This window comes from Peromyscus eremicus, chromosome 8b (genome assembly GCF_949786415.1).
Source record: "Peromyscus eremicus chromosome 8b, PerEre_H2_v1, whole genome shotgun sequence".
In the NCBI taxonomy this organism is placed as follows: Eukaryota; Metazoa; Chordata; class Mammalia; order Rodentia; family Cricetidae; genus Peromyscus; species Peromyscus eremicus.
In genome coordinates, this window is record NC_081424.1 from 55,094,227 (window position 1) to 55,221,147 (window position 126,921).

The 126,921-nt window shown below is 47.7% G+C and overlaps 1 protein-coding gene and 1 long non-coding RNA gene across 4 annotated transcripts; one reads left to right on the forward strand and one right to left on the reverse strand.

Moving 5' to 3' along the window:
• Window positions 1–445: 445 nt before the first annotated feature.
• LOC131918650 (uncharacterized) lies at window positions 446–44,370 on the reverse strand. Of its 3 annotated transcripts, XR_009381040.1 has the most exons (5): window positions 14,017–15,682; window positions 12,876–13,047; window positions 8,692–8,786; window positions 7,247–7,378; window positions 446–908 (listed from the first exon to the last, which is right to left on the reverse strand). It is a non-coding gene; the product is annotated as an uncharacterized LOC131918650 (long non-coding RNA). The 3 variants fall into 3 exon arrangements; XR_009381039.1 differs by lacking the exon at window positions 446–908 and having other exon boundaries at window positions 7,214–7,378; XR_009381041.1 differs by lacking the exons at window positions 446–908; window positions 12,876–13,047; window positions 14,017–15,682 and adding an exon at window positions 44,060–44,370 and having other exon boundaries at window positions 7,214–7,378.
• Window positions 18,334–115,393, forward strand: Igf2r (insulin like growth factor 2 receptor). The gene is made up of 48 exons (XM_059272840.1): window positions 18,334–18,485; window positions 42,817–42,956; window positions 49,659–49,783; window positions 50,658–50,756; window positions 54,142–54,274; window positions 56,563–56,692; window positions 58,413–58,518; window positions 62,556–62,718; window positions 62,868–63,033; window positions 63,855–63,958; window positions 66,509–66,673; window positions 68,941–69,081; window positions 70,147–70,290; window positions 71,177–71,314; window positions 71,846–71,993; window positions 72,537–72,714; window positions 73,484–73,599; window positions 73,985–74,153; window positions 75,040–75,219; window positions 76,900–77,001; window positions 78,355–78,456; window positions 80,120–80,315; window positions 86,400–86,564; window positions 87,131–87,274; window positions 87,362–87,537; window positions 87,715–87,802; window positions 88,483–88,698; window positions 90,392–90,522; window positions 90,696–90,793; window positions 93,816–93,952; window positions 94,872–95,065; window positions 96,154–96,280; window positions 96,833–96,952; window positions 97,204–97,460; window positions 97,797–98,015; window positions 99,944–100,093; window positions 102,459–102,620; window positions 103,891–104,098; window positions 104,358–104,504; window positions 105,278–105,512; window positions 106,050–106,186; window positions 107,127–107,241; window positions 108,332–108,478; window positions 109,003–109,190; window positions 110,454–110,640; window positions 111,281–111,424; window positions 112,291–112,360; window positions 113,783–115,393. The coding sequence occupies exons 1-48, from the start codon at window positions 18,334–18,336 to the stop codon at window positions 114,197–114,199; spliced, it is 7,476 nt and encodes a 2,491-aa protein (XP_059128823.1). The 3' UTR covers window positions 114,200–115,393.
• The last annotated feature ends 11,528 nt before the right edge of the window (window positions 115,394–126,921 follow it).

Below are 126,921 nucleotides of genomic sequence, written 5' to 3' on the forward strand. Positions count from 1 at the left end.
GACTCACCAGAAGAATGCATTATAAGGGTTATGGATGAAGCTCCATTGGTAGAGCGCTAACTGGGCATGCACAAGGTTCTGGGTTTGCTCCCAGTACCATACACACCAAGAACGGTGTACATGCTATAATGTCAGCACTTGGAAGGTAGAGACAGGAGGATCAGAAGTTCAAGGTTATTCTTACTACATAGTGAGTTTGAGGCCAGTTTGAGCTACTTGAGACTCTATTTTTTAAAAAAAATTATTCTTTTTTAAGAAATTTTCTATTCATTTTACATACCAACCACAGATCTCCCTGTCCTCCCTCCTCCTGCCCCCCAGCTTTTCCCCCCAACCCACCCCCCATTCCCACCTCCTCCAAGGCAAGGCCTCCCATGGAGAGTCAGCAAAGCCTGGTACATTCCGTTGAGGCAGGTCCAAGCCCCCCCTCCCCCCCCCCCCCCCCCCCCCGCCTCAAGGCCATGTGAGGTGTTCCACCATAGGCAGTGGGCTCCAAAAGGCCCACATATGCACCAGAGACAGATCTTGATCCCACTGCCAGGGGCCCCTTAAGCAGGTCAAGCTACACAACTGTCTGGCTTATGCAGAGGGCCTAGTCCAGTCCCGTGGAGGTTCCACAGCTGTTGGTCCAGTTCACGAGTTCCCACTAGCTTGGTTTGGTTGTCTCTGTAGGGTTCCCCATCATGATCTTGGGCCCCTCCCCCACTTTGCTCATACAATCCCTCTTCTCCCTCTTCAGCTGGACTCCTGGAGCTCGGCCTGGTGCTTGGCTGTGGATCTCTGCATCTGCTTCCATCAGTTACTGCACGAAGGCTCTATGATTAGTTAGGGTATTCACCAGTCTGATTACCGGAGTAGGCCAGTTCAGGCACCCTCTCCACTATTGCTAGTAGTCTAAGGTGGAGACTCTAAAAAAAAAAAAGAAGAAAGAAAGAAATCCAAAGGTGAGGTCGTGAACAATACAAAAAAGGAGCAAATTTCTGTTCACATTGGTTAAACAAGTCCCCAGATTCTCAGAACACAAGGTTAACACCAAGTTGTGCTGTCAAGTTGTGGAAAAGTACCAGGGTTAAATCAATCCAGAGGAGGAAAGGTTTATTTTTGCACCCTGGTTAGAGACCCTGTTCTCCTGCACAGCAGTCAGGTGCCCGGTGATTTATTTGAACTTGCTGACCCTTGTGTGGCCAGTGTGGGTGACAAGTGATGGAAATGAGTGCCTTGGGCTTACACGGGTAAGATGGAGGAGAAGCATTCCGCGCTGGGCTTGAAGGGAGAGAGTGAGCTTGTGGAAAAGAAGAAATTGTGAGTCAGAAAGTAGGATTCCACTGGTTAATTCTGTTGTTAATCAGACATGGGTGAACTGGAGCTTGGCACCACCCTCCTCTAGGGACCAAGACAGGTGGCCTGAGTCCTGTGCCCTGACCCCAGCTCTTTCTGCAGGCTCACTGGCTGGATGGCTTGTCACTGCTCAAGGGTCAAAGCTGCCTCTATAGGTTCCCACACCCTGCCCAACCCTTGAACTGAGTTCTGCAGCTGACAGGGCTCTGTAACCAAGCTGGGCTGGCAGGCTCCCCACTCCTCAGAGTTTCTGCTCTGAGATGAGCTTTCTGAAATGCCTTTGAAGTCTCATGGTCCTGGATACAACTGCAGACCCCTCCACCTCCTTATTCTACATCCTCACAGGAGTGGTTCAAACTTGTGGGAAACGTCATGGAAAAGGTCACGATCCCTGGCATGTATCCTTGACTGTCAACCACCCATGCACCCAGGTTGCTGTTACCTTGAAGAGTTTGACAAACTGAATTGGAGTTGTGATTTGTTTTTCATCCCTGGTTATAGGACCTGTCCAACATAGTTATAAGCAATGCAAGTTATGACATATTATGCTGGATTTATTTCCTTGCTTCAAATTTTAAAGCACCATAGATCTAGGTCATTATGGAAAGATTTAAAAGAAATGGGGGGAAAAAAAACAACACTTTTTTCCCCCTGCTAAACCTCTGGGGTGGGGCTATGTATTTTGATTTTATACTTAGCACATTTTATTGTTTTTTTTTTTTTTCCTTTAAAGAAAAGTAAGACAGGGTTCTAGTCCCAGTTAGCTTGGTACTTGCTATGTAGCCCGGCCTGGCTTCAAACCTGAAACCATTCTCCTACCTCAGCCTTGCAAGGAGCGTGGTTATAGGCAACTGCCACCAGTCCTGGCTTACCTAACCTTTTTGGGTCAATAAGCAACCTCAGTCTCTTGTGGTTTGGATCTGATTTGTTCCTGAAGGTCTCACATGGTGGGAGTTTGGTCTTTAGTGTGGTGATTTTTTTTTTTTTTTTTTTTTTGGTGAAACAAAGTTTTATTGGGGTTCTTGCAAGAGTAGAAATGACTCAAAGACAGCTACAGCACCAAGCCCACACCATCATGAGTGACAATTCACAAAATCTGGAGCCTGGAGCTAGTGTGGTGACTTTTAAGATGTGGTGGGATCTATATATTACCATGGGGGCCGGTGCTCAAGGAAGGAATTTGTGTAGGGTTCATGATACTCTGCTTGGCTCTTGAGAGAGTGTAATTATAAAGGTACATGCCTGGGCCTGTCTCCCTCCCAGGCTTCCTGTCTGGCCAGATCTTACACACTTTTGCCATGATGTCATCCACAATGGCATCCAGCGAAAAAAACTCCTTAAAAGAGCTGACATTATGCTGGACTATTCAGAAGCAGAAATCTGATAGTCAGACTTGGATGCAGTGGTTCATGCCTGTAACCCCAGAGTGCAGGAGGCAGAGATCTGAGACTCTCTGTGAGCTAGAGGCCAATCTGGGGGTGGGGGAGGGAGGGGAGAGGGAGAGAGGAGGAAAAAGTCCTGTGGTGGCCTTTAGGTCAACGCTGTTTCCTCACGGTAATAATCATTGTTTTCTTCCCACTACGTTATTTCTCATGTGGCTTGGGAATTTCAAGCAAAGAGAACCAAGAATTTGCAATTAAAGAAAAATTATGGAAGAGAGATGAAAGGCTTCCATTTCAATGGGATATGTGTGTTAGAGGCACGTGCGTATGGCCTCAGTGGTGAGGTGCCTGCTGATTATTTCAGTGGCAGGCTTTTTAATTAGCATGCCACAGTCACACACTTTCCCATCGGATCTCATAACTACTCTTCCAACGTGGTTTCCACCAGGGATGCTGTTAGCGGAAACAACAGATGACCCAATTCCGAGTTAATGGAGAGACGGTGAAGGCTCTCTAGCTCACATTAAAAGAGGTCCAGGGAGATTCCCCTCTGCTAGTCCTGTGATCAAAGCATCCCAAGGCGGATGGAAGTGCCAGTCCCTTCTAGCTCTGTCAGCTTCTTGCCCATGCCTGTCATGGGAGAGGTCAGCTTCCCATGGCAGCTCGAATTCTATCTTCCCAGAAGATAATCCTCTCTCCACATCTCTCACACACAGGCTTAAGTGTGCTCAAGGGTTGGAACATCTTCATTTGGCTTAGGCTATCAGCTTGAGTGTGACAGACATTGAACAGTCAACCATAATGTCCTCCACATTCTTCCGTGGGGGTGGAGGGCGTCATCTGATCTGAGGTTGGCAAGCTACAGACATGGGACTGTATCTGGCAGGCTGGCTGTTTTCAAAAGTGAAGTTTTCTTGGCCCACAGCCACGCACATATGCTCACACATTGCTGATGGCAGCTCTCATGCCACAGGGGCAGAGCTGAGGATGACAAAAAACGGTACGCCCCATACAGCCTAAACAATTTATGGTCTGACCAACCCTTTGATGAGTTTGCTGGCCTTTGCTCTGGATGAAGCAAAGGAATTAAGTTAAACAACCAGTCCAAAGTCAAAGGACTGATAGGAAGCAGAGAAGGGAGTCCAGATACCCCAACCCCAGATCTGCCAGGGCAGAGACGGGAGCCCAGATACTCACTGTCCCCAGGTCTGCCAGGAGACTTTCTTTGACTGAGCTGGCATTTTTTGCCATGTCTACCGATAGTGCCTAACAAATAGAATACTGCTGACTTAAACTTGTGGGGAAAAAATGGCGGCAACAACTGATCCAGCACTTAGAAACAACTACTTCAGGGGCTGGAGAGACGGCTCAGTAGATAGGAGTACTTGCTGCTCCTCTGGAGAGCCAGGGTTCTATTTCCAGCACCCACATGGCAGCTGTAGCTCAAATTCCAGGGGCATCTTCAGGCCTCTTCGGGCACCAGTCATGCATACAGTACAGAGACATACATGCAGGCAAAATATCCAGACATCCAGGAGAAAAAGACTCGTGTGAGTATGAAAGGGGGCTGGAGAGATGGCTCGGTGGTTACAGTGGTTAAGAGCACATGTTGCTCTTGCAGAGGACCCAGGTTCAGTTCCCAGTAACCACAGGGCAGCTCACAACCATCCATAACTATGCCAGTTTCAGGGGATCTGATGCCTTCTGGGCTTCTTAAGCACCAGGCATGTACATGGTGTACAATTATACATGCAGGTAAAACACTCAAACACATAAAATAAAATAAATGAATCTAAAAAGCAGCGAGGCTGAGAGAGGGTAAGGGAAAAGGAAAAGATGTCTACCATGACCCACAGACTCCACTAATGTTCTTCCTCATTTCATACACGCAGGCTTACATGTGCCTGGTTCTAAGAGCATGGCCCAGAGGTAGGACATCACTGTTTAAATTAGTGACTGGGGCAGGTAGGTACTGACACCCAATTTTCAAAAGATACAAACACCAACTGGACCGTCAGAACATTTCAATAACCAGTGGGATAAAAAGAGAGATAGAAAAAATGACTTTATCTGGTGGTACACGTCTGTAATCCTGGCAGAGGCAGGAAGATAACTCCAAGTTTGAGGCCAGCATGGTCTGTAGAGAGTTCTAGACCAGCCAGGGCTACTACATTTAAGACACTGACACACACATATAACATTTTCATATAGACGAAATGTTGACCCATATTTATTTTGATAGTATTAAAACAATATATATTCAGTATTAACCACACTTCCAAAAAATTCTTTTGAGACAGGATCTCATGATGTAGACCAGGCTGGCCTGTATTCCATCTGCTTCTGCCTCCTAAGTGTTGAGATTAGGTGTGACTTCCAATTTTGTTTTTAATTTGTGTGTGTGTGTGTGTGTGTGTGTGTGTGTGTGTGTGTATGCCCATGAGTATATGCTCATAGACCACACAGAGGTCAGAGGAGGAGATCTAGTAGTTTCCTCAATAAATAATTGAGATAAAATATACACCTATCTCTGTCTCTGTCTGTCTGTCTAACTCTCTCTCTCTGTTTGGGTGTGTGTACGTGTGCAAATATCTGAAGCCTCCCATTTTTCCTATGCTGGACGGCCATCAAGCTCCCAAGATCCTCTGTTCTCTATCTCCCAACACTTAGGTTATAGGCACATGTGGTTGTATCAGGCTTTTACATGCATGTTGGGGACTTGAACTTGGGTCCTGTTGCTTTCACAACAAGGACTCTTACCTACTAAGACATCTCCCCAGCCCCTGTTTATTTGTTTTTAAAGATAGGGTCTGGCTATTTAGCCCAGGCTGGTTCCAAACTCTAATCTCCCTGCCTCAGCCTCCTCAGTGCTGGGTTCACAGATAGGGGGTGCCAAACCCAGCCATACTTTGAACTGAGTTTGGATCTTTTTTCATGCTAGTGAACGTTTCCAAATAAGGTCACAGTGCTGGTTACTTTTTTTTTTCCTGTGATTTTTTTTTTCTTTAGACAAGGTTTCTCTGTGTAGCTTTGAGCCTTTCCTGGGACTCACTCTGTAGACCAGGTTGGCCTTAAACTCACAGAGATCCACCTGCCTCTGCCTCCCAAGTGCTGGGATTAAAGGCATGTGCCACCACCGCCTGGCTGCTGGTTAGTTTTTAAAGAATTATTATTATTATTACTTGTCAACTTAATACAAGCTAAAATCATCTAGTAAAAGGGAACCTCAATTAAAATATCTCCATCAGATTGACCTTTTAGCATGTATGTGGGATATTTTTCTTTATTATGAATTGATGTGGGAGGGTCCAGCCCACCACTCCTGGGCAAGTGGTCCTGAGTTTTATTCATGCACTCCTTTAGTCCCAGCACTTGGGAGGCAGAGGCAGGCAAATCTCTGAGTTCAAGACCAGCCTGGTCTACAGAGTGAATTCCAGGACAGCCAGGGCTACACAGAGAAACCCTGTCTCAAAAAAAAAAAAAAAAAACAAAACCAAAAACAAAAACAAAAAACCAAAAAAAGCCACCAAAACAAACAAATAAACAACAACAACAAAAAGAACAACCAAAAAAGCAGGCTGAACAAGCCCTGGGGAGCAAGCCAGTAAGCAGCGTTCCTCCACAGCTTCTGCTTTAGTTCCTGCCTCCAGGTTGCTGTCAACTTCCCTCAGAGATCGAGTGTGTGACTTACATGAGCTTTACTTTAATAAGCCCTTCCCCTGTCAAGCTGCTTTTGGTCAGAATATGTGTAACAGCCACAGCAAGCAACTGATACAGTCACCTTCTGACATCATGGGGCTTGGAACCTCAGTATCACTTGAAGGTCAGTGGAACTTATATATAACATCTGGTTAGGGGACAAGACTCTAGGAAAAAAGCACCCGAGAACAAGTGAGCTAGTCGGCGGAGAGAAGAGACCTCAAAGCCACTGTGATCTACTTACAGTGAAAATGGGATTATGTGGTGACTTGACTCTAAGTCTCCAGGGTTTCACTTCCTTTAACAAAACTCCAAGTTCCTGTCTGGCGGTGGTGGTGCATGCCTTTAATCCCAGCACTCGGGAGGCAGAGCCAGGCGGATCTCTGTGAGTTCGAGGCCAGCCTGGTCTACAGAGGGAGATCCAGGACAGGCACCAAAACTACACAGAGAAACTGTCTTGAAAAAACAAAACCAAACCAAAAAGCAAACAAACAAACAAACAAAACCCCTCCAAGTTCCTAAACACTCTACCGTGCCCCAACTCTTGTCTGTACCCAGTATGCGCACACACACATACACTACCAACATTTGTCAGGCTTGGTGGCTAGTGTGTTTACCTACCAAGTCATCTCCCTTTCCCTTATTCATGAAGTTTTAAAGATTAAGTTTCCAGTCTTTCTCCTCCAGATAAAAACACTTCCTTTGGGAATCCTTCTGCTTCCTGCAGAAAGAGTTAGAATTATAGGTGGCTGTCTCCCTGCCTTCCCAGTGGGTAATTATTCAAGCGACCTGCCTGGCACAATCTTGTTCCCTCCTCTGTCTCAGACCTGTTGAGTTTCTCAGGGGGGCGTGGCTTCCTGTCTTTGCCACCCTGCAAGCACAGAAACAATGCCCTTAGGTCTTCAGCTTGTGGTCGCTCAGGGAGCCCCACGGGCTTCTCTCGACGCCCACGATTTTTGCTGTAAATAAAGGAGATGGTGGTGGTCAGTATGGAGGTCTAATACATCATCTAACTCTTGCTAAAGTTTGTGAGCAAGTTTTCTCAGGAGGTATCTTCTCCAGATCTGCCCTTGGGAGCTCCTGGGTTCCACGATGGGGAGTTTTACAAACTGAGGAACCACAAAAACACAAAACAAACAAAAAACATGCCCAGTACTGATAAGGATGTGAAAAACTGAATATGTCATACACTGCTCCTTAGGACAAATGTCAGAACTGCTACTCTGAGAAACATTTTTTTTCTAGAAACTATAGCTACACTGTCAACTTCGGAAAAAAGTCTCCCAGTTTACCATGTTGATTTGATATTGTACCATAATTTTATTGGTCTAGAAGTGTTAAAACTTATTTTTTCCATTTGTACAGGGATAACAGTGTATTAGATATATAAGGTCTTAATTTACATGTATTTGATTATAGATTTACAATTAATTTTCTCTTTTCTGAGACAGGGTCTCTCTACATAGCCCTGGCTGTCCTGGCACTCACTCTGTAGACCAGGCTGGCCTCTTGGCCTTGAATCACAGAGATCCACCTGCCTCTCCTCTCAAGCGGTTGGATTAAAGGCATATACCACCATGCAGATTCGCAATTTCTTTTGTGGGAAGTGGTTTGAGACAGGGTCTCAGGTACTTTAGGCTAGCCTTAAACAGGCTATATAGCTAAGGATGACCTTGAACTTCTGATTCTCCTATTTCTACCTCCTGAGTGCTGGGTTTATAGGATTGCACCACAATGAAAGGCATAAATAAAAAAAATTGCAATTTCTTATAAAACAACACTCATTTCAGATGTGGGCATGCATACCTGTAGTCCTAGCCTGAGGTCAAAACAGGAGGATCATGGGTTTGAGGCTATCTTGGGCTACACAGTAAGTTGCAGCTTAGCCTTGGCTACTCAAAGGTGTTCTCTCAAAAATAAACAAACAAATAAGTAAATAAAAAATTTGTGTACCATGTGATTCTTGGGTGCCCCAGGTCAATGAAATCTTATGCACCTACAAAAACTTGCACGTAAATATTCACAGAGCTTTATTTGTAATGGCAAGAGAGAAGATGATGAATAAACCACAGTGTATCCACACCATGGAACACCTGCTCAGCAATAAAAGAGAACGAGTTACTGATACCTGTGAAAACTTGTGTGAATCTTAATTCTCCTGAGTGGGAAAAGCAAGTCTAGAAAGGCATATTGAAAATGCTATGATTCTACTGGTACATATGTATTTCTACAGAATCTCACTATGTGTTGCTCAGGTTCATCTCAAACTTACGGGATCGAGCGATTCCCCTCATCTTCCACTCCTGAGTAGCTGGGACTGCGTGTATGCGCTGCTCATCCTGCATAATGGTTTTCAGAAAACCGAGCCTTAGATATGGAAAGCAGATAGTGGTAAGCAGAGGTTAGAGATGTGGCAGGAGATGGGGGAAGTGGTCATAAAGGGAACCTTGAGGGGTTTCAGCTGTTTTTTGTTTTGCTTTGTTTGGGACAGAGTCTCAGATATCCCTGCTGGCCTCAAATTCACTATATAGTCAAGGATGGCCTTGAATAAACTCTTGATCTTCTTGCCTAAGTCTCCCAAGTTCTGGGAGTCCAGGAGTCAGAAACACACACACACACACACACACACACACACACACACACACACACACACACAAACACTGGGTGGGGAATTTGAAAAAGATCTGTAGATATTATTACTATCTATGCTCCAAACTGTGGTTATGATGTAATTATGTGAGTTGGTACCATTGGGGGAAGCTAGGTAAAGGGTATACGAAAACTTCCTGAGGAAAGGTATTTTTTTTTTTTTTTCAAGACAGGGTTTCTCTGTAGTTTTGGAGCCTGTCCTGGACTAGCTCTGTAGACCAGGCTGGCCTCAAACTCACAGAGATCCACCTGCCTCTGCCTCCCAAGTGCTAAGATTACAGGCATGTGCCACCACTGCCTGGCCTAAAAATCAATAGTTTTTGTTTTTTTTTTTTTGTTTTGTTTTGTTTTTGGTTTTTTGAGACAGGGTTTCTCTGTGTAGCTTTGCACCTTTCCTGAAACTCTCTCTGTAGCCCAGGCTGGCCTCGAACTCACAGAGATCCACCTGCCTCTGTGTTGTTTTGTTTCATTTTTCGAGACAGGACTTCCCTGTGTAGCTTTGGAGCCTGTCCTGGAACTCACTCTGTGGACCAGGCTGGCCTCAAACTCACAGAGACCTGCCTGCCTCTGCCTCCCAAGTGCTGGGATAAAGGCATGTGCCACTATCCCTGGCTGAGGAAAGTTTAATAGCAAATTATTAACTATTTACATAGTACATTTTCAGATATGAAGAAGATGCCAACTGTCTCCTTAAACATCAGAGCTTGAATGAGAATTTTCTACCCTACAACCTAACTGAAACCCGAGTAGAAAACTGAACTAAAGTCGTGTTTCATTTGAAATTTAAAGTCCCCAAAGACGGAATTATTAACAGAAGAGGGCTAGAGAGACGGCTCAATGCTTAAGAGCACTGGCTGCTCTTCCAAAGGACCCAGGTTCAATTCCCAGCACCCACATAGCAACTCACAACTGTCTGTGACTCCAGTTTCAGGGGATCTGACACCTTCACACAGATATACGTGCAGGCAAAACACCAGTGTACATAAAATAAAAATAAATAAATCATTACGAAAGGAACTAGTAGGGGAGTATGTATGAAGATACAGAGAAACTTTATGTGGGTCCCCTGACACAGTGCAGAGAGGTGGCCCAGAAATGGACAGTGTAGAAGGGGCTCAGATCTCACAGGAAGCTGTAGTTTAGCCTAACATGGAACAGAAGCGCCTTGTATCAACTGTGCTGGAGCCGGTCCGTGGTTGCAGTAGACGCTGTTGTTAGCTATTTCCTTCCATTGACAAACTCCCTCCTGGAGGAAGGATGGGGCCTCCTAAGATCCAGGGAGCTCTGGTCCGTGCAAGGTTCATAAGGCCCCCACCCCAGGGTCCTCCAAGCAGTAAACAGACTCAGGGAGAGGGTTGTCCAGTGGGGCTGCCTGTGTGTTTTTCAGGAAGATCCAGGGATGCAGCTTTCATGGTGGAGTGTGCTTGGTGACGCAGGTTCTGTAGGTAACACCACTGTTAAGTCACTGGCTCTCCAAGCTGCACTCAGGTAATTTCTTTGGTTTGTCCCTCAGTGCACTACCTGGGGTGAGTAGAAATTTGTTCACATCTTGTCAGGAAAAGTCACACAACAGCCACTGTGTAGCATCAAGTCCGATGCCCTTGGAAAGCTAGAAAGCTTAACATCATCTTCCTTTAGGTAAACTAAAAGCAAGTTTACTATCTGCCATGAGGGGTGTATTGGCAGCTGATTACCGGCACATGTGGCTTCAGCAAATGTACTGATTCTCCTGCATGGCAAAAATTGCTTATTGGTCTGAGGTTCCGAGGTTCCAAGGTTTGAGGGAAGTGGTCAGCATTGTGGGCCAGGACTTTGATGTTTTCCATTTTGTTACCACTTGGTTGGCTGGTGTTCTAGTTCTGGTTTTGTTACTGTGATAAACTATGACCCAAAACAATCTGGCGAGAAAGGGTTTGTCTTACACTTCCAGGTCACAGTCCTTCATTGAGGGAAATCAGGGCAGGAACTCAAGGCCAGGAGCCTGGAGCAGAAACCAGGGTTGAACACTGTTTACTGGCTCCCTCCTTTGTCTTGCGTACTGCAGGCCATCTCCTTGGGGATGGTACTGCCTACATTCAACTAGCAATCAAGAAAACGCCCACAGGGACATGCTCACAGGCCAGTCTGATCAAGAAAGTTCTTTAGTATATATAACACACTCTCTTGTATCTTATCCTATTGGAGAAAAAAAAATTGACAGAAGGCCCCAGATCACTGCTACCAAGTCACACTGTCAGGATGGGGCAGCAACCTTGGCTCTGGTTGTATGCATGGCTGTGAAGCAAGGACCACACACTGTCTATCTGGAGGTGCCCTTTGCAAAGGGGACAAGGGTTCTGCAGGAAGGCAGCAAGCTGTGCCTGCCCATTCTCCTCTCCGCTCCATGCTACAGACCAAGATTCTGGTCCTAGCCAGAGGTTTACCAAGTAGGAAATAGATGCTGTTGGAGAAGAAAAGGCTGCTGACTCTTTATTCTCACATTTTCATCCTTTGAGAAAGGGTCTCACTTTGTATCCTTGGGTGGCCTAGTACTATGTAGTTCAGGTTAGCATGGGAACCTGATGAAATCCTCCTGCCTCAGCTTTCCAAATGTTGGTGTTGCAAGTGTGAGCCATCATGTCTGGTGACTTAGGTCAGAATTTTTATTGCTGTGATGAAACAGAACACCATGACCAAAAAGCAAGCTGGGGAGGAAAGGGTTTCTATGGTTTACACCTCCATATCACTGTTCATCATTGGAGGAAGTCAGGACAGGAACTCAAACAGGGCAGGAACTTGGAGGCAGGGGCTGATGCAGAGGTCATGGAGGGGTGCTGCTTACTGGCTTGCTCCACATAGCTTGCTCAGGCACCACCTGCCCAGGGATGGCACCACCCACAATAAGCTGGGCCCTCCCACATCAATCACTAATGAGAAAATGCCCAGCAGCCAGCTCTTACGGAGGCATTTCCTCAGTTGGGGTCCCTCCTTTCAGCTAACTCTAGCTTGTGTCAAGTTGACATAAAACAGTCAGCACACCTGGCTTCCATTTCTCATATTAATTCTGATAGTTTTGGGCTGACAACAGGCATAAGCCAGTAAGACCACTTGTTCTGAAAGCCCGATAACTTGAATTTGATCTGAGGAACCCACAGTGGAGGGAGAGAACTGACTCCTGAGAGTTGTTCTTTGACCTCTATGTGTATGCCATGGCATATTTGTGCGCACGCACATGCGTGCACATACACACACAAACACTTAAAGGAATCTTATACTTTTTTTTTTGACAGTATCTCACTGTGTAGCCGCCTGCCTCTGCCTCTCGTGTGCTGGGATTATTAAAGGCGTGCGCCAGCACACCCAGCAAGTTTGTTTTTTGTTCTCAAAGACAGGGTCTCATGTAGCCCAGGCTGGCTTCAAACTCACTGTGTACCCAAGGATAATTTTGAACTTCTGCTGCTCTGGCTCCCGCCTCCCTCCCGAGGTTAGAGGTGTAGGCTACCACACCTGTTTATTGTTTTGAGCTGGTTTTTTTTTTTTTTTTTTTCTTTCGAGACAGGGTTTCTCTGTGTAGCTTTGCGCCTTTCCTGGAACTCGCTTTGGAGACCAGGCTGGCCTCGAACTCACAGAGATCCGCCTGGCTCTGCCTCCCGAGTGCTGGGATTAAAGGCGTGCGCCACCACCGCCCGGCTTGAGCTGGGTTTTATGCTGTAGTCTAGTCTTGTCTGGAATTCACTGTGTAGCACAAGGTGATCTTGAACTCAAGGCAATCTTCCTGCCTCCACCCTGGGTGTACTGGGACTCAGATTATAAGAATGCCCACCATACCTTGCTAATCCTGATCCTTTTAATGAAGCAGCTTTCAGTCAATCCTGCAACAAGATGGCTCTTCATCCCAGTGGCCATTTCTCTCTTTGCTCTGAGTCTCTCACAAGTTTCTTTTTCTTTTTCCTTTTCTTTTCTTCTTATGGCAGGTTCTGACTTTGTTGCCCTGGCTAACCTGGAATGTAGACCAGGTTGGCCTTGAGCTCTCAGAGACCGACTGCCTCTGCCTTCTGAGTGCTGGGATTAAAGAGACTAGGCCTCTAGATTAGAGGCAAAACTCAGATTAGAATTAAAGGTGTGTCCACAGACCCAGCAAAAGAGCTTCGGGTCTCTCTCGGAAGATGAAATTGGTGAGTTGCAGAAAACCGTCATTTTCCGACTGTACAGCCTTGGCCAGGTGGTCAGCTTCTTCAAGCCTCACACCAACCGAAGTTAAGTGAAGAGAATGAAAGGATCCATGGCACTGGATCACTGTCATCTGCAGTGATGGTATCAGAGCCTTCAATATGGATCACTGTCATCTGCCAGTGTTTGCACTTTATGGCTAATTAAATGCACTCTATTAAAGAGCTAGAGCCTCTAGGAACAGCTAGAATACATTTCCCCCCAAATTTATATTAAATGGACTATCGTCTGAACCTGATCGGCTTGAGGAAAGGATTATGTTTTATAAGATCAGGATTTAGCACTGTTTTTGGCCAAAAATAGTTTCCCTCTATTCCCATGTGACTTCTCTCAAGTTAAAGGCCTTGTATAAAAGACAAGTCTTTCATGTTTTTTTTTTTTTTTTTCCCTGTGACTTTGCACTCAACTGCAATGTCCTTTCTCTATATTTTCAACCTGCTCTCCTGGGCTCATCTCCAAAGCTATCTCTTCTGCACTAAGATTTTTTCTTCTTCACAACTTCTCATTTGAAAAAATAAAAAGTCAAACCTTCAGAAAAGGCAACATGACAGTACAAGGTCACCAATAAGTTTCTCCTACATTGAACTCTAAGCATTTCTTAAGATCTGCTTTCTGTTTATGTGTGTTTTCTAAAGCATTCAAAAGTTGCCAATCATCACCTAAGAACATGGCCACTCTTCAGCACAGCAAAATACTAATATCTCACCCCAGACACTAACATTGATGAAATATTACCTACCATATAATTTTCACAACAAAGCTGGGTATTGAACCCAGAGTCTTATACATGCTAGGCAAGTTTTGTACCATTGAACTATGCCATCTGCCCTCAAATGTTTTGAAGAAATGGTTCACTTATCACCATAGGCAAGGAATGACAATGGAATGGAAAAGTGCTTTGAGAATCTTGGCAGAATCAACTTCCTCCTCAGTGTTCTGGAATTTTCTTTAAGCTTCTGCTTGAGATTCAGGGTCTTCTGGACAGTCAGCTTGACGGCTTGGGGCTATAGTGTTCCACGGGGGCAACTGTTAGCTTTGTCTGCCCCTGCTACTGCCCCCCACATGAAACTGGGGTGATCTGCCATTTGAGCTGTGTTTCTAGCGTCAGGCCAAAATGGCAGGGACAAAAAGATTGAGCCAGCATAATGATACAGTGGTTGGGTCACCTGGATTCTGAGCCTGCCTGTTTGTGAGCTGGAGCGACTATGTGTGTCCTAGGGCTGTAACAGCAGAGAGCCATTGGGGGAGGGGAGATTTAACAAGACATTTATTTTCTGGTTTGGGAGGCCAGAAGTCCAAAATGAAGGTGCTGGCTGGCCCTGGCTCTCTGAAGGTTCAGGAGATATTGGTCCCAGGCTGTTCTCTGAGTTTCTTGGGTGACCAGTGACCTGAGGCATCACCCCTCCCGAGTGTCATCTTCAGTTTGTTCTCACTGTGTCTGTCTCTTCCCCACTTCTTACAAAACATTGGCCAGATTTCCTGAAGAGCCCAGCCTATTCTAAGACATTATCTCGGATAATCCAACACAATGCCCTACTTTCAAATACACACACACTCCGAGCAGTAGAAGACTTAGGCTCTAGTAGCTAGTAGGGGACATAATTCAACCCACAAAAGAGGGTTTTGTGTGCTAACCTCTTCCGGACTTCTCTGTGACAGCATTTTTCTTTTTTGGTTTTGAGACAGGCTTTCTCTAGGTAGCCCTGTCTATCCTGTTCTGGAATTCACTCTGTAGACTAGGCTAACCTCAAACTCAAATCTGCCTGCCTCTGCCTCCCAAGTGTTGGGATTAAAGGCATGTATCATCACGCCTGACATTTCTAATGATTTTTGTCTTACTTTTTTTTTTTTGATATTGGGTTTCATATAGCCCAAGCTGGCCTGGAACTTGCTATGTAGCCAAGGATGACCTTGAATGTCTGATTCTCCTGCTTGCACCAGAGCTGGGATTACTATGCCCAACAAATAGTACTAAAATGTTTCCATTTTGGTTCTAGGCTCCAAGTAAGGATGCTGAACTGACTTTTATTGTCCTGCATCTTCAGTCTCCTTTAATTTAGGACAGCTGTTTTAAAATTTTCCTGTGTAAGAATTTCCTGGAGCCAGGAGTGATGGCACCTGTAATCCTAGCACATGGAAGGTGAAAATAGGAAAAAGATTTCAAGGCCAAAGCTATGCATGGCTCCACAGTTGAGTTCCAGGTGAATCTGGATTACATGAGAATCTAGCAGTTGAAGTCAATGAAAGTTTGTGTACTTAGTGTGTACTAGGCCCCGGGTTCAGTCTCTAGCCCAGAATCATTTCTGGACTCACATCTGGAGTTTTTAGACAGGGTCTTGGTATGTATTCCAGACTGGCCTTGAACTTTTTTTGATTCTACTTCCCCAGCCTCTTGGAGTGCTGGAATTACAAGTGTGTGCTACCAAAATTGGGCTTAAAATAATGTTTCTTTTTTTTTTTTTTTTTTTTTTTTAGTTTTTTTCAAGACAGGGTTTCTCTGTGTAGCTTTGCGCCTTTCCTGGAACTCACTTGGTAGCCCAGGCTGGCCTTGAACTCACAGAGATCCACCTGTCTCTCCCTCCCCGAGTACTGGGATTAAAGGCGTGTGCCACCACCGCCCAGCTTGTTTCTGTCTTTTTTTAAAACAATGTTTAGGTTTGGGCTAGGCATGGTGGTGCAAACCTTTAATCCCAGCACTCGGGAGGAAGAGGGAGGAGATCTATGTGAGTTCGAGGCCAGCCTGGTCTACAGAGCAAGTTCCAGGACAGCTAAGACTGTTATACAGAGAAACCTTTTCTCAGAACACGTGCTCCCACGCACCCCACCAGAAAAAAAAGACTTGATTGTGAACCACCTGCTATGGGTACTGGGAACTGAACCTGGGTCCTCTGCAAGAGCAGGTGCTCTTAACCACTAGCCACCTCTCCAGCCCCCAAGTTTATTTTATAAAACAGGTACAATAAGAGCACAACATACCCATAAACTAAAACAACTATAACAATATATTAATGTTATTGAAATCTGATGAATTATTAATTCTGGAACTGTCAATTTAATTTTTGTTGTTGTTGTTTTTTTCGAGACAGGGTTTCTCTGTGTAGCTTTGCGCCTTTCCTGGAACTCACTTGGTAGCCTAGGCTGGCTTCGAACTCACAGAGATCCGCCTGGCTCTGCCTCCCAAGTGCTGGGATTAAAGGTGTGCGCCACCACCGCCCGGCTCAATTTAATATTTTTAATCTGAGATGGTCTACGAGAACACTGAAACTGTGGTAAGGCAAGATTACTCCATTGATTAGGTTACAGTCTTCATGACCCAGTCACCTCTTAGTAGTGTCATCACCTGTGGAGCAAGCCTTCATCACCACAGCCTTTTTGGGGTGCTCCATTAGCTATCCAAAGAAAATGTACTTTGGAGTGATACTTTGAGAGGAAGCACACATTCTGGCCCACAGTAACTTTTAACATTTTCAGTGATCACCCTGGCTTGCATCAGTTGTAACACTGGAGATCCAAACCCCGAACTTCAGCTTCTAGCGGGCAGTGCACCTACGCCTCTACCCTTGACTCAAGATCGGTCCTCCTTGGTCAGGGGCAAGTCATTCTCTTCCATCCGCAGGTAGCTCCAGGAGGGATGCACATGGAGTGGAGAAGGAAAGGGGAATATCTGCCTAGTTAGGTAGATCAGCTGATCAACCAGGTGGTCAATGCAGGTGATATGTCACAGCCAGAAAGTCTTTCCACCCAGGGGCCACTTCTTGATAATCACAGTAGACGTCTGGAGAGCTCTGGGCCATACGGTATAGCTTATCTTTTTTTTTTTTTTTTTCCCTTTGGAGACAGGGTCTCACTATGTAGCCGTGGCTAGTCTTGATCTTACAGAGATATGCTTGCCTTCGAACTGTTGGGATTAAAGGCATATGCCACCACAGCCAGCAGATTTATCTTATTTTCTGTGTGTATGTTTGCATGCTCCCATGTTCTGTCTGCCTTCCCATCTTATCAGGACAGTCTGTACCTGGACCCTGCCAGATTCAGCAAGACTGGCTGGCCAGCAAACTCCAGGGATCCCTTTGTCTGTCTCTGTCTCTCCACCGAGGTTATGTGTGTTTGCATTCAGCCACAGACTTTATCGTACGGGTGCTGGGGCTGGAGCTCAGGCCCTCATTCTAATGCAACGCTTCACAGTCTGAGCCATTTCCTAAGCCCCACATTTAAATATTTTACTTTCACTAGGTCACTGGTGTACATAATATGGGCAGATTTATCTGAACATAATAATAAACCTTTATAGACTGAACTGGTGGTACACGCTTGCAAACCCAGCACTCAGGAGGCTTAAGTAGAAGGATCTGAATTCCAGTCCTGCCTGAGTCACATAGTGAAGCAGTCTCTAAGTTTTGAGTGTCACTTGTTACCCTTCGGTTTACTGTACACGGCATACTGATCCATCACTGTCGCCTAACTTGATGCAGAGAGCCCTGCTTGGGAAATCACATTTCCACAGAGCTCTTGTGAGCCGGAAACTCCCGTGCAGGATGCTAGAAAAATTGACCGGTTACCTCGCATCGACTTGCAATACTAAGCAGCAACCTGGGCCTTGCCACCTAACTCCATCTCGGCCACCGTACTGGTCCAGAATGAAGAAGGGATAGTTAGGAAGCGCCTACGCGCCGACGCAACCAGGGTGCTAGACGGGGAAACTGAGGTCTGGGCTCTGAGGCGACACCCCTTACGCCGTCCAGGCCTTGAGTAGGTACCTGGCGCTCGCGCCCGGCCCGCAACACTTCCTGTCCCGCGCGGGTGCGGAGCTCACGTGACCCGGGGCTGGGCGGAGATTACCTGAATAAGGACGTCACGTGGAAGGAGGCGGGGCAGGGGCGGGACGTCTCCGTTCACGTGACGGCCGCGACCGCGGAGCGCCTCCTCGCCGCACTCCCCCTAGGCTTCACTCTCGCTCTCCCGCTCTGCTTGCAGCTTCGCCTCCGCTCTTGCGGCGCGACCGTGTCCCAGACGCGGCCTGGAACGGCCAGCCGCCGTGAGCCCCACGCCACGAGCGATGCGGGCCGTTCAGCCGGGACCCGTGCCCTCCGGGCCGCGCGTCGCGCTCCTGCCGCCGCCGCTGCCGGTGCTGCTGCTGCTGCTGCTCGTGGTGGCCCCGGCCTCCGCGCAGGCCCAGGCCCCGGCCCCGGACTTGGCCGCTCTGTGCAGGTGGGTGTCCCGCGTGGCGGGCGCGGGCCGGGGGACACGCAGACGCCCGCCCCTCCCCGCCCCCGCGGGAAAGTTGCCCGCGTGGCGGCTGCGGCGCCGCAGGGCGACGCGCGGGGACCCGCCGCTGTGGCGCTAACCCACGGAGCCCCGTGCCCGGCCACTTGTGGCTGTCATAAGTCGGGCGGCTTTGTGCGACTCCCGCGGCCGGGTGTTCCCCCCTCGGAAGTTGCAGGGAGCAGAGCTGCGGCTGGGCTTTTGTCCCACTGCACGCACGTTTTCATTGAAGTTCCAGCCGCGGGGCTTCGGAGATGTCCCCTCCAGTGTGCAGACTCTCCAGGGAGCGCGAGCCCACGCGATGGCTTTGGAGTTGGGTTGTGGTGATTTCAGATAGATCCCGTCTATGGCAGTTCTCCTTTTTCCTTATTTAAAGTCGCTCTTTGTCAGTGGGTGATGCTTTTTCTTCTTTTGATGGGGGTTGAGGGGTGGTCATCTGTGTTGGCTTTCAAGACTTTACCCTTCAGTTCTCCCAGTCAGCTTCCTGTCTGGTTGCTCGCTCACATGATGTCATTGTCTCCAGAGTGGATTATTCTAGTAGTCTTCTGCTCTGGGAATCAAGGTTGTATAATCTCCAGTCTCCTTGAAGTTTGTTGGTGTTGGACACAGACTTGTGGGCCTAGGGAACTTCCAATACCAGGAGTTAGGGAAGGGCCTCCTTTGTACTCTTTAGGGTGATGGGAAGTCAAACCTTTTCTTGTTTTTAAAACTTGGCTAAGAAGGAAGCGGGCTGAAAATCTTGAAGCCAGCTTTTACCCTTGACTTTCATAAGCGAGTCAGATATTTCTGAGCCAAACTTCAAGTTTCTGATGTTAGTTACAGGCTTCTCTTTCCCCCTTGTATCAGAGAGTTTCGTTCTCACCTGGAGTTCACAACTTGTAGGAATCATTAATGTAGAGCGAATGAGGCAGACCAGACTTCAGACCAGACTTCTTTTTCCCATTTTGGAGAGTATTTGGAGGGAGCGCCTGCTGCACTGCGGTTTATAGACCAATTAGCTGCCCGAAGAGAAATTGCTGTCCCTGTAACTTCATAATGTGGAGGAAGGTTGCCCCTTAGACAATAGGGGGGCATTTAGAACAGGAAATTTTGGATTAAGGACTGCTGTGACTAAGAATTAACACAGCTGGGCTAGTGCTGTGGATGTGGTCTTACTAGTTAATTGGAATTTGTTTCTTTTGAGGAGGGTGGTACTGAGGATCGAACCTGGGTCAGGCATGCTAAGCAAGTAATCTACCACTGACCTACAGCCTTTCCTTAGGATTCTATTTTTACACTATTATTTTTAAAGAAGGAGAGAAAGAGAGAGATGTATCTGCCATGCAGAGGCCGGAACAGGATCTCAGATCCTTTGGAGCTGGAGTTACAGGTTGTTGTGAGTGGCTTGTCTGGGTGCAGAGAATTGAACTTGGGTCCCCGTCTCCAGACCACTCCTTGGCTATAGGAGAATTCATTTCTTTAAAAAAAAAAAATTAAAAATTATTTTTACTTTATTCTGTGTGCATTCGTATTTTGTTTGTGTGTATGTCTGTTGACCACATGCCTTCATGGTGTCCTTGGAGGCGATCAGGTTCCCTGGAACTGGAGTTAAAAATGGCTGTGAGGCACCATGTGGGTTCTGGGCATTGAACCTGGGTCCTCTGCAAGAGCAGCAAGGGCTTTTAACTGCTGAACCATCTCTCCTCCAGCACCCTAGAGTTTCTTTCTTTTCTCTTTCTTTCCTCCCCCGCCCCCCCCCCCCCCAGCCCCTTTCAAGACAGGGTTTCCCTGTGTAGCCCTGGCTATCTTGGAATTCACTCTGTAGCTGGTCTTGAACTTCGAAATCCGACTGCCTCTGCCTCCCGAGTGTTGGGATTAAGGGTGTGCACCACCACCTGGCCTAGAGTTTATTTCTTAATAGGTTAAAAGTTGTCTAGGAGAACTGATAAGACAGACAGACACTGGTGTCTCAGGGCCACTCTTGTGCACGGCCATCTCACTATCTTGAGCTTTTGGCATTCATCTCATGGGGTGGTGGGTGGGGTGGGAGTACTGGTACTTAACCTGGTAGAATGGCCTTTGTGTCCGCATACCGGGGCCACTATCACTGTGGCATGGCTTTGCCAGTGCTAGCCATGGTCTAAGGCTTTGTTAGAGGTGCCCGCCATAGTCTTAGACGATCTCTAAGGTTGTTCCTCTAGATTTCCTCAGGGAGGGTGATCTTCCCAGTCCTTCACATCTGTCCCTGCCTGTCACTATGCTCCATTTGTATGTAGAAACTTGCTTGGAACCAATTTTAGTGTTTCTTCCAAACTTAGTATGTACTTTGTGATGTGTGTTCCTGTTTAGTTTTGTGTTCTGGGAGATCAGATCAGGCCTGGGACAAGCTGGGCAGATGTGTTCTTACTGAGCTATACCCACAGCCCTTTAGAATTTCTTCATGCTTTTAACCACTTTCTGGGAATGTGGGCAGTTACCTGAGTACTGTGAGATAAAGTTGCCTTCAAGTCCCCTAAGGTGATCACATGTATAAGGAAGGAGGTTAGCAATTCTTTCTAAATCCAGTATAAGTCACATCAGTATCAAGGGAGCATGGTGTGTTGGTCCGCTTGTTTATTCTCTTCACAGGCTCCATGGCTGAGATGTAAGTAGCCCACACAGGTCTCCTGAGTGTGAACAGTAGACTCCTATAGTTGGTCACAAGGACTATTCCAGGTGTTTGTAAACCAACTGAAACAGACTACTTTTTCCTTTCTAAAATAAATAAATAAATAAATAAATAAATAAAAAAGTAAGTAAATGGACGTGGTATGGTTTGGTGCCCAGGGCAATTCCTGAAGTTGTTATTTCTGTGAAGGTATTGGCATGCCCAGGCATCACGGGGCTTTCCTAAGCTCGAGCCATAGGTTCTCAGCCTCTCCCAAGAGAGGCTAATTTTCAGAGCACAGTAGGGAAATCCTGGCCTATTTCTGGGGTGTCAGGTTCCGAGCTTTGAGATGAGCTCGTGCTCTGACCACTGGGATGGGGTGTAGTTCCTACCGCATTTAGTCTTGGGGAGGAGCGAAGGGACCCAAGTGGAGGGAACATTTAAGCAGCAGGTCTTGGATATTTGTACAGTGGACAGGCAGGCCTGCTCTGAGATGTGTGTGTACAGCAGACATGGCAGAGGCTCACAACTGCTTTCTCTCTGAAGAGACTGTGCGTACACATACTGGTACTGGGCCCTGACTGAACCTCGGGCCTCATGCCTGGTAGGGATGTCTTTTATCTGCCAGCTGCGGCCCTTCGCCTTTACCTTTTGAGACAAAAGCTTTCTAAGTTGCCCAGGCTGGTCTTGAACTTGCCATCCTCCTGCCCCGGTAGCCAGGATTCCAGGCACGACTTGGCTTGGTTGATAATTCATACTTGTCAAATGTCTGGAGGACAATGTGCTGTGGAAGAAGTTACTCAGCGGTCTCTTAGGGTGTGGTGTGCTAGTAGAGAGCTCGTGTGTAAAAAGCTTACTTTGTGAGGCCTGTTGGTGGCACTGACCTGCATAGTCTGGTGTAGGGAACATGTGAAGGTCAGTGGGGCAGGGTGAGAACAGGAGAGGGACAGCGGCCAGGCCATGCAGAACCACCAGACGGGACCGAGGAACGCTCTTGCTACTTTCAACTTTGCAGGATGCCATGTTACATATGTTCAATGCACGTTTCCACCCTTGATTCAGGTGTTTACAGTATTCTTCATGGGGGAAAGCTTAACAGTTGGAACTGCTTATAAAATGCTTGGCCTAGTGGGTACCTACTTTGAAAAATTTATACAGGATGTGTTTTCTCCAAATTGTTTGGGTATGAATGCTGGAGAGTTTTTATTATATTGAGGACAAGAGAATAATGAAGCCAGCTGGGAGTTGCAGTCAGTTTAGTTACTATCTCTAGGGAGTTTGTTTTTTTTCCCTCCTGCAATTTTTCCAAAAGAACAATGCTTATATGCCTAATTTGGGCCACATGTTAGCCTGGATCACATCCATTTGTGTGCATGCATTTCTTTTAACCATAAGTGTGTGTTAGCTAGGATTGTTAATTATGATGACGTTATGTTTTTCTTTTTTTTTTTTGACAGGGTCTCATACGCCCTCACTACAGCTCACTGTAGTGTAGTTGGGGGTGACCTTGAACTCCTGGTCCTTTTGCCTCTACCTTCTATCAGATCTTAAAACAGCATCTATATTTATTTATATTTATTTATTTATTTATTTATTTGCCTCTACCTTCTATCAGATCTTAAAACAGCATATTTATGTATGTATGTATGTATGTATGTATGTATGTATGTATGTATGTATTTATTTATTTTGTAGGTCATAATTTGTTTTTTGACCCCTTAGCAGTTTGTTTTTATCACATACTTACAGAAATTTAAGAGTTTCTAAGGTGTTTAGAGTCAAGTCCTTTCTTAGATATGTGTACTGTTGTTCCCCCCCCTCCCTCCCTCTCTCCCTCTCTCCCTCTCTCCCTCCCTTCCCTTTCTGTTGCTGTGATAAAACACCATGGCAAGACAGTTTATAGCTAAAAGAGTTTATCTTGGCTTTAACTGTAGTGGAAAGGAAAGCCTGCCTTGCTTCCTCCAGCAAGGCTGTACCTCCTAAGCCTCCCAAATGTCACCACCAACTAGGAATCAAGTAGTCACTGTGAGAGCCTATGGGGGCCATTCTCATTCTAGTCACCTCATGGCAGAACTTCACTGTTGGAAGGCCTTCCTGTGCATTGCAAGGTGTTAGGCAGCCCTCCTGGCCTGGACCCAGAAGGTGCCAAGGCTTTTTACTCTCACCTGGGTGACATAGAGGAAAATGTCTCCAGATATTTCAGATGAACCCCCTAACTATGAAAATTTCTCCTTTTGGGAATCACTGGGTACCCCAAGGTCACAGAGATTTTTCTCCAGTGTTTAATTCTAGAATCTTGGTTAAATTTTTTTGTTTTGTGAGGAGAAGGTGAGGGTTCATTTCCCCCTGAACGTGTTTTTTTTTATTTGCTGTCCTGGATGTGGTATGCTGGCTAAGTCGTGCCCCCCCCCCCCCAGGTTCCTTTGTGTAATGGAAATGGAACTCGATTTGTAGACCAGGCTGGCCTCAAACTCACAGAGATCTGCCTGCCTCTGCCTTCCAAGTGCTGGGATTAAAGGTATGCTGTAATTTTTCTTTGCTGTGTTCTCAACTCATTTTTGTTATCAGGAATATGACAGTTTTATGGAATCAGTCAACTTTTTTTTTTTTTAAATGCATTGGGATCAATTTTTGTATGAACTAGACATTTTCTATTCCATACATTTTGGTAGAACTTAGCAGTAATGTTCTAATAATCTGGTACTTTGGGGAAGGAGGGGTAGAATATGGGGAGGAGCTTGAAAATGGTATCAGTTATTTATTTATGTTGAGGCAGAGTCTCCTGTGTAGAGTAGCAAGCCTTGAACTTGGGATCCTCCTGCCTCAGTCTCTGGAGTCACAAGCATTTGTTACCTTTTAGGTTTACATTCTTGTTTATTCAGATTTCCTGTCTTTTCTTGAGCTAGTTTTGATAATCTGTGTTTTCCTAGGGGCGGGGGGAGGGGAGATGGGGAGAGATGAAGAGAGAGGGAGAGAGGGAAAGGGCACGTGCAAGTGTATGCATGTGTATGTATTGTGTCTATGACGTGTGTGTGTGTGTGTGCGCGTGTGCGTGTGCGCGCGCGCCTGCCTGCCTGCCTGCCTCTATGGTGTTATGTGTGTGTGGTCAGAGGACAACCTCATGTGCCTTTTATCTTTTCTTTGAGACAAGCTCTCTCACTGAGTGGTATTCTACCCAGGCAAGCTGGCCTCTGAGCTTCCAGAGATCTTCCTGCCTCCTCTACTCCGATCCCCTTCATCTATGGGATTATCAGTATGCTGCTGGCTTTTTAACGTGGGTTCTGGGGCTCTAATTTACCTTCTCACACTTATAAGGTAAGTACTCTACTGGCAAAGACATCTTCTCATCCTCAAAATTTCTCTAAAAATTAATTAAAGACAGGGTCTTGCTGTCTATCCTAGGCTGTCCAACTTGTGATCCACATCTTTAGTCTTCAAGTGCTAGCAGTCAGTGGTTTTTGTCATCACACCTAGCTTTTTTTTTTTAGATGTTTTCAAAATTTTTATGTGTATGAGGTGTCTAGTCTACATATATGTCTGTGCACCATGTGTGTTTAATGTCTTTAGAGTTCCTAGAAGAGGGTGTTGGGTCCCCTGGGACTGGAGTTATAAACAATGGTTAGCCACCGTGTGGGTGCTGGCAATAGAACTTGGGTCCTCTGGAAAACAGCCAGTGCTCTTAACCACTGAGCCATCTCTCCAGCTCCTAAGACATTCTTGACATTAACTTGTGCACATCTTCCTTCACTGTATTTACCAAAGGCTTGTTTACACTTCAGTCAATTCAGAAGAACTAGTGTCTTAGTTAGGATTACTATTGCTTTGAAGAGACACCATGACCATGACAACTCTAAGAGAAAATATCAAATTGAGGTGGCTTACATTTTCAGAGGTTCAGACCATTATCATCATGATACGTACAACATGGTGGCATGCACGAAGACATGGTGCTGGAGAAGTAGCTGAGAGTCCAACATCTTGACTTATAGGAAGTGATCTGTCTTACTGGGCGTGGTTTGAGCATATATTAAGACCTCAAAGCCCACCTCCACAATGACACACTTTCTCCGATAAGGCCATACCTACTCCAACAGAGCCACACTTCCTAATAATGCCATTCCCTTTGGGGGGCATTTTCTTTCAGACCACCACATTCCACTCCCTGGCCCCCAAAGGCTTATAGCCATATTATAATGCAAAAAAGTTTAACTTCAAAAGTCTCCATAGTCTATCATAGTATCAAATTTGATTTAAGAATCCAAAGTTCAAAGTCTCTTCTGAGATTCATGCAGTCTCTACTGTAATCCTCTATAAAATAAAAATAAAAAGAGATCACACACTTCCAACATATAATGGCACAGGATATACATTACCATTCCAAAACATAGGGAAGAGAGCATAGGGATGGAATACTGGACCAAAGCAAGACTGAAAACCAGCTGAGCAAACTCCAAACTCTGCATCTCCATGTCTGATGTCAAAGTGCTCTTCAGATCTCCAATTCCTTTCATCTTTGTTGACCGCAACACACTTTATCTTGGGCTGGTTCCACTCCCTGTTAGCAGCTTTCCTTGGCAGGTATCCCATGACTCTGGCATTTTTAATATCTTGGGGTCTCCAAGGCAATCTAGGGTTCTCCTTCACAGTTTCATGCAATGACCTCTCTGGGCCTCCATTCAGGGACACACCCCTGACACATGCCTGGCCTCAGTGGCTTTCCAAAGTCTCAGAAGCAAATTCCATAGACCTTTTCTTCTATCTTTAATTCTAAAGCCAGAACCATGTGGCTGAAGCTGCCAAGTTCTGCTGCTTCCTATAGGGAGCTAGAACATGGTCCCCTTGTTCAATTACATCTTCACCAGCTTTCTGTTTTCCATGGTTTCCTTCACTGCCTAAGCTTGGCTGTCCTTGAACTTGCTCTATAGACCAGGCTGGCCTCAAACTCTGCAGCCTCTGCCTTCGTTGAGTGTTGGGATTAAAGGTGTGCACCACCATACCTAGCTGTAAGCTTTTCATTAGTTCCTTTTTACAAGTTGGAAATATAGGTGAGTGGGATCTTGCCCTGAGGTCACTACTTCCTTTATTCCATTTCTTTATCCGTTATCTCCTTGAACACAGGATTTAGCTCTGTTCCACTTCCTGGTTCTCCTTTTCTCAATCTGTACGTTTTGTGTTTTTATTTGTTTAGCTTGCTCCTTTTCATTATAAATCTTTATCAGAGTTAACACTAATAACCACACGACAGAGTTTATACTAGGCTGTTTTGAGATTTCCTCTGCCAATGGAATTAATCCAAAACTCTTCACTTTAGCCTCAGGCAGACTTTTTGGACAAGGACAAAAAGCAGCCACTTTCTTCACCAAATATCACAAGAATGATCTCTAAACAACATATTAAAATTCTCCCCTAAAACCTCTTGAACTAGCCTCCCCACAGTTCAAATCACTCATAGCATCACTGTCTTCCATGTTCCTACTAGGATGGTTCATTAAGCAGCACTTAAATCATTCAACTGCTTTTCTAATTCATAGTCCCAAGGTCCCTATTTCTTCAAACAAAAGCATGGTCAGGCCCATCACAGCAATACCCCACTCCTGGTACCAACTTCTATCTCAGGGTTTCTATTGTTGTGAAGAGACACCATGACCATGGCAACTCTTATAAAGAAAATATTTAATTAGGGCTGGCTTATACTTTCAGAGGCTTTGGTCCATTATCATGGTACAACATGGCATGCAGGCAGATACAGTGCTGGAGAAGTAGCTGAGACTACAACATCTTAACAGGAAGTGGTCTTACTGGGCGTGGTTTGAGCATATATAAGACCTCAAAGCCCACCTCCACAATGACACACTTTTTCCAACAAGGCCATACCTACTCTAACAAAGCCACACCTCCTAATAAAACCACTCCCTTTGGGGGCCATTTTTTTTTTCAAACCACAACTAGTATTCTGTTTCATGCACTATTATCACCTTTTTTCTGTTTTGTTGATACCCACTCACTAACTTTCTAACTAATATGTTTAGTTTAGTTTAATCAAAAACTTAAATCTTTAAAATTAATTTACATTATATTAAGGAATGTCTTTAGGCTTTACAGAAATAGCTGTTTAAGAGTACTTGCTGCTCTTGCAGAGGATGTGGGTTTGACACCCAGTAATCACAGCAGGCAAACTCACAACCGTCTATATAACTCCCAACTCTAGGGGATCCAGTGTGGTACCTGTACATATACACACACACCTAGGCATGCATACATACACCTAAAACAATAAAATGTAAGAAATGTTAGAAAAAGACCTGTCTTTGTGTTAACCCCTGAGGCTCACAGCACTCTTAGAGGTTTTAAACTTCATGATTCCATTTTCTAGTATTTAACCCTATACAGACTTCCAAGTGCTGTGCTTTAGATGTAGGTCTAGGTCTCCAAAGCTTTACTGTTGAAATGTAAATACCCATCGTGAGGTGTTAGGAGGGTGGTGTTCAGAGGTGCAGCCTCTGGGAGGTGATTAGGGTTAGATGAGATCATTAGTGTGGAGCCTGTGACTGAGGAATAACCACAGGTGCATGTGTACCCCCATACTTGATGAGTGTGACACTGCACGTACTGGAAACTGGTGCTCTGGCCTCAGATCTTCAGAACTAGGAGCCAGAATCTGGCCTGCCTCAGTCATTTCTTTATGGTAAAGTGTGCTGACAAGTCAATAAATGAATTTTAGGGTTTATTAATCTTTTCCACTGTGGCCAGTGAATGCAGGTCAGAGTTATTAGTTGTGCTGCCCAGCTTCCTCCGCCTTCAGTTATTCCTGCTCCACTTGATCCTTGTTTACACCTTGTTCATGGCTCTGGTGTTTGCCAGTCGCCTAGGGGCTCTGCAACTCCCTTGTCATGTAGACAGACTCACAACTTCCTATCTTTTATGAGGTCTTGGGTACCAAGTCTAGCTTTAAACTTGATATGTAGCTGAGGATGACCTTAAATCTTCTAATCTTCTTGTCTCTTCCTATAGGCATTTACCACTACACCTAGTTTATGGTTTTATGCTGGGCTGGGGTCCACGCCTGGGGTTTTGTGCACACTAGGGGAGCACTTTACCAGCCAAACTGCATCCCCAGCCCTTTGCCCTCACCTCATTCTCCTCCCTCCCTCCCTCTCTCTGGCTGCCCCACCCCACCCCATGCCCTTTTTGAGACAGGATCACTCTACATAGCTTTGGCAGTCCTGGGATTCACTGTATAGACCAGGCTGGCCTCGAACCTACAGAGATCCACCTGCTTCTGCCTCCTGAACATCCCATTTATCTATTTATTTATTATTTGTTGTTTTTTTGAGACAGGGTTTCATGTGTAACCATTGGCTGTCCTGGAACTCACTCTGTAGACCAGACTGACTCACAGAAATTTGCCTGCCTCTGCCTCTGAGTGCTGGGATTAAAGGTTTGTGCCACCATCACCCAGCAATTTTTTTATTTTTTATTTTTGAGACCTGGTTTCACTATGTAGCCCATATTGGCCTTGAACTCATGATCCTACCTCAACCCCTGCATGTTGGGGTTACAAGCAAGTAGTACCATGCCAAGTTTGCCTGGCTCTATCTTTTTCCCCTTGGGCCTTTTCTTTGGTTATTGTCTTATGCTCATGTTGCCCTGACCCTGGGTGGCTCCTGGTTGTGCTGTTTACTGAAGATCTCATCTTGGACATCTGTTGTCCCATGCAGCTGCTCAAGGCAGGGCTGGAGCATTTGTTGGAACTTGGCTATAAATTGTTTTGGGGGAGATGGGAGATGGGTAGAACAAGCCAGGGACCGGTCTGTCTTTGAGCCTGAGGAGGTCTTTTCTTATTCTCCAGTGGGACACCCACCAGTAGCGCTGTTCCTGCCAGGAGGCAGCTGCTGACCCCCGTTGACAGTTGGTAGAGCACTGGTGTTGCTTATTGGCAGTCTGTAGGCTCTGCCTGAGACAGCTCTGCATGATGACCTGGTGTCAGGCCATCTCTGGGTCTTTTTTCCTCCTCCACACACAGTTAGTTACCTTACTTATGTTTTGAGACTGGCTCTCTTTGTAGTCCCAGACTCGTGATCCTCCTGCCTCAGCATCCTGAGTGCTGGGATTACAGGCAGGAGCTGCCATGCTTGGCTGGAAGCCACTTTTAGAAGTCACTGTCTCTGTGGTACCCCTTAGTGGCCCAGGAGTTTCTGCCTCAGTTAGTGAGTGCCTGCTTGTCGAAATTTCCTTTTTCGCAAGAAAAGGATCCTTTCTGAAAAGGTTTTAAACTGTGGGTTTGTGGTTCTGCAGTCCCACCTCACACTCAAGAGTTCTGAGATCTGAGTTAGCAGATTGCAAGGCTATTTCCCAGCACACAAAAAAGCTATTCCCTGGCACAGTAGGTGTGGGGTTGGGGCAGGTGCCAGATCCAGGTGCCCCATTGTTGGGCTGGGCCCTGTGTCTTTTTTTTTTTTTTTTTTTTTGCTTTATCCCACTTCCTGGAAGCAGAAGGAGGTGGTGGTTTTTTGTTTTATTTTTTAATTAGTGTCTCTGTGTAGATCAAGGTAGCCTGCCTCTGCCTCCCAAGTGCTGGGATTAAAGGCATGAGCCTCCAAGCCCTGTGGTTGTTTATAGTGGGAAGCGGGAAGGCCTGGCTGACTTAGGTACCCACCAGTGGCCCCTGCCATCATCTGGACTTCCTGGCTCCCTGGGAGTTGGGATTGTCTGCTGTAGGTAGAGCCCCAGAAGTTAGTGAGAAAATGTCTGGTCACTTCACCTAGCCTACAACTGCAAGGTTTTTGAGGTGCCAAAGACTATGTCATGTTCTATTTTGGTCTCTGATAGCGTGGAGGAAAATGTCACTGTCCTGTCCCCATGGGTGTGAAACCTGCCTTCCAGATCAGCCACTGGCCTTTGGCAGGAGTTTCCCCTTGCTCAGTCAGTGCTGGAGGGCAAGTTCCTCAGGGCCTGATTGACATGCAGGTGTTGGAGCTGCTGGCCTAGCTATGATCTAGGGTAGGGGACACCAGAGAAAGTTAGGCGGTGTGCAGCCAGTCAACAGGGACCTCCCGCTTGCTTCACCTCCAGTGGCCAGTGGTAAGTCCAGAGGTAAGTCCAGAGGTAAGTCCAGAGGTGGCCTTTTCCGCTGAACCTTTGGGTATGTGCTATAGCAGAGCTTCCATGGGGCTACTGAGTGGGTTTGACTGGATGTAAGATTGTTCTAATTCCAGCTGACTCCAAAATCAGTCTTCACTCCCTTTTTTGGGCAATACTGGGGTTTGAAGTTAGGGCCTGGATTATAAGGTGGCAAGCACTCTGCCCTTGAGCTGTATTGCCAATCCCGCCCCCCTTTTTTTAAACAAAAACTTTGAGACAGGGGTCTCACTGAGTTGCCTGAGACAACCCCCAAGCTTGTGATCTCCCTACCTTAGCCTCCACTGCAGTTGGTTTTACAAGTCTGTGCTGACAGGCCTGGCTATCAGCCACACATTTTAAAGCAGATGGTTTGTGTGGAAAAACTCCCTACTCCTCCGCCTGGCCTGCAGATAGCACACCAAGCCACCAGACCAGAACTGACACAGAAGAGGGTTTCTCAGAAGTGACAAGGGCAGTACCCACTGAGTCATCGTCATTGTTCCCCGGGCTCCCTCCTCTCACCTGACCAGCCGTGGATGTGCTACTTTCCATTCTGAAGTGAAAGCCAACATTTCTTCCTGTTGACTCTTAGAGGAGGCAGTGTGGGCCAGTGGTGGTGCCATGGGCCTTGGCATTCTTAATAATGTGAGAGAGGATTGAGGGGCTCACAGGGGAGCAAGGGGTGGGGGTCTGAAAGGGCTTGGAGACAAGGGTCCACTGTGCCTAAGCTCTTTTGAAAGGTGATAATGTAAAGGGAGCCTGGAAGGAAGTGAGGGGGTAACCCGCATCTAACAGGGAAGAAAGAGCCTTGCAGGACTCTGCCTATTTGAGACCAAAGGGGTCAGTGTGGTGGGAGCAGCCTGCTCAATCCCGTGTAGCTGGGTGCAGGAGAGATGGCATTAGCCTGAGGCTAGGTCCCAGAGGTGACTAATGACTGTGGAGCTATTGGGGGATCAAGAGGATATGGAAATTACGAAGCTGGGCACAGTGGCACTTGGCAAGCTCAGGCAGGAGGATTGCCCTGAGTTCCAGGTCAGCCTGAACTGAAAGGAGTGAGTCTCAGAAACAAACCCAAACCCCAAAAGTCTGATGGGTTTGCTTTTGTGCAGTGGCTCGTCTTTCAGGTCCCCAAAGTTGGTGACAGTTTTGCTGCCAGGATGCAGTGGGAAGTGGCTATGCTTGGGGCAGAGAGCATGGCAATTCCAAGTTACATCCATGCTCTGTAGTTTCTCTAAGAATGGGGGAGATTGTGTGCTCCTTGGGAAACAATGAGGATTAAGTGATTATGTTCACAAGTCTCGAAGGGCGTGCCCCAGGTGTGTCATTTTGAGATAGTCTCCTGTCACCCAGGCTGGCATTGAACTTGCTATATAGCCAAGGTTGACCCTGAACATCTGACCCTCTTATTTCCACTTGCCCAGTTCTAGAATTACAGTTGTATGTCACTACTCTTGTTTATACTGTGCTGGGCATTACTGAAACCAGGGCTTTGAGCATGGTAGTTAAGCACTCCACAACTGAGCAACATCCCTAGATTCCTTCTTTTCTGTTTGCATTATTCCTGCAGGCCAGAAGAGGGCGCCAGATCTCATTACAGATGGTTGTGAGCCACCATATGGGTGCTGGGAATTGAACTCATGACCTCTGGAAGAACAGCCAGTGTTCTTAACCTCTGAGCCATCTCTCCAGCCCAGATTCCTTATTTTCTAACTAGGATCCTGTGTACCATTTCCCATCACAGATCTTTTTTTTTTTGGGGGGGGGGTACTGAGGACAAATCTAGGCTATCACACATTGATGGAAATGCTCTACCACTGAGCTTTAATCCAGCTCCATTGCACCCTTCTTTCCTCCTTGAAGTTAGGAGTAAAGCAAGAGAGCATCCAGATCTTTACTGTCTGGGATGAGAACACAATCCTAGTTACAGGTGAATGCATTGATTTACATAGACACAGGAAACCAACATGGAATAGGGCTGAGGACTCAACCCTATGTTGCAGCCTGTATGGTGGAATTGAGCTGGGCAAACCCACGTTCTGAGCAGTTCCTGGTGGCTTTGTGTCTTGGAGGGCTGGTGTCATTTGTTATAGTGAAAATGGTAAGAATCAGAGTCCTAGCTCCTGTGCTGCTGGGCAGTTCAGGTTGACTTGGCCACTCTGGTGGTGGCTGCTAGTGCTGGGATTTAGATAGTTGAGGGTTGAGGAGGCTCGCTGCTGTCCCGTCCTGAGGAGAAAAACAGGAAGAAGCTGTCTGTCTGTCTCTGTGGTCTGGTGTCTTCGTGTGTGTGTTTGTGTGTGTGTGTGTGTGTGTGTGTGTTTTGGGTATGAAGTGTGTCCCTTCTCCCTTCCCCCCAATGGCTTATGTTTTTGAAACCTTGGTCTCTAGTGGTAGATGAAGTCACTGAGAGGTGGCTGGTTTATCAGGATGCTGTGGAACAATCTTTGTACACTGTAAATATGTATTGCTCTCATTGTTAATAAAAAGCTGATTGGCCGGTGGCTAGGCAGGATTTTCAGGGAAAAGAGAATGTTGGGAAGAAGGGCGGAGTCAGAGAAGTTTCCAGCCAGATGGAGAGAAAGCAGGACATGCAGGAGAGGTAAAAGTCATGAATCTCAGGGTAGCACATTGATTAATGGAAATGGGTTAATTTGAGTTGTAAGAGCTAGTTAGTAATAAGCCTGAGCTGTTGGCTGAGCATTTATAATTCATATTAAGTTTCTAAGTGGTAACTTGGGAACAGCTGCTGGGACATAGAAACTCTGCCTACATCAGGGCTTTGACTTCATCAAGGGTTTAATTCACAGATACATTCATAATTTCATAGAATGATTGGGAGAGGATAGGAACTTTCAGAGGTGGTGCCTAGTTGGAGGAAGTATACCATTAGGGACACATCTTTGGAGGCCATCTTGTCCCAGGCCTGTGTGTCCTCTCCCCACTTCCCCTCCCTGTGTTTTGTGGATGCCATGAGGTGAGTAGTTTCTCCCATCACATATTCCTGTTGTTGTGATGTTTGGTCTCAGCTTAGGCCATAGCAGTGGGACAGCTGACCATGTACTGAGACCTTAGAAACCAAGAGCCAAAGTAGATCTTCCCTCTAAAATTATCTTTCACATGTTTGTCACAGTCATGCACAGGCTAACTAGCACTGTATGTGCATGTATGTGCATGTATGTGCCGTGTCTCAGCGCCCCTGGAGTTCTAACTGGAGGCTTAGATTCTTCAGCATACTGGTGGGTGTGGCCCAGGACAAGGGTCTGCCCTTCCCTTCCCTCCTCAGCCCCTTGCCGGTGTCATGTGGCAGTTGTCTTTGTGTATGTGTGTGTGTGTGTGTGTGTGTGTGTGTGTGTGTGTGTGTGTGAACGTGAACTCAGTTCTTAAGCAATCTGAAGCCTTCTGTTACATCACAGCTCTCAAGTGCTGTTCCTCATCTAGGTTCCTCCCTATTCGTGACCTTTTGGGTTTGCTTGGTTTGTGGACAAGGAAGTTGGGGTTCAGAGAGTATATGAATTCTACCCGCCTACAGGCTGGAGTGCAGGGACAGGATTTGAGCCCAGGTTTGTGTGGTCTTCACTGTGATCATGGTTCTTTTTCAGAGGTTCCTCTCTCTCACCCTGCCTCTGCTATAACTCACTATGACATGGTTCAAAGACATTATTGGGCCCTGGTTGCCTGCCAGCCCTGGTCCCTTAGCCTCTGAAATGGACTTAGGTGTCATGGTTGATTTAGGGGTTGAGTCTGGATCCTTCCTTACCCTATTGATTCCTGCTTCTAGATCCTGTGTAGCTCTAAAGCAGACTAATGCCTGACACTCCCATGATCACCCTCTCTTTTTTTGAGCAGGCTTCCTATCTTGATCCACAGTCTTGTGGTTGGTTAGAATAGGAAGTGAAGTACTTCCTATATGATCCTGAGCCCTGCTGTGTCAAACTCATGTGCTTCCCAGTGTCACCGTCTGGTCAGGGGTGAATCACCCTGCCAGGCCAGATTTTGTCTCTTCAGGTACACAGCCCACAACGTCCACTTGGGACAGTGTCTCTTCCTGATCTCTCAGAAGAGACCTGGTCTGGCTTTTGGGGCCAGTGTGCTGCATGTGTGAGCTGAGACGTGATAAGGTATGGTGAACAGGTGACAGCCTTCACACTCTATTGGAGGATTCGGGTACATACCTCCAAAGCAGAATCACATTTGGAAGTTGAGGTTGGAAAGTTTCCATGAGTCAGACCTGTGCTCACTGTGGATTAAGAAAAGCACCCTAGCCAGCACTGTATGTGTGTCTTGCTGTGTAGATCACCAACATTTTTTTTTTAAATTACAGTTTCATTATGTGCTTGTTAATTTTATGACCAATTCTGTCATACCTGCTTTGTGTGCTGATAATTATAAGCCAGTGATTAAATATTTACCAGCTACATGACTGTCAACTGTCATCTCAAGACTCATAGGAGCTGGGAGCTAGGAGGATACCCAGATGTGAACGAGGAAGAGACCAAGTTCACAGGAAAGAGACCCACTAAGTTTCTAAGGGACTTTTCATTAAGGGATTGGCATGCAAACAGCTTGACTACAGAAGTATTCATGTGCACACACACTAGTTACCCTGTTGTGTTTGTGTGTGTACAGGTATGCAGATGGAAAGGTCAAGAGAGAAACTCGGGTGTCCTTGCCTTCCCTCTTTTTTTTTTTTTTTTGGTTTCTTGAGACAGAGTTTACTTTGTAGACCAGGCTGGCCTCGAACTCGCAGAGATCCACCTGCCTCTGCCTCCCAAGTACTGGAATTAAAGGTGTGCGCCACCATGGCCCAGCTTCCCTCTAGTTTTGACAAGGTTCTTGTGTTTCTCTGTTGTGTATACTAGGCCTCTATCTCCTGGAGAGGTGTTGACACTTGCACTAGGTGCTTCTGGGACTTTTTTTTCCTAAGAGTCTATCTGTGTGGGGTCGTCCTGCAATGATCCTACTACCATCAGAGTTTCAGAGCATACTCAAGCCTTGTCTTTGGATCCTTCTTGCTCCTGGGCAGGCATGTGGAATTGGCTCAAGTGCCACCTGGGTAGATTTGCTGCCCTTGGCTGCCTGGCCACCATTGGGTGGGTTTGATGGGTGGCACTTGCCAGAGTAGTAGGAACATTTTCCTGTCTTTGCCTTGCTTGACAGTCTGTAGATTGGCAACATCTTTGAGGATATTCTGGAATTTAAACCAAATGAGGTTAAAGTGGAACCTCATAGCCACTTGAGGCACAGGTGGCTTGAGACTGCTAGGCAAGTTCAGGAGAGTACTGTTGCTCCCAGACTGAACTGTGCTCAGTTTTTCTAGTGAAGTATGCACTCTGCCCATGTACTTGTTAACCACTCCTGTGGAAGGTGTTTCCAACACCACATTCACTTTTAAATCAGAGATAGCTCATCAAAGTCATGTGTGTGCTGTCTGCCCTTTTCCAAGTTACTGATGGCTGTGTGTATATAGTCCATCTAAAGGAAGGGGCCTGCGTGAGTCTGAGAGCAGGAGAGAGGATGCATTCTCTGCTCAGAGTTCTGCTAGCTTAGACCCCAATAACCAGGCCAGAGGGAAGCACCTCTGCCGGGGTGAGGAGTCCGTTGTGTAGTTTGGCAGCTCTCGGCCAGGACACACGGAGCCTGCTGTTTTTAGCACCGTGTGCTCTGGGCTTAGTGTTGCACCCAGGGTTTCCTCCCTCCGAGGTCCACATGAGTTTTGACATACACAGGAAAGGGAGTTATATTGGGTGTGCCTATAAAAGGATGACTTTAATGTTGTGTTATTGAATAAAATGGTACTGTGCATGGCTGGCTATGAGGTAAAACAGGAACTTGGAAGTATCTGTGTCACATCTGTCATCTTAATGGCTTGTGTGTGTGTGCATGCATGGGTGCGTACATATGTGAGACAAAGTTGAACTCAAAGTTTTAGAGAGCTTTTCAGTGTTGTTATTGAAACTAAATATTTTCTGGAAGATTTAAAATACATTAAAAATTTAGACTATCTGAGACAGTTGACCCTAGTGGTACAGCTCTTATTCTTGGGGCTCAGCTAACCTGGGTTTGTCCCTGGCTTAGCCACTGCATAGCTAGGTGGCACTGGAGGAAATAAGACTTTACCTGAGTCTTGTGCTTTGCTTCCTAAGCTGAGGAACTGAAGAGTTGAAGATGGAGCCAGAGCTGGGGTGGGTGTCACTTAGGGTTGGTGCTGGGAGAACGAGCCTTGTACTGAGACACACAGCCCAGTGGCCTGGTGTCCCCCTCTCCCTCCTGTTCCCTGGTACTGAGGCCTGGAGGGAGGGCCTCATGAATGCTAGTATGGAACAGGCTCTATCCTTAACTGTCTCCTCAGCCCCCCTGTTTCCTTCCTAATGGTTTTGTAAGTAGTAGTTCCCTGGAACTGAAGTACAGGTGACCTTCAGGTGGTTGTGGCAGAACTTAACTGAAGAGAGCAGTTTTTGTATCCCAGAACCGTCCTGTTTGTAATGGAGCAATTTGTGTTGAGTTCCTGACTTTATCTCCCACGTGCTGGGGTTAACGGGGCATGTACTTCCATTCCTGGTTTATATACGGTACTTGGGATGGAACTCAGGGCCTTTGGATTAGTTACTTTTTGTTGCTGTGACCAAGGCAACTTACAGAAGAGTTTATTTCCGCTTAGGTTCTAGAGGGATACTCTGTAATGGTGGGAGAAGATGGCAGTAGATGGTTGAGCAAGAGACATTCCATCTACAGACATTCCATCTACAGGCGGGGAGCTCTGAGAACAAACTGGAAGCTGGGTGTGGCTGTGAACTCTGAAAGCCTGTCCCCCCAGTGACATGTTTCCTTCAGCAAGGCTCCACCTCCTAATGTTTCATTGCCCACCCAAGAGCACCACTAACTAGGAATCATATCTTCAAGTGCATGTGCCTGTGGGGCACATTTTCCATTCAAACCACTGCAGCACACCACACAGTATGCTAGGTAAGCACTGTAGCAGCTGAGTGATGGCCGAGTCGGTCTTTTTTCTCTGTACAAGAAATAAATAAATACTATGTTGGAAAAAGGGGTTGTAGATTATTTGTGTCCCTGCTGGCTAGGGTTGCGGAGGCAGGAGTTATAGTCTAGAGAACATGTGTCAGGTCACAGATACTGCGAAGCTGTGCTAAGGACCCCACTCACATGCCATTGCTTAACAGTGCCACTGTGGCACGGGGTGTCTAGAGTTGGGGCTTTTCAGAGGTGAGTGAGCCTATAAACTAGTTTTTACAGTGAGATGGGAAATTGGGGATTTGGCTTGCTTTTCTTAAACTTTTTCTTCCTTTTCTTTTTGAACTGATATCTTGCTCTTTAGCCCTGACTAGCCTCAAAATTGTGGCAACACCCTTGCTTCCACTTCCCGACGACTGAGATTGTAGGTGTGCACTACCCACTTCAGGCACTGTTGCTGATTTTCAAAACCAAGGTTTCTCTAGGTAGTTTAGTGCCCAGAGGGGCAGTTCTACTTCCAATGGGGGGGGGGGGGGCAGCGGGCAGATTCCAGGCTGTGTTTTCAGTGGACCATCTGCATCCCTGGCCTTTCTGTTTTTCCCTGCCCCACCTTCTCACTGCCCATTGAAGTCCCTCAAATGAGATGGAACTCAGCGAGGAGCCCGTGACTGTGAGTAAACAGTAGAGGAGTTGTGAGCATGGCCCCTGGACTTCACTCCTGTCGGGATACACGCACTGCTGAAGCGGTCTGTGCACTACTCAGGTGTGATGGAGACCTCTGGTGAACATAGCTGATGGCCGTGTCCTCAGAACTTGGGCTTCAGGCTAATGGACTGTCCGCCCTGCCTGCCTTTTCTTAGTCTTCACTTGTGTGAACTTGGTAAAGGGTGGACTTCTGGGGGCCTCTCAGCTTACGGTGCCTTTCTTGTTTAGCAGTGAACTGTTGCTGTGGGCTGGAATTTTAATTTTGGCTATCCATATTTGTTTCAAATAGAATTTTTTTCTAAAAGATAAATTTTCACACCAGTTTGTCCCTCAGAGATATAACTGCACACTTTAGTCTCCAGTGCCCTCATTCCCAGGTACTTTTGATAACAACCATGCTGATTTTTCAGCTTTTTACAGATTCCACTGTAAGAATGGTTGCAGCCTCAGATATTGGGATTAAAAACCTGAAAGATCAAAGACACAGGGGAGCAGGCACAGTCACTTCCTATCTCTACCGTTCCTCAGTCCAAAAGGGCCAAGAGCCTCTCTGGCCCGCCTTACTATTTGCTGTCTCCAGTCCTCCAAATCTTTATGGTTAATTTAGGTCAGCTAGTGGCTAGCTCTGCCCTCTGACTGCAAGCAAGCTTTATTTGTCAGAACACAATCAAAATATCACACAATAATTTATATTCATTTAAGTTTAAAATTTTAAATGTGACTTGGACTGTTTGTTTTTTGCTTTCTTTTTCTTTTTGTTCTTGAGGCAAGGACTCACTATAGCCCTAACTCTCCTGGAACTCTTACTGTTCCAGGCTGGCTTCAAACTCAACAGAGATCTGCCTCCCGAGCACTGAGATTAAAGGCATGGACCACTGTGTGTGGCCTGAAACGGACTCTTAGCTAGTCTAGGCGAGACCAGGCTTCACTCTGTAGCCAATTCTGTCCTTAACTTTTGCTTCTCCTTCCTTGGCTGCCTGGGTGTGCATCACTGCACCATCACACTTGTCTTCAAACATGCAGCCCCTCCTTGTTAAACACAGCACATGAAAAATGCTGTCATGCATTTCTACCAGTCTCAGGCTAACTATAAAGTAGTTGTTTTTTTTTTTTTTTAAGGGAATAAGAGTTTATTCTGGAGCCAAAAATGAATGACCATGGCCCAGGAACATAGATTTGGATCTCCCCAAATAGCATGGTCCACCATGGAAGCAGTTTCATGAAGTTTTTTATAACAAAGAAAGTAACACATCAAGGCATTTAAAAATACATTGGTGGAAACATGAGAAAGCTATAGGTCTCTAATAGCATGTTTAGCCCCTTGGTGGAGATAAGGTTCTGTCAAGTAGATACATTCCAAAGGTTTTTATCTGCTTATCTCAGGAGGTTAGTTCTGACACCGTGGTGTGCAAGGAATGGCTCCTGAGGGTGCTAAAGATAGCCCAAGATAAGTTTTAATTAGGTTCCGGGCACTGAGGTTTCAGTCAGTCAGTAAGACTTTGCAGACATAGCTTCTTTTCACAAATTCTCCTTCACAGTAGACAGATTATTTTCTGAATCTACGCAATCGCCCAGTTGACAGAGATGAACTGGTAAACTCTGTACTTAGGAAATCATTGCTCTGTATTCCTTTCTTCTCCATCTTGAGATAACATCTAATTTTTCTGTCTCTATGAACTATAAAGTAGTTTTAAAGTAATAGTACCAGGTCACATTATCTACATGTTAGCTCACTTTCACTCTACTGCAGAACTGGTCTCCTGAGAGTTTCATGGAATGCTATTTCAGTTGAGCGACAGTGCACAGGTGCCAGGCCTGTTGGATTGTTTTAAGCAGCTGTAATGTTCGCTGAATTAGACCTTCTCAAGTGCTAACAGCCTGCAGATCGTTTGGTTTCAGTTCAGAAGACACTGTGACCGTTTCTGTGCTCCTAAGTGGTGTGACTAAGCTGAGCTAGCACATGTTCCCAGGAGCTGTGGGTTGAGTCTGATGGCTGAGGATATCTGCATGGGGAGGGCTGCCGCCTGTGAGCCCTTAAATCAACTCCAAAGAAACTGTTCAAAGACTTGAGTAGGTAATAGGATCTGCCCTCCCTATTTACATCACCACTTCCATTTTGATAAATTTGTACGAAATACAAAAAAGCATGCCGTTCAGAAAGCAGCCTTTTCTCTCTGACTTCTGTGCAGTTCACTTTCCCCTTTTTATTTCTCTGCCTGGATTTCTTTCGATTTGATTCTCACTGCTGACTTCTTTTCTGTGGTACCCATAGGTACTTCAGTCATTGAGCTGTGAGGAGCAGTAATGATGTCAGGCTAAGGTTTTCCATGAACTGCCTGCCAGCTTGGAAAAACTAATCACAGCTCCCAAATGAGAGATTAGCATTTTCTCTATAACTCACCATAATAAAAATGTACTAATATCCTGCAAATTACTAGCTAAAAGTTTTAAGGAAAGTTTGTGTTCTGTGACCTTTACTTTCAAGTATAATCAAGACTGCTTACTTCAGGACAGGCGTGGCTGTCCCCACCTGTGGCTTCCCCACCTGCTGCTGACCTCTTAGTCTTCCAGCTTTGGCCAAGTTGCTCTCTCCTTTTCTTCCCCCTCCATCCCTGAAGCCGCTACTGCTTGTCTGTCAGGGCTCAGAGTAATTTCTCAGCCTGACTGAGCTGTGCCATATTCTTAGTGGTCCACTGGCTTGTCCTCACCGACTGTTTCCATCAGAGCTTGTCTTGTGCATATGTTCACTTATTTTCCTTCCTTCCTGCCGGAATAGGCCGGAATAGGCCCTCCATGGGGCCCGGGACTCTTGTCATTCTATACCTTGTTGCCTTTCTTATTGAATACTTAGGAAACCCCCGTGGCTGGGCCTCTGTAACCCCAGCACTGGGGTATAGGGGATACATAGACAGAAGGATACACTATGAAACAAATTACCACTACCACCCCCACCCCTAGCCAGAGGAAGAAGAGACAGGCTTTATTGATGATTTTCTCTGGGCCAGCCAGCGTGCTTGAGTGATTTTTCTCATGCATGATCCTCATGGCTCTGGAGGTAACTAATCTGTTTGTTGAGTAATCACTGCTTTAAAAAGGCCTGCCACTTAAGTAACCAGTTTTTCAGGTTTGTAGTAGCTTAGTGGCCACAGATTCCCAGGACACTCTGTCACCTGCCAGATGTTTACACACCCTTGCTTTGGGGCAGGGGGCTCCGACTGGACCCCAGGCCCAAGGTTAAGTGAGTTCCTTGTCCATGATGCTAGGAGTGCTACCTAGCAGTAAATTCTAGTCAGGGAAGGGCACGGACAGTACCTGGTGGCTTTGGGGTAACCTTTGCCCTGGTGCCTGGGAATGGGGAAACCCTAGGCACGTCTCTGGGTACTTCTGTGAGGCATTATTCACATGGTCACATATGGTCAACTGGAAATGAGTGGAAGCTGTCTCACACCTGAACCTCTCTCTCCTTCTGGGTAGGCTTATCCTGGCAAGTCCGATTTAGCCTTTCTTCCCTCCTTTCATCAGAACTGTTGAAAGTTAACCAGGGTTTTCTGTGTGTGTGTGTGTCTCCCCCGAACCCCCCAACAGGGGTACTCTGTGTAACAGTCCTGGCTGTCCTGGATCTCACTCTGTAGGCCAAATTGGTCTCGAACTCACTGAGATCCACCTGCCTCTGCCTCCCAAGTGCTGGGATTAAAGGTGTGTGCCACCACTGCCCTGCGTATTGAAGCACATTCTCAAGAAACTTCTTACTCTCTCCCTTTTCTCTTTTTACCCTTGCTGAGGAAATGAACCCCAGTTTATAAAATGGGCAAAGCATTCTCCTAGGAAAGAGTAGAGGATTAGCATAATTACTTGGGGCAGAACCAAAAAACCCCAAAGATTTTGTTCCAGGTGTTGAGGTTGTGATAGCAGACAGTCAGAGTGGGTTCTGCAGAGCTCTATAGCATAGTAGCTCATCAGCCTGCAAGTAGACCTTGTCTCACTGTGAGGCCGACAACAGCTCTTAGCAGAGCTGCGAGTCAGTTTGGATCCAGACTGTAGTCTGTCAGAAGCAGGCCTGCTTTACACATTATAACCAGTTTTAATAATAATAAAAAACGTGAGGTGGGGGTGGAGCTCAGTTGGTGGCGTGCTTGCCTAATATGCAACTAGGGCCTGGATTTGGCCCCTGACCACGTTAAGTCTAGGTGTGGTAGTGCAAGTCAGTGATCTCAGCACTTAGGAGATGGAGACAGGGGCATCAGAAGTTCCACCAAAAAAAAAAAAAAAAAAAAGTAAAAAGCTTCAGAGTTAAAGACAATCCCTTGGAAGAACTGGAGAGATAGCATAGCAGTTAAAAGCCCTGGCTGCTGTTCTAGGGCATGACCTAGCTAGGTTTGATTCCTAGCACCCCATGGCAGCTCCCGAAAGTTGTAACTCCAGTTCCAGAGGAATTGAATCCTCTTCTGGCCTCCTTGGACACTGCACATATGTGATGTACAGATATGCATGTTGGCAAAACACTCATACATATAAAATAATAATTCAAAACAAAACGCAACAGTCTTTTGGGTCTTCAGCACTCTGGAGTGACTGGACTGGTCCCATCTCACACAGTGTGACTCAAGTAGTTGCTCTAATGAATTAATGTTCTTAGAATAAGGATAGATTTGAGCAGTCTGAGGTTTTAGTAGCCAGGTGGCACTTGGTGGATTCTATCCTGGCCACTTTTTAAAATGTTTGCCACATTTGACTTGGTATTTTTAGTTAATGAAAGTGCCGCCTTATATATAGTAGTTGGAGCAGATACGGCTAGAATTTCCAACTGGAGAGAAATTGTCAGATCAATGACATTGACAAATTGTCTTTCTTCCTTTCCAGCTACACATGGGAAGCTGTTGATTCCAAAAATAATGCTGTTTATAAAATCAGTGTTTGTGGAAATGTGGATCTTCCCGGGTGTGGGCCGACAAGTGCTGTTTGTATGTGTGACTTAAAGACAAAAACTTTTCGATCAGTGGGTAAGTAAAGCTCCATTACGTAAACATACTACATGGCTATAACAGTGGACACAACTGTATGGTTTATATATAATATAGATTGTTAATATAGTGTCTAATAGTAGACATTTTCTAAAAGATTATTTTGTCTGTGTGTTTGCCTGCGGGTCTAAGTACCTGCTGGGCCAGAAGAGATGTAAGATCACCTGGAGCTGGAGTTAAGGTGGTTGTGAGTCCCGGGCATGCATGGGTGCTGGGAACTGAACTTAGTCCTCTGGAAGAGGGCTAAGTGCTTGTGCTTGAGCCACTTCTCCAGTCCATAGGTATTTTTTTGTTGTTTTTCTTTTTTTGGTTTTGGATTTTCAAGACGGGAATTCTCTGTGTTGCCCAGGTTGTCCTGGAACTCTCTTTGTAGACCAGCCTGGCCTCAAAGTTACAGAGATCCACCTTTCTCTCCCTCTGCTGGCATTAAAATCATGTGCCACCACTGCCCAGATTTTTTTTTTTTCTTTTTAAATTAAAGACAAGTGTTCTCAGGCTGGAGAGATGGTTCAGAGATTAAGAGCACTGGCTACTGGCTGCTCTTCCAGAGGTTCTGAGTTCAATTCCCGCTAACCACATGGTGACTCATAGCCATCTACAGTGAGATCTGGTGCCTTCACACACACACACACACACACACACACACACACACACACATATACATATATAATGCGCTATATATATATAATATGTATTATATATATAATGAATAAATAATTTTTTTAAAAAAGTGGTGTTCTCCCTGTGTAGGCTTGAACTTTGTGTAACCTGCTGGCCATGCTTTCATAGAAAGCCTCCATCTCTTCCACACCTAGGTGAATTTTATAATAGTTAAAAATGGTAAATTTAATTTAGGGTTGGAGAGATGCTCAGTGGTTAAGAACACAATTGTTCCAGAGGACCTGTGTTGTCGTCCCCCCCCCCCCCCCCAGCATCCATGTTGGATGATAGCTCACAACTGTATCAGCTTCAGGGGTTGTGATACCCTGACTTCCACTGGCTACCACATACAGGAGATACACACACACACACAATGAAGGTTAATTGCCTTTAGAGGGGCTGAGGGATGGGGACACACTCACGTGCGTGGTGCATCTTTTCGGTCCACCAGTCCACGCGCTAGTCTTTTCAAGAAGGTCTGCCGGTCCACGTGGCGTGGCTAGTGTCTTTAGTCCACCAGTCCGCGGAACGCAGCTAGTCTCTTTAGTCGACCGCTCCGCGCAGTGCGGCTCATCTTTTCAAAAAGGCCTGCCGGTCCGTGCTGTGCGGCTAGTCTCTTTAGTCCTCAGGTCCGCGGTGCAGCTTGTCTTTTCGGTCCGCCGGTCCGCTCAGCGCGGCTAGTCTCTTTAGTCCGCCGGTCCGCTCAGCGCGGCTGGTCTCTTTAGTCCGCCGGTCCGCGGAACGCGGCTAGTCTCTTTAGTCCACCGGTCCGCGCAGCCGGCTAGTCTCTTTAGTCCACCGGTCCGCGGCTAGTCTCTTTAGTCCACCGGTCCGCGGCTAGTCTCTAGTCCACCGGTCCGCGGCTAGTCTCTTTCGTCCACCGGTCCGCTCAGCGTGGCTAGTCTCTTTAGTCCGCCGGTCCGCTCAGCGCGGCTAGTCTCTTTAGTCCACCGGTCCGCGGAACGCGGCTAGTCTCTTTAGTCCACCGGTCCGCGGAACGCGGCTAGTCTCTTTAGTCCACCGGTCGGTGGAACGCGGCTAGTCTCTTTAGTCCGCCGGTCCGCTCAGCGCGGCTAGTCTCTTTAGTCCACCGGTCGGTGGAACGCGGCTAGTCTCTTTAGTCCGCCGGTCCGCTCAGCGCGGCTAGTCTCTTTAGTCCACCGGTCGGTGGAACGCGGCTAGTCTCTTTAGTCCGCCGGTCCGCTCAGCGCGGCTAGTCTCTTTAGTCCACCGGTCGGTGGAACGCGGCTAGTCTCTTTAGTCCACCGGTCCGCGCAGCGCGGCTAGTCTCTAGTCCACCGGTCCGCGGCTAGTCTCTTTAGTCCACCGGTCCGCGCAGCGCGGCTAGTCTCTAGTCCACCGGTCCGCGGCTAGTCTCTAGTCGACCGGTCCGCGGCTAGTCTCTTTAGTCCACCAGTCCGCGCAGCGCGGCTAGTCTCTAGTCCACCGGTCCGCGGCTAGTCTCTTTAGTCCACCAGTCCGCGCAGCGCGGCTAGTCTCTAGTCCACCGGTCCGCGGCTAGTCTCTTTAGTCCACCGGTCCGCGGCTAGTCTCTTTAGTCCACCGGTCCGCGGCTAGTCTCTAGTCCACCGGTCTGCGCAGCGTGGCTGGTCTCTTTAGTCCACCGGTCCACGCAGCGCGGCTAATATTTTTGGTCCGTTGGTCTGCGCAGGGTGGCTAGTCTTTGTGGTCCGTTGGTCCGCGCAGCGCGGCTTGTCTTTTTCAGTCTGCCGGTCGCGCAGCGCAGCTAGTTTTTTGATCCATTGGTCCACGCAGCACGGCTTGTCTTTTCAGTCTGCCGGTCTGCGCGCTAGTCTCTTAGGTCTGCACGGCACGTCTTGTCTCGCCGGTCCGCAGCGCTGCTAGTCTCTTAGGTCCAGCCTGGTCCCTCGCGCGGCTCGGCTCTGCCCAGTTCCCTCTCCGCGCTGCTGGCTGCGGCTCAGTTTGTCCCCTTGTTAAGAGTCGGCAGAACACCCCAGAAAACAAACTGCTGATGTATGCAGTCAGCAGAAGAACCTTGTTTAGTCCAGCATTCAGGGGTCTGCCAGGAAGCCCGCAGCTCCTTTTATAGGCCGCTAGGAGGGGGTTGGGGGGAATGAGGTCACCCTGAACGTGATTGGCTAAGCAAGCAGTACTTAAATTTGATTGGCTCTACCATCTTTGGACACGTCAGAGCAAGTCGGGGCAGGCTTGGGTACGTCTTAAGGGGGGTGGGATTGTGGGATATACCCTTTCCTGATTGGCCAGCCTGTAGCCCCGCCTGGCCCAAGGGCTGGTCACTGGGAGGCTGGTATTGGACCGTGAGGCCCTTCCTGGGACCCATCCCAGAGCCAGGACCGGGTGGGCTGCGGGCCTTAGGAGTGGCCGCGGCTGTTGGCGCTGCCACTAGGCGTCGCACTCACTCGGGACCGGAGAGGCCTGAGACACCCGGGAACAAGTCAGGAAGGGCGCGAATCTAGTGGCGCCAGCAGGGCGGGCTGGGGCAGGCAAGGGTTGGCCGCCGTGGGGGGCTGGGGGGGCCTCCCTGCCCTACGCCTTTCTGCCCTACACAACGCAGCCAGTGCCAAAGGGTGCCGAAGAACAACGTGTCAATTCCTGTCAGTTCCCGACAGCTGCCCGGCCCCGCAGGGGAGCGGGTGGCAGGCCTGGCTCTGGGGCAGCACAGCTTGCCCAGTGTGGCTACTCAGCGAGACCCCTCGCCTGACAAAGGCTCTAGGCCCTATGCCCCTGTCTTAGTTTCTTTTTCTTTCTTTTTTCTTTGCATCATGATACTTTTTGAATATTTGAATTTTCATTTTCCATATATCATTTTGAATTTCATAAAATTCCAACCTCATAAAATCATAGGTATAAAAGTTCCAATTTTTTCTTTTTTTTAATTAAAATTTTTTTTTCATTTTATATACCAACCACAGTTCCCCCCTCCCTCCCCTTCTCCCGCTTCCCCCACCCCCCTCCACTCCTCAGATAGGGTAAGGCCTTCCTTGGGGAGTCAACAAAGTGTGGCATACCAAGTGTAGGCAGGTCCAAACCCTTTACCCCCTGCATCAAGGCTGAGCAAGGTATCCCACCATAAGGAATGGGTTCCAAAAAAAGCCAGTTCATTCACCAAGGATAAACCCTGGTCTCACTGCCAGGGGCCCAACAAACAGATCAAGCCACACATAAATGTCACCCACATTCAGAGGGCCTAGTTCGGTTCCATGCAGGTTCCCCAACCATCAGTCCAGAGTCTGTGAGCTCCCACTAAGTCGGATCTGCTCTCTCTGGTTTTTCTGACCCACCCTTGCTTCTATAATCCCTCCTCCCTTTCTCAACTGGACTCGAGGAGCTTGGCCCAGTGCTTAGCTGTGGATCTCTGCATCTGCTTCCATCAGTTACTGGATGAAGTTCTATGATGACAATTAGGGTAGTCACTAATCAGAGTATAGGGGAAAGCTAGTTCAGGCACCCTCTCCACTGTTGCTAGGAGTGTTAGCTGGAGTCATCCCTGTGGATTCCTGGGGATTTCCCTAGTACCACGTTTCTCCCTAACCCCATAATGGCTCCCTCTATCAAAATACTTCTTTCTAAGCTGGGCAGTGATGGCGTACACCTTTAATCCCAGCACTCGGGAGGCAGAGGTAGGCAGATCTCTGTGAGTTCGAGGCCAGCCTGGTCTACAGAGCGAGTTCTAGGACAGGCTCCAAAGCTACACAGAGAAACTCTTTCTGGTATTGGGGGGGGGGAAGAATACCTCTTTCTATTGCCCCCCCTTCTCCGTCCCTCCCCCAACTTGGCCATCCTGATCCCTGTTCCTCCCCCACCCCCTCCCTCTACTCCCCCCTTCCAGTTTACCCAAGAGATCTTATCTATTTCCCTTTTTTTTTTTTTTTTTTTTCTATTTCTCCTTCTATGTGTGCCCCTCTTAGGGTCCTCCTTGTTACCTAGCTTCTCTGGGGTTGTAGATTATAGTCTGGTTATCCATTGCTTTCCATCTAGTATCCACTTATGAGTCATGACTACATACCATGTTTGTCTTTCTGGGTCTGGGTTACCTCACTCAGGATAATTTTTTTTTCTAGTTCTATCCATTTGCCTGCAAATTTCATGTCATTCATTGTGGGTTTTTTTTTTTAAACCGTTGAATGTGAAATGTACCTACCACATTTTCTTTATTCATTCTTCGGTTGAGGGGCATCTAGGTTGTTTCCAGATTCTGGCTATTACGAATAATGCTGCTGTGAACATAGTTGAACATAGTTGAGTGTCCTTGTGATATGATTGAGCATCTTTTGGGTATATGCCCAAGAGTGGTATCATTGGGTCTTGAGGTAGATTGATTCCCAATTTTCTAAGAAAGTGCCATATATTGATTTCCAAAGTGGCCGTACAAGTCTGCACTCCTTCCAGCAGTGGAGGAATGTTCCCGTTACTCTACATCCTCTCCAACATAGACTGTCATCAGTGTTTTTGATCTTAGCCATTCTGACAGGTGTAAGATGGTATCTCAGATTCATTTTGATTTGCATTTCCCTGATGGCTAAGGATGTTTAGCAATTCCTTAAATGTCTTTCTTGGCCATTTGAGATTCTTCTATTGAGACTTCTCTGTTTAGATCTGTTCTCTGTTTAGATCTGTACCCCATTTTTTAAATTGGATTATTTGGTATTTTGATGTATGGTTTCTTGAGTTCTTCATATGTTTTGGAGATCAGCCCTCTGTCAGATGTGGGGTTGGTGAAGAACTTTTCCTATTCTGCAGGCTGTCATTTTGTCTTATTGACCATGTCCTTTGCCTTACAGGACATTTTTTAGTTTCAGGAGGTCCCTAGTGTGAGCTTTCTCTAAATCTTTGTGTAGGTACTTAGTGCTATGGACTTTCTTTACTCTTAGTACTACTTTCATAGTGTCCCATAGTGCATTCATTTTCACTGAATTCTACAAGTCTTTCATATCTTTATTTCTTCCTTGACTCAGTGGTGATTCAGTTGATCCAACAAAGCCAAAATCTCCTAATAATGCCACCCCCTATGAGTTCATGGGGGACAATTACATTCAAACTACCACAGTCCCTCTGTGCTGCAAGCTCCGCAGGGTACCTGCTTGGTGATAGGCAGTCCTGTCTGTCCTGTTCCACATTAAGAGTGAGGAGGGATAGATAAATGTTGGCGCCTTAGTAGGTGGGTGGAGAGTATTAAATTCTACCGCAACTGTGTCACTTAATACCCCTCTGCTCTGCCCCACCTCACCTCTCAGAGATTGGCTGGATTTCGTGCTCAACGGATTGGTTAGTTTTCCTGCTCATGGATTGGTTGGCTTTTGTGCTGAGTTGGTCAAAGGCAGAGTGTGTTTCTTTGGCTCTGGTTTCAGGGCCAAAGTGTGTTTCTTTCACTATGTTCTCAGGGTCAGAGTGTGTTTCTTTGGCTGGCCCTTTTACCCTACACCTCTTGGCCTGGAGCCTGATGATGTTGGTGGTCTTCCAGGGCTCTTCCACAACATTGAAAGTGTTTATGTAAATTGCCCATTGAGCTGGTCAGGAAAGATTTGGGGAAAGACCAGAAAATTTTAGGCAGAAACTGGTGTTGGTTCAAACTTTGAAGGCCTTACAGTTAATTTTAGGCACATTTAAGCAAAACACAATTTAAAAAAAAAGTTTTCTGGTGATAATTAATTCAATCCTGTGTGCATAACAAAGCTTAAGACATGGCTACATTGAAACTCTTGTAAAGTGCAAGTGGCATCTTCCATAAAGATGAGTTAATCTATATATTAAGGAAGCAGTCTCAAGGTAAATAATGCTGAGGATAAGGGTCTGGGGAGCTGGTGTGGCCTGGCCATACAGATAGTACAGAAGTCATCAAACTATTAACCACCTCTGTTCCCAGCCTTTTGGGCCGGAAGCCAGGGTATCTCTCTCCATTTGAAGAGAGAATCCTGCATGTTTAACACTCTTGATTTGCCTAGTGCTTATCTGTAAGCAGAAGACCCTATATGCCATATGTGTGTTCACTGTATGTTCATCCTCACCCTCTCCAAATAGGTGATTCACTTTTGAAAAGTTCATCCAGATCCCTCCTGGAATTCAACACCACCACGGACTGCCGGCCTTCAGATTCACAGCACAAAACCCAGACCAGTATTACATTTCTGTGTGGGAAGACCCTGGTGAGTGGGGCCCTCTGCGAGCTTCTTGTTATGAATATTCTCCCTTTCTGGCATGCTTGTTAGAGAAGTCCTGATACTGGAGGAATAAATGGCCAAAATTAACACACAGACACCAGTTCACATTCCTATCACACCACCATCCAGAACCGCTAAGTAAGCAAATCTTAAACATGGTTAGAATTGAAGTGAAACTTGAGGTAGAATGAATATTAATTTTGGATCAACCCACGACTGCTCATTGTACACACTGAGATCTTAAAATCTCTGTGGCAGCATAAACTGTGGAAGTAATATTGCAGAGTAAGCTAGCTGCTGACTTACTTCTGTTTATTGCTCTTAAGGGTTTGATATTCACTGTATGAAAAAGAGGGTTTGAAGGTGAACCTAGGGCTTTGCACATGGCTCGGGGAGGTAGAAGTTAATTATTGATGTGCAGGGTTACATAGGGTAAACTGATCTGAGTCATCCCTGGCTGCCAGAAGGGGCTGCCTGGGGCAGGGGCTGTGAGTCTGCACAGGCTCAGATGCTATGGGCTCCTTAGGGGCCTCCTCACAGGATGTATGAGATCATACTTTCTGGCTTTGATTTTGCTGATTTTTGGTTAGAGAACATTGGGCTCTTGAGAGGAAGCCGGATAACTTCCCATGAGTTTACTCTGCCTGGGAAAGTGGGGCAGCTGGGCAGTCAGTAGACAGGATGTCTGGAGACTCTCCTCTCCCAACTTTTCCGTTTGCGGGGAGGTTCTTGGTAACCTTGTTGATGTAAAGCAGTTACACGTCTTCATGTTACACCCTTAGTTTCACTGGATTTTACAGTATTCTAAGTTTAAAAACTTGTATTATCAAGTGGTATGGTGACTTTTTTTTTTTAATAGGGAACTCCCGAATTTGTAACTGCCACACGCTGTGTGCATTACTTTGAATGGAGGACTACTGCAGCCTGCAAGAAAGACATATTTAAAGCTAATAAAGAGGTAATGGGTCCAAGACTATTTGGTTATGAAATCCACTCTGGAGACCTTGAGAGACAGAAAGGGTGTGGATTTGAATGGGAGAGGAGGTGGGGAAGATTTTGGAGAGTTGGGGGAGGGGAACCATGATCCAAACAATCCATGAAAATTTTTTTTTCAATAAAAGAAAAAAAACTTCATAGAAGATTGTGACCGAGGGCAGTGGGAGATTTCAAATACTTACTGCAGTCTCTTGGGGTGAAAGCCTATTTTTGTGGATGTCGGGGTCCATTTGCACAGAGATGCTCTGAGATTTAATTGTTAAAACTGTCTGCCAGGCTGGCTTCTGGTGGTGCACACTCCACATGTAGTCAGGCCTGCGTTGAGGTTTTGCCCTGCACCTCTGGGGCCCTGGGGTCTGACCGCTTCATCTTCCCCTGCGCCAGTTCCCTACCCATGGTGATCTCACTTTGATGATTCTTTTTCTGCCAGTTTTTATCGCCAGAGTCTCATGTAGCCCAGGCTGGCCCCAGACTTGGTATGTGGCTGAGGAGAACCTTAAACTTGTAATCCTTCTGCCTTCATGGGGTGGTTAAACGTGACTGTCTGCTTGACAGATTTAGAATTCCCATGGAAATGAACCTGCTGGCTATGTCTTGGGGGTTTCTAGATTGAATTAACTGAGGTGGGGAAGCAGATCCTAAATGTGGGTGGGAGCATTTGTTTCTTGCGCTTAGTGGACTGAGCACCAGCACCTGTCTTTCTGTGCTCCTTGTTGTGGATGGGATGTGACAGTGGCCTCACACTCCTCTTCTCTACAGCCCTGAGCTGAGAGCCAAATGAACCCCTCCCTCCTTAGGCTGCCTCAGAGATGAGGAAGGTAACTAAACCACTGTCCCTCCTGAGTGCTGGGACTGCAGATGGGTGGGAGCCACTGCACCTGGCTGTGTTCTCATTGTTGGAGCTGTCTCCTCAGCCAGCGGGCGGCTGGCCCAAATGGTGCCTTTTAGACTAATGCCTAATCCAGTAGGTTCTGGTAGAGGTTTTAAGACAGTTTTCAAGCATTCTGTCTCCGAATCCCCTATCCTAGCACCTTGGGAGACATAAAAATTGCAGAGCCTGGCTAGAGTTCGGAAAGGGAGGTGAATAGGACACAAAACAACACCTACGTGTTAACTCAGTGGGAAGCCTGAAAACTGCCTCCTCCCAGGCTGCATGGTGACTGATGTGTGCATTAGCATGCCTCCATCACTCTGCACAGTGTGGTAATAGGTAGGATAAGAGGTAGGGATGATCCCCAGCAGACCCCTCCAATGTTCTGGCCACGCTCCAGTTCTGGGGAGCATTGCTAGGGAGTCTTCTCTGCCTTGATGGAGTGATGGCTAGCGTCCCTGAGGGGAGCCTGTAGAGCCTCTTGAACAGAACCCCCCTAAGGCTTCTGGGGACAGGTTTTCCCCCAGCCTGACCCCTGCCTGCCTTCCATTCCACTCATTGCTATCTTGTTCCTTTGCCACGGGTTTCCTTTCACCTGGCTGGAGGGCTGCTGCTGGTTTCCCATCCTCACAGCCCTCTGAGTGAATGTCTCTGTGCTCCCTTGCTTGTGTGGTGACACTGGATTGTGGGTGCAGGTTTGCTGTTCTTTCTGCCTCTAAAGCGGTCTGGAGTTCCTTCTACAGCCTTCTGAGCACGGGATGTCAGCACCTTAGTTGCTTTTGACTGCAACCCAGTTAGGCAACCTTCTTGCTATTTCTTCTAGGGGAATGTGGTGTTCAGCTCGAGTTCCCCTCTGCCTGTTCCTTCCAGTCACAGGATCCTCCACCCCACCCCTTTATCAGAGAGTCCTGGCTATGATAGACTGCTTAAGGTTATCTTTGGCTAGAGTTTGCCACTCTAAAGTGAAGTAGAAGAGTGTGGGGTTTGATATGATCTCTTAGCTCTTTCTGAAATCTCTGAAGTCAAGTCTAGGGAAAAGATCAGTGGACAGAACTTTCCTGCAGGTTTGAGAGCTGGGTGTTATGCAGTTAACTGTTGTACCATCCCTTGCCATCTAAGAGATACAATTTTAGAAAGTTTTCTTACAGGGAATGTACTTTGAAATGACTGTAGAGAATGTGAATTTTAAGAACATTTCATTGGGCAGTGTAATAGTCTGCTGTCTGTTGCTGTGATAAACACCATGACTAGTAGCAGCTTGGGGAGGAAAGAGTTATTATTTTTGGATACATTCTTTTCGTGCAATTTCCAATAAAATCTTATCAGTAGCTACTCCCTTGGCCTTTTCACTCCTGGGTACATCTTTAGACTTGCATGTTTTTGTTTATGCAAGAGTCAAACTCCGAAGGACAGGATTTTGCTGACAATAGTGGACCCCTTGATATTTGATTATAAAATAGTCATTAGCTCCCAGAGATGAGAGAATGGTGGTCAATGAGACTGGAATAAGGATACCTCAAGCCTCCGTCTGAGGGTTTCTCTTGCTGTGAAGAGACACCTTCCACCTTTATGTGGGTTCCGGGGATTAAAGGCGGGTCTCCAGCCAGGCTTGTGTGGTAAGCGCCTTCCCCTGACAGCCTTCACACTAGAACCACCTCTGCATTTAGAGTCAGAAGATGGTGAGGTTTCCAGGATGCCCCCGGGGTGGGGGCTGGGAGTGGTGGGGGGAGGAGCAGCAGGAAACAGGTTCCTCTGGACAGGCATCAAAGGGAAAGGGGAATGAAGGGCTTCAGGCTATGGTCATTTATCACAGGCCTAAGAAATGAGCTTCAGTTCTGGCAATAGGCAAACTCACCGGGCAGGTATGGCTTTGGTGGGGTGAGGGGCAGGACTGGATACAACAGTGCTAGAAGAGGAGACAAAGGACAGGGGCAGTTGAGGAGTTTTCTCTTAAGCTGCAGACATGGGAAGGTAGCTGAGGGGGATTCAGCAATGAGGAGAGACACTTGTAAGGCTGTGGATTTTGTAGCATACTGAAGGAAGTGACCTGGACTGGTGAAAGATGAGTGATGGTAGGTGAGAGGAGGTAGTTACGGACACACAGCCTTAAAGATGAGTGATGGTAGGTGAGAGGAGGTAGTTACGGACACACAGCCTTAAGAAGGGACGAAAACCTTAGAAATGGTATGGAAGACGGAACTGGTTTTTGAGACAAAGTCTCAACTGTGTAGCCCTGGCTGGCCTGGGAACTTACTGTGTAGGCCAGGTGGGCCTCGAACTCATAGAGTTCCTCCTGCCTCTGCCTCCTGAGTGCTGGGATTAAAGGGTTTTGCCACCACACCTGACAGAACCATGTTTATTTTGTACTTAAGGGATAGAAATCACTGTTGTGTGGTGTCCATCACAAGTGTGTGATCTCCGAGCCCCAAGCTGTGGGACAAAAGAAGGCTGACTCACTTGTCCTCTGCTTCCTCAGGTGCCCTGCTATGCATTTGATGACAAGTTAAAGAAGCATGATTTAAACCCACTGATCAGGTTGAGTGGTGCCTACCTGGTAGACGATTCTGATGCTGACACATCTCTATTCATCAACGTGTGTAGAGACATAGGTAAGAGTCTTTTTAGGAGGAAGGGTGGGGATTGGTCATTACATGCCCTGGCCCCTTTGACATGCACGTCGCCATTAGTTCTCTAAGAAAGCTGTTGTCCTGAAGGTGTCCTCTGGACAGCTGCATTCATCTCCCTGAGCAAGGCTGATCCTACCCTCTTCCAACCCTGCAAATTCCACTCAAGCTATTGCTTCTGTGGAGGTTTTCTCTGCCAGATACTTGGGGGTTTGGGGCTCCATGGTGAAGTTTGTTTCAGTTTGCTGTGTTTACTCAAGCCCTGCGGCTTTGAGTGGAGGCTGGGTAAAAGGGGCTGAGGGATAACACAGGCTTTGAGAATGTGTCTGTGATGTGTGCTTGGCATGGGAATGACTTCTGGTTTTCTTTGTAGAACTGTGAGAGGCCAGCATATCGTTCCTTGATAACCCAAGGCTGTAAATGAAGGCCTTTATCTCAGAGGGCTGTACAGTTGTACTGTGTATTTATTTATTACTTGCTAAGCCTCTTGTGCTTCCCTCATGGTCTCAGCACTGGGAGCCCTATAGATCAGGACTGGTCATTCTGCTGTGTTGGCTGCAACTGTGCCATAAAGAAATTGTACTGCCAAGGAAGAAAATTTAAAAAGGAAGGAAAGAAGGAAAGAGGCCAGATTTTTCTGTTTTCCTTATGTTTATTTTCCAATATTTATGAGATGTTGGTCTTAGAAAAATTTTGGGGAAAAAACCAAGTTCAGTGCATGACACTTAGTGGGTGGTGGGTATATAACTGGTCTACAGTTTTTTATATTGTATACGGACACATTCCATCTTACTTGTATATTATGATTAACAGTTTACAGTAATAATTAGACTCCACCTAGGACTGCCAGTGACCAGTGGTGATTTCAAGTTTTTCATGCGAGGTTACAGTAACTTAAGTTGGGTTGTAAACTTCTGCAACAATGTGATGTTTCAGTTTTGAAAACATTGAAGTTTCTAGTTCTTAAATCCTATTTGGAAAACAAATTTGTGTTCCTTAAAAACAACCCCCTTTGAGTATTATTTTAATTCAATAAATACCTTAGTTTTTCTTTCCAATTTTCTGGCAGTTTGGGAGAAAACAGCCTTTATGGTCTTTAAAGGTGGTCCTGTGTCCTCCGCTGCTCCTTCTTTAGCCCCAGGAAATTGCCTCACACTAACTTTGAAGGTCCCTAAAGCCTCATGTCCACGTTAGCCCCTAGCCCCGTGGCTGCTGTTTACTGACTTGCCTTTCCTTGGCCTTTGGGAAGCAGGCAGTCTGCCTGCCATCACAGCTCCCTGAAGTAGTTGCCCCTCGTTGCAGTTGCTATGTGTGGAAGCAAGCGGCTGTTTTGATTCTAGTTGGGTTTGGGGAGCAGCCAGGAGGCAGAGTATCCAACATCGAGCCCCTGTGATGCAGTAGCCCAGCACAGCAGTTGCTGTGTGTGGAAGTACGTGGCTGGTGGGCTGGGTTTCTGGAGGGCTGGCAGGAGGCAGGGTGCCCTCCCACTGTGACTGAGGTAGTTGTTGAAGTCTGGGGAGGTGCTCCTGGTTCCTTACTTGTGCAGTAGTGTTCAAAACTTCCTATGGCCGGGCAGCAGTGGCACAAGCCTTTAATTCCAGCACTCAGGAGGCAGAGCCAGGCGGATCTCTGTGAGTTCGAGGCCAGCCTGGTCTACAGAGCGAGATCCAGGACAGGCACTAAAACTACACAGAGAAACCCTGTCTTGAAAAAACAAAACCAAAAACAACAACAAAAAACTAAAATTTGCTATGGCTTGGCTACTTTAGTGGTTCGATCAGAGCCTTTATCATCCTAAAGTTTCTGCCTTCTGGAGCTTAGGGCTGGGGAGGAGGAAGTACCTAGTGGAGGAGTAAACACAGTATGGTCCAAGGTCTAATGGGGAAAGGGGAAACCGGGAGAAGAAGGGAGTGAGGGAGGAATGGAAGGAGGGAGTCATCCTTTAGGATGTGAGCCCAGACCTGTCTGTGGCTTCTTTCTTTCCATTACAGAGTCTTGTCCCTAGAATGCCTCATTTTCTAGCATCTCAAACTTAAAAAGGGACAATGCTAAAGTTAGACTTAAGGGCACACGTGAACATTTGTAACCACAGGTGACAAAGGAATGTCTGACAAGCAGAGTAGTGCCTGGTGCTTCTTGGCCCACATATTATATGGAATCTCAGAACATGATGGGTGGATGTGACAGTCCCTTTGTTGGTTTAGAAGCCTGGACATAAGGATTCCCATGAGTTCCAACTTTGTTGCTGTAAAGTGGTCTGTGATGTTTTGCAGACGCTGTTCGAGACCCAAGCACGCAGCTAAGAGCCTGTCCTGCTGGTGCTGCCGCCTGTCTGCTGAAGGGAAACCAGGCATTTGATGTTGGCCGGCCCAAGGAGGGGCTGAAGCTAGTAAGCAAGGACAGGTCAGTCTGTAGCCACCTTGGCTTATTCAGCAAGAGCCTGCCTTTTAGGGGGACTAATGGAGAAGGGAAGGGAATGGAAGCCTGGTAGTGGGGGTGCTGGCATGATCAAAGTGTATGCTGTGTGTATGTGTGAAAATGTCATTGTGAGACCTGTTGTTATGTACAATTAATAACTGGTAAGTTAATACTGGTAAAAGATGAGAAACAGAAAGAACCTGGCTTGCAGGAGCCAGGGAAGCACACCCTATTTCCAGCAGGCTGGTTGGTCACTGTCCTGTCTCAAGCTGGTTTCCATGGTGCTCACTTGTTTTATTTACTAGGTGACATTCATTTGGCTTTGTGAGACAGTCTTGCCGTGTAGCTTAAAGTAGCTTGGAATTCTTGATCCTGCTCAGGTTCTGTCACTCGTCAGGTTATCTGTAGCCTTTCTTTTGGAGAGATAGGTGGGGCAGTTTGCTGGTGACCCTCCTGCACGCAGTTTCTTTCTATCTGGGACACGGTGCACACCCTCCCCCACCACTCTCTTATGTATACAGGTTCCTGTATTGCCTGCGGCCTCAACTTCAGGGGCATGACTTTTTTCTCTGACCTGTTGGAACTGATGCAATACTAGACTGCAGACTTGTACTGTTAAAGCAGGACCTGAATTGGAAAAAAGCTGAGAGTGTTCTGTGTCTGCATCAACTTGCTCACATTGCCATAAGCAAATACCACAGAGTGGGGCATTGAACAGCAGGAATTTATTTCCTCAGCTGCAATTTCAGAGACTAAGAGTTCCAGTCAGGTTCTCCCCCCCCCCCTTTTTTTTTCTTTTTTTTTTCTTTCTCCGAGACAGGGTTTCTCTGTGTAAGAGCTCTGGCTGTCCTCAAACTCAGGTTGGTTTCTTATGTGGCCTATCTCCTTGTTCTGTTAGAGGCCATCTTTTCCCTGTAGCTTCACAAAGTCTTTTGGTCTGCGTTCTCATATCCTCTCAACAACAGAACTGTAGCATGAGGATATCATTTGTTAACCTCTTTAATGTCCCTGTGGCCTAGTAATCACCTGTTGGAGCATGTCTGTCAGGGCTGCGCTATTTGGAGTTGGGAGGGATTGTCCAGAGTGACAGGGTGGTGATTGAGGGCCCCAGGTGGTGGCTGAGGGCTCAGGGAATGTAGGATTCCATGCAGAGCGTGGCTTGTCTATAGTCAGCACTTGTGTGGTGGTGCGTGGAGACACGGGCATGGCCCACAGGTGAGGCAGGGGCCTGCTGACTACTGTGAGTGCTTCCTTGGTAGAGACAGGGGTTGGGCTTTGGGTGCAGCAACCCTAACCTGTCTGTGGCTGCTGTGCCCGCCATCTTGACCAGCCACAGGCTGACAGGTTGACATATAGCTCTTTGTTAGGGAAAGATCATGGAACCTTGTGAGGAAAAATGTGTTAGGCCTCTCAGCTGTGTTGATCTTACTTTATTAGGTCTCTTACGAAAGTGGTCTCTATTATGTCGACAGCTTCCTTTAGGGTGTTTAGTTTGCATACCCATCATCATATTCATTTGACTTTCAACAGGAAGAGACTCTGAAGTTTATACTTTCCTGCTTTTTTAAAATGGAAATAGAACAATGCCGTTTTATTATTTTCCTCTGTACTCCATTCCTCAAATGTACTGACTGCTCAGGGCAATGCAGCGGTTTGAATGTAATCTGCACTTCTGTAATACAATTTTTCCACATGGCTTCTGCAGGCTTGTTCTGAGTTACGTGAAGGAAGAGGCAGAAAAGCCAGACTTCTGTAATGGTCACAGCCCTGCAGTGACGATAACATTTGTGTGCCCATCTGAGCGGAGAGAGGTGAGTGACTTGTCTCTAAGTGACTTTGAAGATGTGATCCTCAGCCAGACTTGCCCAAACGATCGTGTGTCTGTGTTTGAGACACGTGGGTGGGTGCCGGGAAGGGTGATACACTAAAGGGACCTTGGACTCTCGGTAGGGAACAGCTTCTAAGAGCTTCAGCTGCCTGTGGCGGCCAGTGTTTTCTTCCTTGTGTGTGTTAGTTTAGAGACAGGATCTTTTTGTGGACCCTCAGCTTCCCAAGTGCTGGGATTACAGGTGTGCACCACAGTGTCTGCCTGCCCCTCCTGTCCTGGGATTACAGGTGTGCACCACAGTGTCTGCCTGCCCCTCCTGTCCTGGGATTACAGGTGTGCACCACAGTGTCTGCCTGCCCCTCCTGTCCTGGGATTACAGGTGTGCACCACAGTGTCTGCCTGCCCCTCCTGTCCTGGGATTACAGGTGTGCACCACAGTGGGTTCTGGAGATGAAAATGACATGGGAATAGCTTTACATACTGAGCTATCTTCCTAGCTCTGAAGCCTGAGAATCTTGTAGGGAGAAAGTCACTGTCTCTCTGCTCCCATTTCCTCTCCTGCCTGCCATCCCTCTCACTCACAGCCATAAATCTGTCTCTTGGCTGCTTTTAATTTTCATTTTATTTATTTACTTGCTTGTAGCTGGGGTTAAGAATCAGGGCTTTGGGCATGCCAGCGGCTATTTTACTGGTGAGCTGTGTTTAAACCTTGGAGAGAGGCAGATAGTCAGGTGTCCTTTTCAGATGCATAGTTTATTGTCCATACATCACAAAAGAGGGGGAGCACCTCAGGTGAAATAAATCCAACAACCTGACAATTGAGCTCTAAGTGATGACACCGAGACTCAGAGGCAGAGTTCACTCGGGGACAGTTGGGAGAGGTGGTGGCACCAAGCAGGTTGCAAGTCTGAAGGCCCAGTGCTCACAAACCCCCACGGCCACACCCACTGGTGGGCAGGACAGTGAGTGGACGCTGGCTCCACTGCAGATGTCCCTTGAAGGTGTCGGCGGCCAGCTGACACAGTCTCAGTTGTGCTTAGTCAGGTCAGCCAGGGTGCCGGACACTCACCCCCACAGGGTCAGAGCCAGCCCATCGGCAGGAGATCTGGGGAGACTGGTCACCCGAAGGGTCTCTTGTTGCTAGAGTACCTGTATGGCTCTCGTGTGCTGAGGTGCATTGGAGACCAGCATCTGCTGAGCCTTTTGAATGAAGCCTGGGTTTTTATGGCCCTTCTGAGGCTTGTCTTATCTTTGCAGACCTTTTGACCTCTGCCCCGATTGGTGTGGGTCACCTGATCTTTTCTTTTACTATTTTGTAGTAGAAATAGAGGGCTGAATTCTACTGCTGAGCAAACCTGGAGTTTGCTCTGATTTCAGGCCAGTCACTGGCCTGCTTGGTACATGCGTGGAGGTCACTGAGCCAGTCGAGGCTCAGTTTACCATTGAGCACCTCTATCTGGTTTTCCTGTTGCTATCAGCTTAATGGGTACCTTTCTGGCATTCTGAGTGTATGTTGAGGGAGGCTCATGTGTACTTTGCAGTTGTATCTGTAGACATGGAATCTTAATCCTGGTGAGATGCTCTAGGCAGATATGCTGCTAGATTCTGGAAAGAAAGCTTCCACCAGAATGGTTAACTACCAGAAGTCTGCTCGCCTTCATATTCCAAGAGATCCAAGGCATTGCTTGGTGCTGTTTGTGGGCCTGGAGGTGGTTCTTCAAGCTGTTGTTTGGACAGAATGTGTGCTTGTGTTGCCCTTGAGAAGTTTGTTTATGCATTTTTTTGTTGGCTTGTTGAATGCTTTGGCAACTGATATCTAATAAACATTCATCTTGTTATTTTTTTTTTTTAAAAAGATCATTGAATTTATGTACTGTAAAGTTCACCTGTTTTGTTATACAATTCAATGGATCCTAGTATTTTTACATAATTGTGTATCCTTTATCACAATCTAATTGTAGAAATGCCCCCCCCCCCAATGCTTTTGCCTATTAGCAATTAATTATTTTCTCCCTCCTCTTCCCACAGTGTACACACCACATGAGTCTGCTTTTTGTCCGTGGTTTGCCCTTTTTGGATAGTTCGTATGAATGAAACTGTGTAGTGTGTAGGTCTCTGGTGTTGACTCTCAGCAGCTCCTTGGCAGGCTGTACAGAGCCTAATGGTGGGAAGAAGCATCAAGTTTTAGTCAAGCAGAGGAGGGTTGTGGCTGCAGTTCTTCCAACTCATGATGTGATCAGTGTGAACCATGACTGGCCTCCATCAGGTGTGCAGAAAACACTTGAGGGGTTAAGGTGCCTAGAGCAGCTGCTATTGGGACCAGTGTTCTCAAGGGTAAGAAGGAGGTATGACTCATGAGCTGGGAACCTGCTAGCTATCCTCCATGGTTCCCACCAAAGATCAAAGCACAAGATGGCAGAGTACATTTGCTGTGGCTGAGGAAATCTGAGCTTCATCCAGAGCAGCTTTTTTTTTTTTTTTTTTTGGTTTTCTTCGAGACAAGGTTTCTCTGTGTAGCTCTGCGCCTTTCCTGGAACTCACTTGGTAGCCCAGGCTGGCCTCGAACTCACAGAGATCCGCCTGGCTCTGCCTCCCGAGTGCTGGGATTAAAGGCGTGCGCCACCACCGCCCGGCCAGAGCAGCTTCTTAAAAGAATTTTTAAAATTGCATTTGTTTAATTGCACATGCCTGTGTAAGGGTCACATGTGGAGGTCAGAGGACAACTTGGTTTTCTTCCACCATGTGTGTCCTAGAGATGGAACTCAGGGCATCTGCCAAGCTTAGCAGCAGGCACCTTTACCTGCTGAGCCATCCCACCTGCCCCAGAAAAACTTCTTAAGTGTACATTTTGAGGTGTGTGTGTGTGTGTGTGTCAGCGACAGAGGCATGCATGTGATGTGCGCAGTGTTGTGTATGACGGACAGAGGACCTGGGTATTGTTCGTCAGGAGCTGTTTACACTGTTATTTTGAGAAAGGATCTTTCACTGGGACCTGAGACTTGCCAGATTCATCCAGGTTAGCCAACCATTGGGCCTCAGGTCAGGGATGCTTCCTCCTCGGCACTGTGATTACAGAGTGTACACTGTCACACACGGCTTGGTCCATGGTCTTGGCGTTCAGTTCGGGGCTTCTTTCTTGTACAGCAAACACTTTACTGACTGAGCTGTTTCCCAGCCCAGGTGTTGTTCTTTTGAGAGAGTCTTGCCATGTATGTAGGTCAGCTCAGGCAGACCTTAAGTCTGCAATGCCTCTGCTTCAGCCTTTCGAGTGCTGGCGTGCGTAACAGGTACGCAGGACCACAGCTGGTCAGAGAAGTTCTGAGGGCAATGGATAATGGTGCTCTTGGATGGCAGTATTCCCTCAGCTCTACGGTTTGGAACCCCCCATAATGCTTACCAGGGTTGTACTGATTCTCCAATGATAGAGTTTAGAGTGGACTTGCTAACCGAAGCTTGTGTGTCCCTCAACGGTCATCAGAAAGAAAGGATGTAGGGTTATAAGTGAGTACAGTTGTTCCAAGTCAAATGGAGAAAAAAGGTTAAAAACAAGTTTTAGATTATGCTGAGATGGCCCAGTGGGCAGAGTGCTTTCTGTGCATGAGGATCTTAGTTTGAACCCCAAATACCCATTTCTGTAACCTCAGTGCTGGGTGTGTTAGGAGACAGGTAGGTCCCTGGGTCTCATTGACCAACCAGTCTAGCAGAGCAGCACTCCCCAGGTTCATCTGGTATTCTGCCTGTAAATACCCCACAAAAAACAAGGTGTGAATTGATAGAGGAAGACATCTGAAGTTGACCTGTGGCTTCCCAATGTACACATAGGTGAGCGTACCTGCACACATACATGCCTCCCTCCCTCCAACCTGAGTTTTAGTAAAAGTAAATAGAATTAGACGTTCAAAATGTGCCAGGGACAAGGAACAGAAAAATACCAAGTTCTAGCAGCCTGTCTTTGGGCTTTCCCAGAACATGGAAGGTGTGATTGTGAACTGCCTCTAACACTCTGGTTGCTCCCTGTAGGGCACCATTCCCAAACTCACTGCCAACTCCAACTGTCGCTATGAGGTTGAGTGGGTCACCGAGTATGCCTGCCACAGAGACTACTTGGAGAGTGAAACCTGCTCCCTGAGCAGTGAGCAGCATGACATCAATATTGACCTCAGTCCCTTGGCCCAACAGGAGGGTATGTGTGTGGCTACCTCTGTTCTGTCCTGTGCCTCACAGGAGGAGCCCAGCTGGGAGAGGGCAGAGATGGGCTTGGGTTTGCTTAAAAGAAATGCCACACTTTCTGACGGGTGTGAACAAACACTCCCTTGTTTGTCCTTTCTCTAGGGTCCCTCTATGTTTCTGATGGAAGAGAGTACACGTTTTACATGAATGTCTGTGGGAACACAAAGGTCCCACACTGTAATAACAAAGATGCTGTTGTTTGTCAAGTGAAGAAGACAGATTCCACTCAAGTCAAAATAGCAGGAAGACACCAGAACCAGACCCTCCGGTGGGTGATTCTCAAGTGCATTGTGTGTACTTGTGGCCCATGGCTCTCCCCTCCCTCTTCCTCTTCCCATTTCCCAGAGCACAAGACAGTCAGAGCCTAGCACGCCTTCCTGTGAGATGTGGGCAAGTTGCCATTGGTCCCTGAGCAGTTGGGCAGCTTCCTGCCTTTGATAAGGGTACATCTGTTAGAACTATTGGTTTGTAGATGTATTGTTTCTGAGAACCATAGTGTAGGGAATTTAGGTAGTTAACAGTTTATATGGCTATTGTTTTTGGAATTTGTGTTTCTGATAAGTCTTCTTTTTTCTTGTTCTTTTTTAAATCTCCTCTGGCAGTTTGAGAACCTGAAATACCATTAGCATTATATACAAGTTTTAAGGAGCTAAAAACCTCACTTAATGTAATTCTCAGGACCTTAACTTGGCAGTTGGCTTCCCAAAAGCAGTAAGAAGAGGCAGTTTTCTGAAATTGAGTCTTACACCAGATCTTGTCGAGATGGCGCCTTTGGAAGTTGCTAGCGAGGCTGTTTAATGTGTGGACATTATTCATGTTGCATAAAGTCCCCGAGTGACAGCCAAAGCAGTCTTTTGCTGCCAGCAAAGTGGCCTCCCTCCCTCTGGTCCCTTACTACTTTACAGCAAGAGGCCGACAGCCTGAACATTTGGAACTCATTTCCGCAGGACGCTTGCCCAGCTGGCTGGAGAGCCTGCTGTTTTATGTCAGTAGTGATTTGTGAGTGGTGTGCAAAAGGCTTAACAAAGCAGTTTTTGAAACCTCAAGTTTCTTGGTTCAGTAAAGCACTGTGTGTTCATGAAAATCTAGGTACTCCGATGGAGACCTCACCTTGATCTATTCTGGAGGTGATGAGTGCAGTTCCGGCTTCCAGCGAATGAGTGTCATCAACTTTGGGTGCAACAAAACCGCAGGTGAGTGAGTGTGCGCTGCCCAACCCCCGCCCTGTGTTAAGGGGCTTGCGTGTGTACGTGTGTGTCTTTTCTTGGAAGTCGATTCTGAACAGGGGAGTGAGTTGGCTGCCTTTGGGCCTGGCTGCCTCCAGTCCCCAGGCTTCTCTTGTTACAGGAATATCCTCCCTGCCCCCACTCCCCTCCAGGATGCATACATACATCCTGTTTCCATCGTCCTCTGCTCTCCATGTTTGTTTTGGGAATCTGCCCAGTGCTGGGCTTGCTGAAGAGAGTCTGTGTCTTAAATTCTGCTGCAGGCACGTTCAGCAGAGCAGGCCCGTTCGTTCAGCAGAGCAGGCCCATTCGTTCAGCAGAGCAGAGGTGGCTTCATTTAGCAGCTTCACGTGTGAGCCACTTCTTTCTCGTCATACGAATTTTTACAGAGTGATAGATCGGTAGAGTTTGAACTTGGGAATTTTGGGGTGCTGTTGGATGAGTCCCAGCTGAAGGCGTGACTCCCTTTGGGTGACTAGAGGGTTCCCTGATCACTGGCTTGTGTGCTCATCATATCCTAATTTCAGACATTCCTAGCGCCGGTAGAGAGATAAGGCTCTGTTTTTAGAGATCTGTCTTGTTCAAGCACCTCTGGCTATGCCCCAGGCACCCCTGGCTGACCTGCTTCCGTACTGGGCTCTCTTCCTGAAACTGGGCCTGGTTTCCATTCTCATCTGTGTGCAACTGGCCCAAGCTCTCAGGGCTGCTCCTTGAGGGTGTTTGTTTTGTATGTTTCTATGGTCAGTCTCGGGTGGTTTGATCATGGCTGGTTCCTGCATGATTCATAGTAGGATCTGGGAGCAACCACGGTGCCTGGAGTTAAGTTCTCATAGACCTGCTAGTTTCTAAGCAAAGGGCCCCGAGGGCTGTGGGTCACTGGGGCCCTCTTCTTCCACCGGAGTCTTTCATTGGCTCTTTCTTATCACTCACAGTGCTTGCATGTTTCCATGCCTGTTTGCTAAGGCCCTCTCCACAGGGGCCTGAGGGTGACAGATGGTTCTCAGGGAGTAAACAGACTGAAAACAGAGATAAGGGTTTTTATGGCTAAGTATGGGGTAAAGTACTAAAGCTAAAGTCTATTGTTATCTGCCCTTACCCAGGGAGGCTGTAGGTCATCTAGGTCAGTGGGGTAGGAGAGCAGCCAGAGCAGAGGTTACAGGATGGGGACAGTGAGCCTGGTGCCTGAATGGCTGCAGGGCCCAGGATGTGGGGTCCTCAAAGGCATGGACTAGGGAGCTGTGATCAGGCCTGTGGCTACTTGCCTAGACAGGCGCCTGAGAAGGCTGGTAAAGTTCATGTGTTGCAGAGAGGCTGACTCCGTCTCATGTAGGGTGAAGTCACGGGGAACCTCAGTAGGGCTGTGATGTGCCTGTGGCTGAGTAAGAGAAATAGAGCGGTTGTTGGGTGCCTCCCCACACCCGCATCCCTTCTTCTTCTGCTCTCCGTCCTTCCCGGGATGGGCCTTAGGCAACTTTCTCCTAGTTCCGGATCCTATTCTGTCCCTGATCCCCGGGCCGTGAAGCCCTGCTGTTACTTCTGTGTCCTCAGCCAGCAGACACCAGGCCGGTGCCAGCTCCTCCGGCCTCTCCTCTGGCTTCAATCACATTGTCGGGGGCTCCTATAGTTCTGCTCAGGCCTTCACTGCACCTGAGCTGAGGTCTTAAAGCACAGGCTGCCCTCACTGTGGATGCTGGGAAGGTGGAGTGATGAGTCAGCAGAGGACCTAGGAGGATGGAGGAGTCCTGGGTGACTGGAGGCTCTGACCGTGGAGAGCTGAGATTGAGTTAAGATTGGAATTCATGGCCAAAGGCCTTTTCAGAACATAAAACTGCCCAGACACCACACCTCAGGGATGCAGGCAGACACGTGGGAGGTGCAGCTAGCTGGGATTATGAAACTAAAGGTAGAAAAAAGGGCAGCTTTGTGCCAGTGGCCCACCAGCTGGGAAAGGCCAAGGGATAGGGTTTCTAGAGGGAGGGGCAATGCTTTGCCCCATCCTAGGCTCAGAAGAAGTGGCCTCTGAAGAGTAGAGCTATGCTGTTCTGGGCAATGGATGGGGCCTCTGGGTGGAGGACGGGGTGGTGTTGACTCTAGTGCCTTGAACTTGTGGGGTAATGTGAGATACTGCCATGCTTTAGCTGAAGTAACTGCACAGGATGCCTGTGCTTTTGCCTCCATTTGCCTCCATGGTGCAGGTGTTGGGGAACCTCAGGTCTTGCTCATCATTAGTCTGTACTTTTGGAACTGGGGCTCTGGTCTCTGTCCTCTTTTCTTTGTACATGTTACCCCACAAAGTTCTCTTTCCATCTCTTCGCTGAGATACTATGAGCAGCTTTCCGTAAAGCCTGTGGGCGATGTGGCCTGCCAGCTTCAATGAAGTCATATTCTAATCCCTGGACAACCAGCTAGACAGCTGCCATTCATCCTGATGTCTGCTGCTTCCCTGGCTCTTCAAAAGTTCCTGCCTTTGGGTCCCGTCACTGAGTTGTATGCTTTCCTGTGGCATTGCATGTGTAGGTAACAACGGGAGAGGAGAGCCTGTGTTCACAGGTGAAGTGGACTGCACCTACTTCTTCATGTGGGACACTAAATATGCCTGTGTCAAAGAGAAGGAAGATCTCCTCTGCGGGGCCATGGATGGCAAAAACCGTTATGACCTGTCTGTGTTGGCTCGACACTCAGGTATTGCTTTCCTTTTTGGGGAACCACAGGATAGTTGACCCAGTGGTTTGGGGTCATGGCCCCCTTTCCCATCTAGCAGTAGCACAGACAATAAGGAACACTGAGTGAAGAGGTGGACTACCTGCCTCTGAGCCCCCCTTTTCTAGTTGTGTTGTCTTGGTTCACCTTCCCAGTTCATTTAGAACTCCCAGGGACCAGTGGTGCCAGGCCTCGTGCTCTGGGCTTAGAGACAGTTAGTTTACTCTCGCAGCCTTTTGAGGCGGGGATTGCATTTAGCACAGGGACTGAGGAGGCTGGTGGAGCTGGTCCACAATGTCTACACCCAGTGCTTCTGCCCTTTTATTTGGCTGCCTCTTTGCTTTCACTGAAAAGCGATCAGCATGTTCCTGGTCCCTAGATCTGGGAGGGTTGTCCAGCATGGGTTGCACTGTGCACCACAGCGTGTGCCAATGTGAGGGTGTCCATCCTGGAGACTGGCGGAGCGTTTGTCATGTGGAAAGCACTGGGATGGGGCTAGTGACTGGCAGCGACCTTCATGGGTGGCATCCTGCTGAGAATAGATGAGGCAGGAATGAGAGCTGATGCCTAGAAATACCCAGCCCTCCTAGGGGATTTCTAGAGTAGCTTTGTAGGGGCCTTGTATCTCCTAAGGTAGAATTAACTTGCACCAGTACCAGCTGTAGCTACCTATCCCATTGTCTTTGGAGGCCCATCTGTTTGAAAAGTGCTGTTGGAGGAATTCAGGGTCCATAGTAAATGATCTGTGTCAGCTAACTGCTTCAGCAGTTAGTCATCTTCGTGGTTCAGTTGTTAAGTGTCCTAGAAGCTGTAGGAACACAGGAAATTTCTACAGGAGTTAAAATAGCTTCAGGAAGCCGAGGTTGAATCCCATATATGTGTGCTAATGAAAGGGTGGGTTTCTGCAATGTGGAAAAAGTTGTAATCTCTGGAATAGAACCCTACTAAGACTTCTGTAGTTCTAGCCAACAATGTGGGCTTCAGAAAGATTGCCAGGCTCTAGAATCTTAAAGAAAGCATGAGTGTGGTGGGAGGAGGTCTCTAGTCAACACTCCCTCCCCTTCCTCCATCTCATGTGTTATACTTCTGAGCCACACATAGCCCCATGAAGTTTTCTGGTTGTTCTTTGTTTTGTTTTTTTCAAGGGAAGAGGGTATATTGGCTTATAGTTCAAGAAGGGATGCAGTCCATAGTGGCGACAGGAGCATGGGTGACTGGTCACGTCACACCTGCAGTCAGGAACACTTTTTTTTTTTTTTTTTTAAGAAGTTTTAAGTATCAGTGTGGTTACAAGACAAATTGGGATCTTGAAGGATGATGCAGAGATGCATTAATTCACTTAGCAGACTTTGTGCCACAGCCTGGCTTTTGAAGAATCTGGAGTTTTTTTGTAGCATTTGCAACCAGATAGACCAGAGGATGCTGTGAGCTGAGAGTTGAAATCTTCCATGCTGCTTCAGAAAGTCCCACCCTGGAGACTGCAGCCCACACCCCCCTCCAGCCAAATGCACAGTGCTTTGGGGGAAACTTGGGCACACACACTGTCTTTCAAGGTTATAGACTTTGGAACCTAGCTTTCCAGAAGCATTGTGTTGTCACTGGCAAGCTGTGGCCTTTTACTTCTAAGTGTTGGCTGCCAACTTGCCAAGGGGATATTTCAGATAAGAATGTCCGAATATTCCTACCATCCCATAAACTGGCATTGTGTATCCTGCAGTGCCAGTTTATGGGATGGTAGGGACATTCTCATGACTACTCTTCTTTGCCTAGTGTCCTTAACACCCAGCACTGCCCCCCTCCTACCCCCCATTTCCCATCAGCATCTGTTCACTTGGTTTTTGCAATCAGGGGAATCCTCCTCACCTTCTGTGAGCCAAACTTTCTGTCCTTCTCCGGTCAGCCTGTGCACAAGAAGAGGCAGTAGCTTTCTTAGCTGCACAGGCCCTAGTGGGACCGGAAGCTGAGCGTGTGACCAGTAGTTCCCTTCCACCAGGCTCCAGACAGCCACTGGCCTTGTGGTGTGGTTCAGTTTTGATTCTGTGCTGTAGGGTGTGGGAGAAGCGTGTGGTTTCATTCTTCAGAAAGCACACTGGGAATGGCCTGTCCCTGACACACTCAGTGAGGAAGTGAGGACGCCATGACTTTCTAGGGAGCGCTAGGATTGTCTGACCTTGGCTTAGTTACTGTTTTAAGATGTGACCACAAGGAAAAAGTCACCAAGGACTAAAGGACTTTGGGTTTGGTTGCAGAATCAGAGAAGAATTGGGAAGCAGTGGGTGGCGGCCAGGCTGAATCAGAAAAGAAGTATTTCTTCATCAACGTCTGTCACCGAGTGCTGCCGGAGGGCAAGGCCAGGCGCTGTTCTGAAGATGCTGCTGTGTGTGCTGTGGGTGAGTCACGGCAGAGGGGAACCCTCTTTCTAAGGGTGTGTGGACTCTAGCTGCTTCCTTGGGAGAGACTTAGAATGTGGCTTGCTTAAGCCTCTTGCCTTTGGATGTAACTACTAAGGACAATAAAGCATTCTACAATTTCAGTGTCAGAACCAGTGTACCCTGAGGTCCTGTGGTCAACAGAGGTGTAACTTAAGCAGGAAGAGCCATGTTGGAAAATGCTCGACCATCTGTCTTCATTTTGTAACCTGAAGAATAATATATTACCAGTGCTTGTAAAACTAATTTTGAATTTTTAGCAGCCCTTGGTCACACACACTTGGGGAAGTCAAATATCCACAGGAGCCTTCAGCTGAGCAACATGTCTTGGAGTTTTTTCTTGCTGTCACTGTTGATCTTGTGTATCACACAGAAGTGTTTGTCTGAGAGACATTGAGGTTCGGAGTGTGTCAGTTAAGGCACAATTTGAAAATGCCAGGAGGAGGGTATGAAGAGTCTGTTGTACGAAGAACGTAGACGAGGACTTAGTGAGGCTTGTTGGATTTGGGGGATTACCCTTGGCATTCAGAACCAGGGATGTGTCTCAAAGTGAGTGGAGTCTGTTCTTGTCTTACTAAGGACTCAGGCATAAACATGTTTGAAAAGCATCTGGACCAGTAATTCAGTGTGGATGCCACATGTGTGTGTTTCTGCTTGGTTGTGAATAAAGCCTGCGGTTTGACTGTGCTCCCCATTAGCCTGTGTCTCAGGGTAGCTGAGGCCCTGAGCGTGGAATAGTGTTTCTTACAGACGGTGGTGGTACACATACCAGCCTGACCAAAAGGTGCCTTTGGGGGATCCCGCATGCCAGTCCCCACCTGTCCCTGCTAAGGCAGGAGGTGGCCTTAGATGACTGTGTTTATTTCTTTCTTTCAAGAAAACCTGTTTCTGTCCCAGTCGGTCAGGTGGGCTGAGAAGAGAGCATGGTGACCTAATGGCATTTGGCTGAGTTTTGGTATAATTTTTAATGTCTACATGATGATACTTTTCCAGCACATCTTCTGTTCCCTTCTCTCTTTCTTCCAGATAAGAATGGAAGTAAAAACCTTGGAAAATTTGTCTCTCCTCCTACAAAAGAGAAAGGACACATACAGCTCTCTTATTCTGATGGTGATGACTGTGGTAGTAATAAGAAAATAACAACTAACATCACACTCGTGTGCAAACCAGGTACTGTCGCAGAAGAAGAGGCCTGCGCACATTTTCCATCATCTCTGCAGTGGGGTGGGATGGAGGGGGGGCAGTGCTGAGCACCCCCGGTTCTAGTCTCTGCTGATGGGAATCAAGTCGATCAGATTTCAGCCTAGAAATGGAGAAACCATATGTTGTCCTCAGGGAATTGTGTTGAAGTTTTCCAGAGGAGTCGTGAGTCTCTGCATGACATCCTGTTCTTAAGGTCTGAGAGAGGATAAGGGTGTGGAATGCTGAACTTCCTCCAGAGGGTCATAAATGCCTTCAAATGTTTCCTGTATCTCACCATCTCAAGTGTGCTTATCTCTCACTGAACTGATAAGTTTCTGCCCTCTTTGCTAAGATCTGCATCTGCGCATGTATTTTAGTGTTCTCAGAATGCCCTTATTTGTGTATTCTATGCTTCACAGTTGTATTTATAATTTCTAGGGATTTCCTATTGACGTGGCACATTCTTACTATTTTAAAGCATTTCACCGCTGGGAGTTCAGCTGCTTCACATCCTCTCTATATCCATCCTGTAAAGTTTCCTCTGTATAAATTCCCAGCCACGGGAGAAGGTCACATACTAGGACTATTTGGTTTCTTGTTTTATTTTGCTAGGACATATTTCCATCTTCTGAGTACTGGCATTATAGATAGGTGTGTGCTACGAGGCCTGCTTTGTGCAGGGCTGGGGATTGAACACAGGGCTGTGTGCATGCTAGACAAATACTCCACTAAATGAACCACATTCCTGGCTCCATAGGACCATTTTGTAACCTTGTCTTTCCCAGGGTTTTTAAAATAGCTAGACCAGGGAAAATTCTTAGAGCTAACAGATTAGTGTTGATCTCTTCCCGCCTCCCTTTTCCTGTATTGACAGGTGATCTAGAAAGTGCCCCAGTGTTGAGAACTACTGGACCCGATGGTTGCTTCTATGAATTTGAATGGCACACAGCTGCTGCCTGTGTGTTGTCGAAGACAGAGGGAGAGAACTGCACAGTCCTTGATGCCCAGGCAGGTGTGTGCCTCAGCAATGCCTCTGTTGTGTCGTGTAACTTGGGACCACAGATAGCTAAACACTTTCTATGACTGTTAGAGGTAACCTGCTTTAGAACTCTGTTAATGCCACTTGATTAGAATTCCAAGCATCTTTTGTTGTGTGCTTGAGCTGTGGCAGAGCCCATCTTGAATTTGTGGCTGGGCTGGATTTACTTGAGCCAAAGGGGATCCACACATAACATTTGAAAGACTTGTATGAGTCCTAGGCCAGACCCCCTTGTTAGGGGACCTTACAAGAAGGCCTTCGTAGTCTGGTCATCTTGCTGCTTGGCTGTGCTGTTGGTGAGACCTGGAGTTACAGGTTCGAATGGGGCTGCAGCACAATGAAAAGGGCGGTGGCGAGGCCAGTGTCCCAGGGAGTAGATGCAGTCGCTGCAGGAATGCAGGCTAAGGCGGAGGAGGGTCCTTCTTCTTCAGTGTCTTTTCGCTCTGCTGTCACCTGTCTCCGGTGTTCTGACGGACCTGATGTGCATCCCTTGTCTTGTTTTAGGGTTTTCATTTGATTTGACGCCCCTCACAAAGAAGAATGGTGCTTATAAAATTGGGACAGAGAAGTATGACTTCTACATAAATGTCTGTGGCCCTGTATCTGTGCAGCCCTGTCAGCCAAACTCAGGGGCCTGCCAGGTAGCAAAAAGGCAAGTGATCTCTCACTCTGGCTTTGTTCTCTGGTATTTTGTGCTAGTGAGTGTTTCATTAAGGAATAGCTAGGTTTCCCATGAACATTATTGTTTGACAAGCATTTAAATACTGAGAAGGAGACCTCATCAGGTCTCATCTGAACTTCCCAGAGAAGGGGCAAGCCTTATCTGAGGGGGTGGAGAGAGGTCTGGGCTTTTTTGATGCCCTCTTCTGTGAACTTGGAGCTTTGCAGTTCTTGCATATTTATGTGTGAATTTCTCCTTACTGAGTAGTGTTAGTTGTAATGAATTGAGTTGCACTGTAAGCCAGTAGTGCTGAGAGAAAGTTGGGCTCCTGTGTGTGTGTGTGTGTGTGTGTGTGTGTGTGTGTGTGTGTGTGTGTGTTTTACCTTTTTCCTTCTACAGTCAAGAGAGCTGCATATGAGATCCCCAGGGACTGCAGTATCTTGGTCCTGAGCATGCATTTGCCCCAATTTGTGCAACCTTGGAGAGCTCCTGCTCCTTGACACTTTCCAAGTGACATTTCTGTATTCATTTTAGAGATAAGAAGTCTTGGAACTTGGGGGTGAGTAATGCTAAGCTTTCTTACTATGATGGGATGATCAAGCTGAGCTACAAGGACGGCACACCCTATAACAACGAAAAGCACACACCGAGAGCCACACTCATCACCTTCCTATGTGACCGAGACGCTGGAGTGGGCTTCCCAGAATATCAGGTGGGAAAGGTCCTGGGTACTTTGCCTGGGCAGACCTGGGTCAGTAGAAACTGAGCTGTTACTGTTCGTCTGGTCTTCTGGCCAAACCGTCACGTCATTGGTCGTTTTGCAGTTTCCAGGGTGCCCAGGTGGGATTTAGTCACTTGTTAAGCTGCTTATTCAAAGGCCCATCTATCTTAACACTAGTCCCCAGCCCTGTTTGTTCTGTTAGAAAACATGCAGAGGCTTAAAAAAATTACCCTCCTATTTCCCTTACCCACGGCCAGATTTCATTATAGTTTTTGACAAGGCTGTCGTCTTAGCTCCGTGAAAGGAGATGGAGAAAGCGAACTTTCTTTCATGTAGTTTTTACTTAAAATCTTATTTTTTTTTTTAAAGAGCTGTTTGCATACTATCTCCTTTTATTTTTCCATTCTCAGCTTTCTGTTACTAGTGCAAACACATATGAGGTATTTCGTTTAGGAAAGGGTTATTTTGCCACCCAGTTTCAGTCCATGGTTGGTTGACTCATTGCTGTGGGCCTGACAGTGAGAGGTGGGGCACAACCATTTACTACACAGCCAGGAAGCACCAGAGAGCAAGGAAGGAACAAAGAGCTACCCCTCACTGAGCTGTGTCTCCAGTGGTTCTCTGTTGTGCGCATGTGTGAGGGTTGTGTCACTCTCCATAGTGTTCAGCTAGGGACCAGGGTTCCCTGTGTGGTCTTTGAGATGTTCCAGATGGAGATGTCCGTGCTGTCTTTCATGTTTCTTTCTTGTTCTGGGATTAGGAAGAGGACAACTCGACCTACAACTTCCGGTGGTACACCAGTTATGCTTGCCCAGAAGAACCCCTGGAGTGCATGGTGACAGACTCCTCCATGATGGAACAGTATGACCTCTCCAGGTGAGCAGAGCCAGCAGCTGGCCTTGGCCCTTCCTCAAGTGTGTTCACTGGTGAGCACATGGTTGAGCTGATGGTGATAGGTACTGTGTTGGAGACTGATGTGGTCTGACCTCGTCACCTTTGTGACAGCAATTGATCTTTGTCATAGCAAAGGTTCAGTGTGCAGCTTCATGTTTAAAACAATAGCTCAGTGGAGGGTCCTCTGTGTGCAGGGCTTCAGAATGTCAATGTTATGACATGTCCTGTGGGTCAGTCACCATCTATAGCTTGATTCAAGTGTGTCTCTTTTGAGAATGTCTTTAATTCTCTAATGACTAAACATTAACAGCCCAGCCTTAGCTGGTTCGGATTTTTAAAAGCATACCTTTGTGTTGAAACTTTTTAGTCTAGTGAAATTTGAAGGCGGCCGTGGAGGAAACTGGTACGCCATGGAAAACTCCCGGGACTATACCACACGGAGGAAATACTACATCAATGTGTGTCGGCCTCTGAACCCTGTGCCAGGCTGTGATCGATATGCATCTGTTTGCCAGATGAAATATGAAAAGAATGAGGTGTGTCTGACGTTCTCACGTTCTCTCTTTCTCTCTCTCTCTCTCTCTCTCTCTCTCTCTCTCTCTCTCTCTCTCTCTCTCTCTGTCTCTTTTTTTCCCTCGGAGCTGAGGACCGAACCCAGGGCCTTGCGCTCGCTAGGCAAATGTTTTCTCTCTTGATTCTGAGGCTTAATGTATGAAGATAGTTGTTCTGTAGCTCTTGATGAGGGCAGTCCTGCTGTGCAGCTGAAGCCTCTGAGGAGAGTGGCCGCGGAAAATGAGCCTCCTGCACAGGCTTTGAGTCTTTGTTCAGTCTTAAAATGTCCACTGGTCACCTTTGATCCATACATGGCAGAGGAAGAAGCTCTTGGTGGTGATCTCTGGCCTGAATGCAGGTGCCCGAGTCATTCTGTAGACATCCATAGCCTCAACACCCAAAGGTCTCCAGGATTACTTGTGTAAAAAATGGATTTGAAAGAGTTGCTTGGGAGTGAACAGGTGCATGGGTTAATGTCACTCTGACTGTTGAATGCTTCCATCTGTGGTTGATTGCTCTCACTGGTAGGACTTTTGTGTATTTCCTTGTGGTCTTCATATGTGGTGGGCCATGAAAGTTGTACATGGACTCCAGAAGTTGACATCTGCAGAAACAGTGTGAGGATTTGCTTTTGTTAGCACATGCTAGTGATGTGCTCTGGTGCTTCAGAGGCATTTGAGGCTGTATCTGCATGGGCAGCCACATAGTATAGCTGCCCCTCCTGCTCAGGCCTTCCTCAGTTTTGTTTGCCCGCTCACACAGTTGTTAGTGGTGACTTCATAGACTCTAATTACTGTGAGTATCACGTTGATTTCCTGAGGAATAAAGCCAGCTGTTTCCAGGAGAAGCCTAATGCACACTATATTGCAGGGCTCCTTGGCTGAGACTGTATCCATCAGTAACTTGGGAGTTGCAAAGACCGGCCCTGTGGTGGAGGAGAGTGGCAGCCTCGTCTTAGAATATGTGAACGGCTCTGCTTGCACCACCAGCGATGGCCAGCTAACCACCTATAGCTCCAGGATCCATCTTGTCTGTGGTCGGGGTATCGTGGTGAGTGCTGTGCAGGGGTGTGGTGAGACCTGCAGAAAAACACTGGGGGGCAGTGTGTGCAGTTCTATACTTGTAAGGAAATTCTGCATAAAAATATTAGGGCATAAAATTCGTCATTTTAGGCATTTTTGAGTTACCAAAACATTTTGTCCATCATTAGTGTTGTTCACTTGTCATCAAGTGTTTAGAACTTTTTTTGATCAGCTTTTGTTTGTTTGAGACTTGAGTCTCACTGTGTGGCTCTGGCTGGTCAGACTGGCCTTGAACTCCTGCAGCTCTTCCTCTTGAGTGCTGGGGTTAAAGGTGCGGGCTGTAGTGCCTGTCTTATATCTAGAAGTTTTATTTTCCAAAACTTCTTGTTGCTAGTTTTCTTCCCTCCCTCCCTCTCTCCCTCCCATGTTTTTTTTTTTTGGGGGGGGGGAGGAGGGGTGGGGAGTATCAGGGTCACAGGCTGTCCTGAAACTCGCTATGAGTCTTGAGTTTGATTTGCTGATAGGAATTGGATGTTCCTGTTTTCTGCTGGAGCCCATTCTGCTGGAGCCTAGTCCAGTGGATGTGAGGCCTGGTGTCCAGGTATCCCACAGACAGGAAGTTTGTCCTCCTTTGTTCAGATCTCTGAGGGTATGAAATGACTGGCTGGCTGAGCCTGGGCCTGTGGTCCCTCAGGACAGTGTCGATCCGTGGGCTGCAGACACACTCCCTTGATCTCCATGAGCCCTTGTCCCGGATGTGTGGGAGTCCTATCATCGACTACTCATTTTCTTTTTTTGCTGTCATTTAGATAATGCCATTTAGTTCCAGAAAATTCTTTCAGATCCTTCTTAGTTTTCCAAGTACTTTCCCACAGTGGCTGAGCTGGTCATGCCTGTGGGCCTGGTGTACAGTATGGGCCCGGGCAAGACTAGTGAAGGAAATAAGAGGTCAGGTTCACAGCGTGTACCACAGGCTAAAGCCTGGAACTTTCTTAACCGTGGGGAACCAGGGTACTTCTGCTTTGCTCTTAGGGCTGAAGGGGAGAGTGTGGGTGGGGCCTACAGGTAGAGAGTGTTGTTATGTGGGCTGTGGGCTGAGATCAGTTACAAAATACCAGTAAAGTTCTCCATGTAGTCTCAGGTGTGCTGTCCCACTAACAGTGAGCCATTGCCGCCTGTGACGGAGGTGACACTCAAGGAAGGGGTCACGGCTCTCGGCTCCGCTCGTGGAGGAGATTTCTCACTGAAACCCACAAATTAGAAGCCAGTAATAGCCACAAATTAGCACATCTGTTAATCAGGACCTGAGTCACAAACACAGTATGTGCCCCACCTAGAAGCTCTCCTTGTGGTCCTTCCTGTTGCTTCTCAGCCCTTTCCCTGACACACAAGCCTAAATACAGCTGCTGTCTACAACTGTGTACAGTAGCTTTCTGGTTGCTTCGACTCTGGGTATACAAGCTTGGATTCAAGCTATCTGGACCCCAGTTTTCCCGTTTACTGCTGGGAGAGCTCAGTTGTGCTAAGGCCCAGGCACATGAGATGACCGCTCTCTCCTACGGGATAGTGAGAACGCTGTGCTGCAGGGAGGAAATGCACATTAGGTGCAGACCCACTGTAGACAGTCAGTGTGCTCTAGCCTGTTGCCCTGGTGCTCAGCTGCTGTGCGGATGTCCTGCTGATTTCTCTCTGCCCTGTGACCTTTCAGAACACCCACCCCATATTCACATACAGCTGGGAATGTGTGATCAGTTTCCTGTGGAACACAGAGGCTGCTTGCCCTATCCAGACGATCACAGATGCAGACCAGGTATGTGTGTTGTCACCTTGCTCCTGCTGAGGCTGGCTTTGCGTTGCCTCCTACCCTGCTTTCTGATCCACGAGTCACCACCCTCTGCGTCCTCCCTACTGTTGGCATCTAGATCTCCAGGACCTCCAGCTTTACTCCTTGCTCCCTACAACCCTCTTTTTTGGGGGGGTTTCCGAGACAAGGTTTCTCTGTGTAACAGTCCTGGCTGGCCTGGAACTCACTCTGTAGATCAGTTCTCCTGAGTGCTGGGATTAAAGGTATGCACCACCACCGCCTGGCTCACTACAACCCCTCTTGTCCCTTCCCCATGCCAGTGCATCCTAGTGGGCTCTCCATTCAGAACATTTCAGTATCTGATACTGTGAAACCCATGAAGTCTATAACCTTGTCCATGGGATGGAGCCCTGTGCTTCATGTGATCTCATTGACAGAGTAAAGCCCATGCGTCTGCTGGGACCTTGCCTTCCTAGAGTTAGCACACGTGTTCTGCTGGGACCTCACCCACAGAATAAAGCGTGTATGTCTGCTGTGCCCTCCCTCACCTGCAGTGGGTATCCCAGTGCCTCGTGCTGATGTCTCTATGGTAGATGACTTATCCTTTGCTGAAGGCCCTAGCTCTTTGCTTTCAGCATCTTTCCACTGCTGGCTGCTCTTGTCTGGGCTGCTTCTCCTGGCTTCATGTTGTCCTGTGCAGTGTAGCAGTACACTGCTCTCGAGTCTTTTGCTGCCTTCCTGGGCTACTGCAGTGAGTTGTTGTTATGGTAGTGTGTGTGCATTCTTTACAGTGGGACATGTTTCACTCCCCATCCTTCTGTTTTCTTACCAGACTACAGAGTCTGGCAGCAGACACCTGGACTGATACACACAGTGATGACCTCAGGTCAGGGCCAATAGGCATCCCATGCACCCTGTCCATGGTTAGGGCTCTGACTGCTAGCCTGTACTTTATGGACATTGGAGCCTGAGGGCACACTTAGAAGAAGGAAGGAAATTGTCCATGAGTTGACCCAATCATATCCCATCGACGTATTCATTGCAACGAGAGAGAATTCTTAAGTTTTATTTATTTTTTGAATGTAAAAATGACAGCTAGGTCGCTATAGCTCCACCTACCTTAGGATTAACAGTGGTCTTATTTGGGTATTGTAGTAGCTTCGCATTCATGAGGTGAGTTCCACTCTTCTGCACACACATCGCACATTGGTACAGTACATGAACACACTGTTGCTCCTGTAAAGTGAGTGGCAAGTACAGCTCACCAAGTGTAGCTGTGGGTTTCTGGAGCCTGCATGTTTCTTCTGCTCCTGGAGAACTGGTTTGAATGCATTTCTTTCTCTTTCTTGTTTCTAATAGGCTTGCTCTATCAGGGATCCCAACACTGGATTTGTATTTAATCTTAACCCACTCAACAACTCTGATGGATACGTGGTCTCTGCCATTGGAAAGACTTTTATGGTAAGAGTGATACAGTCAACTTGTAGTTTGCTTTAAATAAGACTAAATGTATTCAAGGCACCTCAGCTGGGGTTTTGGGATCAGGCATCCTTAGTGCTTGTCCAGGTTGGGGGTGGGCAGTGAAGTGACATCTTCACCATGGTCCTGATACAGTTAGATGGGAACAGTTACCAATCCTCACTTGCTGCTGTGTGTCCAGAAGTTTGTTTCCAAGAAGCAGCAGCAGAGTGACAATTAATTAGGACCTTGTTAAAACTTAGCTTCCTGGCCCTGTTGCAGGCCTCCTGACTCAGTTCTGTGGTGGGCTTGGAGTCGGCTTCAGGAAGCCTATCAGATGATTTTGGTGCCCACTGAAGTTTGAGACACACTGGTCAAGAAGAGATGTGATTAGACTGCCCTGTAACAGGGAGGCTACCTGGAGGGCTGGGTTCTAGACTCTTCCCTTACAGATGGTTTCTGAGTGTGCCCAGAGCTGTAAGATGGAAAGTCTTCCCAGGGATAGCATTTAAACTGATGAAGGGAGAAAGCTCCTAAAACATTGGCTCTAATATCTTCTGCCAGTCTGCATTCTGGCAGTCGAGGAGCTTTGAAAACAGGAGGGTGGGATGAGAGTGCCCTACAATAGCTTAGTGCCCAGGGGGATTCTGACAACTGTCTCAGCCGGAAAACTGGGCAGGATTTGTCCTTTAGGCTCTGTTCTCTTCTTCCCCACTGTCCTGCATGTTTCCACAGGGCTCTCTGCAGTCCACACTCAGCTAAGAAATGTGGAAGGGTCTCGGTGTTCAAGTCAGCTCTAGTGTAGCTTGCTTTTTGGCTGTGCGGTGTGTGGTTTATACCAGGTGGTACGTTGATTAGGGTTCCAACAGCTCAGAGCTGTGTTAGTGTGAGAGGCAGGTGCTGAACCACATAGGGAATGTGCTGAGAGAGATGACCATGCACTATCTAAAGAATGCACTAGAAGCAAGCCAGAGAGGCCCTGCCTCTGCACGAACTACGCTGTTAGGAGCATGTGTCCCGTTGTGGCTCTTGGTCTTGGGTAGCAGGCCAGTGGGTAACAAGTAGAAGTGAGCTGCCTGGAAGAGCACCTGTCTGCTGGGGCCACCACTGCCCACCGGCCAGTTACTTGGCATCACAGCCAGGGCTACAGACTCCTGCCCCTTACTGTCCAACCCTGTCCCCCATCCTGCTGGGTTCAGCTGCCCTGCACATTTGGTGGCCTCTCTCCCAGAGCTGCTTTCTTTACATAACTACATATCTGCTTCTTAAATAGAATCAGCATCTTTAAAAAATCAGGGGCATCGCTTTGTTTTTAGTTATGACTCAGCTGTATACACTTTTCCCACGTGATTAAAGACACTGTAGAGTGGTTTGTATCACTCTCTAGTATATGGTTCATAATTACTTGCAGTATTTACATTTACAGATAGAGTGCTGTATAAATAAGACCGCAGAACACTATGCATTAAACTTTAAATTTGCATAGGTATTGCTATTTGGACTTGGGTTTTATTGCCTTTCTTAGTGTAGGACCTAGCTGCCCCAAAGTTGATAAACTTTGTGATAACCAGACATGTAGCCCAGTGGTACTTTGGGTTCTAGGGTTCTTGTCTGTGGTAAGTCTTGGACTCTAAGTGGGTGATTTTTTTCCCTGTCTGGCTTCCAGTTCAATATCTGTGGTGCAATGCCTGCCTGCGGGATGATGGCGGGAAAGCCAGCCTTTGGCTGTGAGGCAGGAACCAAGACAGAAGAATTGAAGAACTTGAAACCAGAAAGGCTAGTTGGAATGGAGAAGAGCCTCCAGTTGTCTACTGAGGGATTCCTCACCCTGACCTACAAAGGGGCTGCTTCCTCAGACAAAGGTGAGCTGTGAGGCCTGTGGCTTTGTCATGAACAGATTCATGTCCTGCAAGTCTGTGCCTGAATCCTCTGTTGGCATTCTCTCTCACAGAGTGCTTACCAACTTCCTCCTTTGGGGGTACTTGCACACACACATTGCCCATCTCTTCTTTTTATCTTGCACACCAGTTCTTCAGAGGTGGGGTATTAATTGCATTTCTTCAGGTACTAAAGAAGCAATGGGTGACGATCATGGCGGTATGGTTTCTTGTTTAACAGTCTGCATGCGGTACACTTGTTAGTACTTAATCGTCACCGTCTTTTGTTAAGTACAAGGTCAATTCTGAGCCCTTCGTAATGACAGCAGCTGTGTCTGTGGAGCTCCAGCAGGCGAAGTGTACCAACTTGGTTAAGATGCTATATGTATGTTTATTGTGGGGATTAACAAGGCAACTCCACGTAGTTAAAAAGGAGGTTTATTTTGGGGTAACTTACAGCCAGTAAAGGGGTTGGTTACAGGATCCAGGAGAGGTGAGGTGCAGTCCAGCGGGGTTCTCTGGAGAATTCTGCTCGGTCTACCATCCAGCATTCAGGATCATGAGGAACCAAGAGGGCCGGCACGTCCGGATCTTGGGTCTTAAGGGCTCCCATCTTCGGCCCCACCCCAGGGGTGGGTCATAGGTAGGCATGGCAGTTACCGGAAGCCACACTAGGGCTAGGACCTCCAGGTCAAAGCTGGAATAGCTACCCACTACATATGTTCTCTGGTCAGTTCTCATGCCAGCTCTGTGAGTCTTCTCCTCTTTTTCTTTTTTCCTTTTGAGACAGGCTCTTTACTGTGGCCCTGGCTTTCCTCATACTGGCTACGTAAACCAGGCTGCCCTTAAACTCAGATCTATGTGTGTCTGCCTTGCCAGGATCAAAGGCTTGGGCCACCACACCTGTCTTACTTAACCTCCTTTTGTGAAACTTAGTCACTGCCATTTTGTACATTTGCAGTACCGGAAGGCAGAAGGGTCTTGTGCCTGGGACAGAGCCTGTGGTCCATGGGGAACAGCGTCGGAGTGAGACCCGCTGGTCTCGGTTCTGTTCTCGGCTCTGCCACCTGTTGAGTTTCTCTTTTACAGATGAGGAAAGGGGCCCCAGGGGTGTGGTTACTTCCCAGGCCACACTCTTAATAGGCAGCAGAGTGACCCTCTGACCCCACATCAGTGCCTTTCCATCACTGGAATCTGAGTGCACTGAGGTGATGTTTGTGTGCTGGGTTGCTTGACATGCTCCAGCCGTTGTAGGGGACACCAGGAAGGAGTGGAGTATGCCATCCTAGATTATTTAAAGCATTGAAGACTGTAGTCTATCTTCTTACTTTTTTCTACTTTACATCTCAAGTTCATAGATGTTGGAAATGCAACACTGTAACAACAGCTTATACCACAGAATACAAGTGAGCATTAAGGACTACTGTGAACAACTGTGCCAACCAACGTCAGACCACTAGATGGAATGGATATGCTCTGGGTACTGTAACTGGGTAGGACTGGACCGTGAGGCACAGAATTTGAACAGACCAGTAATGGGTGACATGATTAGCAGTAAGAAATCTCTGGTAAATAGGAGGTGAGGACCAGATTGTTCCACACTGAACCTTTCCAAACTGTGAAAGAACTTCAAGCTGCTGCAGAGTGAAAGGGAAGGACACTTTCTATTCATTGTGCCTATTCATTGTGCTAGGCCAGCACTCCCGTGTGTAAACAAGCTAATGACAGCAGCAGCAGCAGCAGCAGAACCAGATAGACCAGTCTCCTTGATGAACACAATGCAGAAATTGTCAACAAAATAATAACAAGTCAAATCTCACAATACCTAAAAACCGTGTCCTTATCATAAGTCAAGTTTGGCTCAGCATGGTGCAAATTGAGAACTATGATACATTGTTAGCTACATTGTTAGTAAGACTCGTGGTTATCTCAGTGCAGGACAGTGTATGGCAAAGTTCAGCATTTCTTCATGATAAAACCCAAAAAAGTAGAAATAGAGGCAGGTACCCATGAGCTACACCATGTGGAATGGGAAAGCTGAAATAGTTAGCTCTAAAATCAGGAATAAGACAGAATGTTCAGTGAATACTACTCAGTGCTGACACTCAGTTCCAGGTGTCAGATGTGAGGTCACATTTGCAGGGGTGATTTTACATAGGGAAAAACTTCAGCCCCCTCAGAAAACTGTTGGAATTGATGAGTGGACCCAGGACCTGGGGAGGCTGCATCACTGGAGATGCTATACACCTTACAGGAAGCTCTACAGGAGAACCTTGTGCCTCAACTGCTACTTCTCTGTAGCCTCAGCTAGGGGCTCTGTGAAGCTTGTAACTTATTGGTGAGTTTCAAGAGCCTCTACCCTTTCCAGTAGAAAAATGTTTCCTATTGGAAGAAATGGCTGGACAGTAGGAACCAGAAAGCAGTTTTATTCATAAGCAGCATAAAAATTAAATAACAGAACCAAACCTGGGAATAAATTTAGTCAAGGAAGTACATGGCCTCTACAGTGAAAGTCTCTAACACCGAGGAAAGAGATTGAAGACATACACAAGAGAGAAGACACTCCATATTCATGGATCCCAATGACCCACAGATTCAGTATAAATCTTTTTAAATAAAAATTTTTAATAAATATTTTTTTAAATAAAAATTGTTTTTAAATAAAAATTCCAATGTTTTTAACAAAGGAAAAGGGTCTGGAGAGATAGCCCAGTGGGGTTAAGAGCAATCCCTGTTCTTGAAAGAGACCTGGGTTTAGTTCCTAATATCCATGGGCGTCTCACAACTACTTGTAATTCTAGTTCCAAGGGATCTGATGTCCTCTTGGCCTCTATGGGCAGTGGCATTCATGTGGTACAAGATATAACCAGTCAGGTGGGTACACACACATTAAAAGGAGGATGGGTCGGATCACAAAAGACCCTGCGTACCCGAAGCTGTCTTGAGCAAAAGGAACAATGCAGGAGGCATGGCAGTTCCTGCATCAGGAGTGTGGGGCTGGCAAGCCATCAGACATGCAGAGTAGTGGTGCAGAGGGAACCCAGAGTAAAGCCCCATGTTTATTTATGGTCAGCTGATTTTTCACCAAGACGGCATGAGCATATACGTAGAGAAACCAGACAGTCCCTATTAATTTGTGTTCAAAGAAGGAATCTGAGCCTCAGTCTTAACTCTACACAAAAATAAATGAGTAAAAAACTTCAGTGTCAAATTGGAAACAAAACTAATAGAGGAAAATATGAGGGAGACACTTCAGAACACAGGCCTGGGCAAAGGTTTTTTTTTTGGGGGGGGAGCAATAAAACCCTAAAATTTAGGCAACAAAGGAAAAGTCTACATATCCATTGCATCAGACTTAAAGATTTTTGTGCAACAAAGATAGTTAACAGAGTGAGGAGAATCAATTGGGTGGAGTGGAACACTTGCAATTACTTCTGACAAAGGAGTCTTCAGAACATGTAAGTAACTCAGCAGCAAAAATCAATCTGATTAAAAATGGGCAGGGATCAGAACAGGACATTGAAATGTTAATAAGTATATGGGGGAAATGCAGAGTGAAAGGTCAGTCATATGTCCTCTCATCAGCCAGAGCTGCTACTCGGACAGAACAGCAGCTGATGCAGGGGAAGGGTAGGGTAGTCAGGCTCTCGGGGAACAGTGTGGACATTCCTAAAAAGCTGCAAGTAGAGCACTAGGTGTGGTTGCAATGCCCAGTGCTTGGTAGGCAGGGAGGAGGACTGCATGTCTGGGGCCAGCCTGGAACACACGTGAGATCTTGTTCTCAGAACCCCAGTACCTTGAGCCGGTGAGATGGCTGACTCAGTCAGCTCGTTAACTGTCAGATGTTGTGAATCTCATGACTTGAGTTTGGTCCCTAGAGCCTACATACAGGGAGAAGGAGAAAACTGATGCCATCAAGTCATTCTCTGCCCTCCCCACGTGTGCCGTGGCAGGCGTACACAGCCACACAGTCACACACAAATAATGAACACTCAAGTCCAAAAATCAAGACAGGTAGTTATGCAGAAGCAGTGTCTGTATTAGCAGTCCCACTGTGGTCTATATATCCAGGGGTACTGAACCCAGACATCATATAGCAGTACTGCATTTATTACAGCCTTTTCATAACAGCCCATGTATGGGTTTTATGAAAGATGGTTTTCTTCGAAAGATGGGTGTATACACATAAATACATAATGTGTATACAGTGGCTTTTACTAAAAATGAGTGAAAATCTTTCATTTGAAGTAGTTTGCATGGCACTAGAAATCTTAAGTAAGTCAGACCCAGACAAATGCTGCTGTTCACACCTGTGTGTGGGAGCTGTGGTAAACACTTGATCTTGAAGCAGTGTAGAGTTACACCTGAAGTAGAGTGTAGTTAGCAGAGTCTGGGTAGGGAGGTGTGGACAGAGTTTGGCTAGCGGGTGTAGGAGTGTGTTGGTGAGGAGGAATGATGTACAGCACAGAGGGGTAGTTAAGTTGACAGCACCATTGTATTTCTAAGTAGCTAGTAGAGAGGGATGTTGGTGTTTCTAACAGAGAGGAATTGGTTGAGGAGATGATGAAGTACTCCAGTTGCTCTGTTCTAATGACTGCCTGTCGTATACTTGGATTGAAATGTGACTGTGTATCCAGTGAATGCGAGGTTACTGTGTGGCAGTCAGGAATAAAAATAAATTTAGAACTAATTGAAAATGTTTCAAATAAACTTGGAGAGTAAATGCAGGGTTGAGAGCGCCTGTTCTGGAAGGGGTTCTACTAGAGAAGGAGGTGGGCTGGAGATGGCATGGACCGATGGGCTGGAGTTGGAAGGGAAGAGAATTAGACAAAGTGTGAGGATATGTTTGCTGCCTTGGGGGGGGGGGGGGGGGCGGTGACCAGGCCAGCCTTCAGTGTCTTCCACATGGGTGTTTTGAAGGGCTGTGTGAGCACATGATCATCCAGCGAGCACTGCTTCAGTATGCCTTGCAAGAAGGGCTCTTGCAATCCTTTTACTGAGAGGAAGGGGCTAGTGCTAGAGCCTTGGACAGTTTTCTGGGAGGGAAGCTCAGCTTGGAGGGATCATGGTTCTTCTCTTGAGTGGGCAGTCTCTGAAAGCTGTTAGGATGTGAGCATCTGTTTTGCCTCAGTGGCCACAAGGCCACAGTGTGGTTCATTTTGTAGTTACTTTGCTCTCTGATTGCAGACCACTGGTTTAAAATAATATTGGGTAATCATTTTCCTATCATATTCTTTCCAGGCTTGAATTTCAAAACTATTCCTGACCCAGCTGTATTAACATTGGGGAACATCTAAGGACTGCTGTGAGAGAGACTCTAGGCCTGGGCTAATGCTGTGGGTTCAGTCCCCTTGCTTGAGCTTCTTCCTTAGTTTTGTTCTTACTCTTTAACCGCGGAAAGTAGAGGTGGAGCTGCTCCCAGACACTGAAGCCAATTTTGTGGGAGCTCAGCACTGATTGCTCTGAGCACAGAGCTCTGGAATGCTGGGGTGAGCGCCCCACCCACCTCGCCACAGCAGCTGCCTTGGTTTTCCCTCTGTGGGCCTCACATAAGAGTCTGCATTCAGTGCAGCGGTGATGTTTTTAAAATGTTTGAGTAGATGAGTTCCTTCCCAGCTAGAGTATTCCTGTGGCTCCCTGTTGTGCCCAGAGTAGAAGCCAGCACACTCACAGTGGTGTGCAATGGTCTCTTCGCTTTACCTATCTGGTCTTGTTGTTCTGTATGATTTTGCAAAACGAAGGTCTGTTGTGCTGTCTCCCTTACCCCAGCCCTGGTCTCTGTACTCACTCAGGGTACACCTTCTGTTCCTTTTAGCCTTGCAGGGGGAGTAGTAGGTTAGGTATGTAGGGTTTGCTAGAAAAAAAAAAAATCAGGAAATAAAAGTTACTCTGTCTTCTGATGGACTGATAATGCTGATGAGAGATGTGAGTGCTTTCTGATCCCCTGATCAGGCCCCTCATCAGCTAGCTACCCTGCTGTGTGGTCCAGGGATGGCTATGAAGCCTCTTGCTGCCCTTGCTGTCCTGAGTCTGAGATGCCTGCTGAATAGTGGCTTTCTTCTTCCACAGGCACAGCATTCATCATCCGTTTCATTTGCAACGATGACATTTACCCAGGAACCGCCAAATTTCTGCATCAGGATATCGACTCCACACGAGGGATCCGGAACACTTACTTTGAGTTTGAAACTGCATTGGCTTGTGTTCCTTCTCGAGTAGATTGCCAAGTGACTGGTGAGGCCTAGGAGTTAGCAGGCTGGGTTTGAGTGAGAGGGTGTGTGTGTGTCTATATTTATTTGTCTGTGAGTGTCTACGTGCTTGAATGCAAGATAACCATTTGTAAATGGGGCCTGTATGCTTTGCTTCATAGGTAATATGGCCATTGTTGCGTGTTTTTAAGTGTTGCTTAGTGATGTAAATGCTTCTCTTGAAGAGACTCCCCTCCCCCATACAGTTAAGGTTTAAATTATGGTTTGGGGGTCAGGTGCTCATAGGAATTGAGAAGAAAACTCAAGTACAAAAGAAAATCAAATACAGATGTGTATGTCAGAGATTCATACAAGGAAGAAAAAAAGACACAAGACCCAAGAGTTTCTTAGTTGTGCCCTGACCTGGCTGTGTGCCCTGTGATAGCTTTTCCAGCAGAGACAATGGTATGTTTCTGTAGGGCAGGCTTCCTGTGCCTTTCCTTATGTCTTGAAAGGCGCTCCATCTGCATCCTGGCAGTCTTTACGTGGTGGGGAAAGTGGTACCAGAACAAACAGGAAACAGGTTTTCCATGGTGTTTCCTTCTATTCCAGACCCAGCTGGGAACGAGTATGACCTGAGTGCCTTGAGCACGGTCAGGAAGCCGTGGACCGCTGTGGACACCTCGTTGGACGGGAAGAAGAGAAATTTCTACCTGAGTGTCTGCACTCCTCTCCCTTACATCCCCCGATGCCATGGTGAGCTGGAGTCCTCTTTCTGTTACATTCCTGGAGTCTGAATGAATCAGTGTCAGCCCTACTCATTAACCACTCTTGTTCACTCAGGCAATGCAGTGGGGTCCTGCTTGTTGTCAGAGGAACAAAGTTTGAGCTTGGGTGTGGTGCAGATCAGTCCTCAAGCTACTGAGAATGGATCCCTCAGCATCCTGTATGTCAATGGCGACAGGTGTGGAAACCAGCGCTTCTCCACCAGGATAATATTCGAGTGTACCCAGATGTCGGTGAGTGTGCGTGCAGCATCTCTTCTCTCTCCATTTCCCCGTCATCTTCGAGTCTTCTATTCCATAAATACTGAATACTTGGCTTAAGCAAGTGAAAGATTGACTATTAACCAAGGCTCTTTCTTGTTTTTTGTTAAATAAGTAGAAAAGAAAGCAAACTGTTGGCTTCTGTTGCAGGGGTCACCCGTGTTCCAGTTCGTGAAAGACTGTGAATATGTGTTTGTGTGGAGAACAGTGGAGGCCTGTCCTGTGGTCAGGGAGGAAGGTGAGCCCCAGGCCCCTGCCCCAGGCTGCTAGGAACATGTGGTGTAGTAGACGCTAACCTGTGGCGTCTCAGATAGGAAGCCCTGTAATGGTGGCTCCCAGTGGGCCACGAGGTGCCGGTGGGTGGATAACTGCTTCTCCTTGAGTTCTTTTCTAAGCCATTTGTTAATTTTTACCACTGGCCTTTCTCTCCTGTACTTGGATTGGATTTTTGGTCTCTCTTGAAACCAGTAAAGCAGAGAGGGTGGGTTTGGGTTCTTGAGTTTTGGTAATGTCTGTAGGCCTCCCTCCAAAGTTGTCATCTGTCCTATACAGAAACAAAACAGCATGGAGGTAGTCCACTTCTTGATGCTTGCCAGGTCTGGTGGTGCAGGCCTGTAATCTCAGCTTCACAGGAGGTTGAAGTAGGAGGAACATAAATTCAAGGCCTGCCTCCCTGGGCTGTAAGTGAGATTGAGGCCAGTGTAGGTAACTTAATGAGACACAATCTCAACTCAGTAAATAGAGCTAAGAATGTAGCACAGTGATAGAATGTTTGCATAGGGTGTGCTAGGTCCTAGGTTCAATCCTCAGTACTGCAAAGTAAGTAAGAAATTTATTTACAAAAGAAATTCTTTCCCCTTGGAAATAGGAATGCATGTGTGATAGCATTTTCTCTTGGCTTCCTGTGTGTTCTTGAAGGAGACAACTGCCAGGTAAAAGACCCCAGGCATGGAAATGTCTATGACCTGAGGCCCCTGGCCCTCAATGACACCATCATCACGGCTGGCGAGTACACCTACTACTTCCGGGTCTGTGGGAAGCTGTCCTCAGATGTCTGTCCTGTCCATGATGGATCCATGGTAGTCTCATCATGCCAGGAAAAGAAAGGACCACAGGGGTTTCAGAAAGTGACAGGTACTATTGTTTTTTCTTCTTGAGTTATAAAATATCAAGATGTAATACCAAAGATCACATTTCTCTAACACGGGAGGAACGAACGGGCCAACTCCAACCAGAACACAAACAACCAAGCAAACTAGCTCCCTCCCTCCCTCCCTCCCTCCCTCCCTCCCTCCCTCCCTCTCTCCCTCCCTTCCTCCCTTCCTAGCTTATGGGCAGTTTATGTGGAGGAAGGATGGGTATCACTGAACACAAGTGGATGTCAGAGGATAGTTTGCAGGAGTTGGCTCCCCTTCTACCCTGTAGCTCCTGGGGCTTGAACTTAGGTCATCAGATTTGACAGTAAGTGCCCTTAACCACTGAGCCACCTTGTCAGCTTACTGAAGACAATTTGATTAGAGTTTGGAAGAAAAAAACAGGTTGAGGCAAGCTGGAAATCGTGGCAATTGCCAGGAGAAGGGGATTGGAGAAGAGGAAAGCAATCTGTGCCTTTTGCCTTATGCTGGCATACTCAGCAATGGAGGGTTAGAAAGCGGCCCCAAGGCAGGCGGGCAGGCAGCTGTGCATAGCAAGTGGGAAAGCAGGCCTGGGCTTAGCTGTTTGTAAAAGAGAAAGGAGAAGTAAAAGTTAGGCCTTTTTGAGTTAGGACTCAGATGAGTGGGCTGTGAACTGCAAGGTGGCTCTGTATGGGACTACCACATGGTATTTCTGACCCTAAGCCCATAGTTTTTCCCTTTTTTTGGTTTTTTGAGACAGGGTCTTTCTATGTAGTCCTGGCTGTCCTGGAACTCACTCTGTAGACCAGGCTGGCCTTGAACTCACAGAGATCTCCCTGCTTCTGCCTCTTGAGTGCTGGGATTAAAGGTGTGAGCCACCACTGCCCGGCTTAAGCCCATAGTTTTTTCTTTATGCCAGCTTATGGGAGACATTGAACTAGACAGTAATGTGTATCTGCAAGCAGTATGTCTTAGGGCTGCCTCAAAGGGGTCATTATTTAGTAGAAGGCTTAGCTATAAAACTGACAAGGTTGTACTGGGAGAGATGGCTTAGTGGTTAGAGTACTGACTGCTTTTGCAGAGGACCAGGATTTGATTCCCAGCACCCTCGAGGTGGCTGACAACCATCTGTAACACAGTCCCGGGGTACTGACCCCCTCTTCTGACCTTTGAGGGTATCAGATATGCATATGCACAGACATACATGCAGGCAAAACACTGATAAAATAATAAATAAATCTAAAACTGATTAGAATGTTTTGGCATGGTGGTGCCTGCTTGCCATTGTCATTCCAACACTAAAGAGTTGACATGTCAGACTCTTGAGTTGGAAGCCAGCTTAGGATCCATTGTGAGACCCTGTCTCAGTTAGCCAACAATCCCCCCACCCCTTGTTTGACAACTGGTAAGTCTCTTAAGCCATCTCAGCAGATAGATGAGATTTAAATCAGCTCAACAATGTTTAAAAGAGGCAGAAACGGCTGCTGTGAGCAACAGGAGCCCTTCATGGGAGCCATAGTGAAGGTGGCATCTCTCAGGTTGTAGAGGACAACACACCACTTTGTCTGTGGTTACTCTGAGCCTGTGGGCAGCCATCTTCAATCCTCCTGCATGTAATGTGGGCAGGATGAGTAGTCCAGCACCGTGAGTGTGTGATGTGACAGCCCGGGGCTCTTGTCACCAATCCCACGGATGTGCTTCTCCTGGAACAGGGCTCCTTTCTCAGAAGCTGACTTACGAAAATGGACTGTTGAAAATTAACTACACTGGGGGGGACACCTGCCACCAGGTGTATCAGCGCTCCACCACCATCTACTTCTACTGTGACCGGACTACTCAGAAGGTGAGCCTGTGTGGCTGCACACAGGGAGTCTGCTGTTCCCCACTCCAGCTGCTATTCTTTTAGGGCTGGTCTACTCCCAGAGCCTAAGATGCATTATTTACAGAATTCTCGTTTGCATAGCCACTCTTGCTTTGTGCTCCCATGCTTATATATGTTCACCTTAACCTTTGCAGCCAGTGTTTCTGAAGGAGACTTTCGACTGCTCCTATTTGTTTGAGTGGCGAACACAGTATGCCTGCCCACCTTTCAGCGTGACGGAGTGTTCTGTCCAGTAAGTTCATGTGTCTGTTGGCTCTTTGAGTCAGCCTACCTCAGTAAAATTTGGCTTCACAGCTGGTGTGTAGGTTAGTCCATTCACGTCTTTTCCTGCTGGGAAGGTTGGCTCCAGATGGCCACATTTGGGACTGGTTGCACCAGATACACATAGGGAGGTGACAGGGACAGAAGCAGAGCCTCAAAGCCTTCCTGGTTCTTGGGGCTGTAAGGAACAGAGTGGTCCACTGCTCTTTGTCTGCCTATTCCTCAAGACACTGCTCATGTCAGGAGCCAGGGCCAAGGTGACAGTGGGCCCTTTCTCGACCCTTACAGTGTTGGATGGAGGGAACCACACACATTGGTGCATGGTGGGTGAGGGAGCTCTGTCCTGCTGGCTCTTGGTGCCCCTCCTGGTCTCTATCAGTTGGTTTCTTGTGACTCCAGCATGCTGCCAAGATTAGGGAGAGGTTTTCCCTCACAACTGAATTTCTGTAGGCTCGCTTAGGAACACATTGGGTCCTTCCCATTCTGCATAATCCCCACATGCTGGGGACAGGCTGATTCTCTCTATTTCCCTCGCGTGCCCTGGCTATCAATCTGTTTTATGTAGCTAGAGTGATTTGCTTCAGAGTATGTAAATGCACACATTCATTAGTTTTGTGTATGACTCAAAATCATTGTTTTGGCAATGCTACCTTTTCTGGTTTAAATGGCAAAATGTTTTCATGTGAACCGAATTGGAGCACTTTGTATTCTGACAGACGTGAATTGTTCTTTCGTGCAGACACCAGGATGCTTGTACTGTTTCTTACTGCCATTTGACGTTGACTTTAGTTTTCCAGGAGTAAAATTGTGATTTTTTTTTTTCTGAGCATATAAAGCTCTTCCTAAAGATACTTCTGTAGAAATGAAACCAGAAGAAATTCCATTATTAATTAAAATAGCAGTTCATATATAGAGTACCCCTGTGGTATCTGGGGATGTGTACGTTTCATATGAAGTATTGTGTACGTCCCCTGTATACATTAAGCCATTTCTAGATTACTTAGGATACTCTATACAGTGTAGTGCTGGCTAAATAATTGTTACACTCTAAAGAGTGATGTGGTGTGGCGCACATAGGTCATCTCGGCAGGAGAATCCTATGTTGAAGGCTAGCCTGGGCTGTGTAGAACCTCTAAGAAAACCATTCCTCCTCCTAACAGTTGCACTGCACCGGGGAGGGGTTGGTGACAAGAGAAACAGTCTGTTAAGCACAGGGTTGTCTTCTGGATGTCTTGACTTCACAGCGAGTCGAGCTCATGATCTCCAGGGCTGACCGTAACCCACTGACCTGACCCTGCCGCCTCAGGCCTGCCACCTCTGTTGTTACTTCTCCAGTTCCGTATTGTTTGGCTGTTGGACTGCACTGAGGTCTGCTTCCGGCTGTTTTCCTTGGCTGTCCCTTCACTTCCTGGCTGGCTCTTGCTCTCTTCCACTGTCTGTAGCTCTGCATAGCCACTCAATGGTCCCTACTGCTTCTGTACTTGCCACACAGCACTTTCCAAGCCCTGGATAGAACAGGAGAGAGTCCTTTGACAGTGTCAACCAGACTGGTGGCTGAGGCTGCCTTGCAGTGCGGTCATCTCCTAGGAGTTGCTGGCTGCAGTTCCTCCCAGAACTCAAGAGCCGACACGATGGTGCTCCTCTGGTGGTGACCTCAGCTCCTGCTGTTTCCCTTTCTCACCCTCAGCTCAACCACAATGCTTACTTTTTCCCATTCTTTAGACATGACGGGCGTTCAGTGCCACGGGGCCTCTGCTCTGGCTGCATCTCTGCTGTGATATGTGTTTTCAGGGTGCTGCTTGCTCTGAGTGCTTCAGGTTCATTCAGAGATCACCCTCTTAGAGAGTGTTCTCTGGGTACAGCGCACTTACCAGGCAAGCCTGCGGACCTGAGTTCGAATCCTCAGTACCTTTCTACATGTCAAGTGGGTATGGCACGTGAGGCAGAGGCATGATCCTCAGAGAAAGCTGGCTAACTGTATATCCAAATCGTTGAGCTCTGGGTTCAGCAAGACACCCTGCTTCAAGAAAATATAGAGAACAGTCAAGGAATATATCCACTGTCAACCTATGGTCTCCATATACACACAAACATTTATATGAATACAAACATAGGTGAACAGGTATACTTCCCCTACCCCCAAGGAAAGGGCTTTGTCTGGCTGCCCTGTCTAAACTTTGAACCAACTCCAAACTTACATCCCTTCTCCTTGCTCTTCTTCCCTCCCCACCCCCATTCAGCTCTTTGAGTCATCTACTATTTAAAATGTAGATCTTATCTGCAGCCTTTTTCTCTAATAACCTGTGTAACGCTGTAAGAGTGGCCCCTTTACGTCTGTTTTGTTTTGCTCACCTCTGCTGGCTTAGCCTTTACTTTTGGATGATCAGGCCCTTTTCATTCTCCTTTGAATATAGAGATCCCCTGAACTAGTGCTCACCTGTCCTCACCTGGACCTAGACCTGGTGTCTTGTGGCCCCCGTGCCCTATCTTGCTTACATTAGTATTGCATGTGACACCTGGCCAGTTTTCCATAGCTTCCTGTGTCTAGGTGTGTAGTGCTGGACTGTCATCCAGGCAGAAGGTCCACACAAACTCGTCCTCATCTCCAGCCATTGGTGGCCTCAGGTCTAGATCGCAGGTGGCTTGGTGGGGCAGCTCCTGGGAACGTCTGTGAGTGCAGATGCCCTGAGTGTCAGTTGGTGATTTCTGTTGACCACTGATGTCCACTTCTCACTGGCCTGTGTGTGGACAGTATTTTCCAGACTTGGCTTTTCAGATAGTTCATTTGTTGAAGGGAACCTTGACTCGTCAGAGCTCAAGGCTGCGTTTTGCTCACTCTGTATAAATACGGAGAGAAAGTTCTGTCCTTCATTCAGTAAAGTTTGACTCACAGGACATCAGGGATAGACTGATGCTGGAGCCTTTCTGAGTAAAGTGCCAAACATGTCCTTGGAGCTAACTGGACCCTAACCATGGTGTTCTGTTCCCTGCAGGGATGGGGCTGGCAACTCCATTGACCTCTCCTCACTGTCGAGATACAGTGACAACTGGGAGGCCGTGACCAGGACTGGGGCCACTGAACACTACCTCATCAATGTGTGCAAGTCTCTGTCTCCACAGCCTGGCAGTGGTGAGCAATAAGAGAACCCTTGTGAGGTGGTGGTCCAGGATGAGCCTTCTGGGACAGAAGACAGAGAGAAGAGGCCTCGGTGGGAGGACTTTGGCCTAGAAGCAGCAGGGAGAGGAGCTGAGAGCCTTGGTGACTGATCTCCGTGTGGCCCAGGCTCGGTTGATGCCAAGGACTTTGCAGGGAACATAGTAACCTCTCTGATCATGAGGACATGGCTGTGGGTGGAAAGAAAGCAGGATAGGAGATGGGAGGGGCCTTAGGTGGCCCATTGTTTATCCTACAGGGTACTTGTATCATTTAGGGTAAGCTCCCCCAGGGTCTGGGACGAGAGTGGAGACTAGAGGGTACTGTGTGACCAATAGTTTCCCAGGGAATTCTTTGGAATGCTGAAGGTGAAGGCCACCGATTTGGGGGAGTGAGCTACAGCCTCACCCACAGCACAAATGCTGTCACCTCAGGTGCTGCTTCTTGAACTTCATCCTCAGCATGCTGAGGCCATGGCCTGCTTTTCCTTGCTGTGTTGTTCTGGGCAGCCTGTGACTCTGGTGCAGGGCTGGCCCTTCCTCAGGGTACAGGGCCCAGGTGCTTGGAGAATAGGAAGTCAGTAGAGTTCTTAGTAAGATCTTGACTAAGAAGTGAGACTGTAGGCCCTGGCCTTATCATACATGGTGTTTAGAAATGATGGGGAGGGGGCTTGGTCTTACGTACACCATACCTCACATTGGCCCCAGCCCATTTATGGTTATGCTGCATTTAAATGAGCAAAAAAATGAATGTCAAATCTGTGTGACTGGTGGAGGACACAGCTGGTCGTCTTGGGGTGGTGGTGGTAGTGTGCAGTTCTGGAACACTCTTCAGGTGAAGCTTCGCTTTCTACTGCACTCACCCCAGGAGACACTGATTGTGTCTTTTGTTGCAGAGCCGTGCCCTCCAGAGGCAGCTGTGTGTTTGCTGCTGGATGGCTCCAAGCCTGTGAACCTTGGCAAGGTGAAGGATGGTCCTCAGTGGACAGCTGGTGTGACTGTCCTGAAGTATGTGGACGGCGACTTGTGTCCAGACAAGATTCGGAAAAGGTCCACCACTATCCGCTTCACCTGCAGTGACAGCCAAGTGGTGAGTTAATGGCTTCCAGAAGAACGTGGGATCATGGGCCATTGACACTACCAGGCTTCCTTTGGGCGCAAGCTGAAGAGCTCAAGGTGGCATGGTTATGGTGTACGCTGTTTGAGAAGGCCTGTGATTTGGGAACGTGTGACTCCTCATTGACTCCGTAGGCAGTTACCTAGATACTTCCAGGCACAGGGTTAGTTGATTCTTTTGAGTCGTGTCTGGTTCCTTAAAGATCAGAAGGGCAGCTGACACTTGGCTATCTATCTGTCCTGTGTTTGTCAACAAGATGTAGAAAGGAGACCAGAAGTGCCTGTGTCAGGTGTTAGGCATGCCTCGCTGGGCTGGTCTTCTGAGTTGCCTCCTTCCCTGGTTGCCTGGTGTTGGCATCCAGCAGATGTGGATGCCATGGGGAGCTTATCTTTGACAGGGAGGAACTCCCTGTGCTCCTGTGTATGATGGGGCACATCTGCATTGGGGAAGTAGGATCTGTGTGTGCAGGCAAAGGGAGTGAGGGGTGGAGGTTGGGGGAGCTTTAGGCCTCCTGCTTGGTTCCTTCTCATCTCTGAGGGAGCAAATGCCTTATGGCCCAGCATACACTGGAGGGTGGTGGGGCCTCTATGTGTCAGTGCTGAGAGCTGTACAGGAAAGAGGAGGGTACAGTCGAGTGAGTGGTCTCAGTTCCATAATGGTGGGAAATGCCTGAGGCCAGGAGTGAGCTGTAGCCAGTGCCTCAGAAGCATTAGTGTTAGTGGCCCACTCTGTTGGTGGATCCTTTTATTTTGACTGGAACAGGCATCAGTTCTCTAGCTAAGCGTTAGGTCCGTGTTTGCTCACAGAGTCCCTTTGCCTGGGTTCCCTGGGGCTATCCTTAGGAAATGTCAGCTCTCTCAGCTGGCTTCTGCCCCTGGTATTGTGCTGACTTGTTAGTTGAGGCCCACGGGTACCTTACCCTTACTTTTCCTGACTTGTGCTTACCCATAGAGACACCCTAGGACCTACTGTGCTTGACATTGCCAAGCAACCTTCCTGGGGCATGGGCAGGCACCTCTGCTGTACCAGCTACTTTAATGGGATCTCTCTGCTTACCCTAGAGCTCCAGGCCTCTGTTCATCAGCGCAGTGCAGGACTGCGAGTACACCTTCTCCTGGCCCACACCCGCTGCCTGTCCTGTGAAGAGCAACGTACATGATGACTGCCAAGTCACCAACCCCAGCACAGGTGAGGGGCAGGCATCACCAGCCCTGCCTAGGGAGGGACCTAGGAGATGCATTTGATGATATTCGGGCATCTTTGACCTTTTCCCAGAGCCTTGTGCTCATTCTAGAAGGAAGCTACCTCGTGCCCCTTGCTCCTCCGGAAGCCAGTCTCCATCTTGTTTTGTGCTGTGCTCCCGGCTGGCCTTGCTGTCACTGCTGGCTCCACTGGTGCTACGGCCTGCAGGGCCGGGCACCTTTCAGCCAATGGGGCAGCTACTAGAAGGCTTCTGCCCTTCCTTTTGCTAAGTGACAAGAGGAACATGGGTGGCAGGCTGTTGACGGTCAGAGAGAGGCGTCAGGCCCTCGGGAACCCGAGTGGTTGCTCTGGCACACACAGGCCCTCTCCTGGATCTGGAGACTGGCAGTCAGGTGACCGGTGCTGCTGGTTGGAATGGTTGAGGGTACTCTTGGTGTGCAGGAGTGGTATTGAGGAGTGAGAGTGACCCCGCTGGTGGGACTTGAGCTCGCAGGCAACACCCTCCTGAGTCTCAGCTCACTCCCCTCTACCGTGCAGGCCATCTGTTTGACCTGACTTCCTTAAGTGGCAGGACTGGTGTCACGGCCGCCTACAGTGAGAGGGGCTTGGTCTACATGAGCATCTGTGATGAGAATGAGAACTGCGGTCCTGGTGTGGGTGAGTGCCGTAGCTTCTTCTGCCTGATTGTTGTCCCTCCCTGCTGTCCCTAGGGCTGGCCTCAGCCCTCTCCCCACTTCTGAGACCCACACTGCCACCCCTCGCACTGGTTAGGAGGCATGGGGCTGCATGACAAGGGACGCCAGACTGGGATGCCAGTGCTGAGATCTAACTGGATCTGCAGGAAGTTTTCCTAGGAAATGAGCCCCTGGCCCCTTACGGTGCTTTCCTCGTCCCTCTCTGTGGTGCAGGGGCCTGCTTTGGACAGACCAGGATCAGTGTGGGCAAGGCCAGCAAGAGGCTGACCTATGTGGATCAGGTCTTGCAGCTGGTGTATGAGGAAGGGTCCCGGTGTCCCTCCAAGTCAGGCCTGAGGTACAAGAGTGTCATCAGCTTCGTGTGCCGGCCTGAGGCTGGCCCTACCAACAGGCCCATGCTCATCTCTTTGGACAAGCAGACGTGCACACTCTTCTTCTCCTGGCATACACCCCTGGCCTGTGAGCAAGTGGTGAGTGGAGGCAGAGCATGCCTGTGTCACACAGCCGCGCTTGAGTCTCCAGTTCCCTGCTCCCCCACTGTCCAAGGCTGGGTGGCCTTAGCTAATCTTACTTCCTTTCTTCTTCTCTTGGGGGTGGAAGTCTCATACTATATCCTATGCTGGCTTTCAACTCACTGTGTAGCCCAGGCTAGTCCTGAACTTGTGGCAATCCTCCTGTTCAGCCCCTTGAGTTTTGGGACTGTAGACATGTTCCATTATACCTGGCTTTAACTTTTTAAGTTCTTCATGGTCACTGGAGAAAAATTATTTGCAGACTTAAATGTAATCTTTTTTTTTTTTTAACAGACAGAATGTACTGTGCGGAATGGAAGCTCAATGATTGACCTGTCCCCTCTCATCCATCGCACTGGTGGCTATGAAGCATATGATGAAAGTGAGGATGGCACCTCGGATACCAGTCCTGATTTCTACATCAACATCTGCCAGCCACTGAATCCCATGCATGGAGTGCCCTGCCCTGCAGGTGCCGCAGTGTGCAAAGTTCCTGTGGACGGGCCCCCGATAGTAAGTGTATAAGGTGAAGGGTTGGGAATCTTTGCAAGTTTCTAGTTGTAGCCTGTGTGCTGGGCGCTGTGCTCCCAGAGGAGTGTAGGCTCAGACGGCTCGGGAAGATTAGTGCAAAAGCGTATGGAGTAGCTAACCAGTAGTGCTGGCCAGGAAGTCTGAGCTGCATGAAGACTGAACAGTGCTTTGATGAGCTTTTTTAAAATACGTGCATATGTGAGTGTATGCCACATGTATTTAGATGCTGTGGGGAGTTGCAAGCAGTTGTGACTTCCCTGATGTTGGTGCTAGGCATGAGCTTGAGCATCCTCAAGGTGCAGGCAGTCCACTCATACATTTGCAGGTTGGTGGTCACATGACAGGGGCTAGCTTGTAAAAGTGTTGTAGGGTGCTTTTGGTTAGTGTGGACGGTGCTCTTAACCAGAGCCGTCTCTCCAGACCCCAGATACATTTTTTCCTTTCAAGATTTTTATTTTATTTTTGATTATGTGTATATGTCCATGTATGGGTATATGCAAATGGGTATGGGTATCCAGCAGAGGCAGAGATATTGGATTCCTGAAAGCTGGAGTTACGGTGGGTATGAGCTGCCTGATGTGGGTGCTGGGAGCTGAACCCAGGTCCTGTGCTAGAGCAATGAGCACTTTTAAGCACTAGGCCTTCCCTCCAGCCTCCCGGGTACGCTTTCTATGTATGTATTCTGTCAGGAGCCTCAGGATTGGACCTGACCAAGAGAGATGTTTACACAGAGCAGCAGGAGAACACTGGCATAGCTTGTGTTTTTGTTTCACATACTTGTGAGTTAAAACACCTAAGAAATGCAGGTTCCTTCCTTAGTGATGAGTTAGAATGAAGGACAAAGACCGTTATGCTAATAACCGAAGACAGCCTTGAAAGCCGTTTGTAGATTTGGGTGTTTCAGATGTATGCGTGGTTTGCCAAGCACTCTCAGTGCTGTCAGCTCCAAAGTCACTTCAGGTGTGAGTCTGTGTGGGACATCAGATGTCCTTTGAAAGTGATGTGAAGTGTACTATTGTGCAGAGGAGGACCAAGGCAGGAACCACGTTTTACTAGGAAATTCTTCAGTAGCATCCCGACAAGTCATTCTGATTGCGAATCATTTCCCGAGGTCCAGTCTGATGAGTTTTTCTGCTTGGCCCTTCTTTGTAAGATTAATGTTTTGCCTCAAGTTCTTTCATTGGTGAAGGTATTATATTGTGTGGTCTCAACATGCCCCATAGTGGTGATTTAAGACCTTTGTAGCTGAGAATAAAACCCTGAGAAAAAGCATGTTCTTACCATATACATGCTCATATGCACACACTCATGATCATAACTGGTATACATATACTCGCACACAACACTTATCACACACACACACACACACACACACACACACACACACTAATAATACACATACATATAGGCATGTTTCCAGTCCATCTGTCTTTCATTCATTTACTTACTTAAAAGTACTTACTGAAGAGCCACTGGGTGTCAGCCACTGTCCTGAGCAATGATATATGGTGAACAAGAGTTGTCCTCTATGTGGGCTTACTCAGTAGGCACCATTGAGCTGAGTAAGGAGCAATCTCAGGGCAGTGTGGTTATCAGGACACCAGCAGGGACATCATCAAGGCTCCTGCCTTTCTCCTTCTGGGGTTGGGGACTGTGGCGTTCTTGCTATGAATGAGGGGAGAAATCCCTAGTGTTTAGAATCTGGAAGCTGAACACGAATGGAAACAGCCTTGGTGCCCATCCAAGCTTCTCTGGTGTCTGCACGCTGGCGACCTGCTTGCTTGACAGTCACAGAGAGAGAGCAGAAAGTGCTGCTTTAAAGGCGGATGATGCACTGCAGTGCCATGTGAGTTCCTAATCTGCCCCCCTTGGGATGGTTATAAAGCACTGTTTGCTTCCTTCTGTTCCAGGACATTGGCCGAGTCACAGGTCCTCCGATATTCAATCCTGTGGCCAATGAAGTTTACTTGAACTTTGAAAGCACTACTCCTTGCTTAGCGGACAAGTATATGAACTACACCTCGCTCATTGCCTTTCACTGCAAGAGAGGGGTCAGCATGGTGAGTGTGCCTGCCACCTGTTACCTTTACCTACAGCACCGCTGTGGGGCCTGCCTCAGTGATAGATCGAAACCACTTACAACATTACTTGAGGTGTGAGTAAGTCTGAGTTAACACAAATGCTTCCTGTTACTCAAAACATGGAAACTTTGCAGATAGAAGCCACATTTAGTTAGCACTAATTCTGAATGCAGTACAAGGTTGAAATACCTTTTTTTTTTTAAACTATAAGGTGATTGGTTTTCTGATTAGGAGGTCAGACTTAAGGGTACCTACCTTCATTCATTATATAGCCTTATTATTTGTCAGGACCAGATGAGCAAATGAAACTGTTCTCATCTCTGAACTACTGACATCTGGGATGTATTGGGGACTATGGGGGTCCAGCCCCTCGATAGTCCCCTCCCAGGGTCTGGGAAGAATCTACAACCAGCTGATAATTAATCTTTGATGAGAAGAAATGAATCTATGTACACGAAACTCCTTAGTCCATATACTTTATTATTCTGTGTCAGTTACAAGCTTATATTCTGCTCTCATATTTAGCTCATTTTTAGCCTGATTTTTCTCTACACTTGTCTGCGGTCCCCTCTAGGTTCTATCTTAATTCCTTCATCTAGTTCTGCCCCTTCTAGGTTCTCATCCATCTTGTTCCTTCCCATCTCATCTTTTCTCCCATCTCCTTCTCTCTCCTCATCTTGTTCTTCCCCATCTGGCTCTTCCTCATCTCCATCTCGTTCCTCTAGCCCTCTCTTCTAGCCCTTCAATCTAGTTCTTCTCCATCTCAGTTTGTTCCTCTCAAGTTCTTACCTGTCTAGTTCTCCCATACTCTTTTCTCTTCTCTGACTCTCCGTGCCCTGGAAGTCCTGGGCAATCACATTGAGAGGCAATAACCGTTAATTATCATTTGCAACCCCAAAGGGAAGTGACCAATGGGGAAATGAATTAACTAAAGGCTGAATTCAGGTAATATCTAAGACGAGGGCTCAACTATAATCTTAAACATGATTGGTAGAAAATGTTAAGAATCTATAGTTGCGAGGTCAATGGGAGAAAAGAAAACTGTCTTATTTTTTCCTGTGGCTCCTATCTGTCCAAGCTATCTGCCGTTTTTCTGCAGGGTGGGGGAAGTGTGCTCAGTCGCTAGGCAACCTGTGTACAGCTAGATGCCTCTGGTGATAGTTAAAGGGAGATCTGGAACTGGAGGTAAGGTTTGGGAAAGGAGGAAGTAAGGCTTAATTGGCACATCCGCCAGGCCTTCTCAAATGGGTAGCCTGGATGCTTAAGTCTGTTCTTAGAGAGTACAGAAGTATCTCTGATAAGGTACTTTCCTCCGTCTGGGGATGGACCTGGCCGGATGCTGCTAATGATGATAATTACAGGGAGGCTTGAACTGGGGTTCTGGCTGAGCATAGCTGTCAGCACAGAAGGTTATCTAAATATTCCTAGAAGTGGTTAGGTAAGGAGTTAGTAAAGTTAGTAAGGCTGTAAGAAAGGAGGGTCTAAGCTAAATTGTGTAAAGCTATTACTGAACATCCACCTGACCTAGGTGGTGTCTCCTTGTGAAATTTGTCTTAAATCGGGAGACTTGCATGTGGACTGTTATTACTGCTAGTCCTTGAAAGTGGCCAAGGGAGATATCTGATTCCAGAGAAAGCCTTTCCTCAGGCAGTTCTCCAAATACCTGGAATGTATATGTCCAGAGAGTGATCAGTCCACACTGTTAGCCCTTCTTAGGGAAAAGTCAATTGGGAAAACTATGAAGGCACATATGATTTTCATAACAGAATACAGCTGATATATAACAAGCCAAGTAACACCAAAAACTCCTTGGGATTTGGCTTTCTCTGGAGGAATTCCCTGATTCCTCCAGGTAGTGACTTTGAGAACCAGCTGAGTTCTTATGATATATTCCTGCAGCCCGCAGCAGGGATGCACTGAGGGACTCTTGCCATTCCCAGTACCCTAGGTGGTTGGTGCTTTGGGAGAGGTTTTGAAGGATTGTCCTTCCCAGTGTTTGCTCTCTGTAGTAGAAGCTCTTTCCTCAGAGGACTCAGAACAGATCTCATCAGCAAGTGTCAATGGAATTCCCAAACAACTGGCTGCCCTCTGCTGCTATTGAGTGAGGGAGAGAGAGATGCTCCGATTCAAAGTTCGTTAGCCTGTGTAGTACATGGCTGCGTTATATCTCACCCTCATAAGTATCCTGGTGTCCAGATGTGGCAGAATGCAGACCTGCTTTGGTTTGGTGTGCTTGCTTGTGCAGTGTGTGGCAGGGGTGTGTGTGCTCACTGCTCCCAGGCAAGTCTGGTGGATCTTGTACTCACACTCTGGTTTTTAAGACTCATGCTCTTCTTGGCCACAGGGAACTCCTAAGCTGATAAGGACCAATGACTGTGACTTTGTGTTTGAATGGGAGACTCCGATCGTCTGTCCTGACGAAGTGAAGGCACAGGGCTGTGCTGTGACGGATGAGCAACTGCTCTACAGCTTCAACCTGACCAGCCTCTCCACGAGCACATTCAAGGCAAGGCAGCCTTCCGTAGCCAAGGGCTCTGACTAGTGAGGCGGGCAGTGAAATTCTGTGGGACAGGTGGATGACAGGCAAGGTGGCTTGGGGATATGCATGGACCACATACCCCTAGGCCAGGACAAGATTAGTAGGGTTACAGAAATCCACAGAGAATTGCCAGCCTGAGCTCAAGGTAGAGAGACTGCAGTTTGCCATTCACAGGGATAGTGAGTGACGTGGTGTTGTGCAGAGCTCTTCAGCCGTGTGTCTGGGAGGGTGGGGTGCAGTCATTGCCAAGTCATCCCAGTGTATGGACTGGACTACATACAGCACCGTAGGTACCTGCTTGTGCCTGACAGCTGGTGAGTTCTGAACTTTTCTCAGGAGTTGTACCTGGGGCACAGGGCCCTCGCACATGGCCACAATGAGTGAGGAATCATTTGTGTAGATGATTTCTGAACAGTCTTATTAAATAAGAAACACAGAGCCAAATAGAGGGGTGAAAGCCGTAGAGATCAGAGAGATAGTGAGAGCCACCAGCTAACCTTAGCTCACCACGCCGCCATAGCTTCCCCAGAGAGCGCTTTTTCCTGTCTAACCTGAGCCTTTATTGCCTTACTGTTCAGCCTTCTCATTGGCTTTTAGCCCAGCCACCTCACTTCCTTGTCACTGCCTGTCTGTGCAGGCCTCCAGGTCTCTATGGTTGGTACTGGGATTAAAGGCATGTGTCACCACGCTTGGTTGTTCCCTAGTGTGTCCTTGAACACACAGAGACTCTGCCTGCCATGTGATCGGATTAAGGGCATGTGCTACCACTGCCTAGCTTTTGTTTATGGCTGGCTGTGTTCTCTGATCTCCAGGCAGACTTTATTTATTAACATACAAATAAAATGTCACCACACATCTGCTCAGCTACTTGACTCATTCCTTACGCTGCCCTATTTCCCAGCTGAAGAAATACTAGTTTCAAGACTAGGGAGAGCCTGGAAGTCAGAGCAGCAGGATCCGGCCAGAGAGGACAGTGGGGCGGTACCCATTGGCTGCCTGGGCCCAGGGGAGAGAACAAGTCGGGGATGGAGACTAGCCTGGGGTGAGGGGATTGTGACCTTCTAGTGGCCAGAGGGAACTGCCTAGAGTGCCAGCAGGCATTCCTGGTTGCCTCTGGAGGTGGCCTTGGGCCCAGGAAGATGGCGGGGGAGCCATGGTGCTGTCCAGGTACAGGACCATGAACTGAAGTCATGTTTCTTTGTTTACTTGGAGCCACGCGTGCTGTTTGTCTGTGCAGGTTACTCGGGACTCTCGCACATACAGCATAGGGGTGTGCACCACCGCAGCTGGCCTAGACCAGGGAGGCTGCAAGGATGGCGGGGTCTGCCTGCTCTCTGGGAACAAAGGGACGTCTTTTGGACGCCTAGCATCGATGCAGCTGGATTACAGGCACCAGGACGAAGCAGTCATTCTGAGTTATATGAATGGTGATCCTTGCCCTGCAGGTAAATCTCACATTAGGGTACATTTCAAGGACTTGAAGTGTGAAGCTTCAAATCTGTGAGCACTACATCCTGCCACAGTCCCCTCCCTGGTAGGAATGCCGGTTCCTGGAGCAGGCATGTTGTCTGCTGCTTGTTTGTTTGGTGAATCCTGGCTGTCAGGCTGGGAGACAGCTTCTTAGACTCCTTGTTGGGTGGCTTTGGGCAGTGGCGTCTAGTAAGGTGTTGATACATCTAAATGATCTTGCTTCTTTCCTTCCAGAAACGGAAGATGGTGATCCCTGCGTCTTTCCCTTCATGTACGAAGGGAAGAGATATGATGACTGTGCTTTGGAGGGACGGGCAAAACTGTGGTGTAGCAAAACTGCAGATTATGAACGTGACCATGAGTGGGGCTTCTGCAGACAGTGTAAGTGGGGAGCTGAGTCTGTGGGTCGGGGGCGGCAGCTGTTCTTGGGATGGCCAAGTTAATTAAGGCCCTGCCTCTGTTGTGCAAGCTTTGTTATTGTTAGTTACAGAAGGCGTTTTAGTTGCTCCATGGAATGACAAGGCAAATGTATATGTAAACCACAGTGGAGCTGTACTGAGAATGGGCATGCTGAGTGGCCAGCTTGGCCCACTGAGTAGCTGGAGTGACTGTGCTCCCATTCCAGCATTCAGCTCTGGTTCAGATTCACTCCTCAGCTGGACTATTCTCTGTTGGGTCTGCAGTGTGGCTAGTGAGTGTCAAGTCACTGAACACACCACTTGTGGGGTGGTGGTGTTCATAGAGAGCCAAACTTAGCACCTTGGCTGCTTTACAATTTAGGGATGGAAGAAGAGTTACACCAAAGCCTGAACATCTGTGTCATCCTCTAAGTGATAAGGACAGTGGTTTGACTGATGAGAGGTGACTAGCTCCCAGGCTTGTGTTACAGATAATACAGTGGCCCATGGGTAGCACTGGAGTTTTAAATTCTTGTCGTCGCCATCAGTATGTGATCAAATGTTGAATGCTTTCCCAGGAAGAATCTTAAGGTGTTGTGAGGTGTGAGGGAACTGAGACTCCGTGGATAGATCTGCAGGAGTGAGACAAACCATGGCCGGGGCTCCACTTGGGAAATGGCCAGGAGATAGGAGAGAGGTGGGAGAGGTCCGGGTATGTGCCCCACCCTAGGTCTGACCATTACCACTGCTCTCCAGCCGACAGCCACCGGATGTCTGCCATCATATTTACATGTGACGAAAATGAGGATATCGGGAAGCCAGAAGTCTTCAGTGAAGTTCGTGGGTGTGAAGTGACATTTGAGTGGAAAACAAAACTTGCCTGCCCTCCGAAGAAGATGGAGTGCAAGTTCATTCAGAAGCATAAAACCTATGACTTGCGGTTGCTCTCATCCCTTACAGGGTCCTGGGACTTAGTCCATGAAGGAACCTCGTGAGTATACCACTGCTCATGGTCCCTCAGGTTTGCAGATAGGAACATCACATGCCTGAGATGTGGTCTAGAGTGTCACTGAGTGGCTCTGACATAGTGTGGGGAGTTCTGGTGAACTCACTGACAGTTGGGAAGGACTTCCTGATGCGCAGGTTTGAGGGCAGTGTGAGGTTTCTAAGATTTTTGCCAGGTCTTTAGGTCTGCCTTTGCCTTTTGAGCTAATTACCCCGACTGCTCCATGTGGGAGTTGCTCTGCCAGGCACCCTGAGCCCTGCAGGTCCTGCTGCAGATCAGGACTGTGATTTGGAGGACTTGGGTGAGTGTCTCCACAGCCTTCTCCCTCTCTGCACTGGGCCAGGGCTACATGGGGACATGTCTCTGCATGCGAGCATGCCCAGGCAGCTGCCTTCTGTGACTACTTGCCGCTCCTTCTCCTCTGCCAAGGCTGCTCTAGAGGTCACCTTCCAAGGCAGTGTGGAGTGTCTCAGGGTAGGGATTTCACTTCCCTCTCTTCCCGCCCCTTCGTGTCATCCATAGGTACTTTATCAATCTGTGTCAAGGCGTCTATAAAGGGCCCCTGGACTGCTCTGAGAGGGCCAGCGTTTGCAAGAAGAGTCCATCCGGGGAAGTCCAGGTTCTGGGGCTTGTTCATACACAGAAGCTGGATGTCATAGGTAAGGCTCTGGGGTCCTCGTCCTTGATTCATTTCCTGCATCAAGATTGACAAGGCGAGGCTGTCCCTGGTGTAATGGGGAAAGTATGTGAGCTCTGGTGGAGATTTCAGACTGTTCTCCATGACTAATTGAAGCATTTCTACTCACTTTGGAACATGAAAGCACATGCCATTCTGTATGCTCTGAGGCATGGCCAGCCTGTCTGTTTAAAGCACCTCTGGCGATCATGTTCTGTTTTCTAAATCTATGTCTGCATACATCTAAGAAATCTACAGGTGCACAGGACGTGGTACAGGTTGGCGTGTCTTTCCTCAAGCACTTGGAGAGGACTCATGACTCTTTAGTAGTTTGAATACAAGCTCACCTTCCATTGGTCACTGAAAGGAAGATCTATTTGCTTGTTAAAGGACACCCATACTCTCTTAGCTAAGAATGACTAGACTATGTGAGGTGTTTGGACATTTTGCCCTGCCTGTCAGGTTAGAGTAGGGTTCTGAGTTGTGCTGACCCAGCTACAGGGTGACATGAATATTGAAATGGAGAGAGAATTCTGAGGGAATCACCATGAGCTAATCACAAACCCAGGTTCTACCAATTGGCAGGGTCCCCAGACAGGTGGCCCGAGTCTCAGAAGTGGCCAGAGAGGTGCCTCTCTCTGGGAATTAAATCCCCAATATAGGAACCCTGGTGGGCACACTTAGGTCTTAGGAATCCTATTCCCCCAAACCCGAGAGTCTAGCTGTGGAGTTGGTTTAGCATTGCTGAGGATCCAGGAAGCTCATGGTCTTGCTATGGCCGTGGCAGTGGTGGTGAGGGCCAGTGCTGTTTTTGCTCATGGCAGATACCTTTGGACAGCCGGCACCTGTCTTCACAGTAAGTTTAAATCCTGATGCTCTCTGATACCCCAGAAATAACCCCAGTTCATTGTTTTATATTCCAGATGACAAAGTCATTGTCACTTACTCAAAAGGCTATCCTTGCGGTGGGAATAAGACCGCCTCCTCTGTAATCGAGTTGACCTGTGCAAAGACTGTGGGCAAGCCTACATTCGAGAGGTGAGACAGTGTCCAGTGCAAGCACACCATGGCTCTTTGATGCCTTCCCCCGTTTCCACAGTGGAGTTGGTAAACATGCACACAGATGGCAGGGTGTTTGGCCGCAACTGAGACTGGGGGCCTAGAGGCCAGAGCTGCAGATTGTCTTGTCCTGTGCGGATGTTTCTCCCCACAGGAGGCACCCCACCCCCACTCGAATGCCAAGATATACCATAACCAGGCCACCTCAGCCTCTTAGCCCGGTTTGCCTTAAGAAACATGCTCCCGAACTGGCTTTGGAGCGGCCTGTGCTAGCCTGGCAGTATAGGGCTGGTTATTGCCCATGAATGCCATGGTGGAATTAAGGGCCACCACCAGCAGCCGGTCTAGAACCCACAGGCAGGTTCTGGGGTGTTCTTGAAGGATTGCATAGTGTGTTCCAGGCAGTGTTGGGTGTCTAGGGGGAGTGTGGCCAGCAGGGGGAGCATGTGAGCTGCTGCTTTGGAAGCTGTGCTTTGAAAAGGCAACCATAAAACTATTAAAGGACTTTTTAACTTCTGAGACTCTTGTAAAAGTGAGATTTTAAAGTCTAGGTCCAGAATCTCCAGCTTTATTTGTTAAGACTTTTTTATGGAGATTGTTTTTTTGGTATACAGAGGCTTGAACCCAGGGCCTCATGCAAGTGCTCTGCTCCCATATAGCATTTCCAGCTCCCTTTTGTTATTTTTGAGACAAGATGTCACTAAGGTGCCCAGGCTGGCCTTGGATATTTGTTCTGTAGTTGTGACAGGCACTTAGCACCTTCTGCCTCTGCCTCCTGAGTGGCTGGAATCACAGGCTTATGTTCCCAGGGTCAGCAGGCACCGAATCCACGCTACTTTTCCATACTCATGATGGAAAATGTTACCTTTATTACTGTGCTGGAGCATGGTGACCAAGGTAATTGTCCTGGTCCAGAGCTGTCACTCACTGTGTGCTGTGGAGACCTATAGCTGAGACTGCAAGGACCCTTCAGAACCCAGCCTGGGCTCCTTCAGGCCCCTCCAGCTGTGTGTCTCGCAGCCTTTCTGTGTGTAGCCCAGTGGTGACCGTATCTGCCCCTCCCTTCCAGGGTGGATACTGACAGTTGCACCTACTACTTCCACTGGGACTCACGGGCTGCCTGTGCTGTCAGGCCTCAGGAGGTGAGCATGGTGAATGGAACTCTCACCAACCCTGTGACCGGCAAGAGCTTCAACCTCGGGGATGTTTACTTTAAGTAAGTGCAAGATTGCCTCTTTGGCATTTACATGTAGTCAAAGTGAACAAAAATGTGAGACTTTCCCTAGCAGGAGTGCTACAAGGTAAGTCGTGTGTGTTTCCGTTCCTATTACTGGAGTAACCAAGTAGTGCTTAAAACAAAGCAAAGTATTGCTGTTTCTCATTGTTTAACACCACAGATGGCAAGTCTTTATAACGAGCAGCTCCCTCTCCCTTCACCGCTGGGAAGCCCAGGACTGTAGCCAGGGATCTCAGGAAGTGTAGGGAAGAAGGAGTCTTCTGGGCTGAGCCGTGGGCTGGGTGAAAGTGAAGGCCCATCTCTTGGCAGCCGGCTTGGAGTCCTTTGGCCATGTGGGGGCAGAGTGCATACGTGTGCTGTCTACAGTGTGTAAGAAGGTGTAGTCTTTCCAGGAGGTGACACTGTGGGGGCCGGAAGATGACAGAAGCCTTCCTGGCCTGAGTATGCAGGAGAAAAGAACTGTCAGGCAGGTTTGTAAGTCACTGTGCTCTCCTCTGCCTCAGGCTGTTCAGAGCCTCTGGGGACATGCGAGCCAACGGAGACAACTACCTGTATGAAATCCAGCTCTCCTCCATCACCAGCTCTACTAACCCTGCATGCGCTGGTGCCAGCATCTGCCAGGTGAAGGCCAACGACCAGCACTTCAGCAGGAAAGTGGGCACCTCTGACATGACCAAGTACTACATCCAAGGTGACTTGCTGCTTCCTGGTAATGGTTCATGTGCAGCTCTTCAGAGGGAGAGCTTTGCATGCTCATCCACAAACCCACTGCCTGGGCATCTCAGCCGGATTCCAGAACCAAAGCCCCTTGTGAGATGGTGGGCAGAGACAGGGAGACAGGGACACGTAGTATGACTGTGACCTGGCATTATGCATGCTGCTTCCTTATTTAGAACCTTTAAGTAGTTAGAGAAGAAGAAGTTTCATGGGAGAGCTGGCTCAGTGGGTAAGGGTGCCTGCTGCCAAGCTTGAGGACCTGAGTTTGGTTCCTGGGACTCAAAGGGTGTAAGGAGAACACCAACCCCCATAAGCTGTCCTCTGACCTCCAGGCATTCTCCATGATAGGTGTATGGACACGCACATGCGTGCACACACACATGCTCCCTTGTTTACATATACAATTTATAATGTTAAAAAAAAAGAAAAAGGATTAAAAGGAATAGTGGAGGAATACCACCAAGCTGAGTGAGAATAGATGTGGGAAGGTTGTACGCTGGTACCAGAGTCCTTCTCGTTATCACGCAAGTATGTTCTGGAAGGCCACATGTGTCTTTTTTGTTTTAAATAACTCATCTTTCACCATATACCTTTTGTAATTTGTTTTTGAACCATGTGACTGCGTTACCTTTTACAGTCGTGTTTCCGGGTGATCAAGAGAATGTGAGCTGACAGAGTGAGGTTAGAGCAGGTCCACCTAGTCTCCTTCATCTCTGACACCAAGGGCTAGGTCAGTGGGTTCCCACAGCTTCACTCCCTTCTGGAAATTTGGTCGAGAAGTCTCAGGACTGACTGGCAGCTATTGTCCTGTGCCTGCAGTTGATTACAGTGGAGGGTTTAGATTGCAGCCACCCATGGCAGGATGCTCATGGGAAGGACCGGGGAGTCAGGTACAGCTCTTCCTCCGGCCTCTCCTGTGGAGCCGCGATGTGTGATGGAACACTGCTAGCTAGGTGTGCTTCCTGAGCCTTGCTTCAGGACTTCTGGGTTCCTTTGTCCAGGCACAATTGCTGGTCTCTGGTGGTCAATAAAACTTTCCAAGTAGAACGAGACCTCCTGGTCAGCCCACCGTAAATCTTTTCACTAGCCAAAGACAAGGGCCAGACCTCATGTTAGATGAGGTCAAAATCTTTACTCTGCCTGCTTGGGATGCCAGGTTGTTTTTAAAACTGCACATGGGACATTGGAAGTATCCACTTGGTGGGTGGTAATGGAGCTGTGGTTGTCTCCTTTCCAGATGGTGATCTGGATGTGGTGTTTACCTCACCCTCCAAGTGCGGGAAAGATAAGACCAAGTCTGTCTCATCCACCATCTTCTTCCACTGTGACCCTCTGGTGGAGGAAGGGATCCCCGAGTTCAGCCATGAGACTGCTGACTGCCAGTACCTGTTCTCCTGGTACACTGCGGCTGTCTGTCCTCTCAGGTGAGTGGCAGCCCGTGTCCCTTTCCCACCACTTTTGAAGGCCAGAGAGCTCTGAAGTGTCAAGTCCTCCTGAGCAGAAGGGAAAGTCAGCCCGTGTCCATGTACAGCTGCTGCTTCCCTTGCGTGTTGCGCATCCTGGACATCCTGCTTCCTCCTCCTCTGGGACTGGCACCATTGAGTGGGTGTGACGGAATTACTCCATTCCATAGTAGTGTTCTTGGGCCAGCTGGGCTAGAGCCAGTAGGCTCTACAGTGTTCGTACCTAACCAGTCTGTCTCAGATAGTCCCTCTACCCAGAAGCCCTAGGACTAGATCCTAAGATGGCCTGGTACAGGAGAAGCCCTGCCTTTGCTTGGCTTGCAGGGTTCTGCAGTGACAGGCTGACCCACAGAAGATGATGTCCGTGGCTGGTCTTCAACTCCTAGTATTTCCTGATGTCTAAAGCAGTACTTTCTGTCAGTAGGCCTGGCCCCTACCTTAAACGCATTCTCAGAGCACTCTAGATGCTATTTTCTAAGCCTAGTGGATCACGGGTCCTGGGCTGGGTTCAGTAGGGCTGGTTCCCTGGGCCCTGGGTTCCTTGAAGTGTTGCTATACTTAGCTCTTGACATAGCTTCATTTCTTTGTGACGTCTTTCTAGTTTTGCCTTTGATGGGGAGAATCCTGAGCCAGAGTACAAGGGACTCTCAGAGCGGAGTCAGGCGGTCGGGGCAGTCCTCAGCCTTCTCCTGGTGGCGCTGGTCGGCTGTTTGCTCGCTGTGCTGCTTTATAAGAAGGAGAGAAGGTAAAGTGGGTAGGAGGGGCTGGGCTGGGCTAGCAGTTCATCAACTCTTGGATATGGGCTTGGGTTTGGAGCCTGGCAGCAGCAAACATCTAGGTTCAAAATTCTAAGCATGGGTACCACTGCCTTTAAAGGTCATTTCCATGACATGGCATGAGATTGCCCAGAACTTTGGCACTGTTCATAGGTGCCGATGTGGTTCAAGTTCACACTGGGTGTGCACATCACAGACTGGTGCTGGTGAGTCTTAAGGCACATGGACCTTGTGTGAAGTCCAAAGACTGATAAGAAATTACAAAAATAATGCCCATAAGAGATTCTTACTGATCAGCTGACCCTCCTTCCCCACATCACACAAAGTGAGCATTAAGCACCTGCTGAGTGTTAGGTGCACTCTCCTGTTGGCCTTGCTTTGCCAGGTGAAGGGCTTGTCATATGACTGTATTTTTTTTTCAGTCAGATTTTTATGTCACCCATTAGAGAGGTCCTGGGCAAGTGGATGAGTGTACAGAGTAGAGCCAGCCATGCTCAGAAATGAACTCAGAGGGAGGGATGGGGCTCAGGCAGAGCCATCCTCGCGTCTGTGGGGGCCACCGTCAGAGTAGTCTGGGCACACAGAAGGTGCGTTCCTGCTGCTGCTGACATTGGGAGTCTCAGGTGGAGCAAGACTGGCATTTCTGTGCTGATGCTGAGCCCAGTGGTTCCAGCTGTGCTGTCACAGTTGGTTGTTAGTCATTCCAAATGCCCTGCCCTGGCGTGTATGTGGGACACAGCCCTTAAGAGTTGCAGACTGGACTTGGGGCCAGCCAGCTGGGTCCCTTGTCTCTGCTTATTCTTCTATCTATTTACTGTAGTTTCCATTTTGACAGGGAAATTGTGATAAACAAGCTGACCAGTTGCTGCAGAAGAAGCGCGGGCGTGTCCTACAAGTACTCAAAGGTATTGTCCACTGAGTGGGGCAGCTGCTCCCTGCGGCACTTCCCAGTGCTGCCCGAGCCTCCCTGCATGCTGGGAGAGTGGCATTGGGAGGGAACCTCACTCTAACACCAGTTTTGTGGCCTTCCTGCCTTTGAGTTTCTCTCAGGATGGTTGTGGCTGATTTCCTTCACATCCTTTGATAGTCTGTTTCCAAATTTTTGGGAACTCTTAGAAGAAGCCCCGATGATGAAGTCTCTGTGCACCAAGCATCTGGGTAATTTTTCCGAGACAGACTTTCAAAAGAGGCCGAAGGACACAGATCTGTTTATAGCCCTCAGACATATGTAGGCAGAGTTTTCCTGTCCCACCAGCCACTCCCAGGAAATTTTTTTTTATTTTATTTTGGTTTTTCAAGACAGGGTTTCTCTGTGTAGTTTTGGTGCCTGTCCTGGATCTCACTCTGTAGCCCAGGCTGGCCTCGAACTCACAGAGATCCGCCTGGCTCTGCCTCCCAAATGTTGGGATTAAAGGTGTGCGCCACCGCCGCCCGGCAGAGACTTATTATTATAAATGATTAGTCCCTAGCTTAGGTTTGTTGCTAACCAGCTCTTACAACTTAAATCAACCCATATTTCTTACCTACCCTCTGCCATGTGTACCTTCTTTTAGCACGGCACATTCCTCTAGCTTCTCTCTGTGTCTCCTCCCGACTCCTCAGACTCCACCCTTCTTCCCTGCATTCTCTCTGCCCCCCAAATCCTGCCTAGCTACAGTGACATATATTCACACAGTGTAAAGGAGTATTCCACAGACATACTGCCAGATCACCTTTTAAATTAAACTGAGGCTGGGAAGACGGCTCTGTTGGTTCAGTGCTCGCCTTGCTAACATGGGGACCAGAGCCCAGCCCTCTAGAACCTGGGAACCCTAGGCATGGTGATCCCCGCTAGAATGCCAGCACAGGGGCAATTCAAAAGTCGTGGTGCTCTGGGCCTTGCTGGCCAGCCAGCCCAGTCTACTTGGTGATGAGCTCTAGGCCAGTGTGAGATGTTGTCACAAAACAAAAAAGCCAAAGTGGATAGCTTCTGAGGGAATGACACCCAAGGTTTTCCTATGTGTGCACACATATGTGCATACACATTTGAACATACACAGAAATAAAATTTAAAAACTCGACTTTCTGATACAAACCCTTCCTGTGGCTTCTTTTGCACATCAGATGCCCTCTCCCCTTTACACAGCTGCCCAGGAGAGCCCCCCTCTGCCAGCACTGCTTCCCAGTCACGGGCCATGTCAAATGCTCTTGCCAGTGGCTCTTTGCAAGCTCTCATCTCACGTCAACGTAGAGAGGCCCTGGGGTGGTGGGCTGTGTCAGGAGAGCTGGTCAGCAGCAGACGGACGTCTTGGCTGGGTCTCACGGTCTCTGCTGTTGTTCCCTGACAGGTCAGCAAGGAAGAGGAGGCCGATGAGAATGAAACGGAATGGCTGATGGAAGAGATCCAGCAGCCAAACCCAAGACTAGTCAAAGATGGCCAAGAGAACGGGCACATCACCACCAAGACCATGAAAGCAGAAGCTCTCACTTCCCTGCGCGGGGATGACCAGGACAGTGAAGATGAAGTCCTGACCATCCCAGAGGTGAAAGTTCACTCAGGTAGAGTAGCCGAGGTAGAGAGCCCACAGCCCATGAGAAACCCACAGCTCAAGGTCCTTAAGGAAAGGGAAGCCGATCGGATGGGCCTGGTCCAAGGAGAGATGATCAGAAGAGTGAAGCCTAGACCCGGACAGCACAAGTCACCAACCTCTACCAAGCTCGTGTCCTTCCATGATGACAGCGATGAGGATCTCTTACACATCTAACTCCGCGGTGTCTACAGGAGAATGCAGAGCCACGGGACAGCCAAACACCTCCAACCAAATAAGACTTCAACTTGATGATGCTTCTATCATTTTGCCTTTAACAAAAACTGCTTCAAAGGGAAGAGTTTTTGTAATGGGGGAGAGGATGAGGGAGGTGGGCACCACTCCTTTACAACCGTTTACAGTCAATGGAACAAGTGTTGCTTGAATTGGCCAAAGGGCGGTACTTTGTGCCAGGGTTTTGCCCCAGGTCCTCACTTACAAGCATAGCTGCAGTGTGCTTCCAACAGGTGCCAAGGCCACATGCATCTCATAACAGAGGGCTGTGTTTAAAAAACCCTTGCTGCTTTAGACTCTGGGGTGTTCAACCATTTCTATTTAGCATTGTAATTCTCTCCTCCTATTTATTGACTTTGACAATTACTACTCAGGTTTGCAAAGAAAAAACACAAAAAAAATACAAAAAACAAAAACAACAAAAAAAAAAAAAAAAGAAAAAAGAAAAAAGCCAGTTTTTTCTGCCAGCAGGGATGTAAGGTGATGCTGGCAGTGTGCTGGGGCGGTTGTGTGTGGCTCCTGAACTGGTCCTTGATACACACACTAGTGTAGTGTTCCTCTCCGCTTTCCAGTTTGTAAGGGCACACATGTTCACAGGTCCCCGAGTGCCTAGGTTTGGGAAGGCCCACCTGCTCCGTGCCTCGTATTGTAGCCGCAGCTCTTTGCAAGCATCCTCCTGGGTGTGGCTTTTGCCAGCTGGTGAGTCCCAGCAGCTCACCCAGAGAAGGACTTTGTCCATGTGACGGGAGTTGAGGAGACACGGAGACTAGCTGCACCTAGGTTGGATTGTCGGCCTCATCTCTTCAGGGTCTCACGACACCACCTTTACTGTGCTTTTTCGTTTTTTAAGGGGACAGAGTGTTTATCACCCACTTGACCTATAAGAAGCCTTAATTTGTACAGGGTGACTTACAGACATCATGTGAACCCCAGTGGGCCAGTGTTGTGTGTGGACCTGTGCCCGGGCAGAGTCCCAGGATGGAAGGGCGGCCCGGTGTGGGCTTTTCTTGACGTATTCAGTGACTTCTCACGTTGTAGACTGTACATAGGTGGTATCTATATACTGAAAAGCAAACCGCCCTGCAGATTGCTTGGTTTGTGCCGATTTGGCTGGCTTTTTTTTTTTTTTTTTTTGATTTAAACATGAGTGTATTTTTAAAATTTGATTTTTCTTTTCATTTTTTTCAATCAACTTTACTGTATTATGAAGTATTCAATTTCAATAAAAAAAATAATAAATTATTAGGTAGGTGTAAATGATTTCCCCCTTACCCCCCAGTGTGAAAACTTGCTGAGCTAGTGGCCATTCTGATTGCCTGTTTTTTCTTTCTGTCTAAATTGCAAAAGGCATTTGCATTTGGGTTTTGCCCGAGTGTCCTGCAAAGCAGCTACCTACCTTTCCCTGGAGCTGGCCCACTTGTATGTTAAGTCTGTGTCCTTCAGCTTTACCTGGATCTGAGGGCTCCGCTCTCCAACATAAACCTCTGCACTTCCATCTACCAAAGCGAAACTGCCGTGCCCAGTGAAGCCTTTGTGTGCGGTCCAGTCCAGTCCTGAGTAAATTCATCAGTCTTTGTCTTAACTGAGAGTTGACTTGGAAGCAGAAAGCTGACCTTAGTTCTTCCTTCATAGTCATTGTTTTGCTGTCTGAAGTTTCTGTTGACCAGGTGAAGATACTAGACATTATTCATGTGTTTTAAGTAGTACATTTGTGATGGGAAGAAATCTTGTGTGTCCCACTCAAATGTCTAGGGTGTGACTCGTCTGTGTCCAGTGTGTGTGTTCTCTGTACACTACTCACACACCTCGTAGTCGGTGGCCATGTCATTTATCAGATCAACCCTTCAATGCTGTGGCACCCATATACAAACTGCCCCCCACACCCTTTTTGAGACAGCAGCCCATCTAGTGGAGGCTAGAACTTGCTCTGTAGCCACAGATGACCTTGAACCTCTGATTCTTTAGGATCCTACCTCCACTTGAGTGCTGGGATTATAGATGTGTGCTACCATGTTCCTGTCTTGTGGTATTGGGGATCAACCCAGGGCTTTGTGGTATGGGGCAAGATCTGCCACTGAGCTATATCTCTAGCCCATTCCTCGGGCATACTATCTGGGCGGTGTTCTAGCCATTCTCCCCTCCGCTCCATACACGGGCATTTGCAGAGGCCCGTTGGTAAGCTCGGTAGCGGAGGAGGATATTGGCTTTCCTGGCTCCTGCCTTGTGGGCTTAGCTCTGGCCCTCAGCAGGGCAGAGGGGGTGCTAAGAGGTATGGATGCTTTTGCCCCGCCTTCTCCCTCCAGCCTTGGAGGATATAGGTCAATGATCCTTGCCCGCTGCTGGTACAGGATCTTTTAGCAAAACCTGCCTGACAGCAAATAGGAATTCAAATCTTTTCAGAGAAAGGATTTTATTGGTCAGAATACTGCCTATTGAGGGATGGGAGTCTGGGATCAAGTCGGGTTTATTAACAGGTGAAATCAATACAATACACTCACAGTACAGAACCAAGCTGTGACGATGACACTGATTTCTGACGCTCCTCTAGTCCCTAAAGGGCAATGGAAAAGGTCCGGGGAAGGTCACAAAGCTGTGGCTTCAGCAAGCCCTCCACAGTTCAAGAGAGCACACCTGAGCACCTTGGCTTTTTATCTGGTTCGTCTCTCCAGAGAAGACTATGCCCATCGGACCAAGCCGCCCTTTATAATTGGCTAGTGGGCCGGCGTCAATAATTCCCACAATAACTGCCTTTATATTTTACTTTGCTTTTAACAAGGTTTTCTGTGCCTCTTTTTTTTTTTTTTTTTGAGTGTTGAACGCTGATGGGATGAATGGGGATTTAAGGAAGATGTAGGCAAACCCTTGCTGAGGAAATCACGGAGGAGCGGAAATGAGTTATTAGGGACATTGTAAACCCTGGTTTCAGCCACTAAACAGCATTATACAGCCAGACCCTTGGGAAGGGCTGCAGTCACCTTGTTAGAATGCCTGCAGATGAAGGTCAAAAACAAAGAGCCCATTGGTCCCTTCTGCGCCGTCTTGGGAATCATGGCCCTCAGACTCGGTTGGGAACATGACTTTCTAGAAGCCCCATTTCAGCCCCTGAGGAGTCCTAGATCTTAGGCTGCCCACGTCCTGTTGTGTGCCTGTCTGGCCAGGGCTCCTCTGTTGACCTCTCACCCTAGACGTGAGCTTCCTGTGGGTTCTGGCCGTAGTCATGCCAGATCAGGACCATGTAGTCACATGGCTTGAGGGAGCAGGCAAGGTGTTCATCAGAGGCACCATGCTCACACTGGTTTGTGTAGAATGGAGCTGCCTTTGCATGGAGCCCTGGGAGGGTCAAGCAGCTGCTGGGGCGGGCAGCAGTCTCAGCCACAGTTTCAGAAGCCGCCTGGTACAGATGGGGAAGTTGATGATGGAGCCAATGATGCACACACTGCACAGGAGAAGGGAGGAAGGCCCTTGCCTTTGGCATCTGACGTCTTTTTTTTAAACGGCACATATGCAATCTGATCACACGAGATAAAGAACGCCTTCTCTCAGTCCTTTGAGATGAAGTTGTGTCCCTGACTGTCACCTGAACCTGTCATTCCTAGAGTGAGTGTGAGCATGTTACACTGTGCAAGCACTAAGGCTAGAGTCCTGTGTGTGTGTGTGTGTGTGGGGTGTTTGAGGGAGAGGTTTGGCCTTTGTCACAGTGAGGGGGCTGAGACGGTGCTCACCGCTGCGACCAGATGGCTCGTCTCTTTAGTTGCCTTCAGTCTGGAAAGTTCTTAAACTCTTACAACCTGCCCAGGAGTTCTGCTCCTCACCCTGCTCCGACTCCATCTACCACAGCACATAAACCTTAAAAGCCAGGTGTGTTTGCATCCACTTGTAATCCTGTTGCTGGGAAGGTGCAGACAGGGAGATGCTTGGGGCTGGCTGGATGAGCCAGCCTGAGTTCACTGAGACACCCTGTCTATAAATAAAATTAATAAGGAGGAGAGTGACAGAAAGACACTCACTGTTGAGCTCTGGTCACCATGTGCACACGTGAAAGAACACACTTATACACATGGATTCAACAAACAAAAACTGAAGAAACTGGGTGTGGTGGTGCTTGTCTGTCATCTAGCACTCGGGGCTAGTTTCACAAGTTCTAGGTCAACCTCAGTTACCACGCATAGCAAGTTTGAGGAGCGCCTTAGTTACATTAGACTATTTCAGAACAGCGGCAACAGCAGAAATGTGGGAAAAAATGACAGGACAAAGGGAGACTGCTCACCCCAGGGATCGCTGGGCAGGCCGGAAGCCCGTTTGCCACTTCCTGCTGAGTCATTGCTGACTTTTCCCAGCCTAGGTGTCCCCAAATCCTACCACTAGTCCTTTTTCAGGACTAGGTCATCCCCATTTTACTAGGGGCTGACCTAGGAAGCTCACCTGGATTCCCTAGGTCATATCTAGAACACTCTAGGAAGCCAGTTACTTCATAGGACCCAGGCTTGTCCTCAAACCTGGCTTCTCCCTTTCCGGGTGAACCCAGCCTCTGTTCTTTGTGGGAGTCCACAGAAGTTTCCTTGTGAGATCTGAGCTTGCCTGACACAGCAGAGCTGCATAAGGGGATGATTTGACCACGGGCAAGGCCGCCAGGTGGTTGGAAGGGTCTGCACTTGGCTGTGCTAGGGGGAGGTCTTTTGCTCCTCCCCTTGGCATTCCTTTAACAGCCTGTTGCCAGAGACAGTGAGGGCCTGATGGATAAGGATCCAGGCCCTCCCGAGGCTCTTCTATGTTTCTGTCTCTCTCTAGCAGTATTTTTATCTAATATTTCCTGCTGCTCCTGCTCAAGAGTACCCTGGGGGGGAAAGTAGGGGTGGGATGGCCCCCCACAACCCTTGTTCCTGTGGCTGCTTCAACTCCCGTCCCTTGCTTGGCTCCAGGAGGTACAAGCACCTGGGGTCCACTTTCTTACAGGCGGAAAGCACCCACATGGAATTTGTGTCTAGTTGGACATTAGGTGAGTTGAGCTGATGCATAGACTGTTTTGGAAAATGGGTCACTGGTGTCTGGTGAATTGATTTATTGAGACATGACGTGATTCCTCAGAGCAGGTGACCTGTGATCTTAGTCTGTTTGCATATAACAAAACACTAGAAACTAATAGTTTCTAAAGGAAACAAGTTAATTTGGACTCACAGTAGAGGCTGAAAAAGTTCAAGAATATTGAGCTGGTGTGGCCCCATGCTGCTCACTCATGCCAGAAAGAAGAGCCAGTGGGCACGTGAAAGAGAGGGGACAAAGGGTACTGGATGCCGTGTGATAGCTTGTTCTTGGAGTAACTAAGCCTGTTTCTTGGGGATGACCTTAATCCAACAGTTCTCGATGTGTGATTGAGACTCCCGGGGTGTGTGTCAAATGACCCTAAGATTGTTGGAAAACACAGAGATTTACATTACAATTCATAAGAGCAAAATTACAGTTATGAAGTAGCAACAACAATTTTGTGGTTGGTGGTTGCCATAGCATGAGGAACTGTGAGGGGATGAAGCATTAGGAAGGTCGGGAACCACTGCCTTAATCCCTTCATGGGGGTGGAGAACCAATACCCACTATGTCTTAAAGGTCCTGCCACACCTCAATACCATTAACAGTTAAAATTCTATCTGAACTTTGGCAGAAGAACACATCCAAACCACAGCATCTGCCCTTCTGGCTTTGGGGTCTCATCTACAACATGGGGTTAACCTGGGAATTCATCAGAGCATGGGTCCCTCTCAGGAAGGAGTCTTGCAATTTAAACTGCCTGGGCTATCTGGACATTTGCATGTGGACTGGAACCACGGACCTAGGTAAAGATAAAGAGAACCACATAGGCTAAGAAAGAACCCCTGGTCCCTGGTCCAAATAGAAGAAAGGCCTGAGCCAGCAGAATGAATGGAAAGCACAGCTCCCCTTCCGACCAGGGCCGAGAATATGCATGGATAAGTGAAAGGTGGGCATGGGGCCCAGTGTGGTGGGAGGGAATGTGGGGATGGTGAGGGATGCTGGTTTCTGTTCTCTTCTAGTGTGTTCCAAGTGGGACCTTTGTACCTTGCAAGTCCACAGACATATGAGGGCACCTCTCAGGGAAGTGAACATCTTGGGGGCTCAGAGAAGACAAGTGCCCTGCTCGGAGTTGATCGCTTGACTTTTCTTTGGGGTGGGACTTGCATGTGTGTTGCTAGAGTTTTTCCCAGTCCTGCCTGGCCCACGATCAGGACAGATCTCTCTCACCTGCCAGGTCCACAGCTGTTCAAACCCAACCAAGTAAACACACAGAGACTTATATTGCTTACAAACTGTATGACCACAGCAGGCTTCTTGTTATCTAGTTCTTATATCTTAAATTAACCCATTTCTATTAATCTATAAGTTGCCATATGGCTTGTGGCTTACTGGCATCTTTTACATGTTGCTTGTCACGGCAGTGGCTGGCAGCGCCTCTCTGACTCAGCCTTCAACTTCCCAGAATTCTCCTCTCTCCTTGTCCTGCCTATACTGCCTGCTTGGCTACTGGCCAATCAGTGTTTTATTTATTAACCAATCAGAGCAATACATTTAACATACAGAACATCCCACAGCACTTCCCCCTCCCTTTTTTTTTCCAAAAAGGAAGGTCATCAAAGGCCCCAGAAGGATACAATATTATCTGAGAAATGGAAGAAGGACACACTGAGTAGCCTGTGGGGCTGTTTGCTCAGTGTTCCTGTGTGCATGTGTAGGGCTGTGTTACTTCTGTGGGTGTGATAGAATACCATGGCCAAAAGGAATTTAAGGGAGCAAGAGTTTATTTTGGCTTATGGTTGCAAAGGGATAGAGTCCTTCATGATTGGAAAGGCATGATGGTGGGAGCTGGGAGCTGGCTGGTCACATTTTCATCTACAGGGGACAGGGGGTAGTGGTAGGAGGGTGGGGAGAGAGGGAGAGAGAGAGAGAGAGAGAGAGAGAGAGAGAGAGAGAGAGAGAGAGAACATAGAGTGAGCACATCTGCAAAAACACGGGAAGTGAGGTGAGACTACAGACCCTCAGACCCCACCCCCAGTGACATACTCTCCCCAGCAATGCTTCACCTCCTAAAGGTTCCATAACCTCCCCAAACTGCACTGCCAGCAGGGAACCAAAGGTTCACATGCATGCCCCTATGGGAGATGGTCCTCATTTAAACCACCACCACATTTAGCCTCTGACATCCATGAGTTCATGGTCCTATCATAATGCAAAATACTTGTAAACTTCACAAGTCCCCATAGTCATTAACAATCTCAACACTTCAAAAGTTCAGTCTCTTCTGAGACTTAAGGCAGTTTCTTAGTAGTGATCCCCTAGAAAAGAAAAAAAAAAAGCAACAGATCTTATACTTCCCACAGACAATGGCATGGGTATACATTCCCACTAGGGGGAAGTAAAGTGAGGGAAGATTGGACCAAGGCCAAACAAACAGACAAAACCAAACAAACAAAAACCCCAAATCCTGTACATCTTTGTCTACTATCCGGGGCTTCAGTTTCAAAGGGTTCAGATGGCTCCTTTCCAAGGCTGCCTGTGACATACATCTCTCTTGGGCTGGTTCCACTCCTTGTACCAAGCTCTGATCGGCAGATGTTTCATGCCTCTGCCATCTCCAACATCTTGGGGTCTCCACCACAACCCAGGCTTCACCTTCACAGCTTCAGGCAATGGCTTCTCCCTGCCTCCTTGAAGAGATGCAGGCCCAGGCACAAGCTGCCTTGGCTACCTGAAACCATGGAGGAAGAACCTATGGCTCCCTTAATCTGGCATTTTTTTTTTAACCTCCAAAACTGTTGCCATGTGGACAACTAACTGCTGGGTGTGGCTGCCAGCTTGGTGTTGGGCCATGGTTGTGTCAGTGTGTCAGCTTTTGTATGTAGTTGCTTTCTAGTTGGGGCGTAGAAGGCATTAGGGCAGACAAAGGAGGCCCAGCTCATGTGGTTTCAGAGAGGAACAAGGACTCTGTTAGCAGCTGATCTAGAGACCATTCCTGTGATACTTTGGTGAAGAACTGGCTGCATTCTACCCATGGTCTGAGAAGCTGCTGTGGGATATCTTTATGTTGTGAATATGTGTTGCTCCCATTGGCTAATAAATAAAAAGCTGTTCTGGCCTATGGCAAGGCAGCTTAGAGGCAGGCGGGAAATCCAAGCAGAGATAGGGAGAGAAGAAAGGAGAGGAGGGAGAGACACCTGGCTGAGGCCCAAGGAGCAGCAAGATGCCAGCAGACCGGTAATGCCATGGGCCATGTGGCAAAACAGAGATTAATAGAAACGGGTTAATTTAAGATGAAAGAGCTAGTTAGCAAGAAGCCTGCCATAGGCCATACAATTGGTAATTAATATTAAGCCTCTGAGTGATTATTTTATAAGTGGCCGTGGACTTTGGGGCTGGGTGGGACCAGAGAAAACTCTGGCTACATAAAGCTGAATTAGAGAGTAATGGACTAGCTTCTTTGGTGGAGGAAACGCCAAGCTAGCATAGCCCTGGCTGAGTCTGCAGCTTGGCTCCTGCTGCTGATCCTTTTGTAGCTCCACAAATAATTAAGAGCAACACTCGGGACTAAAGGAAAGGAAAAAAAGTGCAGTTCGGAGGCGAAAAGGGCAATTGGGAAGTTGAAGGCTTCAGGGAAGTCCAAGGCTGAGAGAGAGACTGTGACCTTAACCCTGAGATTCGCACCACCGAGGAGAGGCCTCTTCTACTGCAGGAACAATCGAAAAAAGGTGCCTTGGGGCAAGAACCAGTCCAGCAAAAGCTCTGTGACAAAGTGTCCAAATGCATGAGCCTTTGGTGGTGTTTCTCATTTAAACCGTCACAGCGACCTGCTCCTACTGTTGTGTGTCCTCCTAGAGCCCCAAATGTATGTGTATGTATGTCGTGTATGCACGATTGTACATACACCCACACACTTAATTTCTAAACTTCACTTACATTTTAAGCTTTGTTTAACATTTTTTTCTCTTTCTGAGACAAGGTCTTATGTATCCCAGGTTGGCCTCGAATACACTATGAGTGGTGATGACCTTGAATTTCTGATCATCCTTCCTCCACCTCCTCAGTTACAGGCATGAGTCCCCAGCCTTGGTTTGTGAGGTACTGGGGATTGAACCCAGGACTCCATGCATGCTTGGCAAACTCTCTGCTAGCTGAGGTACGTCCCTGGCCCTAAGGTTTAGTTAGTCCTTGAATATTGTAAATTATATAATTTGAGCAATGTATGCTGGCTACTTTTACATCAACTTGATACAGGCTAGAGTCATCTGAAAGGAGGGAGCCTCAATTGAGATCAGGCTGCGGGCAAGCCATAATTTTAATTAGTGATTGATGTTAGAGGGTTCAGTCCATTGTGGGTGAGGCCACTCCTGGCTGGTGGTCCTGAGTCCTATAAGAACTCAGGCCGAGCAAGCCATGATGAGCAAGCCTGTAAGCTGCTCCCCTCCATGGCCTCTGCATCAGCTCTTGCCTCTAAGGTCCCTGCCCTGACTTCCTTCAGTGATGGACTATGAATGTGGAAATGTAAGGCTTCCTTTCCTCCCCAACTTTTCTTTTGGTCATGGTGTTTTATCACAGCAACAGTAACCCTAACTAAGACAAGTTGGTACCAGGATAGTGGGGTACTGCTGTGACAGACCTGACCATGTTGTTTTGGGAGGATTGTGGAAGGACTTTGGAACTTTAGGTTAGAAAAGCCGTTGAGGGGCTGGAGAGATGGCTCAGAGGTTAAGAGCACTGACTGTTCTTCCAGAGGTCCTGAGTTCGATTCCCAGCAACCACATGGTGACTCACAACCATCTGTAACGAGATCTGGTGCCCTCTTTTGGCCTGCAGGCATACATGCTGTATATGTAATAAATAAATAAATAAACCTTTAAAAAATGCAAGTGAGAAAAGCCATTGAGAGTTGAGAGCTCAGTGGGCTGTTCTGTGGGAGCATGAGAGATAAGAATGCTGAGAACAGTGTAGACGATGGAGCCCTGGCTTGTGAAGTGTCAGAGGGAAGCAGAGACTCTACCAGGCCTTTCGTGTGAAGAGTCTGTGGTTCTGGTTAGCTGGAGCTGAAGAATCAGCCATGAGTAGCAAGAGACCAGAAACACCAAAGTAAAACCTTTACTGGGAAAATGAAGCTGGCCAGCTGGAGCTGAGAAATTAGTGGTGGTTAAGAGAGACCAGCGTCACTGAGGTGAAATCTTCTGGGAAGTGTTTCCTTAGGGTCAGCACAGAAAACCTGTGTTCCAGAGACGGCCAAAGTTGTACCTTGCACTGGAAGCCAAACTTGGTAATCTAAGAGTCACCCAGGTGGTACTGGTTTTGAAGACAGGAAGGGGTCATGGAGAGCAGCTGAGGCTCGGCACTGTGAGAGGTCAGGAGAGGCCATTGGTGAAGGTGCAGCCTCAGTAGCAGTTGAAGGCCAAGGAGTAAAGGCGTCATGCAGAGAAGTCGAGTCTTGGCATCATGAAGAGAGCCTGTGCGAGGCTACTGGAGAAAGTGCAGCCCGGTTGCAGCTGAAGACCCCAGCATTCTGGAGATGCCAGAGCCATGGGATGACCACCATGAACAGCAGCAGTGATGGAGTGGAGCCAGCCGGAGCCTAGAGGACAAGCTGTGTGTGCTGCAGAGGACGGAGCTGGAGAAGGGACCCAAGGCCCTGGGAGGAGTCCAGAAGATGGCGAGTGGATCCCAGACATTGGACAATGAGTTGTTTACAGACAGAGTTTGGTTTTGCTTTGTTCAGATTGTGACTGTGCCTGGCTCTTCCCTCTTGAAATAAGAAAATATTTAACTTATTTTTGATTTTGTAGAAGCCCACAGTTGAGAGACATCGGATTTTTTATTTCAGTTTTAAAAACGTAATACTGTTTATTTAACTTCAAAAACATTTCAGCATTCTAAACATACAAAAAAATAACAGAATGTTGCAAATTGCATTTAGGTACAGAGGGTTCTTGAACTTTCATTGATGCAGTAGTTCCTTGCTTTGCTGACAGTGATGAGTTCTACAGTTTGCTTAAAAAGAGTTTAAAATCTACGGCACTTAACTAAAGAAAAAAATCCAAACACTTCTCATGCCAGCTGACCTCTCCCTCCCTTTCCACAACTAAGAATGTCAGCAGAATGCTATGCCACTCTATACAAAAACAAGACAACCTGAAGCTAAGTGGATGCCCACCGAAGTATCAACAGGTCCAGCCTCACAGAGACATCGGATTTTAAAGAAGACTGGATATTTATTTTTTAATATAATATTTTTATTGATTAGTTGGGAATTTCACAGCATGAACCCTGACCATACTCACTTCCCAATCCCTCCAGGTCTGTCTCCCAACCCTTGTAGTCCCCCCCAAAGGAAACAAACAAACAAACAAACAAACAAACAAAAAACAAGTCCAATTTGTGTTGCCCACATACTCAGTGGAGCATGGTCAAACTTTCAGCGGCCAGCCCCCTAAAGAAAACTGAATCTTTCCACACTAGCACCCCTGCAGAGACCATCAGTTGTAGATAGATACATTTCAGCAACCTTATCACAGTTTTTAAGAGTCCTCCTTGATGGCTTTCTGTCTAGGCTGTTACTCTTTTGGGGGTGAATGGGATGAGGGGGATAGGGGCAGGGGTTGCCACGGAAGCCTTCTAGATCCCTCTTCCTCAACTGTGGGTCTGCAGCCATCAGTTCTACTGCAAAAGTAGCTTCCTTCCCCTCTACAGTCAGTGGGAGCATAGGTCAGGGACTTCCTCATGGTCTCCAGCGTCAGTACGTGCCATGGACCTCAGCATGGAGACTGAACTTTTTTTTTTTTTTTTTGGTTTTTCGAGACAGGGTTTCTCTGTGTAGCTTTGCGCCTTTCCTGGATCTCGCTCTGTAGACCAGGCTGGCCTCGAACTCACAAAGATCCCCCTGGCTCTGCCTCCCGAGTGCTGGGATTAAAGGCGTGTGCCACCACTGCCCGCCTGAGACTGAACATTTAAAGAGACTGAATTTTGAAAGTGTTTGAGCTTTTAAAGAGAGAGGAGGCTTTGAGCCTACCTGACTGCTGGCAGATTCAGTTCCTGTGATTGAGGGCTGAGGGTCTCAGTTGCTCACTGGTCATCATCTGTGGGCCCTTAGTCCTTACCTCTCTGGTACCTGGGCTTCTCAACAAGGCTACTTGCTTCCTGAGGCCCACAAAGGAGAGAGAATCCCTGAAGGTGGGGCAGCCAATCTCATGTGATGCGATCACAGAGGCATTATCCATTTGATCTATTAGAAGGGAACCGTTGGCTCTGCTCAAGGCCACTTAACAGTGGCCCGACATCCCTGCAAAGTGACAGTCCTTAATTAACTTTTGAGACAAGCTCTCCTGTAGCCCAGGCCGATCCCAAACTTGGCTGTATAGCCAAGAATGACCTTGAACTTCTGGTCTCTTGGCTGCTGGGATTACAGGTGTGCACTACCACATCTGGTTTATGTGCTGCTGGGGATTGAGCCCAGGGCTTCCTAGATGCCAGGCAAGCACTCTACCAGCTGACATGCCCAGCCCACAGAAGGCTCATTCATAGATATGCTCTTCAGAAGGTTCTGAGAGACAGAGGGTGCTCCAGCCTGCTTGCCTGCTCCCTCCTCCCGGGCCTGAGCTCTGGCTCACTTCCCAGAAGAGCAAACA

Coding starts and splice junctions, on each gene's coding strand:
- Igf2r (XM_059272840.1), top strand. CDS start 18,334: ATGCGGGCCGTTCAGCCGGGACCCGTGCCCTCCGGGCCGCGCGTCGCG. Junction 58,519..62,555: donor GCCCATCTGAGCGGAGAGAG/GTGAGTGACTTG, acceptor TGCTCCCTGTAG/GGCACCATTCCCAAACTCAC. Junction 100,094..102,458: donor GCAAGAGAGGGGTCAGCATG/GTGAGTGTGCCT, acceptor TCTTGGCCACAG/GGAACTCCTAAGCTGATAAG.